This window comes from Euleptes europaea, chromosome 5 (genome assembly GCF_029931775.1).
Source record: "Euleptes europaea isolate rEulEur1 chromosome 5, rEulEur1.hap1, whole genome shotgun sequence".
NCBI lineage: Eukaryota > Metazoa > Chordata > Lepidosauria > Squamata > Sphaerodactylidae > Euleptes > Euleptes europaea.
Genome location: NC_079316.1, coordinates 115078190 through 115220718, shown reverse-complemented (window position 1 = coordinate 115220718; position 142529 = coordinate 115078190). Strand labels below are relative to the sequence as shown.

General features: G+C 47.5%; 2 protein-coding genes across 2 annotated transcripts; one reads left to right on the top strand and one right to left on the bottom strand.

The window, feature by feature from the left end:
• Nucleotides 1-5612: 5612 nt before the first annotated feature.
• PITX3 (paired like homeodomain 3) lies at nucleotides 5613-10113 on the bottom strand. The gene is made up of 3 exons (XM_056849728.1): nucleotides 9980-10113; nucleotides 6925-7130; nucleotides 5613-6168 (listed from the first exon to the last, which is right to left on the bottom strand). Exons 1-3 carry the CDS (start codon nucleotides 10086-10088, stop codon nucleotides 5617-5619), a joined length of 867 nt encoding a protein of 288 aa, XP_056705706.1. The 5' UTR covers nucleotides 10089-10113; the 3' UTR covers nucleotides 5613-5616.
• A 38498-nt stretch (nucleotides 10114-48611) lies between these two features.
• Nucleotides 48612-137905, top strand: GBF1 (golgi brefeldin A resistant guanine nucleotide exchange factor 1). Its single transcript, XM_056850558.1, has 41 exons — nucleotides 48612-48860; nucleotides 49000-49136; nucleotides 51671-51776; nucleotides 57255-57321; nucleotides 86798-86929; nucleotides 87639-87757; nucleotides 88187-88295; nucleotides 88697-88757; nucleotides 92503-92557; nucleotides 97488-97635; nucleotides 98786-99006; nucleotides 99673-99841; nucleotides 100214-100425; nucleotides 101518-101616; nucleotides 102233-102427; nucleotides 102939-103119; nucleotides 103501-103638; nucleotides 104730-104818; nucleotides 106526-106728; nucleotides 107964-108087; nucleotides 108384-108509; nucleotides 109105-109187; nucleotides 109397-109633; nucleotides 110076-110169; nucleotides 112814-112990; nucleotides 115044-115108; nucleotides 115228-115351; nucleotides 118386-118457; nucleotides 120380-120474; nucleotides 122092-122245; nucleotides 123224-123446; nucleotides 126214-126368; nucleotides 126639-126885; nucleotides 128151-128332; nucleotides 129768-129918; nucleotides 130959-131089; nucleotides 133547-133648; nucleotides 134367-134480; nucleotides 134743-134920; nucleotides 135488-135625; nucleotides 137634-137905. Exons 1-41 carry the CDS (start codon nucleotides 48612-48614, stop codon nucleotides 137903-137905), a joined length of 5934 nt encoding a protein of 1977 aa, XP_056706536.1.
• The last annotated feature ends 4624 nt before the right edge of the window (nucleotides 137906-142529 follow it).

Sequence of the window (142529 nt, the reverse complement as noted above, 5' to 3'; positions counted from 1 at the left end):
TCAATTAAATATATTGTTTTTTACTTAAAACACAAACAAGTTTACAACAATAACATTTTTACAGTATTTTCTTTTATTTGTCTTATTGTTATTGTTTTAAATATGTTTGTATTTAAAGTAAAAATTAAAGTAAAAAATAATATCATTGATTGGCTTTGCCTGTTCCTTCTATACAGTTAGTATCTCCAGTACTGGCCTTAAATTTTAAACTGGGGGAGGGGGCTCCCTTGGCTGGTGGGCCCATAGCTGACTCGCCAGCCCAGATCTGGACAGGGTGGTGGTGTCCAGAAAGGCAGGGAGAAAGAGAGAGGGAGAAAGAGAGACAGAAGTAATGAAACAGATATGAGAGAAAGGGAGAGGGAAAGGGGTAAAGAATGGAAGAAAGAAAAAGAGAAAGAGAAAGAAAGAGAATAAAAGGGAGGGAGAAAAAGACAAAGAGGGACGGGGAGGGTAGGTGGCTGGGCTTGCGGGGCATTGTGTCCCTGCTGCACCCAGAAAGGGACAGGGGTTACTGGGTGGGTGAGGGAGGCACAAGTGCCCTCACTGCATCCAGGAAGGAAATGTGGGGATTGCTGGCTGGGAGCGCGAGGCCACTCGAGCCTCTGTGCTCAGAAAGGTGTGGGGGGGATATGTGTGTGTGTGTGCACGAGGCCCAAGGGGCCTCACTGCACTCTGAAAGGTACAAGGGGGGGAGATGGGTGGGTGGGTGCAGGAAGCCCAAGGGGCCTCGCTTCACCAGGAAAGCTACAAGGGGAAATGGGAAAGCCACAAGGGGAGATGGGTGAGTCGGTGCACAAGGCCTGATGTGCCTCGCTGTGCCGGGAAAGCTATGGGGGGGGGATGGGAAAGCTCAAGGGGAGATGGATGAGTCGGCGCACCAGGCCCGAGGGGCCTCGCTATGCCTGGAAATGACAGGGTGAGGTTGGTGGCTGAGCGAGGGAGGCTGGAGCAGCCCTGCTCGGAACGGGGGAGGGTCGCTGGCTTACAGAGCAGGGCCACTGCGGCCCCAGGAAATGCATAAAGGGAGGGGGGAGGGGGCTGGCTGCCTTGGCTCGCTGGCCAGAGAGAAGCCCTCTGGGGGCCGGATCAGGCCCGCGGCCCACATGTTTGACACCCCTGGTCTATATTGACTGTGATAGACCAATTATCTGACTCAGTATAAGGCTGCTTCATGTGTTCATGTGACTATTCTGGATGGGATCACACATCTTTAAAAAATCAGGTTCACAGCGTGGGGTGCCCAGTACTCTTTGATCTGGCTTTATTGCTTGGTATCCAGATGACAGCTGTGACCAGAAGCTCCTTTTCCCAGTTTTATTTGGTGCACTAGTGGAGACCTTTCCTTGACACTGTTTTTATATCCTGCTATCTTACATGGTTTGATAACCTCTAGAACAGACCGCTGTCATCATGCATGCTATATGGGGCTGCCTTTGAAGGCATAAGTAGTGCAAGATGCAGCAGGTAGGTTAAGGTCTAGAACGCACCAGAAAAACCCAACTTCACTGGTCCTAGAACAGTGTAGAAAAAGAAGAGTTGGTTTTTATATGCTGACTTTCTCTACCACTTAAGGGGGAATCAAACTGGCTTACAATCACCTTCCCTTCTCCTACCCACAACAGACACCCTGTGAGGTAGGTGAGGCTGAGAGAGTGTGACTAGCCCAGCTGGCTTCATGTATAGGAGTGGGGAAACAAGTCCAGTTCACCAGATTAGCCTCTGCCACTCATGTGGTCCTCCACATGGGTGAATCAAACCTGGTTCTCCAGATCAGAGCCCACCACTCCAAACCACCGCTCTTAACCACCACACTGGCTCTCTCGCAGGTTGCCAGTTAATATCAGGGCACAATCAGAATGCCCATACTATCCTGAAAGCGTATAACAGGCTAGTTAATTAAAGGAAGTTTCACTCGCTACCCCCACCCCACTAGCCATTAGGAACATCATCAGAGGTGGTGCTCTCGACAGCGCCACCAATCACTTGATTCAAGCAGAGGGCCTTCCCTGCAGAAGCACCATTCCTCGGAAATGCCAAGGGACACACACACACACGTGGGCCTTTCTCTCCCACCTCTTCTTCTTCAGGGACTGGGAGGAATGGGGGCAGGGCCTTACCTCTTGGGCGAGACAGTATGGATTGTGTTTCTCGGTTTCTACACCACTCTGGAGGGCTTTTATTTTAAAAACTGAAGGTTATAAAATTGTTTTTTTTAAATCTGGGACCAGGAGGGAGTCATTAGCTAGCCTTCTTCACCTAACAAGTTGATGAACTGTGTCTAAATAGGCATAGCTGTGCAAAACACTTCTTATTAGCTTGAAAGTTCAAAATATTACTTGGAAAATGGTTCCTGCACTGAGCTTTGTGCTGCTTCTGCAAGGACAGTGACGGCCCAATGAGTCCCATCCCCCACAGGTCCACAGGGGGGAGCCCTTGAAATAAAGTTGCAGGTAAACGGCATAATGGTTAAGAGTGGTGGCCTCTAATCTGGAGAACAGGGTTCGGTTCCCCACTCCTCCACATGCAGCCTGCTGGGTGACCTTGGGCTAGTCACAGCTCTCTCCAAACACTCTCAGCCCCACCTACCTCACAAAGTTCCTGTTGTGGGGAGGGGGAAGGGAAGGTGATTGTAAGCCACTTCAAGACTCCTTCTGGTCGAAAAAAATCGGGGTATAAAAGCCAACTCTTCTTCTCCCCACCCCCATTAAATTAAAGTTAATAATCTTCTGCACATTATAACGGAACTGATTTAGGCCAGAGGAGTTGGTTGTAGGAGTGGCCATACTGCCCAGGAGCGTGGCCCCGCATCCCAGGGAGGCAGAGGATGGCATGGATGGTTTGGTCAAGGCCTCTTAGTAGCTCTCCATTTTTTTCTCTTTGCATCCTGAACTCAGTTCATCTCCCTCTCTCTGGGGGCTAAAATACAAGATACAACGTGTGCTGGGTCACGGCTGCACAACCTGACTTGCAGTCAGAGACATACATCAGGGGAACAACCCTTGAACAGTGTTGGTTGGCTTGGGGATCTGAGGGAGGGAGAAGGAGCTTCTGGTTTCTCCCCCATCCTGTTTTTGTCAGCAGAAACAGCAGGGGCTAGGGGGAGGCTTTTTGCCCTTCTCCTCTGATTCCGCGTGTCCTAGGAAGGACACACACAGCCAGCGAAAAGGGGCAAAAAGCCCCCCACCATTTCTGCTGGTGAAACCAGGGTGAGAGGGAAACTAGAAGCCCTTTCTCTCCCCCCCCCCACTCCCTCGCAGCACAGAGCAAACAAGCAGGGTTGTGAGTTGTGCGTATAGTGTACTTGGTGTATTGTGTACTTGTGTACATCTCACACACAAGATGCCTCTGCTGCAGATTTAGGAGTAGTGTGAGTATGGACCAAATGCGTAGCTTCACTCAGCTCTTCCTTTAAATTCTGACCATTTCCACGCACGTCATTTTCCCCAGGTTTGATGCTGTTGGGAAGTGGGGTTTTCTTTCTTGCTTCCCCATAACATCATGGTCCACTTGTGTACCTCCTGGTGTCAGCAGTCGGACCCCTCCTCTCACTAAGGGGTGCCACGAAGGCTCAGGGGCCAAAGACTGGCATAACGAACAGGACACTGCTCCGCACAAAATGGTTGCCTTTCAGAGAGTTTTGGGATCCATCTTGGGTATCTAACGTGGGCAGGAAGGTGACTTGCACCTGTACGTTTCCCCTGGCCTGAAGGTGGGCCTGGCTGGCCAATGGGACTAGCTAATCTCCATTGTATCACCCTAAGGTGATTTAATCAGTGCTCCGACAAGACCATTATTCACCCTGTCTGCACCCATCCCAGCAATCAATCAGTATTCAAGAGAATAGCCCGGGCGTTCTCTTTGGTCCTGATGACTCATCAAGCTTCTCCTGTCTTTTTGTTGGAACCCTGGAAAAGCAATCAATTCTTTGGCTTTCCTGCCAGCTTACCTTGTATCACCTCAGGACCAGTTTTGGGGTATAAATACTGGTCCTTTGGCTACTCGTTGTGTGTGTGTGTGTTCTGGATCCATACACCCCCACCCCCCACTTGCATGCGGCCTGTTTTCTTTGCTCCAGGAAACTCTGGCCGTTTCCCTCTTCGGCGCAGCTTTCCCTGGATGTCCCTTCAAGAGTAATAACTATCACCCATCCCTGAAACCCTATCCAAGTTCCTCCCTTTTTATTACCTTTTGTATGCCTTGTGTGTATATGTTCATTGGCTGAAATATATTTCTTGATTTACTAATTTTATTCTTTAATAAAATCAATTTTAATTGTACAACTGCTCATTTGAGTTTTCACCCTGGACAATACTGGTATACATAGGCTGTCAATCCCAGTTAACCCCCTTCTTGCTCTCTAATTCCACCAATTTAAGTGAAGACTGCCTACTTAAGGTTAACACTGGCACTTCCCCAGATTTTCTCTTAGCTTTCCCACACCTGCTTTGCTGCGAAGTTTTCGGAAAGACAACAGCAAAGCCTGGACAATTGCCACTTGGGTGGGAAGTTTGGGTTCTCCCCCAGACTCAGGGTACACAGCAGCCATTCCTTCCTGCCATGGTCCTCACCATGGTCATTCCCCCACTACCACCTGGGGGGGGTTACTTTTTTTAAAAAAATTGGCAAAAATTATTATAATGTTATAATATTCCACCTTCTCTGAATTCCCAGATTTCATTTAGAAAAAAATTATAATAATATAACTCCTTATATTACAGATATGCCTTTCCCTTTATATCTTCCAACAAAATGGGCTAGAGACTTGTTCAAAAACGAAATTGAGAAATCACAGAATCTGATACACAGATTTTTAGAATGTTATAACAACAGTCAATTGTTGATTTTAAAAAAGCTTGAAAAAGCTCCAGTGGTGCAGGGAATGACTGCTGACCTGGGGCAGGAAAACGTGCTACATGCTGAGTGTTATTTTAAATGTCCTCATGTTCACCGGCTCGGGTGGAAAAGCAGCATAGAAATGTTTAAAATTAATAAATATGTGGTGGTTCCATTGACAGCAGCAGCAACAGGGACACCATACCAAGCCCATCCATGTTCAGAAAACATCCTCATCTCCTTTACCCCTGATTCTGTACACCATCCAGCTTTCCGTGAGAGCACACCCTCCCTTTGCGAATCCCCCACAACCACATGCCAAAATCTGTAACAAAAGGCAAAACACTGTGCCCACAGGCACTGCACAAGGAAGTGTAAACATCTGACAAATGTGCACAGCTCCCAATGCGTGAACCTCTTGCTTCCAGTGCACAGTTCTTAGTTCTCCTCCAAGAGGCTGAGGATGGCAAAGGAGCACCACAGGGACACGGCAGAGGCAGCTGATGCGGTCTTTTCACTGCACCTGTCTGTATGGGCTAGAAGGTTGGGGTTGAGGGGGGGCTGAACTGGGAACGAGCTCAGAGCCTGGGGGGGGGATTCCTCTTTCCCAAATGAAATTTAAACGAACAGCTGCATTTACTTGACCAAGAGTCAAGAGTTTATAACATGATAATAATTAAGCGCATCTTGAGGGAAGTTGGCATGCCTGTCTGGGTGTGGTAATTGGTCTGCAGGCCAAGTTCCGGGTGAGCAGAGGGAGTGGGGTAGGGGGGGTCTGGTCCTTCATACTGGCCTATCCACAGCAGCGTATTGGCAAGGGCTCAGGTTGGAGGCAGCTGTCTGCACCGCTGGGTAGGTGAAGCTGGCATGCTGTTTCGCCTTCAGCCTTAGGCTAGCCAAGCTGGAGTTACACGTGTCCCTGTACATGTAGGGGCCCGCCGTGGAGGCAGCGTAAGGGCAGGTGCTAGTGGAAACGGTGGAGCTTAGGCCAGGACTCCCGAGGTTGTTCAGGCTGGAGCCAGGCACGCCAGTCACTGTTGAGGGCACCATGGAGGAGGGCATGGGCATGGACCCAATGGAGCTGGGCGTGGAGAACATGGGCTGCGAGGAGAGAGGGCTGACATTCATCGAGTTGAAGAAAGGGAAGCTCTTGGCTGACAGGGTGCTGGTAGCCAGGCCTTTAGAAGCCCAGTTGTTGTAGGAGTAGCCGCTATACATCTCATCGTAAGGCTGCATCAGCCCATTAAACTGGGCTCCAAAACTGTTCTTGCAAAGCTCTGCCTGCTGATTCCTTTCTCGCTTCCTCCATTTGGCTCGGCGATTCTTAAACCAAACCTGAAAGAGAAAGGAAAAGGGAAATAATTCCTGTGAACTTTGTTGGAGAGCAGGAGAGGGGACCGCACTTACTTCAGGTCTTGCTAAAGACCTTTCTCGGCCTGAGACTGGAAGCTCTCCAAGCAGAGTCTAACTCAGCATTAGGCAGTTACAGGTGTGCTTAGGGGCTGTGGCTCAGTGGTAAGAGTGTCTGCTTGGCATGCAGAAGGTCCCAGGTCCCACTGGCAGGGGCAGTGCTAGTGATTCATGGGCCCTGGACAAGAGTCCACCCCACCCTCTGTTGGGGCCTAGCATGGGGCCTTGCCCTCTGGAAGGTGGGCAGAAGCTACTGCTGCTGTCGAAAGCCAGATGCCCAAGCACTGGGCAGGGCAGGTGCAAGCAGAGGCAGCAGCCTGCTCTTCTTCTTTTCCCTCTCCTTTGAGGGGGAGGAGGCCCATGGGTGGTTGGGGCCCTCCCAGGTGTGGGGCCCAGGGCAGCTGCCTCTGTGGCCCTCTGGCAGAGACTCCTGGCAGGCAGAGGTGGCAGTGCTGACCTAGAGGGACGAGTGCTCTGACATGGCATAAAACAGCTACATATAAACATATATACATAAACATATATACAATATAGTGTATACACACACATACAACAGGTCTACCATGGCAGGCCTACCACAAAACCCCAAGACTATTGCTGTCTGATTGGTCTGTTTGGTGGCGTGTCCTCCCACACTCTCCCTCAAGCTCTGTACATATTCAGGGAAAATGTTCCCCATACCCGGACTCTGGCTTCAGTCAAGTTGGTCCAGATTGCTATCTCCTCTCGGGTGCTCATGTCAGGGTAACGGTTCCTCTGGAAAGTGGCTTCAAGTTCCTGGAGCTGCTGGCTAGTGAAGTGAGTTCTCTGCCGGCGCTGCTTCTTTTTCAGGGAGCCATCCTCAGGGTTGGAGTCGTCCGTCTGGTTCTGCTGGGACTTCTCCGTGTCTGCAAATAGCAAAGGCGGAGGAGTCCATTGTGTATCTTTAGACTGGAACAACCTTCCCAGAGGCCCGTGCGTACACTTGTGTGGAACTGTCCCTCATTCTCCTACGCAAGCATCCCAAATGATGTGAGAAAACAGACACCCCACCCCAACACATAATGCCGTAATCATGGAGTGAGGGGCTTGTGTGCAGGCTGTTCGGCATGCAGATGGGGCCCACCTCCTTCATGACACAGCAAATGTGCCACCACCCCTCCAACTGAAAGAAAATAAAGCTCTCTAGTAGTGTGGAGAAAACCGCAGAATTTTTGTCATGTGCCACCGAACAAAAATGGCTCACCACAGGGAGGTACTTTGGGGGAGCACAGAAGCACTGGGTGGAATTCCCCTTAAAATCTGCTTTCTTAATTTTTTAGACCGTTCATGGGAGTAAACACCATTTACCTCATGGCGGGTGATTTAGGGTTTGAATACACTTGCATACGATTAGGTTGCATGTGTGCATTCTCTTTCCATGGCTGGGCTATTATAATGAACGGTTTTTTAAATTGTTAATATTGATAGAAAATATATATATGGGAACAGTGTGAATGTACATGCTCTTTTTTTCAACAGACCCTCCTAATTCCAGGGGAAGCCACTTTTGAATGTGTTCTGATACCTGCAACTTAGGTTGCACCACACATCATTGGATATTGGGCAACTGCGTTTTCCTGTGTGGACAAGACACTTCGGTTGCAAACATAGACTGTAGTAATATGGAAATGCAGCCTTAAACATTTTTGATGAAGACAGTCCCACAGATTTCAATGAAGGATTGCTGTCCACAGCAATCTTTAAGAAACAGATTATTATGAAAGTACCTCTGAGCTTATACCAAGTGCCTTTTCCCTGACCGCTGAGCAACAGACATCTCAGGCCTGCCCTGAGCCCAGTGCTTTGATAAATTATGCCCGCCCTCCCCTTTGACAGCCACCTGGATATACACCCCCAAAACAAATACTAATCCGGTGCGTGCTTACTTAGTAATATCCCGTGTTGTTCACTGGGGTTACTGCCCAAGTAAGTGAGTGCAGGATCGCAGCCTGAAAGCTGATAGCGTATGATGGAACTCCTCAATCACTGCCAAACCTTATGCTGGAGCAGAATCCACATCAGTGAAACAGAACAGAACACACAAATTACGTTTTCAAAGGGGGGCTGGAGTGCACTGAACTTCAGGCCACTGATTTTGAGCCTATCAGTTACAGATAAACTAAGTCCTCAGGGCCAGATGAATTGCTCTCAAGGGTACTGAAAGCACTCGAGGATGAAATTTCTGAACCTCTGTCCATTATTTTTGAGAATTCTAGAAGAACAGGTGAGCTGCCAGAAGACTGGAGGCGGGCAAATGTTGTCCCCATCTTCAAGAAGGGGAAAAAGGAGGATCCAGGTAACTGCTGACCTGCCAGCTTGACCTCTACACCTGGAAAAGTTTTACAACACATCATCAAATGGTCAGTCCTTGAGCATTTAGAAAGGATGGCTGTGATTACTGTAAAGAGCCAGCACGGGTTCCTCAAGAACAAGTAATGTCAGACTAACCTCATCTCCTTTTTGAGAAAGTTACTATCTTGCTGGATCAGGGGAATGCTGTGGACATAGTTTATCTTGATTTCAGTAAGACTTTTGATAATATTCCACATAATATTCTTGTTGACAAAATGTGGTTTGGATCCTATTACTATTAGATGGATCTCTACTTGGTTGACAGATCTCACCCAAAGAGTGCTTGTTAATGGTTCTTCATCCTCTTGGAGAGGAGTGACAGTGGAGTGCCTCAGGGATCTGTCCTGGGCCCTGTGTTGTTCAACATCTTTATAAATGATTTGGATGAAGGACTAGAGGGGATTCTTATTAAATTTGCAGAGGATACTAAATTGGGAGGGGTACAAAGCATAGTCAGGATACATGGCGATCTTGACAGGCTGGAAAACTGGGCTAAAACTAATAAAATGAATTTCAACTGAGATAAATGTAAAGTTCTGCATTTAGGTAGGAAAAATCAAATGCATAATTATAGGCTAGGGGAGACTTATCTTGGCAGTAGTATGTGTGAAAAGTATCTAGGGGGCTTAGTAGACACTGAACATGAGAGTAGTGTGATGCGGTAGCTAAAAAGGCCTGGCCCCAGTTCTCCCTCAAGGGCCACGATAGGCCTGGAAAGGGCTCTGTTCCCTCCCCCTTGCTTTTACTGACAGAACCAAGCCTTGGAATGCTGTGGTTGCCTAGCAACAGCCATTGAGGGAATCCTTTGTTTTAAGCTACAGGCACTCCTTTTATCATTTTCGGGGTTTTTAAATCTCCCCCCAATTTTTTTTTTTAGATTTCACATTTTTCCGCAAACCTAGCACCCTTTGCCAGGTTTGTAGAAAGATCTGTCTTGCCTGTTCACAGCTCCAGTCACTGGATTTAAGTATCCAAAGATTTGGCTGACTTCGCTATTAGAATATATGATATGATATGATATTAATTATACTATACTATACTATACTATACTATACTATACTATACTATACTATACTATAACACAGCATATAACAGAAGCATATTATTTATGAAATAGATTCATATAGAGGCGTACAGATTTTAAGAATCTAAGCACACATTCAGACAGAATTCAAGATCTCTAAATGCCTTTAAATAGGAAGAGCCCATCACCAAAACCTATGGATACAACCCTAGTGCTGCCCCTCTTGCTTTCTCCACCAGATACGAGGTGCTAATAACCTGCCAGAAATGTGAATGGAGCATGTCCATTTTCACCTGGGAGAAGAGGGGAGCCAGAGGACGACAGAGAGCAGGGTCTTACCACTGTGTTCTTGCCCTTTGCAGCTTTGCTCATGCTGAGGCGTCCCGGCTTCGGAGAGGGAGAGAGCAGGGCTGTGGGCTTCAGAGTCAGTCAGCAAGTTGAACTCCATCGGTCCAGGACGGGTGTTGGGGAAGAAGCGCTGCAGGAAAATATGCAGGTGAAAAGTGAGTGGTGGATTTGTGGAGAGGTGTTTGGAGCTCTCCCACTCAGTACGGCTCATCTCTAAGTAAATAAGTACTTAGGTTGTACACCAATATCCAACCCTATGCACATTTACTCAGAAGTAAATCCCACTATATTCAATAATTCTCAAACCAACAGTTGGATAATAGTGTCTGCCAAGATACCCTAAAACAGTGAGGTAAGTTTTGAGTCATTTCGGTTGGTCCTGATGACTTCTGCTTTTGGATTTTTTCCCTATGGACCATGATGGGTGCCTGCAGTCTGTGTTCTGTGATGTTTACTCAGGCAAAGATGCACAAAGTAGAATCCTAGCACATTTTAAAGGTTTTTTTAAACAAAATCCTCATACATGTAGACGAGTTCAAAAATGTTTGACCTGAAAACCTTAGGACAAAGCACCACAGTGCCCGCCAGGTATTTTCAAAACATGTGGGTGGGGCCAGGTGGGGCTTTTGTCTGGCAGGGCTTTTGACTGGCCAATGGAGAGATGATTTGCTCTGCAGATTTTTTTAAGTTGCTTTGGCAGTAGCAGCAACCACAGCATAAAGATTTTATCTCTTCCCCCCCCCCCGCTTACCTTTCCCCTCACTAGGGTTGCCACCGGTGGGAGGTTTTTTGGGATGGAGCCTGAGGAGGGCAGGGTTGGGGGAGGGGCTTCAGTGCCAAATAGAGTCCAATTGCCAAAGCGGCCATTTTCTCCAGGGGAACTGATCTCTATCAGCTGGAGGTCAGTTGCAATAGCAGATCTCTAGCTAGTACCTGGAGGTTGGCAACCCTACCCCCCCCCCACACCCTGCTGAGTCATAGGGGGGAATTGCATCATTCTGCTTACACTATTTAAAGGTTTGGATCATCAGACAGGACCGTCGACTTGGCTGATACTGTTATGCATACTTTGAATTTAAGGTTCAGCCTGGTCCAGGTATGTAGATTAAAAGGGATTTCTATTATTAGGCTTTGTTTTGTTAATATACATTTGCTTTTGTTATTTCAGTAGTTCTATTTGGTATTTATTTACAGAAATATTTAGACTGCATTCCTCGGATGTGTACTTTTACAGTTCAAAACATATTTTAATAACGATCTGATATAATAGACACAGGGTCCATTTGTTACGTAAGTAGCCTTAAAAGCCTTCTTTTTGAAGAATAAACTTTGGTATAGTCAAACTGTTTTTAACATTGTTATTCTTGGTTGTCGTCCCCCATCCCAGACATCTTTAAATACATACCTGGGCTGTTACAAAATCGTTTTATCTTTTGATTTATGTGTATGTGTGCACAATATGTTTAACTAGACCACTGATGAAGGCCTGGGGCTCCCCAAAATGAATTTTAGCAATGTGGTTTTAGGTTATCAACCTTGTATTTGTTGACATATGGGATTGTTTTTAATATCTGCACGAGTACTTTCTAATAAATATATTCCATAGTTTTATTGAGTTCTTTTCCACCCAACCTTTGGGTACCCAACTTTATTTTGAGTTTGGGTATCCTCACCCCCACCCCAGTTTTGTCCAGCCTGGGCCTTTCCGTGCAGTACTTCACCCCCAAAGGGACTTTAGGTCCATCTGTGCCTCCTGCTATTGCTGGGGCTTTTGCACCACTGCTGGAATTATGCAGAAGCCCATGGGCGCATTCAGTCCTTGGATTAAGACTTGATGAAGATGTGTGCCACTTTGCTGCCTCAGGATTTATGAAGCGCCCTTCTTGAGGAAGCAGCAGATGGAATCTCTTTCAAATGTTTGTAGATGATAATTTCCTCTCTTTGACAGCTCTTTGCATATGACTGCATCTGCCAAACACAATCTCCTCTCTTCCAGGGCTTGACCTGGCACTGCCCAGATTTAAAGCCTGCTAAAGATGGCAGCCCAGCAACTTACAGCAGGGGGACACAACGCCCCCCCTCTGCTCATTTCAGCAAAAGGGCAATTTTCTGCACATTCTACCCCACTAAAAAGCATGTTGCACTACCCTACCATACAGGGAATGGGTCAACTGAATCATTTTGCTGTTCCTCCTATACAAGATGCCCCTCAGCCTCAAGACACAAAACATAAAAGATGGTACATTCTGGTCCTATCCATGTTCATTCAGAAATAAGTCCCCCTGATATAAGTGGAACCGACTTGCAAGTGTGCACATTACAGAGAAGGCCTTTAACTTCTATTCTTAAATGGAAAAGCTATGTAAGTTAATTTATTTTTTAAATGGCAGCCAGATTCTGCAACAAAAACTGACTTTTTTGGGCTACCAATATGTAAAATGGACCAAACCCCCCTTTTATGCAACTGTCTTTTTTGATAGCAAGAATGCATTGAGATGTGTGGCAGTTGCTTCAAACTTTATTCACAACCACCACCACCCCCAAAAAACCCACACTACTGTGTAGGAAAATATATCAATATGACACAGAGAACACTGCACACAATGTTACATTACTCAAGTCCACAATACTAGAGGCTCAGGAAAGATGGTATTAAGTCCAAGAGGTCACCATCATGGCTAACAGGTAAGGTGAAGGAAGCTATTAGAGAAAAAAGGGCTTCCTTCAGAAACTGGAAGGGTTGCCCAAATGAGACAAACAAAAGCAAACAAACTTGCACAAAGGAAATGCAAGCAGACAATTAGAGATACCAAAAAAAATATTTTGAGGGACTTATTGCTAAACACATCAAGACCAACAATAAGAAATTCTTTAAGTATATTAGGAGTAAGAAACCACCTAGGGAAGTGGTTGGACCATTGGATGACAATGGGAGTAAAATAACAATAAGGGAGGATAAAGCAATTGCTGAGAAACTAAATGAATTCTTCTCATCCATCTTCACTGTTGAACATATAGGGCCGATACCTTCTCCTGAGCAGAGGTTTGGGGAGGGGAGAATGAGGAATTGGGGCAAATAGTAGTAACATGGCAGGAAGTCCTAGAATAGAGATGGAAGGGACCACCAGGGTCATCTAGTCCAACCCCCTGCACAATGAAGATAATTCACAACTACCTTCCCCCCACACCCCCAGTGACCCCCTACTCCACGTCCAGAAGATGACCAAGATGCCCTCCCTCTCATCTAGACAAACTGTCTAGAACATCTAGACAAACTGCAAACTAACAAGTCACAGGGCCCAGACGGCATTCATCCTAGAGTTCTTCAAGAACTCAAATGGGAAATCGCTGAACTTCTAATAATGATATGTAACATGTGCCTTAGATCAGCCTCTGTGCCAAAGGATTGGAGAATGGCCAATGTAACACCCATTTATACAAAAAGGTTCCAGGGGGGATCCAGGAAATTACAGGCCGGGTAGCTTAACGTCTGTTCCAGGTAAATTGATGGAAAGCATTATTAAAGATAGAATTGTCAAGTGAATAAAAGGGCAAGCCCTGCTGAGCAAAATCCCAACATGGCTTCTGTAAAGGGAGATCCTGTCTCACTAACCTTTTAGAGTTTTTTTGAAAGTGTCAATAAGCACATGGACAGGAATGAGCCTGTGGACATTGTGTATTTAGATTTCCAAAAGGCTTTTGACAAAGTCCTCCAACAAAGACTCCTAAGCACACTTCATAGTCATGGAATAGGGGGAGAAGTCCTCTTATGGATTGAGAGCTGGCTCAAAAATAGGAAGCAGAGAGTAGGAATCAATGGTCAGTTCTCACAATGGAGAGATGTGAACAGTAGGGATCTGTGTTGGGACCGGAGCTTTTCAACCTGTTCACCAGTGACCTGGAGTTGGGGGTGAACAGTGTGGTGGCCAAGTTGGCAGATGACCAAATTATTTAGGGTGGTTAAAACAAAATATCTTCAAACAGGAAGTATGGGCATTAAAATGGCAAATGAGATTCAATGTGAACAAGTGTAAAGTGATGCATATTGGTTTCCAATTCACATTATCAAATGCTTTTTCCGCATCCAGGAATATCATAGCTACCGGAGTTGGAACATATTCTGCATATTCCAGAAGATCTATTACCACTCTAACATTTTGGCTAATCAATCTACCTGGTAAAAACCCAGCTCGATCCTCATGTATAGTCTGATTTAAAACTCTTTTTAATCTGGATGCTAAAATCTCAGCAAAAAGTTTATAATCATTATTCAATAATGAAATAGGTCTATAATTTTTAACATCTAATAAATCCGAATTTAGTTTTGGAATTAATACTATGTTTGCTTATTTCCAGGTTTGGGGAATAGATCCACTCTGCAAGCAAGCATTCATTACTCTTAATCAAGGTGGAGATAATTGCTCTTGAAATGTTTTATAATAAAATGCTGTAAATCCATCTGCCCCTGGAGATTTATTTAATGTACTCTTACCTATAGCATCTTTTAATTCTTCCATAGTTATTTTAGATTCTAATAGTTCCCTATTTTCTTGTGATATTTTTTCCCAATCAAATTGATTCAGATAAACATCCATTTCCTTTTCTGATGCTAAATTTTTTCTATACAAATTTGTATAATATTCTACAAATGTTTCCATAATTTTTTGTTTATCTATTATTACTTTACCATCTTTCTTGATTTTCAAAATTGGTAATTTTTTCTCTTTACATTTGAGTTGCCATGCTAACATTTTACCCAGTTTATTCGCATGCTCAAAGAATCTTTGTCTGTTAAATATTATTTTCCTTTCAATTTCTGTAGTTAATAAACATTCATATTGATGTTGTAATTTTTTCAAATTATTTAACTGTTCCTGCTTTGATTTATCATATAAATTTCTAGGCTGTCTTTCTCCTTGTCTAATGTTTTCTAATATGTTTTTCTTTTTTGCTTCCTTCTCTTTAAACCATCTTGTGTTTTGTTGTATTAAGAGTCCTCTAATTACTGCTTTACTGGCATCCCATATTACCTCTTCCTTTACCCCCTTATCTACATTGTCTATAAAATAATTTTGTATATCTATCTTTCATTTATCTACTATTTTTTAATTTTTTAATAAAACAAATATTTATTACCCAGGGCTTGTTCCTTCTATCACCTATCCTAACCCTTACTGAGACAGCATTATGATCTGACAACACCCTTGGTAGAATCTCCGCATCTTCTGAAATATTTATGAAACCTTTAGAAAGCCATAGCATATCTATTCTTGAATAGGTAAGATGTCTAGATGAAAAAAAAAGTATATCCCTTTTTATTACCATGTAACAATCTCCAAACATCAAACATTTCCATTGATCTATAAGGTTATTGAAAATACCAGGTAGTTGACCCTCGCAGTTTCCCTTTTTTTTCTTTGCAGATCTATCCATCTTAGGTTCTATTACCCCATTAAAATCTCCCATCCAAATCATTTTTTCTGTTGCATATTCCGCTAAAATTGTTGTCAGATTATTAAAAAATATTTTTTGATTTGTATTGGGGGCATAAATTGCTACCAGCAATATCTTTTGAAAACCAAGATTCTTCCCTCTTTATCTTTAAATATAATCTTAGGTTTGAGTACCGAAGGGACATACATCGCAATTCCATTAATTTTTTAAATTTCATTACAAGACGTGAAAAGTTTGCCTAATTTTGGTTGTTCCAACCTGAATACATCCTTTGATAAAATGTGAGTTTCCTGTAAGCAAAAAATGTTGGCTTTAGTTTTCTGTAAATGAAAAAATACCTTCCTCCTCTTATTGGGAGAATTCAAACCATTAATATTCCATGACAATACCTGTAACATATTAAAGTTCAATTAATCCCATTTTTAAATTTTAATTTATTCCCAAAATTATTGTTTACCATTTTCCCCCATAGCTCCCTTCCCACCCCCCTTTTCTCATTAAGTTCTTTTTATATCCATTCAGCCAGCATTATCTTCTGACGGAGTCCTCCTCTGTTATGTCTGTTGGATTGCCCCCCCCCCCCCGCTTGCTTCTAATGCCTTGTCTTCTTCAGAAATGGTTGGAGATGGTTGTTTTGGTGGTTTAGGAAGATCCTTCTCATATCTTCTCAAAAATTGGTCAGACTTTGTCATGTCTATGATCTTGAATCTTTTAGCTTTGAACAGGAAAGAGATGCCTTGTGGATATTCCCATCTGAATTGGATCCCATTGAACTTCAATCTTTCTACAATCTCTGAAAAATCTTTCCTTTTTCTGAGTAATCTTCCAGGAATCTCCTTCATCATTCTCATAGGGATGCCCTCAATTGTAAGAGGTGTTTTGTAGTGCTTGTTCAAAATAAGATCACGGTGACTTCTGGAAAACAGTTGAACCAAACAGTCTCTTGGCACATTGTTTTTGGCTGCAAAAGCAGAGTTAATCCTGTAGGCTGTTATGATCATTCCTTCAACAACATCTTCTTCTTCTTGTAGAAATTCCGCCAAAAGTTCCTTTAGAAATTTTTTTAAATCTTTTCCTTCAGATTTTTCTTTCAAACCACGTATGTGAATAGAGTTTTCCTTTATTTTAAGTTCAAGCATTGCTATATGGTCTTCCCTTTGCTCTTCCCTTTCTTGGGCTGCTTCAGTCGACATTTCCAGGGTGTCAATCCTCTTTTTGGTATCTTTATTCTCCTGTGTATACTTTTGAAGTTTGGTCTCCATCTTATCTTGACGCAGAGTCAGAGATGAAATTGAATCTTGCAAGACAGCAATAGCATTTGTATTTTGAGAGATGGCAACAGTGTTTTGGCTCAGCTCTTGTTTCATTTCTGTAACCTCCTGAAAAGTTTTTGTCAACAGTTCATGTAAAGAGTTCAGAGTAACCTCAGGTTTTGATTTAGAAGCCATCTTCCCAACAACAGAAGTGCCTGTTAAAAAAGGTGAAGTAACTGGTGTTATGTTGGAGACTGAGCCTCTGCGTTGTTTAAAAGTTTGCTGCACCTGCAATTGTTTAGCGTCTTTAAGAAATTCTTTGGAATGTTTCTCTTTTTTTTTTCTTGTCTCCCATTGATCTTAGAAGGCAAGTCTGGCTGAAATTTGTAATCCACAGAGAAAGGGGTGGAGGTGGTGTTTACTGTTTAAAACATCAGTTTGGGATTCTTATTGAAAAATGAAAGTCATACAGTTTATAGTTCAGACCTTAGAGAGAATTTCTATCACATTATCTTCCTTGTCTTATTGTTTCATGCCAGTTCTTGCCTTAGATTTTATGTACGTTTCAGTGGCTGGCAAAGCAGATTTTTATGCTGCGCCACAGCTGGCAAAAAGCCCAGTTTCACTTTACAAGCAGTTAGTAGAGTTATAGTCTGCCTGTTTAAAATGGCGCCCGCTTCTCGGCTGCACCCGTCAGAGCAATCGCCGCCACTTCCGCTGTAGCAATCACTACAATGACGGGCAGCCCGCCGGCACCCGATCCAGCATCCCCTCTTGAGCCAAGGGGTGCCGCTTGCCAGATGGTAGGGGGTCGTTTTCCCAGCCCCAGGCAGCTTCAAGCCGGCATGTGACACGGCGCGCGTTCTGCGGTGCTCCCCCATATCTCAAGGAACTGATGAAATATTCCAATGCAATGTTATATTGAGCAAAGAAAGATGACTTTATTATGTGATTAATCTACAACTGAATTTTGATTGGATATGGGGCTGAAGAAAAGACTGTGAAACAGCCGTCCCCCATCTTATTCTTTTGGATTATACCAGTCTTTGGATTTTCAACTAGAACTGATTTTTCAACTACCCAGAAGAACACAAGTTATATACTTTGCATAGAGTCTGCAACATACATGCTTTGTATATATGTATATATTTGTAGGATGGTACATTGCGTATATGGTTGTTGTTATGCACCTTGTATTTTGTCATCTATGTTATAGTCACTAATAAGTTTTTCTATATTTTGTACCTATTTTCCTGTGCTGATTTCCAAACCTCCAGGTAGTAGCAGATCTCCTGCTATTACAACTCATCTCCAGCCGATAGAGATCAGTTCCCCTGGAGAAAATTGCCTCTTTGGCAATTGGACTCTATGGCATCTCTCCTAGTAGCCGTGTACCTTTCTTTCTGGAATAGCCACATTAACTGTGTGCATTTTTGACATTCATCCTACAAACAAACAAGATGTAAGACTCTTTTCCCTCTAGAATAATGTGTATGCTTTGCCCAACTCTCCCTGTACTTCTTCCACTTCCCTTCCCGGGGCGGTTTTATTTTTAGGAGAGATAAACACTCTGAGGTTTCTTTAATGGAAGTTTTGTAGAGACAATCTGTTTTTCCTCATTTTTAGCCCCTCAAGTCAAGTGGGGAAGGGGGAGAAAAAGAATAATGGATGACTCTCTTTCTGTTCTCATATATCAAAGAAGTACAAACATGGTACCTGCCTACCCCCCCCCCCCAATATTTGTGCCAAGAAAACTCAAATTCCATGCTGAAGTAAAATTCTGTAAATCAGCCAAAGGGGAAGCTCAATTTACACACTTCATTGAGGTTATAAAAAACTGTCTTGCTGGATCACCCCCAGGCCCATCTAACCGGGCATGCTCTTCCTCCAGGCTGAACCAGAGGAGATACTGGGATAGGGTTGCCAACCTGCAGGTGGTGGCTGGAGATCTCCTGCTATTACAACTGATGTCCAGGTGATAGAGATCAGTTCCCCTGGAGAAAATGGCTGCTTTGGCCATTGAACTCTATGGCATTGAAGTCCCTCCCCTTTCCAAACCCCGCCCTCCTTGGGCTCCACCCCCAAAATCTCCAGGTAATTCCCAACCTGGAGCTGGCAAAACCCTATATTGTGAGTTTATGGTTTGGCGCTCCTAACACATTTATAACATTTCAGTTCTCAGGCATGGGAGTTAGTTGGATTGGGACTGCAGAATTCAAGGGGTGTGTGTGTGTGTGTGTGTGAGTGAGTGAGTGAAGCCTTCCCCTGTGCACCATTTTCTCAAGATGGAAGTGCCTGAATAGTCACCCTTTGCCCCTCAGGAGCAGTGGAACATGTGCTGATGGGTTACTCATAATCTTCTTCAATGGGGCAAACCGCAGGACCCCTGGGGCATATTCATCTCAGGAAACTGACACTGGGGGGGGGGGGGGTTAAGCCCTATCATTATTTTTTTTAAGCGTAAGTCCATTCCACAGAGCAAGAGCCCCTGTTCAATGCCAGGAGGGCCGCCCAGCATGGGGGAACAGCCAACCGATGGCTGCCTGGAGACTGTAATTGGCCTTAAAAAAGACCACACACTGACTGATATGAACAACACATTACCTGAGGTGAGGCAAGCGCTGTGGCAGCCCTGGAGGCAAAGAGGCCACTCAGAATAGTTCCTCCGAGTCTTACCAGCCACATTTTTACCCAGTCCTTCCTCTAAGGAGCTGAGCATGGCATACATGGTTCTTCCTCCCCCAATTTCAGCCTCACAGCCTTGCAAGGTTGATTAGACTAAAAGACAGCAACTGTCCAAAGTACAACCAGTGTTTGAGTGGGGACGCGAACCCACATCTCCCCAGTCCTAGTCCAAACAGCCAAGTGGCAAACGGCCTATTCCATCCAAGCCTCATGATGATAATAGAAAATTCCTTGACTAACCAATGTGATGAGTTTGCAAAGCACTTTGCACATGGAAAACCCAGAATCCATTCCTAGTTGATCTCTATGGCTTCAGAAGTATCAGGAGAGGAGGTGTTGAATCAACACACGTATGAATGAACACGTGCATGAATGAACACACGCATGCCCAACACTGAATCAGACCATCAGTCCATCAAGGTCAAGTATTGTCTAAGGCTGGCAGCGGATCTCCAAGGTCTCAAGTAAAGGTCTTTCACATCATCTCCTACTTGATCTTTTTAACTGGAGATATCTGAGATCTTCTTCTGCGTGCTTGAGTGGATGCCTCCACCTCCCCATGAAATGCTGCTGCTTGTTTACAGTTTACAGTTGTTGTCCCCCCCCCCCTTCTTCCTTTCTTGTTATCCGAGTTTTGGGTTTCTCTCCTCTTAGTCCCCCCAATCAACTAATGTTCCCTACTGTGTTTTTGAATCTTTTTTTCTTATCCATGCTTTTGTACTAGTCTTTCTTGATTTTTCTCTTTATTTCGATTATTGGTATTTTTATTTACCTACTAATTTTCTTGCTAAGCCTCTCTAAAGACAGACTTGCTACTTTCCCACCTCCACTTGCTGTCGGTATGTGGTACTTCTTTCTTCCTTTATTAGAAATTTTCTAACATCTGGGGAGGACAACTGTTGTCCAGAAGAGTTTATGTTGGAATGAATTCGGCTGGTAAGTTTCTAAGGTGCCACCGGACTTGTGATTTATTCTGCTGCTATAAATTTAGTTGTCATTTCCAGCTATTCCATTATTTTAAAAATATTCATCCATTGTTCCTGCTGGCTACAAGTATTCCTTCAGTATTTCTAAGCTGGATGACCGTCATTATTTCTGAGCCCTCCTTTTTCTTATCCAAGGCCTCTTGCTCATTCTGTTTCTCTCACATCGGTTCAGTTTGACAACTGCTGCTCCTTTTCAGCTTCCTTTATGCTTTTTGCCACACCCAACCCACCTTCATCATGAATGTTACCCACTTCTGATCTGTGCCAGCTTTATTTTCACTTGGGGGTGGGGGCACTGTCTTGCCCCTTCCCTGAGGCTTGAAAGCAGTGTGTGTGTTTGGGTATCACCTCAGTACTGTTCCACATGTATATGCAGCCACTGGGGAAGGCAGTTCATCATTTTGGAGTGTGCTGTCATGAATATACTAACCCTTGTCCATCTGTGATGTGTGTTGAGAGCAGGGGCTGCAAATTCAGAATAGTTTTGATTTCAAATGCTGGCCCAGAAACACACACAAACAGAAAAGTGACTTAAGTTCAGGCAAAGTTCACGCATTCCTTGTATATAAGAATTGGGGGGGGGGCGTGCGGCATAAAACATTGGTGCGATTTTCCTGCACTTGTGATCTTAATGGAACTAAAACAGGAACCAAGGAAGCCCATTAATCATGGCAAGATAAACAGCCAGGGCAAGCCCATTACTCAGAACCAGCCCAGGGCCTGTCAGTAGCGGCAAGTGGTGAGCTCCCCCCCACATCACCTGGCCCCCTGCTTCTCTGCCTCTGATCCCACTGGCTTCCGATCTGCCTCCGACTCAGTTCAAGGTGCCAAATGTTTAAAGCCCTCAACAGGCACGGGCAGAAGAGTGCCCTTTGGCACATTTCCCTCCGTCTCCAAATCAGTGGGCCTGACTAGCAAAGAGGGCAGCAAGAACTTTTCTATAAGAAAGGGTTCGTGTTCAGTGGAATGGACTCTCACTAGTTATTCATGTAGGACTTTTCAAGAATTAAAAAACCTAATTGCCTGTTAGACTTCAGTACCTCGTTGCATTTCAGTAATAGTAAACTTCACTCCAGACATTGCAGAGAGTTTAAAGTTTTATTAAGAAAGCAAACGGGTTCAGTAGGTCTATACAAACTTAAAGTCAGAATACAGATGGAGAAAATACAGGCTATCTTTATAGGGGACACACACTAGAATTGATTACACGTAATCTTTGAAATGCAAAACATCAGGGTTCTTTCAAGCTAATGGAGGTGCCAGGTCTCTGGCAGAATTGACACCTTGAGAACAGATAGCTGAATTACAATAGGAAGGCATGCTTTGAAGTGGAAGTAGTAGTGCTTCCGGCCTTTGCACCTTCCTCCCAAACTGAAGAGAGTTTCCCACAAGACTGAGAAGGGGGGAGAACACGGAGCTTGCTTATCCAGGGCCCGACTGGGTGCCCTCGCTGACACTCTGCCTTCCCAAAGACCCCTCCCCGGGTTTTCTCGGTTCGGCGGGGTAGTGCCGATGGAATTCCGCTACCAGGGTGGGGGCCTGTACGTGCACAGAGGCACTCATCGTGGCTGGAGTTCAGGTGTTTCCAATGCACGCGATACTCCAGTTGGCCCCTCCATACCCGAGAATCTAACACCTTGGAGATCTCAAAGTGCTGTTCCCCTTGCACCATAATTGGGGTCGCAGCTGCAGGTTCAGGGTGCCATTCAGGTGCCGGTATAAAGGGTTTTAACAGACTCACATGGAATACCGGGTGCACCCCCTGTAAGGTTTTCGGCAGTTCCAACTCCACTGTAACCTCATTTATGACCTGGGAGATTGGGAACAGGCCTACAAATTTTTGACTCAGTTTCTTGCACGGACGTAAAGACCTGAGATTCTTGGCGGAGAGGTAAACCTTCTCTCCAACCTTTAATTCCCATTGGGGCGCCCTGTGTTTGTCTGCCTGCGCCTTGTATCTCTCCTTTGCCTGCTCCAAATTTTTTATAAGCCAGGGCCAAGTGTTCCTCACTGTGTTGGCCCACACTGACACCTCGGGGGGGTCGCCGCCCAGCGGGAGGGGTACGGCCCCCAAGGGCCTGAATTCCATTCCGTAGACTGCTTTGAAAGGGCTTATACCAGTAGCAGAGTGTACCGAGTTATTATAGGCATATTCCGCCAAAGGCAGCAGGTAGACCCAATTGTCCTGGTAGTAATGCACAAAACAGCGCACATAACATTCGACTACAGAGTTAACCCTTTCGGTCTGCCCATTTGTCTGCGGGTGATATGCCGAAGACAAGCCCTGTTGTACCCCAAGTCCTAAAAATGCTTTCCAAAACTTTGACACGAAAACGGACCCCCTGTCACTCACGACCTTCGCACGGAACGAGATGAACTTGTTTCGAGAAGAGATCCGTGATCACCCACAGAACCGTCTTCCCCTGGCTAGATGGGAGGTCGGTTATGAAATCCATCTCGATTACCCGCCAGGGTGCTTCTGGGGTCTCTAGGGGCTTTAACAATCCAGAAGACTTCCCCATTAAGCGCTTGCTCATTGCACACACGGGACAAGATTTAATGAACACATCGATGTCCTGGTGCATTCCCGGCCACCAGAACTGCCTTCTTGCTAGGTGAAGAAGAACTGCCTTCTTGCTAGGTGAACCCGAAATGCCCCCCCCTGTTTTGCAACTGTGGCTCCATTCCAACACCTCCACCGCAGCTCCAGGGGGACGTAGTGTTTATCCTTGTGGATACCATTCCCGTCCATTACCTGGGATGGGAGAGACTTATCTCCCTGCTCCTGCTGAAGAGCCTCCCCCCACCTTCGTTTGATGTCCTCTGGGAGGTCCTCCGGGATTGGCAAGGCTATTTTGGCAAAGTCCTGGATAAAACCTCTATAAAAATTTGCGAAGCCCAAGAACTGCTGAACCTGCTTGCGAGTTCTGGGGGGTTTCCACTCCCAGACCGCCTGAACCTTCTCGGGGTCCATAATCAAACCGTGGGGGGATACAACATATCCAAGAAAGGACAACTGGCTCTGGTTGAACGCACATTTAGACAGCTTGGCATACAAATGGTTGTCCCTTAAATGACGCAAAACCTCCCGCACCAACTCCCGGCGTTCCTCGGGGTCATTGGAGTGCATCAGAATATCGTCCAGATAAACGATCACCCCTTTAAACAGTAGATCATGTAGGACAGTGGTTCTCAACCTGCGGGTCGGGACCCCCAAGGGGGTAGCGAAGTGTTTTCTGGGGGGTCGCCGCCACTGTCCTGGAACAGCCCCCATCCCAGGCTGTCCAGGACTAACCCAGACGGCCTGTAACCCTGATCCGTCCACGAGGGCAGGGAAGATCCCAAGCAGAGAGGTGAGGAACTGGCCGACCGACAGCTGGGCTGCAGATATGCGGCGGCGTGCCACCGCACACCAGCTGTAGCCCCGCTGCCCAGCTGAGAGGCGGGCAGGCCAGCCCTGGGCGCGGTCGCACCTGCGCTGGGCGAATGATGCGGCAGGATGTGTGGGAGGCCAAGGAAGCTCCCCTGGCTCGGCCAGTTCAGGTCTCGGAGGAGAAGAGGGCGGTCCCCCTTCAAGCCGCTACAGCCACGTTGTTTTTACTTTTAGCAGCGCTCAGGTGGGGCGGGAGCTTCAGCCTGGAATCCAAGTGTGCATGTCTGTAGTGTGGCTTCGCTTTTCTGTCCTGAGTCATCAGTTCCGCTCTGCCCTGAGTCATCAGTTCCGCTCTGGCAAGGCCAAGGGGGAGAGAGTCGAGGTGCATGCGCAGTTCAGGATTTCCGCCTCGAGCGCACACGTTCGGTGAGGAGCAGAAGGAGCGGTGGCTGGCGGAGGGGAGAAAAAGGCACGAAAAGTCAGAGCGGGATAAGCGGCCCTCGGCTCTTTCCTGGCCCTTCGCTCTCATGAGGTGATTAAACGGAACTCCGCTTTGAGGGATAACTGCAGTTCTGTGCACAAGCAGTGTCCCAGTCACAAGAGAGGGGGTTTCCTCGCGAGAGCCCCGGCCTGCTTGGAAGAGTTTTTGGGGAGAGAGGGGAGGACAAGGAACACAGTGCATGCTCAGAGGCACTCTTTCCTCCGTGCCAGGAAAGGTTGCTGCGCCACACAGTCACAGCCGCTGCGCAACAGGTGGTAGTACCGTTTGCTTGTTTGTTTTAAACTTTAAAATTTAAAGTAATTATATATATGGATACCCTGGACTGCCAAAAAAAAATGTGTTTTCTTTATCCTATTAAAAATGTCATTTATGCAAATTTATGCAAATGTGACGAGGGTCGCAGGTTACTTGGCAATTGTAAAAGGGGGTCGCGACTCGAAAAAGGTTGAGAACCACTGATGTAGGATCTCATTAATTAGTTGCATGAAGCATGACGGTGCCCCAGATAGATCGAACGGCATGACCATAAATTCAAATAACCCATAACAACAAGAAAAGGCTGTCTTTGCTTCATCCCCCTCCTTAATCCGGACCCGGTAGTAAGCTTCCGCCAGGTCAAGTTTCGAGAACACACAGCCCTCCTGGAGAGCACTCAGGAGGTCCGGGATTAAGGGAATGGGATAGGAGTTAGTCTCAGTAATTGCGTTAAGCCCCCTATAGTCTACACACAGTCTGAGATCAGAAGTCCCCTTTTTCTTCACAAAGAAGAAGGGAGAAGAGAAAACGGCTTTGGACGGCCGTATGAACCCCCGGGCCAAGTTCTTGTCAAGGAATTCTCTCAGCACCGCTTTCTCTTGGGGGATCATGGGATAAACTCGGGCTTTGGATGGCTTGATGTCCTTAAGCAGTTCTATAGCACAGTCCGTCGTGTGGTGAGGAAGTAACAAGTCACAGTCCATCCCCTCAAACACGTCCGCAAAGTCACTATACTCCGGGGGCAGTGTGTGCACCTCAATCGTAGCGGCATCCCCCCCTTCGCCTCCAGGCATGTAATCCTGGCCATGTCTCTTGCATTGGGGAGCCCCAAACACAACCTGCTTCTGTTCCCGGTCGATGCTCGGGTTGTGTCCCGCCAGCCAGTTGCTACCGAGAACCACCGGGTAGGAGATCTTAGGCACTACCGTGAAGTGGATTTGTTCCCAGTGGTCTCCCACCCCCAACACCACCTTGCGAGAGCGCAAGTGGACCGGGCCTCCCCACAGATCACTCCCATCCATTTGATGGAAATGCAAGGGCTGGTCCAGTTCTCAAGTCCCGACCTTCAAGAGTTCCACTACAGCCTAATCAATAAAGGTACGGGAACACCCGGAGTCCAGGATAGCAACGACAGCCACAGGTTCCCCTCCATGGGGGTTCCGCAACACAACAGGCAGCAGCAGCGTTTCCCCCTGGTCACTCACCCTACTTGGAGCCAGTTTGGTTTCTTCCAAGGGTGCCCTCCGTGCCGGCTCTCTCACAGAAGGCCGTCCTCGTTTTTTGCCGGCGAGGAATCTCTGGAGCGATCCTGAGGGGTAAGGCTGCTCGGATCATATGCTGGTTCCGCTTGCAGAGCCGCCGTCCCACGCCGGCTGGCAGTCCCCTCTGCTCTTCTCCGATCCAGGGTCCCAGTTGGGGTGGTTTCCCACTCCCGGGGCACTCGGTTGCCTAACAACTCCGCCGATGAGCTGGTGCATTTCGCCATGAAATGGCCCATCCTCCCGCACTGGAGACATGCTCCTTCTTTGAAACGGCGCACCTTTTCCAGGCTGAAGCCCCCTTGGTTCCTTCCGTCTCGCCGCGGTTCCACTGTATTGCCCCCTTTGGCGGGTGCTGCGGGGGGTACCTTTGACGGGCGATCCTTGGAAAACTGGAGGGTTAGCTTGCGATTTTCCACCAAGGCCGCTAGTTTAATCCAGTCCTCTACCAACTTTGGGTCTCCCAGGGTTAAACAGCCGTCCAGCACTTCCCAACGCAGTCCTTCGCGGAAGTGCTGGACCTTGGTGGCCTCACTCCATTCCCTTATATTGCAGGATAGGGATTGAAAATCCTGGGTGTACTCACTTACAGAGCGAGCCCCCTGCTTCAAACGACGCATGGCAAACTTTGCCTTCTCCCCCTTATGAGGGTCCTCGAAACGGCGTCGCAAAGCAGACATAAAGTCATTCAGGGACTTCAAGACCCTGGGCATAGTCTCTGCCACCGTCACTGCCCATTCCACCACCTCCTTTTCTAGCAGGCTGATCATGTACCGGACCCTGGCTTCCTCTGAGGGAAAGGTCTCTCCTTGATCCTTCATGAAACCGGACACTTGGAGCAGGAAATTGGGTAGCTGAATGATGGATCCGTCGAAGGATATCTTCAGCTCCCTGGCAGTAGGGCGCCTGGGTAGGGGCGCCTCTCTATAGACGGGTGATTCCGCGGCAGGTAGGGAGCTGGCTCGTGGTTGCTGTGAGGGCTGTCCGAGCTCTCTCACTACCCCCAAAACTGCAGACAAATTCCTCTGCAGAACGTTCAGCTGTGCCTGCAGGTCCCGGTTCTGTAGGGTTAACTGCTGATTCTGGTCACATAGCAGGGTAGTCTCCTCCGTGGCGATGACGGCTGGGGTGGTTGGAGAGTGGGTGATCGAGGGTCCCTCCAACCATTCTCTAGGTATGTCCTCTCAGTCCCGCTCTCCCCCTTCACCGTACCAGGCAGTTAGCGGTCCCAGGTAGAAACTGCCACAAGGGTCCGAGGCCGCCCGCTTGTTGGCCCCGACCCTCCATCGTTGCTCCGCTAGCGTGGGCAAGGAGGTTCACCTTGGCATCCTAGGGTAGTTGAGAAGCCCGGGCATACGCTGCTCCGGGGTCGCTTCCTCCCAACCAAAATCAATAAGAAGGGTTGCCTCTTGTTCTTCGCTCTGGCGGAGGCCTTCCCCCGTAAGGAGCGAGTGTGTGGATCGCGCAGACATACTAACACTAACTATTTACTAAACACAAAAATAAAAAAGAAGGCTAAGAAATTCAGGGATTCTGACCTACTGTCTGACTTTAGTACCTCATTGCATTTCAGTAATAGTAAACTTCATTCCAGACGTTGCAGAGAGTTTAAAATTTTATTAAGAAAGCAAATGGGTTCAGTAGGTCTGAACTTAAGGTCAGAATACAAACTTAAGGTCAGAATACAGATGGGGAAAATACAGGCTATCTTTATAGGGGACACACACTAGAACTGATTACACGTAATCTTTGAAATGCAAAACATCAGGGGTCTTTCAAGCTACTAGAGGTGCCAGGTCTCTGGCAGAATTGACACCTTGAGAACAGATAGTTGAATTACAATAGAAAAATGTGTGCTTTGAAGTGGAAGTATTAGTGCTTCCGGCCTTTGCACCTTCCTCCCAAACTGAAGAGAGTTTCCCACGAGACCGGGAGTGGGGGGAAGAACACGGAGCTTGCTTATCCAGGGCCCGACTGGGTGCCCTCGCTGACATTGCCAAGGACACAAAACATAATATCTTTACACCAAGATTTCTGACACCTTGCTATTGAAGATAGACTGAGTGAACACAAAGCTATGGTCAGGAAGGACAGATTTCCCTGCTTACTTACCTGATTAAACTTAATGCCATCACAGTTCATCCTCTACTATAAGTACAGGTACACCGAACAGAGTTAAAAGAATATACAGCTCAGAGTCCCCCACACCCAGGGTAGAAAGATAACGGCATTTGTTATAAATATTCCCTTGGCCATTTAGCTTGTACAATCCCAGTGAAATCTGAGCCTTGCCTGTGGTGGCTGGTTCAAAGGGCCCACCTTTTTTAAATAAATGGTTACAACTTCTACAAGGGCAGCAAGGTTAGTTTGTCACATTAAAACGACAAAGGATCTTTTGCCATCTTCAAAATTAACAGATGATTTGTGGCTTAATGTGTTGTAGACTACAAGCCCCCCCCCCCCCCGCCGCTGCCCCATCCATTTTATCAGAAGTGTGCTGAACTCGGTTGGCTTATATATGAGAGAGAGAGAGAGAGAAATGTAAACGGTGGGATAAAAAAAAAATAGGAAATGCAACAGGTACAGTCTGTGCTAAAGATAAGCACAGTGATCATTTGTAATGTGGGTATTAAGCAACAGGCAGTGGTTTTTGTTTCAGTACCAGGATATTTGTGAGGACCTGCAGAGATGCTGATTGACATGTTTGCCAGGATGGCATTCTCTGGGGGGGCCAGCACTGGCAGCTTACAAATCGAGCGGCAAGAGCCAGCCCCCCCCCGAGCAACCTAAGCACAGGAATTGGCTATGAAAAGAGGTCAGATACCAACTCTACTCCTATATCCACCGAAGCAAGAGACCGGGATCCGGGATGCAGTCCCAACAGCCCTGCCACCAGCAGCTCCTTCACTTACTTGCCCTCCAGCACAATATATCTATGCCTGCACATGGCTAATAAAAGGCCCTCTTAATTGATCAGGAATATAAAACTGCATCATCATTAAAGAGGATATGGGGAGTTCAAAAAGAAATTTGAGAGGAGTGGAAGGAAATTTTTAAAAGACCCCCATTCAAATCGATATTCATGAAAATTCAGGAACATGGTATAAAAGTATTGCAGAAATGGTACTTTACCCCACAAAAATAACATCTTATAAATAAAGGAGTAGATAGGCATTGTTGGAGAGGATGTGGGGAAATTGGTACATTTATCCACATGTGGTGGGACTGTCCAGTTATACAAAAATGTTGGAAAGAAATTTTTAAGGAAATTGAGGCGATTACCAAAGGAAAAATAGAACCCTCAGTGCAGATAGTTCTCCTGAATCTATTCTTGTACGAAAATACAGAAAACACACAGAAAACATTAGTAAGTTTTTTTTATTATAGCAGCGAGGTTGGTAATCACAGCGAATTGGAAAATGGCAGAAAATATTACTTTGGACAGGTGGCGACAGAAAATAAAAATGTTCATGATTTTGGAATACCAGAGTAATTCAAGGATATAAAGTGGGGAATAATTTAATAATGTGTGGGGTAATTTGTTACTTTATTTCGGTAAAACCTCTGGCAGTAATATAAGTAATTTAATTAGGTAAACCAATATTTTATGTCTTAATGAGCAGAGAATTAGTGAAATGTATTGATGGTCTTTTTCTTTGGTCTATGAAATTTTTGTAATCGTGGTTTTTTTTGGTCAATGTAATCTATGTATTGGTGGTTTTTTTTCATTCTTAATTTCTGACGTTCCTGGGTTTTTTTGCACTTTCTAACAATAAAACTCTTTTTTTTTTAAAGGCCCTCTTCTGTCCCCACAGGACAAACAGCTCAGCCTTCGGACAAAAGAAGAAAGGGGCTGCGAATCAGATACAAAAAATGACAACGTTCAAAAACTAAGGAAATAAATTTTACTCTCCCAAGACATACCACTGCCTACCTCAAAGTCACCATTATTCAAGAAAAGAAACTCAAAGGAAGACTCCAACATGAAACTGCTGAATTAAAGTGTAACAAAAGCCCCGATTCTACTTGTGCGGTTGGCACAATGGATTGTTATAGACATGTTAAATTATTTTAACACGACTAGACACAATGTAGCCCTGTCCACAAGTTAATGTGAATGCATGTACAATCTGTGTATAGTGGATCTCTATGTACATGTTGTGTACAGGGTACACTTGACTGTTCTTTATGCGTATGTCGAGTAATTCTCATGTTACAGGTGAACACACATACTGGGGATTCAAACCCTGAATTTATCCAAGTACTGGTCTCTGGTTTCATTTGTAAAGTGAATGCATGTTGGCTTTCTTATAAACACATGCGCGCACGTACAGGTAGGAGTTTAAAGACCATGTAAAGAACAGATTTGCATTACTTAGTTCAAATGAATGTAAACGAGAAGAACTATGGGTAGAAACTAGAGATATTATCAAGGAAGAGTGTGCCAAGACTATTCCTGTAGCCAAAGGAAATGAAAAGCCTCGATGGATGACTGAGGAAATTCTTAAAATTACTAAGGATAGATGAGAAGTAAAAGTAAAAGGTGACAGAAACAGAATCAAAAGTCTAAGTGCAGCATTCCAGCAACTTGCACGTAGAGACAAAGAGAACTATTATAATAACCAATGTAAAGAAATAGAACAACAAAAAAGGAAGACAAGGGATCTGTTCCAATAGATCCAAGAAATCAAAGGGAAATTTAAAGCACGGTTAGGCATGCTGAACGATCAACATGGAAACACATTAACTGAACAGGACGAAATAAAGAAAAGGTGGGAACAATACACTGAAGAGCTATACAGAAGAGATGAAAGGATGACAGATTCCTTCCAAGAAGAATCTTTTGAAGAAGAACCTACAGTATTAGAAAGTGAAGTGAAAGCTGCACTGAGAGCAATTGGGAGAAACAAAGCACCAGGAGCAGATGGGATATCAATAGAGCTATTCCAAGCCACAGAAACAGAGTCCATTAAAATCTTGACAAGAATATGCCAATGAATATGGAAAACAAAACAATGGCCCACAGACTGGAAACGACCAGTTTACATCCCAATTCCCAAGAAAGGAGATGTCAAAGATTGCAGCAACTATAGAACCATCCCATTAATTCCTCATGTAAGTAAAGTGATGCTCAAAATCCTACAACAAAGACTGTTACCATATATGGAACAAGAAATGCCTGATGTTCAAGCTGGATTCAGAAGAGGAAGAGGCACTAGAGATCATATTGCAAACTTAGTGGAGCATAAGAGAGAATTTCAGAAGAAAATCAGTTTGTGTGTCATAGATTACACCAAAGCTTTTGACTGTGGATCATGAAAAGCTGTGGCTGGTTTTAAAGGAAATGGGTGTGCCACAACATCTGATCGTTTTGATGCGCAACCTGTATTCTGGACAAGAGGCCATGGTTAGGACAGAATATGGAGAAACAGAATGGTTTCCAATTGTCAAAGGTGTCAGACAAGGATGTATTTTATCTCCCTACCTCTTCAATCTGTATGCAGAACATATCATTAGGAAAGCTGGATTAGATTTAGAGGAAGGTGGAGTGAAAATTGGGGGGGGGAGGAACATTAACAATTTGAGATATGCTGATGATACTACATTACTGGCAGAAAATAGCAAAGACTTGAAACGACTACTGCTGAAAGTTAAAAGAGAAAGTGCCAAAGCAGGACTGCAGCTGAACATCAGGAAGACAAAAGTAATGACTACAGGAGAATTACACAACTTTAAGGTTCACAAAGAAAAAATTGAAATTGTTGAAGACTTTCTATTCCTTGGTTCCATCATCAACCCAAAGGGAGACTGCAGCCAAGAAATCAGAAAAAGACTGAGACTGGGAAGGGCAGCCATGAAGGAGCTAGAAAATATTCTAAAGTGTAAGGATGTGTCACTGGCAACCAAGATCAGGTTAACGCATGCCATGGTGTTCCCTATTACTATGAATGGGTGTGAGAGCTGGACAATGAAGAAAGCTGATAGGAAGAAAGTAGATTCCTTTGAAATGTGGTGTTGGAGGAGAGTGTTACGGATACCCTGGACCGCCAAAAAAACAAATCAGTGGGTTTTAGATCAAATCAAGCCTGAACTGACCCTAGAAGCTGAAATGACTAAACTGAGGCTGTCGTACTTTGGAAATATTATGAGAAGACAAGAGTCACTGGAAAAGACAATCATGCTGGGAAAAGAGGCAGACCCAACAAGAGATGGATTGACTCTATAAAGGAAGCCACGGCCCTCAATTTGCAAGATCTGAGCAAGGCTGTTAAGGATAGGACACTTTGGAGGACATTGATTCATAGGGTCACCATGAGTCAGAAACGACTTGACGGCACTTAACACACTTAACATAACTATTCAATACCTTATTCAGAATTTCATGTAAGGCCCTCCAACCATTAAAGAAAATTCTTTAATGAGCTATGCTCTTAAAATTCTGTTAAATACATTATAACACTATTCAAAATCATCTTAATGTCATCTTTCTTTTTCCTTGCCTGAATTAATCTAATCTTATTTGTTAAAAATATTGTCGAAGGCTTTCACGGTCAGAGTTTATCGGTTCTTGTAGGTTATCCGGGCTGTGTGACCGTGGTCTTGGTATTTTCTTTCCTGACGTTTCGCCAGCAGCTGTGGCAGGCATCTTCAGAGGAGTAACACTGAAGGACAGTGTCTCTGTGTCAAGTGTGTAGGAAGAGTAATATATAGTCAGAAAGGGGTTGGGTTTGAGCTGGATCATTGTCCTGCAAAAAGTATCAAAGGTAATGTGCTAATCATTGTCCTGTATCAATATAATGTGCTGATGAGGGTGTGGTATGTTAATATGGAACCATTGTATCCTGAAGTGATCTGTTAATGGGTGAAATCCAAAACTAATCCGCATGGCTATTGTAGATTGTAGTCTTTGTTAGTCTGGAGGTTTTCAGGATAGGAAGCCAAGCCTTATTCATTCTTAAACTCTCTTCTTATTTGTTAAACTTTCAAGTGCCACTATATTCCTTAATTTATCACACCACCTATCTAAAGGAAATCCTTTTGACAGTTTAAAACATAATAAGAACACAAGAAAGGCCCTGCTGGATCAGACCAAGGCCCATCAAGTCTAGCAGTCTGTTCACACAGTGGCCAACCAGGTGCCTCTAGGAAGCCCACAAACAAGACGACTGCAGCAGCATTTATCCTGCCTGTGTTCCACAGCACCCAAAATAATAGGCATGCTCCTCTGATACTAGAGAGAATAGGTATGCAGCATGACTAGTATCCATTCTAACTAACAGCCATGAATACCACTCTCCTCCACGAATATGTCCACTCCCCTCTTAAAGCCCTCCAAGCTGGCAGCCATCACCACATCCTGGGGCAGGGAGTTCCACAATTTAACTATGCGTTGTGTGAAAAAATACTTCCTTTTATCTGTTTTGAATCTCTCACCCTCCAGCTTTAGCAGATGAACCCGTGTTCTAGTATTATGGGAGAGGGAGAAAAACGTCTCCCTGTCCACTCTCTCCAAACCATGCATAATTTTATAGACCTCTTTCATGTCTCCCCTCAGCCGCCTTCTTTCCAAGCTAAACAGCCCTAAGCGTTTAGGGCTTTTTCCCCCCAACATTGGGCAATAAACATTCTAGCTGCAACTAATAAAAACTTAATAAGTGGTTTTTTTTGTTTACAATGGGTGTTTTATTGATAAATACATTGAGTAGGGCTAGTTCAATAGTAGGATTTATTGATTCCTGAGTTATTTTATCAATCTCTGTAAATATTGCTCTCCAAAAGTTTGCTATAACTGGACATGATCACATGTCTCCGATTCACCACAGCCTCTCCAGAAATCTTTATTATCTGCGGGCTCATTCCTGAGATTCAGGGTCAATGGGGCTTAGGAAGCGGCGTGACCCCACCACCAGCGTGAGAGGCACTTAGGCTGGTGGCAGGGGCCAGTTCCATTGGTGCCTGAGCACCGCGAAGCTGCACGCCGCTCTCCCAGCGGCGCAGACTCTCCAGGGTGGACATCCCAAAATACACATGCTGCGCCGGCATGGGGGCGGGCGTTCCTGGGGGCAGAGCTGACGTCAGCTTCCACAGCCCCTCCAGGCTGGGAAGGCCCCCTCCATGAACAGCGTTGCTGCACCAGGTTTTTCCTGGCGCAGCCTCGCAGTTCGCAATGGGGAAAAGTGCCCCATTTTTTAAATTAAAAGAGGCGTTTTGAAGACTTTTGTAGGCTGAGGAACCTCTTTGGAGGTGCCGCGGTGGTGCCTCGGAATGGGCTCTTAACTAGAGTACAATACCACCTTTGAAACATCTTTAATGCATGCTCTTGTAAACCTCTTGAGACTGATTTGGAAGGGAAGTGCTGGTATATTTGTTTCCAAATCCTTATTAAATGTAGTATTTAGTTTTATTTTCCGAGTCTTTTAAATACTCTGCACTGGAGTTTGACCCAACTTTAATACTATCCTATATATTTTAGTGATTAATTTCCCTTCTTCCTTCTCTATATTCCAAATAAAATCTTCAAATTCAGTTAATGGTCTATTTAATTGATCTTTAATTTCCTTCTTTTGTAGAAAGCTTCAGTGTTGATGTTTCAGCAGCCATTTATTCGCTTCACGAATCCTTCCTTCAGTCCACAGTTGACTACTATTATTTAAAAAGCACAGTATTTGCATCCATTTATGTTATTTGATTAAAACAGGAATCTCTACACTTAAAAGCATACTGCAGAAGCAAATATTGTATGGTGTCCAATGGGAGTCAGTGGAGAGATCCCTGGACATAATACCCCTTTTCCATTTCCTTCATACCAGCGTAGGGCCATAATGGGTTGTAAGTGGATTCAAGTTCAATTTTTTACTCATGACACTATCATGTAATGACTGAAACACCCCCCTTTGAAATTACATTTTTCTGTCTCTAGCCAACCTATTTCCTTGAAGAGGGATAAACAAGCAATCAGGTGTCTTAAATGATATGCATCATAATAGAGAGAATTGGGATACCCCATCCTCCTTCTCAAATAGTGATGCCTTAAGAGGTTAGCCATTCTTTTTAGAATAAAAATAAATTGGTCTAATTTTAATTGCCAGTTTTTCAGAATTGTTTCTGAAAAATGAAGAGCTAACACATAAAGCAGAAAGGATAATTTTGGAAGCATTAGATAATGGTTAGTTTCTATGTATATGATAGCATATACAACATATTCCGAAAGGTATATTTATTGTTTACATGTGAGTGATTATGGAAATAATTAATGCACTATAATGTGTTTGACAATAAATTACTGAAGAGTTCTATGTTTTCAATGTTATAAAGTTTAACTTCTAAGTTGCATAAATATGCAGAATGGGACTATTGTATATGCTAAATTTTATGTTCTTAATTCAGTAAAATAAGCTTTGATAAAAAGTATTAAGTAATATCTATAGCTATATATTCCATGTTTAAAATGAAGGGGAGGTGTTTTACTCAGGGCTTCAAAATTAACAGAGAAAGCACTTCCTCCCGTGTAAACCCTGAAGGATTGATTAAGCAGTCCGGAGGAGAAGTAATTAGAAGTGTCCAAAAGAAGGGGGCCAAGGCAGCTGAGAAAGCGACTGCACTGAAAGCCATGGAAGGAGAAGGTGGACTGCATGAAATGCTAAAGTCAGCTGATAGTCAGACTAACAGCCCATTCCTGAAACAACGGCGCAGGGGAATGGCGGGGAAGAGGCGGAGAGGCTGTTTCACCTACGCCGTTGGAAAAAAAAAAGCCTTTCATGGCTTCCCCCCCTTCAAGCGGGGCTTTTTGGCATATAGGGAACAGCAAGGCTGCACCTGCTAAAAAGCAGGCGCAGCACCGCCGTTCCCGGCGCCGGTGCACCAGGCCGAACCTCCTCCCGGCCCGCTCCCGGCCCGCCCCTCTGTGCCGGTGCAGCCACTGTATGCCATGGCCTGCACCATGGAGAAGCCACCCTCCCCACCAGCGTAAGTGCGTGTAATCACGAGATTACATGCACTTATGCTGGTGGTGGGGTCAGACTGCCTCCTAAGAGGTTTTTTGGGGGGCCCTTTCAGGAATGGTCTGTAAGGGTATCATTATTCCTTAGCAAGGACCTGTTCTTGGTGAGGGCAGTCTCAAGCAAGAGCACGGGAAGGCATGGGGGAGTCAGTCGAAAGGCAAATCCCAGGAGCGAAAGAGAAGGGGGATGGAATAATGAACGGAGTGAGATTTGGAGGAAGGGTATGGATGCAGGCCATAAAACAAGAACCAAGAAGCAAAAGGCTAAGAAAAAGGAAGGGACGTGGGTAGACTGAAAGGAAGGAATGAGCAATTACAGAGATGGCTGTCATCAGGTACAGCTTTTCAAAAGCATGGGTTAGTCTAACATGGCCACAACTGGATCCTAATGGTGTTGAGCTTGTGGTGTTATTTTGTGCGTGTAGCAGTGTGTGAGAACAAGGTCTTGGAGAATGGGTAAACTGTAAACTAAAAATGAGCAGCCAGTGTGATGCAGTGGCAAAAAGGGCTAACACAGTCTTGGGGTATATCAGCAGAGGCATAACATTCAAATCACAAGTTGTCATACCGCATTGGTCAGGCTGTACCTGCAATACTGTGTGCAGTTCTGGAGGCCTCACTTCCAAAAAGATGTGGACAGAATGGAGCGGGTGCAGAGGAGAGTAGCGAGGATGATTGGGGCCTGGAAACCGAGCCCTACGAGGAAAGGCTGAGGGAGTTGGGCATGTTTAGTCTGGAGAAGAAGAGGTTGAGGGGGGATATGATTGCTCTCCTTAAGTATTTGAAGAGCTATCCCTTAGAAAAGGGCAGGGAGCCATTCCTGTTGGCAGCAGAGGATAGGACTCGCAAGAATGGGTATAAATTACAGGCAGAAAGGTACCAGCTGGACAGTAGGAACTTTTTTTTTTTTTTTTTACAGTGAGAGTTGTTCAACAGTGGAGTTGGCTGCCTAAGGAGGTGGTGAGCTCTCCCTCTCTGGCAGTCTTCAAGGAGTGGCTGGACAAACACTTGTCAGGGATGCTCTAGGCCAGTGATGGCGAACCTTTTAGAGACCGAGTGCCCAAACTGCAATCCAAAACCCACTTATTTATTGCCAAGTGCCAATACGGCAATTTAACCTGAATACTGAGGCTTTAGTTTAGAAAAAACAACTCATACATACTTTGTGTTAAAAGAAAAACACAATAACAGAGCTTTCAATGATACAAACAACTTTTTATTGAAAGGTAAAAGTTTGCATTTGGCATGCATCTCTCCAGGACTCGTCCTCTGCTCAGCCACCGGACATTATTGTACCTGTGCCTGAACCTCCTCAAGAAGCGCTTGAAACTGTCGACAATTCAGAGCACGAGCCATGATGTAATTCACCATTTTTGTGACATCTTTGAGGACATCGTCACATTTTTTGAACAATTAATGTGATTTTTGCTGTTGTGTGCATGCTGATAATTTGTCTACCCTTGGCTCATACTTTGTAAGTTTGAGAGCAACACATGCAGCACTCAGGTCATCTGCTAGCCTGTTTCTGGTGTCAGATTTGATACAATTCAAAACTGAAAACAGCTGCTCACAAGCATAAGGTGATCCAAACAAAGTAAGGAAAGCGATCCCAAGTGCTTTCATTGACTTAAAATTATTTGGCAGAGAATTCCACACTCTAAGGATTTCATTTTCAGAACTAACTGTACTGTCCTTTGGCATCCCTTCTATTTTCTCAAGTGTTTCACGCAGGTCATAGAATTTATTTTTCCAGATAGAGCTTTCTTGAAATTCTATTAGCTCCATTTCCAGATTTTCTAAATCTAACCAGTGTAGGCAGGAAAGATCAAGTTCTTCAAATTTGGCTTACCTGGAGAAGTAAAAACACAGGGTTGTCTCCATCTTACGGAACTGTAAAAATCTGTTACTAAAATCCACCTTTGCAGCTGCTACAGTGCTAGAAAATTCCTTGTAGATTTCCTGATGGCTTGTAGGATTGTCTGCAAATGTTGTAGAATTTTCTAAATGCTTTTTTAGACGGGCGGGGCCCCAGACAAACTGAAGATGTGCAGGGCCCCCGCAGCTCAGCTGAGAGGGGGGGCGTGGCAAGGTGCTCGGCCACAGCCTCCCGGTCCAAACTGAAGACGGGCGGGGCCCCGACAAACAGCTGAGCTGCAGCCAGCTCAGCTGAGAGAGAGGGAGGGCGCCAGCGCACACTTGGGGAGAAGGAGCACTGCCCTCAGCGCCCTCACCACGGCAACACGGCACAGCCCTAGGCAGACGCGACGGGTCCGCGCATGCCCACAGAGAAGGCTCGGCGTGCGGCCTCCGGCACGCCTGCCATAGGTTCGCCAACACGGCTCTAGGCTGATCTTGCATTGAGCAGGCGGGTTGGACTAGATGGCCTCTATGGCCCCTTCCAACTCTATGATTCTATGAGCTGGTTCTGTTTTGAACCCAGCATTTCCATCTGGTTTGCTTTTGCAGGATGGAGTTGTGACACCCAACTGGTTTTCATTACTACTTAAACAGGGAAATCCTAAACCGGTGGACTTGCTTGAAAAAAAAAAATATATTTTTTTATATTTACCAATATAAATTTACCAATACCAATATATTTACCAATACCAATATTTTTAAATTAAAAGAAACTGCAAGGGGCAGCTGATTTTAGAAGAGAAGAAAAAGAGTTGGTTTTTATATGCTGACTTTCTCTACCACTTAAGGGAGAATCAAACCGACTTACAAGCACCTTCCCTTCCCCACAACAGACACCCTGTGAGGTAAGTAGGGCTGAGAGAGCTGTGACTAGCCCAAGGTCACCCAGCTGGCTTCATATGGAGGAATGGGGAAGCCAACCCGGTTCTCCAGATTAGCCTCCACTGCTCATGTGGAGGAATCAAACCCCATTCTCCAGATCAGAGTCCACCGTTCCAAACCACCGCTCTTCACCACCACACCACGCTGGCCTTATCTCGTTAAGTGAGGCAATGGGTTGTACAAGAGGCTGCTGAACCAATTCTCTTCAAAATCCCCCCCCACACACACACACTGTTTTTCCGCCTGTGAGATTCCTCTACTCAAGCTGACAGCTGCTTTTCACACAAAAATAAATGCTGGGAGAGGGGGTTACATGCCACATAGTGACACTTTTGACTACTGTGAGACTTCCCTTAACCCCTTGGCCTGACTTCACTGTGGCCTTACCTGGGGCCAAGAGGAACGGGGGTGGGGGGGGCACACACGCTTGCAGCTGTGCCTGGCTGGCCTGGAGACCACAGTGGACTGTTGAATGCAACTGGAACTCAGGGCCCCGCAACCTTGCAAGCACCCCAGGGCTTTCATGAGCATAATCAAAACAAAACAGACTATTAAGCCAAGTTTTGCTGTTTGGGTGATTTTCATTCTGTCTTAAGTTTTCTTTGCGGTAAATGTTTTGTTCTCTTTTACCCTGAACTGCAAAATGCTCAGCTTCAAGAGGAAATGCTCAGCTTCAAGAGGGCAGTTTATTAATGGGGAGGGAGTACATTAAACAGCATTAGGCAGGCATCTCCCCCACAACCTGGGCTTACAGTAGACACCCTGAATAGCCAAGCATGAGGGACTGAGAACGGAGTGGGTAGGAATAGCGCAGCAATGCTGTCAAGGGCTGGAAGGGACGGCTGTGGGCTTCCGGGGAGGATTTGGACAACCACGACCCACTAGCGGAGCCTTCTAGTCCTTCACTAACTACCTCCTTCACGGATGCAGCCGTCAAAGCGGCAGAGGGGTCCCGGTGATTCTGGCAAGGGCTGGATCAGGCCCGGCGGGCCCCCAATGCTCCTTGGAGCAGTGGAGTCTAATCTGGAGAACGGGGTTCGATTCCCCCACTCCTCCACATGAGCTGCGGAGGCTAATCTGGCGAATTGGATCTGTTTCCCCACTCCTCCACACGAAGCCAGCCGGGTGACCTTGGGCAAGTCATGTTCTCTCAGCCTCACCGACCTCACAGGGTGTCTGTTGTGAGGAGGAGAAGGGATTGGAAGCCGGTTTGATTCTCCCTTAAGTGGCAGAGAAAGTCGGTGTATAAAAACCAACTTTTCTTCTTCTTCTTCTCTTTCTAGTCCAGAGGGTTCACAGCAGCCCTAGAACATCAGCAGAGGAAAGCCAGACTGCAACCCAACCCCCCCCCCCCAGGCCTGGGACCCCTTTAAAGCCTTCTGATTTTCCGTTCTAGCATAACAAGGCTCTGGACCGAAGGCGGCTCCCCCCCCCCCCCCAGTCACAGCAGACTGATGGCGACGCCAGCAAGGGGCTTTCGAGGCAAGAGACGTTCCGAGGTGTGGTTGGCCATCACCCGCCTCCACCTCAGGCCCCTGGGATTCCCTGGGGGGGGGGGTGTCCCATGCAAACCCTTGCCAGGGTCGAGCCTGCTGAACTTCTGAGGCGACCAGCCTAGCCTGGTCAGGGGGCCAAGGCAGCGAGCCCCCGCCGGCGGCGGCGGCGGCGGCGGCGGGGGGGGAAGTCGGCCCCGAAAACCGCAGGCAAGGAACAGAAGCCCTTCCGTCCCCGGGAGAGAAGGGCAGGGCCCGGGGGCCTCCCTGCCCGCCTCGCCAGCCCGGCGCGGGCAAGCAGCTCCTTCGGGCCCTGCCTGCGAGACGCGCGCACCGCCTCCGAGCCCAAGCTGCGGCGGCGGGCCCGCGCCGCCGGCCAACCCGCCGACCCGCGCCGCCAGCCGTCCCGGGGCCACCGGCCAGGCGCCCTCGGCCGAGCCTGGGCTGGCTGCACGGGAAGCCGACTGGCCGTCGGGCCGCCCGCCCGCCCGCGTTGCTGCCCCGCCGCACGCCTCGCCGCCGCCGCTCGCTCGCTCGGGCGCGGGGGAGCAAAGGAGCGCCGACCGCGCGGGACGCCCCGGCGGGGCTGCGCCAGAGGCCCGGGGCAGCGGGCTCCCCCCCCCGGCCCGGCCGCCCGCTTCGCCCGGAGCAGCTTTGCCGAGCCCCGCCGCTCGCGTCGTTGGTCCCCCCCCACCCCCCGGGACTCCGGCCGGGGCCAGGCGGGCAGAAGGGCGGCGGCGGCGGCGGCCGAAGCAGGCGCCCCGACGTCGCCCCCACTGCCCGGGGAAAGATCCGCGCCCAGCGGCCCAGCGCCCGCCAAGCAGCGCCGCCGCCGCCGCCGCCTGGGCTCCCCGGACCCCCGCCCGCCCCCCCGGACCCCCCGCGCCGGCAGCCAGACCCGCCCAGGCCTCCCGCGCCCGCTGAACCTCGACGGCCGAGGAGGCCAGGCGGCTCTGGGCGGCCGGGGCGCCGCTTCCGCTGCCCGCAACACGCCCGACCCACACGCCGCCACCCTCCCCCCCGCGGCCCCCCTTCGGAGCCCCTCGTGGCCCCCGGGGGGCCCCGTTTCCTCGGCCCACAGGCGCCTTCCCGCCCCAGCAAGAGGCGCGGGCGAAACGGGGCGCCTCGCCTTGCCCGCCCCCGGCCATGGGAGCCGCGTCCGAAGGGGCCGCCAGGCTTGGCCCCCAAGCGGCCGCCCCGCGCCGCCCCGCGCCCTTCTCCGCCGGCGCCCTCCAAGGCCCGCGGCGCCCAAAAGCGGCTCGTCGATCCGCCCCCGGGCGCGCGGGGGGGGGAAGGGGGGGAAGGGAGGGCGGCTGCCGCGGGCTCGGGCTGCCCCCCCCGGCCCGCCGCCCACCTGCGCCCCAGCCGTCGGGCTCCCGCGCGCCGCCGCCTTCGTCGGCTCCCATCGCCAGCACGGCGGAACCACAAGGGCCGTCGGGTCGCCCCCCCCCGCCCCGCGGCTGCCCAGGCCCCTCGCTCCCCCCCGCCGCCCCGCCGCGCCGCCCCGACGGCCAGCCGCAGACTCCCGGCGTCGCGAGTCGTGCCGCGTCCGCGCCACTCACCGCCTCGTGCTGGGTGGGCAGGCGCCGCGCTCGGCTCCCAGGGCGCTGAACCTCGACGGCCCAGGAGGCCAGGCGGCTTCCCCTGCCCGCCCCCCGCTCCCACGACAGAGGGCCCACCCGACGCCGCCGCCGCCGCGGGCCGAGAGCCGCCGCCGCCGCCGCGAGCTCGCCCGCCCGCCCGCCCGCCTGCCGGCCTCCAGGTGCGCGCCGGCGGAGCTGTGGCGCGTGGGCGGGCGGCGGCGCGGAGTGGGGGCCCGGCGGGCGGCCCATTGCCTTTATGGATGAGGCCCGCGGCGCGGCGCGCCCCGCCAGCTGCCCGCCACCAACGCGCGCCTCCAGCCCGCCCCGTCGCCGCCGCCCCGCCCCGCCCCGCCCCGCCCCTGCAAGGAGGGACCGGCGGGGGTCTTGGGCGGCCGGGCGGCCGGCGCAGGCCAGGCGAGGAAGCGGCAGGGAGGCCGGGGCCGGGCTGGGCGCCGCAGCCGGCCGGCGCGCAGCGTCCGTCGAGGCGAGCCGCCAGCGGCCCGAGGCGGCCACGCTCGCCCTCCTGGGGCCCCGGCGCGCCGCCTCTTGGGCTCTTCGGCGGAGTGGGAAGGCGGCACACGGGCCACCGCAGCAGGGGGGAGAAGGCGGCGGGAGACCCCTCTGGGGGGTGGCCTCCCCCCCTCCCCTCCCCTCCCCTCCCCCCCCCAAGGGAAACGTTCCTGCAGACAGGACACCGGCAGAGCCAGCTAAGAAGGGAAAGCTTGGCCCTGCCGTCCATCCGAGGATGGCCCCCTCCTCCGCACAGGGGAGCCATGTCTACCCCACGCTCTCCGGGGCCGGGGGCCTCCTCCTGCCGGTGTGAACTGAGTTGCTCTCAGGTAGGGTTGCCAACCTCCAGATGGGTCCTGAGGTTTCCCAGAATTGCAACTGTTCTCCAGATGACAGAGATCAGTTCCCTGGAGAAAATGGTAGCTTTGGAGGGGGGGGGGAACTCTACGGCATTGTACCCCACTGAGCTCCCTGCCCTCCTCAAGCTCTATCCCCAAAATCTCCAGGAATTTCCCAAGCCCACGTCTCATTTATATTCCCAGCCGCCCTGCCGGGACGGCCACATAAGGAGCCTGCATAGAGGACTGAAGTTTGCACACTGTCAAAGCCCGCCCCCCCCTTTCAGGAATTATACCACTTTGCTCTTGGAAGACCCATAGGGCACCTCATGTTCTAGAAGTCTTACTATTGTTTATTTCTGTTGTGACCCCACTTTCTCACTCTTGGGAACCCAAAGAAGCTTACATCATTCTCCTCTCCACCATTTTATCCCCACAACAACCCAGTGAGGTAGTTTAGGCTTAGAGTGTGTGACTGGCTCATGCTGGACTTTGGACACACAAGTATGTTCAGTAATTTAGATAACAGTGAGCATGTAAAATGAATGAGTTGGCCACAAACGCTGTTCTCTGGGGCATAATCACCAAGGTTGTGGAAAAAAAATAAAAAATTTTTTTGGGTCTACTGGGCCTGATTTTTTTCGGTAACCTGGAATAAACCGAATACCCAAACAGTCAAAGGGGTATCTCAGCTTTATTTCAGCCTTTACCAAAGAAATTTGGCTCCATTATAGTGCATAGGGAATTTTTTCCCAAAGCTCCTGTGGGGGCATTTTTGGAGGTAGAGTTCCCAAAAATGTCCCCACCCCCGGATAATTTTTAAAAGACTTTTCACAGTCCGTAATGGCTGCTTCCTTGCCAAAGAGTCATGGGAAAACTCAGTTCCCCGTGAATACATGCAATGGGCCTGCAAACCCGAAAGTTTGGTAAAGTTTGGGACAGGGGGGGTCTAATTTTATGGGGTCCAGAAGGGGTCACTCCCCCTCCTCCATAGAGAAGTATGGTAAAGTTTACAATGCTTCTCTATAGAGGAGGGGGTGACCCCTTCAGGACCCCATAAAATTGGACCCCCTGACCCAATCTTCACCACACTATGGGGTTCATGCAAGGAGAGTCCCTTGAAGCTACCCTGAAAATTTGGGAACTCTGCCTCCAAAAATCCCTTCTCCGGAGCTCATAAAACATCCCATAGGGAAAAGCCTATTCGGCTGATTTGGTGATTGGCTATTGGTCTTCGGCTTTATACCCAGGTTTTGGTATTCAGTAAAACTGAAACCCGAATATTGCTGAAACAGCTAATTTCAGGTTTATTTTCTATTTGGGTTTATCAATATGCACAACCCTAAATCACACATGATCTGAAATGCCTGCTGCAGTGACAGACGCCCACCTCTAACCAGCGGCCTCTGCTTTATTTTTTCACAATATGATAATCAGAGCAGGAATTATATCCTCATGGGACACAAAATAAGATTCCTAGTAATAATGAACAGCTACTAAAATTATGAGGCATCCTTGCCATGTTGAAACTAACAAACTGCGCTTGTACAGAGAAGGGGAGGCAGAAAGCCAGCCCTTCCTGGGTGAAACGGTTTGGCACATGGGCAGGACTTCCTTAGCGTGTAAGGGTTTCCTCCATGGAAATTCTTCTGGCCCCTTTGCTTCTGGGCTGAGGGTGGGGAGGAACCCTGTTGTGGACAGGCGTTTAGAGTAAATGTTGTTTGTTTCCACGTTTTTGCGAGTGTTTTACAGCCAGGAGAGTGCTTTGGTGTGCTTTTCTCTACTGCCCCCTGTTCCGTGGGCTTTAGTGTTGTTTTCATCCATGGTTTTATTTGCTGTGTTTATGTTACTCTGCTACCTTGACTCTTCTGTGTTTGGTCTTCATTTGTTTGACTTATTATGTTAATTTTTGTAAAGCACCTTGAATGCCACATTGGTGTTAGAAAAGTGGAATATTTGTTCCTATATGAATATTGTCCACTAGTTTCCCATCATATCATACTGAGGAATAATACAATCCCTTGAGTGCCCCCTATGTATTAAACAGGCACCCTGAACCTTTAAGTGGCACAATGGAGCTGCATAAGCCTTTTAAAGAACAAAAACTGGTACAACAGATGGGGGGGGGGGTTCCAGCCCTTTATAACCATTCATAACAGCAATTTCCCACCCCCGGTCATGCTAGTTTTGGCAGGCCTGAACTGAAGATACCTTGTAGGTTCTGCTTTTCTGTTGGCGAATGCATCATGAGGAAATGATACACTCTTCCTTTGGGGTCCTCATTTTTTCAGGTACTTGGATCAGATCCTGTGAAGAATTATGAATGAAGGAACTCTCTTGGCCCTGGTCATCCATGCCTGAACCTGCATGTCTTCTGGCGTAGAGGAATGGTCTTGATTGGCAGCACAACTTTGCTGCATGGACAGGGAGGTGCAAGGAGGAACAGCTTGGCTATTCTCCTCTCCTCCATTTGTTTGGTATTTGAATACAAGTGAGCCAGTGTGGTGTGGTGGTTAAGGTGTTGAACTAGGATCTGGGAGACCCAGATTCAGATCCCCACTCGTGCCATGGAAGCTTGCTGGGTGACCTTGGGCCAGTCACACTCTCAGCCCTGACCAGTATTTGGATGAGAGACCTCCAAGGAATACCAGAGTCGTGACGCAGAGAGAGGCAGTGGCAAACCACCTCCAAATATTCTTGCCTTGAAAACCCTATGGGGTCCCCATAGGTCAGCTGTGATTTGACAGCAAATAAAGTAGTTTGAATTCAGGGACTGTATGCATGGGGTGAGTTGTGCCAGGTGGCAACCCCACTCATCTCAGGTGGTAATCAGGTGGGAGGGAGGGAGGGATGCAGGGGAAAGTGTTGGTAGTGGCCAGTATGGATGAGACCTAAGTCCGGAGTGTCAGCCAACCACCAAAGAATACACTTTCGGACATAAGGGGTGCAATGGTCAGTATTTTTTAGGCTGCCCTTGTGCAGAGCAACAACTATATCACCTGCTTGGGAGGCGAAGTCCTTCATCTGAGCGACAGCTTCTCCCACAGCAGCTTGTCCACTTTCCATGGCGAGCCCCTCCCCATCCCCCACTCCTATCCCAACATTCTCTTCCTTGAAAAAGAAGGTTTGTCTGATGGTTTTGCAAAAGAAAAGAAGTCTTTTAAAATGAACACTGGAAAAATGTGATGTGTAGATCGACTATGTATTTTATCTCCCTATCTCTTCAATCTATATGCAGAACATATAATTAGGAAAGCTGGATTAGTTTTAGATGAAGGTGGAGTGAAAATTGGAAGAATATTAATAATTTGAGATATGCTGATGACACGACATTATTGGCAGAAAATAGTGAAGATTTGAAACGACTACTGCTGAAAGTTAAAAGAGAAAGTGCCAAAGCAAGACTACAGCTGAACATCAAGAAAACAAAAGTAATGACTACAGGAGAATTACACAACTTTTAAGGTTGACAATGAGGAAATTGAAATTGTTCAAGACTTTCTATTCCTTGGCTCTACCATCAACCAAAAGGGAGAGTGCAGCCAAGAAATCGGAAGGAGATTGAGACTGGGAAGGGCAGCCATGAAGGAGCTAGAAAATATTTTGAAGTGTAAGGATGTGTCACTGGCCACCAAGACTAGAGATTAATTCATGCCATCGTGTTCCCTATTACTATGTATGGGTGTTAAAGCTGGACAGTGAAGAAAGCTGACAGGAAGAAAACAGATTCCTTTGAAATGTGGTGTTGGAGGAGAGTGTGACGGATTCTGTGGACTGCCAAATCAAGCCTGAACTGACCCTAGAAGCAAAAATGACTAAACTGAGGCTGTCGTATTTTGGTCACGCCATGAGACGACAAGAGTCACTGGAAAAGACAGTCATGCTAGGAAAAGTTGAGGGCAGCAGGAAAAGAGGGAGACCCAACAAGAGGTGGATTGACTCAATAAAGGAAGCAACAGCCTTCAATTTGCAAGATCTGAGCAAGGCTGTCAAAGATAGGACATTTTGTTTTTTTGTTTTGCTTTTTAAATAATTTTTTATTTGTATTTTTAATAAGGGGATACAGAAAGGAAAGGTAGGGGGAAGACAATCCGTCTGCGTTGACAAAAGCGTAAACATAAATCTAAGCAAAAAGAGCATAAAATTGTTTCAAGCTAATAGATGCAAAAAAATTTTTTTAAAAAAATATCCGCCAAGTTTAACTAAACATTTACTGCTTAAGCTATCTTCAACAATATACACAATGTATTATACTATTGAATTAATGGATTAAGTAATAATTGATTCTTTTCTAGTACTATATTGCATATATCTACAAATTTGTTGATATGTAATCGTATAATAACTGCCATTTTTCGTTGAATTGTTCTACTGTTTCGTTAGTGGAAAGGTTCATCATAAAGGTCATTTTGGCCATATTAGCATAATCAAGCATTTTATCCTTCCACTCTCTTATATCGGGTATAGATGCTTGTTTCCAGATGCTTGCCAATACAATTCTGGCAGCTGTTGTGGCATATTTAAAGATGTCTTAGCATCTTGGGGGCAAGTCAGAAGGTATTATACTCAATAGAAAGTATTTGGGATCTAATTTTAGTTTCGTTTTGGTTATATTCTGTATTTCGTGATGAGAAAAAAAAGATAGGACATTTTGGAGGACTTTCATTCATAAGGTCGCCATGAGTTGGAAGCAACTTGACAGCACTTAACACAGAGATTGACTCTGAGGTTATTCTGCCAAGAAAGAGCTACAGATAGTTTCTAATTATTATCCTACTTATTCAATACACCTTCCCTTGAAATGCAGCAGTGTTGAGAGACAGGATTCCTTCTAGAATTTCTGCAAGATGATTGCATGTCGACTTAAGCAGTCTTTCTCAAGTTCATGGTGCTTTCCTATGTTTCAGAATTGTTGCATAAGAAACAGCACTTAGACTTCTCTTTCAACGTCAGGTTTAAACTTAAAATACAAAAAGGCTATCTTAAAACTCAACCCAATCCTCCAACCCAGATGCAGCAGCCAATGGCAGCCTGCAATGAATAATAGGTAACGTTGCCAACTCAGGGATGGGAAATTCCTGGAGATTTGGGTCGTAACTGGAGAAGGTGGAGTTTGGGGAGGGGCCCTGGCAGGGATTGCGAGGCCAGAGTCCGCCCTCCAAAGCTGCCGTTTTCTCCAGGGGAACCTGATCTGTGCAGCCTGGAGATCAGTTGTAATTCGGGGGTGGGGTGGGGGGAGAACTCCAGGCCCCACCTGAAGGTTGGCAACTCTCCTGCCCAGGCAACCCAGATGCTAAGTTGTGTGGGCCAGGGAGGAAACTGGACAGAGCCGTGAAGACGGGCTCCTGCGTCACCCGGGCGGTTCTTATTTCTCTCTGATGCTAGCTTTATTGGGCTTAGGATGGTTTTTTGTGGTACTTATTTTGGTAGTATTTTAACCACCATCTTCTTGTAAATTGTAAAGGACATAAATAGTGTGAAAAAGACACGATCAACATAAAGACACTTATTATTATTAATTATTATTCTTGATAAAATTCATTTATATCCTACCTTTCTGCCCTTACAAGGGCGGCTAACGATTTAAAATGTACAAAATAAAATCACATTTAAACACCATTAAAACCGACTCCTCCCGAAACAAGTGTCATTAAACCAATTAAATCAGGTAGGAAGACCCAAAAACAGCAGTTGAAAACCTTTGTCACAGAAACAGCCCGTGGTGAGGAGGGGGGTGGTCTTATCCTCCACGTTTTGCCATTTAGGAAGATTTTAAGCCGGAGATCTCAAAAGGAAAAGGGGGGTGTGTGTGTCGGGGGGGGGGCGCTTTGCGCTTCTCGGTTATCGCTGAAGCGAAGGGCGGGCGGCGGAGAGAGAGAGAGAGAGAGAGACCCCGCGGGGGGGCGTTTGGGGGGGCGGGGTGCTTCAGGGTTCCTGGCAGAGACCCCCCCCCCCCGGCGGCCGCTCGTGCGGCGTCTGGGCGCACAATTCTTTAAAAGCCGCCTCGAAACAGCGACCGGCGGCCGCGCCGGAAGTGCCGCCTCTCCCCCCCCCCGCTCCGGCGCGCGCCTGCGACGCCCCCCCCCCTCCAAGCGCGCGGCCGCCCCGGCGTTGACCGGCCGCGTCCCCCACAATGCCCCGGGAGCCCCGTCGTGCCGCTCAACCACGCTTGACTGGCCCTTGCTCCGCGGCCCTCCGGCCCGCCCTCCAGAGGCGCTTTCCCATTGGCAAGCGGCGCTGCCAAGCGAGGGGCCTCTCGCGGCCATTGGCCCTTTGGCCGGCCGCCCCTTTCGGAGTCCCGCCTCAGTGCCCGCCCGCGAGGCCCTCCAGAGGCCGATCCGATTGGTGGGATGAGCGGCTGTGGCTGCGGAGCGAGCTGCCGGTTGGTGGCTGGCGCCGTCCCCGCCCCCTTGGCCAGCGCGGTAGGGTGCGCCCGTGTCTCCACGTCAGTCAGTCGGTGAGACCAGCGGAGCCGGTTCTGGCGGCCGCCGCCGCGGGCCTCCCCTCCCCTCCCCCCCCAGGGCTTCGGCGGCGCCTCCGCCGCTCGGTCGGTCGGTGGGTCGGGCCGCCCCCGCCATGCCCAGAGGAGGCTCCCCGGCGCTGCCCGGAGGCGCCGCCACGGCCGACGCGAGCGCCGGGTGGATGGAGGGGTGAGTGAGTGAGTGAGTGAGCGGGCGGAGCTGGCCGCCCCGCAGGCCGCCTCGGCCGCCGGGCCGCGGGTGGGGGGGGGGTGGGGGGAGAGACAGATCCTTCCTAGGCCCCGCCGCTCATCGCCCCCCCCCCCGCACCCCTGCGCGGCTGGGCGGAGGGAGGCGGGCCGGGCCGGCTCTGCTCCTGGCGCTCCGCGGGGTGGGTGTGAGGCGGCACGTCCCGACGCGCTCAGACAGACGCGTGTCCTAGGCGCCCAACGGGGAAGGGGGGAGGAAGGAGACCCCCCCCACCCCACCCCCCCAGTGTCCAGAGAGCGCCGCCGAGGGCGGTGGGGGGCGGCGGCGGCGGTTTCTAACCGCTGAGGAACCCCCGGGGCGGGGGGCGGGGGGCGGGGGGCCCCTCTCTTGGGCGCCACGGCGGATCCCGAGCGGGCTAGGGAGGGAGGGACTCCGGGGGCGCCCCTTGGGGGGTTTCGCGGGGCAGTGCCGGGAGGACGCCCGGTTTTGGGGGGTGGGTCGGGGGTTGGGGTCGGCCGGCTCTCTGCTGGATCTTCTTCAGTGTAAAGAGAGTCTGAGTGTAAAATACTGCCTTACAGTTTTACGTCCACTTTACACTGAACCAGACCCCCCCCCCGGCCCACCACGGTCAGTGTTGTCTACTCAGACCGGCAGCGGCTCCCCAGGGTCTCAGGCAAAAAAGGGGTCTTTCCCATCACCTGCAGCCTGGTCCTTTTTAACTGGAGAGCGAACCTGGGACCTGCAGCCTGCCGAAAGCAGAGGCCCTTCCACGGAGCTGCAGCCCCTCCCGAACAATTAGTGTTATCAGAGGAGCCTGAAGTAGATCTGCAAAGGTTACCTGCCAAGAATCATTAACTCATGTCAACTCACCACCAACTTATGGCGACTTCACCCAAGGGGCTCTCAAGACACTTGAGAAGCGGAGGTGGTTTGCCATTGCCTGCCTCTGCGGAGGCTTCCTTGGTGGTCTCCCTTCCCAGTTCTGACCCTGCTTAGCTTCCGAGATCGGCCATGCCGCCTTCCTTCCCCTGTAGATTTCATATGGCTATGAATGTTGTCAAAAGATATGGGGAAGGTGAATCCCTAAAGTGTTATCTGAGAGATATTGAGGAAATGGATTTACTCTCAGTCTGAGAGACCCCGACCTCATGCTTTCAGCCTTTGAAACGTTCGGTCTGGTAATAGGTGGCTGTATGGTAAGATGCCAACTTTGTCATTTGTCCAAGGACTGGGCACAACTTGTCCTCGTTACTTCTTGGTGGAAAATCACCACCAAGTGTTTGCCCAAACCTGATTTCTTAGAGGTTGAGTTTGTAATGTTTTCAAGTGCCTCTGCCTTTTACAATTAGGCAGGTGGCAACCTGGGAGAGGGCCTTCGTGGTGATGGCACCAAAGCTCTGAGACTCCTTTGGCAGATTCATCTGTCCCCCTCTATTGCCATCTTCCATCAGTGGGTGTTTAGTTTGGCATCGCCTCCATGATTCCTCCTTCTTAATCAATGATTTAATTGCTGTTTTTATATTTTCTATGTATTTTAACTCTGTTTTGTAACTATTTTAATGATGTGTGTTGGGGGTTGATTTAAATGGGTGTAAGCTCTAGCCCTGTGGCAAACCCATAAACAGATTTCAGCAGACGGCAAATCCACGAAAGCAGTTTTATTGGTTAGAATCGACAGGTTTCAGAAGCCATATTCAAAAGGACACTAGTAAGGGTCAAAGGCAAGGCACATAGCATATATGGGAGAGCAAAAGGAGATAACCGGTTACCCCACCAACCCCCCCCCCTCCAACAGGCAGGAAGGAGCACTCAACGATTCCTACAGTATGGGAATCTATGAAGACTAAACACGGGGCTTAGACTGGCCTTGGACAGAATAGCACAACAGCACCTGGAAGCAGCACAACAACACTACCACATACCATACTCATGGCCTGCTCCTGACAATGGGTTTAAAGTGTGATTTTTATCATGTGTGTTTTAAATTGTTAGTTGCCCTGGAGGCCCTTGTTAGGGCATAAAGGTGGGGTACAAATTCTGTAAATAAATCAATAACATAAATATCCATGTTGCCATTAGCTTAATTGATTTCAGGAGACGAGACTGGCAAGGTTTCATTAGTTGAAGAAGACAGTTGGTTCTTCTTTAGGTAGGTGGGGTTGGGGTCTCATTGTGAGCAGACAGGAGACTTTAAAAAAAAGTTGGCTAGTAAATTTTTTACTGAATTATTCTCAAGGCTGAACTAATGAAATGTCCACTAAAGGCAGGACTATGTATGTCTGTAAAAACTGTGAGCTAATGCCTGTCCCAGCTTTCCTTCTGAGCTATCTGTTCATCTGAAAGGAAAACTTGGCTTTCTGCCTGTGTGCTGTCAAGAAAAAGAAGGGACTCGCTTAAATTTGCATACAAGTTCCAGTTGTGTACAGTAATAAAAAATGTTTATATTCATTTTTCCCCCTTCTGGTTGAGAATAATTGAAATGCAGTGTGTTTGTAAGGATACTAATTCAGCTTCTCAATTTTAGGCCTGGCAGGATTGTGGATAAAAATATCTACATTATACAAGGTGAAATCAATACAGTAGTGGGAGCCATAAAGCGCAGTGCGAGATGGAGCACTCACACACACTTGGTAAGTTATTGGGAAGTTGGGGATCTTAAAAATCCATTGTGTACGATGCCTTTTTCCTCACAAAATCAAGCACACTTGTAGGAACTGAAAATTTCCATGGCCACAGTACACCTTTTAAGAGGAGATGCTGCATCTTCCTGTGTGCCGCTGTGAGTCTTCAGCTGTCCTGATTGGCGTCTGGCTAACAAAATGGTTTGAAGGATGACAGCTGTTGTGTAGGAGACTGCAGCTAAATATTGTGTTCAGTCTTATCCTGAATATCTCCCGATCAGATCATGAATATTGTGGAATGAAAATCGTCGTGGTGCTGTGTTTGCAGTGTCTCAGCCATGAAGGCTAGTTGGGCTAGTTGTTCTCTCTCAAGCATAACTTCACAGAGCTGTTGTGAGAATAAAATGGGGGTGAAATAAGGGATTAAATTACAGATGGAGTCTTGGTCCACTTTAGCTCCTTTTTTAGGCGGCTTTGGGGATGATCCCCCTCCCTCCCCAGTTCAAGGACCCCACGTTGGGCCTGGATTTATTCACTATGTCTTCTGAATCTCTTCACTGTGTCTCTGTGGCTGTATGTCAGGCTAAGGTCTCCAGCTGGTCTCCAGCTTTGCATTGCTTTGTTTATTCTTCCCAGATCCTTCCGTGTTCTGAGCCTAGGTAGGATCTAAGGAGGAGTCAACTCGTAAACTGGCTGAGTGAACTTTCTGGAAAGTGGGAAGTGTCCAACTGCCAAAAAATAATTCCCTTTTATCTAGGGCAATATCAGAGTCCAAAAGAACTCTGTGGGGAGCAGTACACATTCTTGAACTACAGGGAAATAAGCAGGAGAGGGGTGGAGGATTTCAATTTAAATGGCCCTCAGGAACCATATGCATGAGGACCTGATTCCTAACAGTGGTGACATCAGCCCGTACGTGGTTCTGTGCCCTGATCCCACCTTCATACCTACGTCAACTCCCTTTTCCACAGAGAACAGGAAATCCATCTTCCTTCGTTCTGCCCCCAGCCAAAGCATGACAAGGAAAAGGAGTGGCACACGAGTTCGACTTCAGATGTGCCCCTCTGCATATGTGCATCAGACGCAACAAACTTATTAGGAGGACTGACGCTCTGCTTGTTCCTCTGACCGCCCCAAACAAGGGAAAGAGAATGTCAAGAGCTGCTCTCAGCTATAAAGTCCAGCAACATTGCTGTACCGCCTGGCATCGCCGCTCATTCTGTGCAGAGTGCAGCCATTTACCTCGTCTTCGATTGTCAAGCAATAAGCCATTGTGGGTCACCTGCCATCCTGACTCCTCAACCTTATATTTCAGTTGACAGATCTGTCGGTTAATATCTAAGCCGCCTTCCGAGGTTCTGAGGGTGCTGCTAGGGGCTGCCCCAGATGGCTTTCTCTGACTCCTGAGAACTGTTGCACGAGAAGAAACAGAGCCACCTTTGCAGGCATCCCCAGAAATTGGGAAGGGGCACCTGCTGGGGCCCTTGTTTTGTTCTCATAATGGCCCCCTTTTTGGGGACCTGGGAAAGGTATGATAAAAACACTTATGTAAATTAGATGAAATTCTTCATGAATAATTTCTACAGCACCCTGTAGCCACAGATCTCAGGGTTGGTATGTGATGATCAATAGATGTGAAATTGAGGATAAGTGCCTAAGATTGGAATGGGTATTTGTCTTTATTTTTGTACTGTAGTGAGCAAAGGATTAAAAATGAAAGCTAGGAAGTAAAATTTAGGGCACTGTAGGCTGGTGCGTTGTGTGCATGCGTGGGTATTCCACTGATGTTGGATTCAGGGGGGCCATGCTGATTTCCAAAGCAAAAACTTTGTGAAAAAATAGTTGTATTTCTCAAATTAAATCTTAACATTTATTTAGCTAAATATTTATTTAACAACTTATACCTTGTTTTGTTTCCAATATTGGAATGTAAAACAGTTTAAAACATAAATATTCTAGTAAAATTTTTTGAAAGGTACTGTCTGGTTTCTACATGTATGGAAAATATTTATGTAACTATCTTTAAAGACACATAACGGAGCTCATAATGAATATTTGCATTTTTATACAACCATTGCAAGCAATCTCTTTATAAAATCCATAACACAGAATTGATATTTTCTTTCACAAGTACTGCCAGTGTATGCCATTGTAAGTGTGGCATGCCAGCCTTGCAGGTACCCTGCTAAGAGGCAGCTACTTTTGTATTGTTCTGCCCCTCCTTTCTCCTGCTGCTGGGGTGGCCTGGAGCCTGGGACTTTGGCACTGCCCTCCTTCCCCTGGGCTTAAAAGCCTGTGACGATGGGAAGATCTCAGCCTCGTATGCGCTCAGTGCCCAGCGTGTGAGGCTACTGCCAGCAGAGGAATGGCAGCAGTCTTGAGGCCAGGTGTGGAAGGAGCCAGCAGCATCATGCACACTGCTTGAGTAGCACTGAAATGATGTGTGCAGAACCCAGCGGTACGGGGGGAGTTTAACACTTAAGACATTGTTATCTGTCCCCTGTAAGTGCAGATACAAGTTCTGCATTAATATTTATGCCAAACAATCAGAACAACTGGTTGCAAAATCTGCACAGATACTGGTCATCCTCTTTGAGCGTGAAGACTTCTCTCTAGCAAAGTTATCGCTGTCAGAAGTAAATCACTAGGTGTATGAATACTAATAAAGACCTTCATAAAGCAGATGGGTTGCCAGTGGAGAATAAGTGTGCTGGGGAAGACCAGAGTGGAGGAAGCCCAGCTGCTTTGCCCTTTGAGGCTTGGGTAACAGCTTTGGGTAACAGGTGGAAAGAGGTGGGGAATGCTTAGTTTTCTGTTTATTGACATTCGTACCTTGGCTGTCCTTCGTAGAACTCAGGGTAAAGATGTGAAGGCCCAGTAAAAAAACTGGGGAAATTCAGGGGGGGGACACTGTTTCCCCCCCTAGTTTTTTTTACAGAGCGCCCCCCCCCCCCATTTTTCTGATGGAAAAATTGGAAAGTTGGGGAAGAACTGAAAAAAACTCATTTTTCTCTATTTTTTTAAAAAATGCCTTTTCTTGCCTCTGCACCGGGAAGCCTCTAAGGAGGCGGTGCGGCTGTGGTGCTCCCGGCCGCTGCAGAACTGCCCTCCCCTTCTTGATTGGGCTGTAAGTATTGCATATAGTTCAATTATCGCTAGAATTTCCATTTTTTTTCTGGGGGGGAAACAGGACATCCCCCCCCAACCCATGGCTTCAAAATTTCCAGAAATTTTACATCTCTAATTCAGAGTAGTTTATGGACAACCTCATTATTTTCTTACAGCAACCATGTGAAATTTATTAGTCTGTTGACTGACCTGGTGCATTATATTTTCTAACTGGAGGTAGAAGGGATAGAATCTGGGTCTTTCTGCACTTGGGTAGCAGTATGTACGAACAAGATCTTGGGGTACAGGTGGACTGTAAGCTAAATATGAGCAGCCAGTGTGATGCAGCAGCAAAAAAGGCTAATGCAGTCTTGGGGTGTATCAACAGAGGTGTAAGTTTCAAATCGCAAGATGTCATGGTTCCACTGTACACCGCATTGGTCGGCACATTTGGAGTACTGTGTGCAGTTCTGGAGGCCTCAATTCAAAAAGGATGTGGACAGAATGGAGTGGGTGCAGAGGAGAGCAACAAAGATGATCAGGGGCCTGGAGACCAAACTCTATGAGGAAAGGCTGAGGGAGTTGGGGATGTTCAGTCTGGAGAAGAGCAGGTTGAGGAGGGACAGGATTGCTGTCCTTATATTTGAAGGGCTGTCACTTAGAGGAGGGCAGGGTGCTGTTCCTGTTGGCAGCAGAGGGTAGGACTCACAATAATGGGTATAAATTACAGGAAATGTACTGGCTGGACATTAAGGATTTTTTTTTTATTACAGTGAAAGTAGTCAAGCAGTGGAACTGGCTGCCTAGAGAGGTGGTGAGCTCTCCATCTATGGCAGTCTTCAAGCAGCAGCTAGACAAACACTTGTCAGGGATGCTGTAGGCCAGGGGTCGGCAAACTCATTAGTCAAAAGAGCCAAATATCAACAGTACAACGATTGAGATTTCTTTTGAGAGCCAAATTTTTTAAACTTAAACTATATACCTGTTTATTAACTTAATAAACTTTAATTAAAGTTTTAAGTCTTAATTAAACTATAGGTACACTGAATAAAACTTGATATCATACTTAATAGTGATCTTATTTATTGATAAAAATTAAATTGTAAGTCCCTGCCATTTCCCCCTCCCCGTCCGGAGTCCTCGTCTGGAGGCCTGGTCTACCGCCATAAAAGCCTATTGGTAGACCTGGCCTCCGGCTGAGTCCCATTGGGAGGCCAGGTCTACCCATTGGCTTTCTTGGCAGTAGACCTGGCCTCCGGAGGCCCATAGAAGCCAATGGGTAGACCTGGCCTCTGAAGGGGGACTTTCCCCTCCTCGGAGTCCAAACAGCCCAACAGCTGATAGGCGGGGGGGGGGGCAGGAACCGCCGAGCCGCTCGCCCAGCAATCGCGCGGCTAGAGGGGAGGGGAGGCTTTAGCCTCCCAACCATTGAGGGCAAGGAAATGGGGGACCTAGCCATTCTCCATGGCGGGGGGGGGGGGAGAGACAGTGCGCCCGCTCGCCTGCCCTTGCTCGCTCGCTCGCTCTCTCAGGCGCGCTGGCTCCACAGCCCGGCTGCCGGCGCGAGCAGGCGCGAGAGCAGGGGCTCTGAACCAAGTTCAGAGAGCCGCACTCAACGGGCCAAAGAGCCGCATGCGGCTCGGGAGCCGCAGTTTGCAGACCCCTGCTCTAGGCTGATCCTGCATTGAGAAGGGGGTTGGACTAGATGGCCTGTGTGGCCCCTTCCAACTCTTTGATTCTATGAAGGACGTATTCTCCCTCTGACCTCTGGAGTTGGGGGGCAATGAAATGCAAGTAAGTATGTTGGGAGATGGGTGGTTACCCATTCATTTCTTTTTTTTAATTTGCAAGACTAGTATGCTGAAATGGAAAAAAAATTATTGATTAAAATCCACCTTTTCTCCTGCAAGTTTGTAATGGCATGCATGTTCTCCCCATTTTGACCTCACAGCAACTCTGGGGTAGTTCTTGCTGAGAGAAGGTGACCAGCCTCAGGTGCCCCAGGAAGCGACAGTTGGAAATGAGCAGTGGATCTGCGGCTTTGAAAGTAGTTCCGAGGGTCACTGCTGATCCAGTTATAACTCAATGCGGGCTTTCCTTAGGCACTGATAAGCATAAAGCATACTTTGAACTTCAGAATGCACTTAAAGTATTTCAGTGGTTAGGTGGATTTTAAATAATGCTGGAGCAGTATTAGAAAAATTATTTTCCCCCCCTTTAATCATTTTATATCTGCAAGTTTTAATTTTAGGTAATCCTGGGTAACCTCTCTGTCCTAAATGCCTCGCAGAGGCGCTAATTGTGAAAGAAGATGAAATTGTGTCCTCCTTTGGCCTGAGGATACAACTTGACTCAGCAATGACCTTTTCTTGTGTTTAGGATGAAGAACGGGATCCCCTGTTGAACAGCTTCAGTATCCTGAAGGAGGTTCTCAATAATATAACTGGTAAGCTTTAATATCCATACTGTGTCTAGTGGAGTTGGGCTCATTCAGCACACTGGCTCTTGGTTACCATAGGGCTTTTGATAAACCTGTAAGATGTATTAGTAGCAGCATGACATTGCATTCTTCATAACACTCTTGCCTGAATATATCTTGTATGATGTTGCTTTGATAAGTGGATCCTCCAATAACTGGCTGCTAATTAGACAAATCAAATCAAATACTTTTATTGCATTGACTCAAAGTCATAGCAAACAATGAACTCAGAATCATAATATCACAACACAAATAGAAACAAACACAAGCAGTTGCATTACTAGCTATAGTATAAAATTCACAACCATAATAACAAATTAATTTCATAATATCTTCTACAATAATGAACTACACTATAAAATTACTCATCATAATGAACTATTCATTAGTAGGATTTACATCAAGAGGTCTTAACTTTATCTTAGTCTTAGCAACCGTGGCAATAATCAAGGAATTGAAGATTCCTGGATGTGTTGTGTATCCATGGTATCCCTCCACTTGCCGTAGCTTCGTTCAGCAGTATCTTCATTTGATAGCATACTGTCATTTCTGATTCCTTGAGTGATATGTATGTGCTTCTGTATAGCTGGCATTTTCTCTGCCTTCCCCTTCCATGTATTATACTTGAGAACTCCGCCTCATCTGTGTCCATTCACTTAAGTTTCGTCTCATATGGCTAAATACACAGTGTCTTTCATGATGATTGCAAAGGGGTGGTTGTGTTATCCTTTTATAGCAAAGTAAAGCAAAAGTCCAGTGACACCTTAAAGTCCTCAATGTTTATTTCAGTATAAGTTTTTGTGAGTCAGAGCTGTGACGAGTCTTTAAGGGGCCAGTGGAATTTTCTTTCATCCACTTAAGTACCTCCCACCTCCCCCAGCTCGTGTTTTCTTTGAAGAGACAAATCGATACAAGAGTCAATCCCAGAACATTGCAGAACACTCATAGACTGGCTGCAGGACAGAGAACTGAAGAGGTAATCAGATGAAACCCCCCCCCCCCAAAAAGGGGTCGCCATAAGTCAGCTGCGGCTTGACGGCACACTGGTATAAATGTGAAAAAGGGCAGAGTAGGTCAAAGCTAGGAGTAATTAATCCAGGCCACATACAGTGTCTGTGTTGGATTTGTCGGCATAATCTACCTTGCAGATTAGGAACTAAATTTTATTCATTTATTTGTTTTTTTGTGAATTTAAGTAATAAACCATCTTTTCCCAGCAAGGAACTACTAAACAGTAGTCCAAGCCCATTCATTGAATTCATAGTACAACTTCAAAGAGGGCAGGTTCCACAAAACAAAACAAAACGACCCCCCCACACCAATTCTGGCACTCTCTACTGGATTAGACAGGTTCACATTCCTTTATCTTCTGATCTCCGAACCCACATAGTGAGCAAAAATAAAGCCATGCATCCCATCATAAACCAGCGCTGCACATCTACTAAGTCTCCTCCTGGTTTACGTTTACTGAACCCCTGAGAAATCCATTTGCAGATGGGAACTGAAATTGAAAGGTGGTTAGAACCCAGTTTATGTCCATTACACCTTGGAAATCCACACATACATACTGTAATCCCCTCTCTCACAAAATTCCTTCCTCACCCCCAGGATCTCACACTGATGTACCCAAGCACAAAGATCGCAGCCCACCTCTCCCTCATGCTTTTGTTGATTTTTTAAAAAATAAAGTAATTTAGGAAAATGAAAACAAACGTGATGTGCAAAAATCAGAGAGAGTGGAGCCACACAGTAAGGAGAACTGTCCTTACTGCCCCTTTTCTTTGAAGAAAGAAAAACCCTTGTTAAGCCACACCCAGGTCCCAAGATAATAGTTCTGTAAATGCATATATACTTACTGCGTGGAAATGGAATAGAATGGTCCTTGATTCTGTTCTTTCACTGGATAGAGACAAATGAGTAGACATTGTTGTGCGAAACTCTTCTTTTTTCAGTCTCTTTACCGCTAGAAATTCTGACATGTTAAGTAGATTAAGACCTGATGTTATTTCTAGGGATGTAAATTTTGTTTAATGAATCAACTATTTCAAGTATCAAAAATTTGTCACTTACATGTGAGCTCGTTAATGCACCAACACTCTGTCTGATGCCCATAATATTCTTACATAATATCAGCTCTGCCGCTGGTGTTTTTGTTAAGAAAAATTAACAAGTTAATGTTCTCTGTTGTTTTATGTGCAGATATTTAGTGCTGAATCCAGCATTGAAAAACACATTGCACAGGAACAGCCAATCCTTTAAAAAAATAATTTAATAAACATTTAATATTTTGCGTCATTAGTAGCTTAGAGGCCTGGGGTACCGTGCATTAATCCAAAATGTTTTGAAATACAAGATATGATTATGATCCTACCCTGTGTGTCACAGTCACTGAGTTGGATGTGCATCTCTGTTGACAGTCTACTGAAAAGGTTATCTAGGGTGAAATCTGAAAAGAGAAACTCAGTTTCAAGCTTCTTCAGGGATAAAGTAGATTGGATGTCCTTTTGATTGATACTTGACTGGCGTTTATTCTTTGTTGGCACTCTTTTTTCTGTCACCTGTTGTGATGCAACAATAACAGAGGTGACGATGTACTTCAGCACACGCAAAATGAGTGAGATGCAAAATGGGTGTTGTCAGGTGTATGTGCCAACTGCATGGTCTTTGATGGATGATAAAATTCTGTCTTTGGCACCTCCTCAGTTAAAAGCCTAGGTGACAACTTTTATTCGCTTTGCAAGAAAATACACTGTATCTTGGAAACGTTTAGAAAAACTATAGTTGTCTAGTTCAGGAATGTTCCTTTGTTCTGTTGTGATGGTTTTAAATTATCTGCTTGTAGAATTAGTGGTTCATTTTTCCACTACAGATATATCTCATGAAAAGACTGTTGGCCTTAATGTCCTCCCTCTGTGGGTAATACTTTCACTCAGCACTGGCTTGAATACCTTCCTTAAGTGGTCTTGGAAACATGGGGGGCGGGGATACAACTGACCCTGGCTGACTACTTGTGAGTCCTGCTTGGAGACCTCTGCTTTCAAGAGGCAACATTGGGGCAGAGTTTGCCTGGATTTGGCCTCAGTGTTTCTTCATTAAGTTATGGAAGCAATGACTTTCATATTCAAATTTATTCAAGCAGTAATCTTTGACATTTGAGTTAGCTTTTAGAACAGTTTTGCATTTATAGTAATATATATTCTGTATTTTCTCAGTCCCTACAGAATTTGTTTTAATCTGTTCTGGATGCAAATTTCTGGCTGCCTTGTCTCATTTCTCCTCATGTTCCTCTTTTCCTCTCCCCTCTGTAGACTATGTTTGATCAGGTGTGGCAGGAATATCCTTTCTCAAGCTGCGCCCTTTATATTAGTCAATATTACTCTCCCCCCTCCCCATTCTCTTCCATCTCTTCTGAGCTTTACCAGTTGATTTATAATTTTGGAATTCTCATTGGAGTCTGTAATACAGTTTGTTCATTATTTAACCAAAATCTGTTTAATGAGCAGAGAGGGGCAATGTAAATGTTAGGCATGTTGCAGTAGAGTACCTTTGTCCTCCTTGGAGTCTGTGGTTATTTAACTATTTAGGAATGATGTATGGATGCCCTGATTTGGGAGGGAAAGATATCTGCCACAGGGCCAGTCTGAGCATAGGGACATATGCCACAGGAATACCCCACCTTAGTTATGGATTCTTTACCTGGTGGCTTCAGAAAAACCTTTGTGTCTTCCCATATGTATAAAGAAAGAGTTGTAAATGGGGGTGAGAGGGAGAACCGTTGCAGGTATTGTTGGTTTACTCTAGACCATTTCAGCATGACTGACAGTTTTGCTGCCTTCCAGTTTTGGTGTTGGATGATGTAATGTTGCTAACCCAACCTCCAAATATGTTCACAAAAGTTATTAGCCTGCAAAAAAATTTCAGTAGCCAGCCTACCAATGTGTATGTGAATTTAAAAGCAAACTAAAATCCCTTTATAACTCAATAGTTTAGAAATCATGGGTTAAAAGCCTTTCAGGTTTGAGATTTAAAATTACCCCCCCCCCCAAGAAGAAAACCTTCATTGGGAATAAAAAAAGTCCAAAAAACTTTGGTTTAATTTCAGAGGAGCATACACGAACACACAAAGAAATTCATTGCTGTGGTTCCATAGGAGCCTTTAGTTACTCATTCCCTTTTGTAGATTCTGACAGAGAATCTACAAAAAAGGGCTTACAAAACATTCAAATAATGCATCAGAGAAGGTGCCGGATCAGGGAGAATTCCATAAATGTGGTCAGCCACAGAAACGTCCCTCTGCCTTATTTCAGAAGGTGGAACCGTCTGAAAAAGGGCTCCTAAAACGATCGCCCCTAAAACGATGTGGGGGGCTTTGGGTATGCATACCCATCTTTGCTCCCCTCCTTCCTTTAATGTGAGCCTGGATTTACCTGAGCTGACACTGGAACTTGTTATTGCTAGCAGGGTCAGCCTGAGAATTTGAGAAGCCATAGATCGGGGGTGGGGAACCTTTTTTCCTCCAAGGGCCATTTGGATATTTATAACATCATTCGCGGGGCCATACAAAATTATCAACTTAAAAATTAGCCGACCAAGCCCCAAGCAGGCAGCTGCCCCAGATGACCCTTCCCCCCGCATGCAGGCAAGCAGGCAGGCATCCAGCCACTTGCACACTCGCCCGCCTAGTGGCACAGGATGGTCTGTTGCACCAGCCAGGCGTAGCCGTCCAGCCACACGCCGGAGTTGCTCCTCCTCTGCATGGTCGGGGCTGGATTCTACAACTGGCTCCTGCTACCTCCACCTGCAGGGGTGAAATGAGGACTCACTGGCTAAGAACTCGCCCCCCCCCCCGCGTATTTTGGCCCTGCCCCCTTTAACCCCTCCATTGTTGCCACTTCCGCCCCCAGCCCTCTTGTAGTACAGAGGGAATACATTTCTCCATGGCCTGGGTGGGAAAAGGTTAACACAGTTTCTGGGGCAGTCCTAGCAGCTCCATAGCTAACGACCCTTCTGCAAGGGGGGGAAGAAGGTTCCTTTTCTCGGCAGAACAAACTCACATCTGCCTTGAATAGAGGCTATTCCTGTCTGCGGGAGGGGGCGGATCGCCAGCCTTAGATCCTTCTGAGCTAGAGATCTGCCAGGACCCACAAAGGGCCAGACCAAATGATTTCGCGGGCCTTAAACGGCCCCCGGGCCTGACGTTCCCCACCCCTGCCATAGATAGTCTACGGGCATTAAAGGGTGTTCACTCTCATAAGTAATCATAAGCAGTCTGGCTCAGCCCTCAGCCTCCGTAGCAAAATAGTTTCCTGGCTGTTTTATAAGACAGCTTCTGTGGTAGATGTGAACAAGTAATCAGAGATCATTTCACACCTTTTCCTATAACAGCCTCAGTGTAAGGAAAAGGTAAATAGAAGTCCATAGAGTGCCTTCTAAAACGCAGGCCCCAGACTCTGAGGGCTAAACTGAGTGTGTTGCTCAGTAGTGTGTGGTTTCTCTCTCTTTTTTGTTACATAAAATACAGCCATTGAAGAAGAACTCTGCATTGGAATAGAATCATAGAGTTGGAAGGGACCTCCAGGATCATCTAGTCCAACCCCCTACACAATGTAGGAAATTCCCAACAACCTCCCCCCACACCCCCAGTGACCCATACTGGGTAGGGGGCGAGAGGGCTTCTTAAAACTCCCCTTCCAATGTCCTCTTCCCCACCCCACACTACTTTTTATCAGGTAACAGTAAATTAACTAGTAAATTAACAGTCGCCTCAAAAAGGATGCAAAAAGCAGAAATCCTGGTAAAACAAAAGAGGCTCTGGGTGTGTGGAAATAGTAGCTTGAAGAGAGTTCAGTCAGCATTGAACGGAGCATGTCCAATTAATCTGATTGTAGAGGAGGATCGGCTATGAATCGGGGACTCTGGTTCAGAACCTGGTCACTTGGATGTGACTTCTGATCACTATTGGTGATTAGGTGACTTGTTACAAGGCTGTGCTAACCATGATATAAATTGAGATAGATAGATAGATAGATAGATAGATAGATAGATAGATAGATAGATCCTTGATTTCAATCAATTTCAATCTTCAGATACAGCCTGAAGAAGAAGCGTATCTGAAAAAGTGAGTTATGGCTCACGAAATCTCATGCCCTGCCAGAAATTGTGTTAGTCTTTAAGGTGCAGTTAGACTCTTGCTCTTTTCTACAGCTACTGACAGACTAACATGGCTACCCATTGTGATCTATTTCCTTAGGATTGCAGTGTAAGTCAAAGATTGATATCTAGTTTCCATTTTTAATGTATTTTCTGAACAACTATGTGTACTACTTGATTGCTATAAGTTAAAACTTCTAGGTTTGCTATTAGATAGAGCTTTATGAAATCTAGGAGCATAATTCAAAACCTTCTGGTCGTGCATACTTCTGGTTTCTAAGCTGTATCTGTTTAGGGATAAAGGGTGAGTAGGATTCTGAAATCCCTGGATTTGGTTGTTGCTCTGTGAACATCAGCAGTGTTGTGGTGCAAGGGGAGAGGCTGTGGCTCAGTGGTAGAGCATCTGCTTGGCATGCAGAAGTTCCCAGGTTCAATCCCTGGCATCTCCAGTTAAAGGGACTAGGCAGGTGGAAGATGTGAAACAGCCCTGCCTGAGACCCTGGAGAGCCGCTGCTGGTCTGATTAGGCAATACTGACTTTGATGGACCCAGGTTCAGTATAACGCAGCTTCATGTGTTCATGTGATGATTTGCCTGAAAGGACAGGGCTGCAGCCCTAGGCACATGTCCTTGGGTGTAAGCCCTACTGAACTGAGAGACTTCCGTTAGTATCAAGGAGTAAGTTCCCAGAACTCTGAAGAATCATGTGCTGGTAGTTAGTGGGCTGAACAGTGTCTTCGCGTGAGACAGAAATTAAATTTATATGCTGTTTGGTTAACATTCTACCAGTGACTGAACAGTTACAATTGTTCTGAGCTGTATGGTTAACACAGAGCGTTCCAGGTAGGGGACAAGACTGGCAAAACTTCCTTGTGAGGAAGCTTGCTGCTCCCTCTGTTGCCGACTGCCTGCCTGCCTCTCTTGGCGCAATGGGTGAGTAGTAGCAGTTCAGCAGGGACTACAAGTTAGAGGCAGCAGTCCTGTTTTCCTTGGATCGCTGATTGATTCAAAGGATTGGGGCAGCACTCAGAATCCATTCACCCCATCTAGGAAAATGTCCTGGGCCCGGCCCACGTATGTGAAGGTGAAAGACTGTCTCTCATGACACAGACCCCTGTGGTAAGCGCACTCTTCACAACAGGGTCTGCTAGCAGTCCTCTTACTCTTGAGAGTATCCAATATGTCCCTAAGGACTGTCTCCAGAGGACTGGAGAGTGGCCAGTGTAATACCCATTTATAAAAAGAGTTCCTGGGGGACCCAGGAAAGTACAGCCCAGTTAGCTTAACGTCTGTTCCAGGTAAATTGATGGAAAGCATTATTAACGATAGAGTTGTCAACCATATAGAAGGGCAAGCCCCGCTGAGCAAAATCCCAACATGGTTTCTGTAAAGGGAGGTTCTGTCTCACTAACCTATTAGAGTTTTTGAAAGTGTCAGTAAGCATGTGGACAGCAGTGAACCTGTGGACATTGTGTATTTGGTTTTCCAAAAGGCTTTTGACAAAGTCCTCCACCAAAGACTGCTAAGCAAACTTCATAGTCATGGGGTAAGGGGGAAAGTCCTCTTGTGGATTGAGAGCTGGCTGAAAAATAGAAAGCAGAGAGTAGGAATAAATGGTCAGTTCTCACAATGATGTGAGAATAAAATATATGCAAAAGTGATGCTCCTTCTGAAGACAGGAATACCTGTAGCTCTTTCTTCAAGCACAAGCAACTAATAATTCAGTAGCCTTTGCATTCATTTCTGACAATTATTCAGCCTTTGGGCAGGAAAAATTCAACACAAGATAATGCTAACACTGACTCTGAGTCATCATGGCAATTAGTGAAACTCAATTAGGTTCAAATGCATCAGCTGTTCGTTTGTAAAACAAGCAGGTGGCCTCTGGCATGAGCTTTATTTACTTTATTTCTATCCCACTTTTCACCCCAGTGGGGACCCAAATCAGCTTACCTGATTCCCCTCTCCTCCATTTTAACCTCAGAACAGCCCTGTGAGATAGGTTAGGCTGAGTGTGTGTGACTGGCCCAAGCAAACTGTACACCAAGCAAACTTCAATGATTAAAACCTGAATTTTCCCAAATACTGGTTCAGAACTTCAGCCACTCTACCACACTGGATCTCACACGGAGCTGAATGTGCTCACTGCATTGCTGAGCATGTGTGCCTGAGCGTTTCTTTTATTTTTAAGAGGCCAGACAATGGAGATGTGACACAACAGGGAGTGGGTTGGTATGTGCTCTTTCGGGGTGGGGGGGACTCTAGGATGGCCAGCAAGTAGTTATTTTCAAGCCTGAGAGTCCATGTCCAGCTTATTTAGTGGAGTTCCTTTTATAGCAGTGAAAACCTGTTAGTATGATTTCTTATCTGATGCTGTTAATTAATAGCTGCCTTTGATACTGGGATATGTGGGGTAGCTCCTTATTGGTGTGAAAATATTGATTCTTGACAGAAACATGATTTGGTTTGCATTGTTCTCTATTTTTTTAATCCAGTTTCCCCCCTTTCTATTTTTTAAAAAGTCCTTGGAAGAGTAACTTGCCTCTCTACCCAGGACAGAAAGCGACACCACAGCAAATCCAGCTTTACAACATAATAATTATGTTGATATGCAGTGACTCTGATCAATGTATACATTTCCTGAACTTTCACAAACCACTGCTGGATTGTAGGAGAAGTCTCTGACTTCCAGTGCTTAGAAAGTATCAACCTTGCAGCTGTGATTAAATTTAAAGTACATCAGTTTGTTACCTTCTGAAAGTGGTGGGCCCTCTGGGAAGGACCCCCACACGTAAAGAGAGTCTGCATGGGGAGACTTGCAGAATGAAGAAGTCCTGTACAGGTGTGATATATCCTCATTCTGAGGAGGACATCTTGAGATCTGGGTGATTCCCACTGGCTGCTCAGGGAGGCAGGGCTAATCTTTCCACTTCCTGTCTCCCAGGCAGTAACCTCCTGCTCAGCTGACTTCCTGCCTTGCCCAGGGAGAGCAGCAGAGAAGTAGCTGTCTGTAGCAGCTACCAATAGAAAACATCCTTTTCAAAACGAACATCCTTCTAACTTTACAAACCTTTGCCTCCTTTTCATTGCAACTGCCTCTTCTTCTCTCTCCTGGCCCACTCTTCTTCTCTCCCACTTCTCATGCCAAAGATGGTTGCTTGGGAGGAGCCCAGCAGAGATGGATGCCCTGGTCTGCTGCCCTCCCCACCGTGGAGAGCCAGCGAGGCTTCCAGCAGCCTAAAACGGGAGAGGCGGAGGGAGAGAGCAAGGGAGAGCTTTTGGCACCAAAATGAAAGAGATCAAACGCATCGGAGGAAAAAGGTGTGAAAAGGTCCCCAGGAGAAAGTTCGGCCCATATGGCTACCAGTTCATCCCACAGTGGCTACCATAGTATGCAGCCCAGTTCTTTGGACAAGAGAGATTTTTCCTCAAAAAGCATTTTATTTTTTTAAAATCCGATTTAAATTTTTTAAAAATGATCTTAATTTTTTTAAAACCATTGATTTTTATCCACCCTGCCTTCTGCTCTTTCTCACTCTGGACTTTGTTTAAGAAAAATAGGGTTGCTTCCATTTTGACTGCATCCCTCGAAACTTCAAAATAGCAGTCATGCAGCAGGTGGGCATATGTTGTTGGCTATTATACCAAACAAGCGTGAATATGGGACTTGGATATTTGCCAGCATGTCTTACTGGAAACGGATAGACGTGAGTGTGAAACATATTCCTTGCTTGGTCTTTATAAACAAGTAATGTGAGATTTTCCTGATATTTATTGACCTCCTAAAATACTGGGAGTGATGGTAATGTACCGGCAGGACTGAAAATGCTGATTTTCGCATCCTCGTTGCACATGTTTGGGGGTATTTGCTTTAAAATGTGGCTGTTTGGAACCTCCCTGCTCAAATGAAGGGATCTTTCAAGCAATTTCCTTGACAATAGGAAAAGTTTTTTGGTGTTGATATATTTAAATCTGAAGGATAAAGAGGTGTATTGTTCTATCCAGAACACATGTTAGATGGGATGTAATATTGCTGCCAGCTTTCTTTGTCTGAGCAGGGCTAGTTCTTGAGTGGAGAATGTGGTGGTCAGAAGACATGGCTTCCTCCCTATTAGTCCTGGGGAATTTTTGAGAGTTAGACGGACAAGCACACCTGGCTGTTCTTGGCAGAGTTCCACCCTGCATTTGGTCTTTAATACCAGGCTCTTGTTTTTACTTTAGAGATGGGTCCCCACAAGAAACCCCATGTTCATAACTCTCCACTGAACTTCTCATCCATGCTTTCCCAGAGAAATACGCTATAAAAAGAAACTGACGTGTATGATGGGTGGTAAACTAGGGGCTTGTTTTGTTTTTCAGTGTGCAAGATTAGACATATTTACCGTTATTCAGCCTTTTAAGTTGCTTCTGATCTGATGACTTTCCATTTTGAACAGCTGTAAGCCTTGGTGCATTTTTCCCCCTTCCAAACTGTCCTTTCTGTTATGTTTGGATTTTCTTCTACCTTAGCTTTTATCCAAGCAGTACACAGCTAAGGGGCGCCTGATCATGAGTATGTATGGAAACCATAGCTTCCGATTTCCTCCAGTTAGGGGTTAAAAGAAATTTGGGAAGAGGGTGGCAACCAGGTTCTACACCCAGTAGCCCATGTGGGCTTCGTACCATCCTTTGTCATCTTTTACCGGTTAACATCCACTTCCTACCTCAAGTTTTCCATCACCACTGATATTGATGCAGAAGAAATTTTAGCACCATCTTGATTTAATTGCTCAGTTTTAGATTGTTAAATAGAGTGTATTTTAGATTTAGTTTATTACATTATGCACCAACTAATGTAATATTACGATGTCTACTGTTGGATGTGAGCCGCCCTGAGCCCCTGCCTCAGTAGGAGATAGGCGGGATATAAATCTCGCCTCCATCTTCAAATCAGTAAGGAGGAACATCTTATTTTTATCTTTGATTTTTAATCATTGTCTTATCATAAATTATCTGTACCTTTTAAAGAAACTTCATCTGTTATTTTTTATTTATGTTATTTATAGTCTGCTTTTCTCACTAAGACTCAAGGCAGATTACATAATGCGAGTCAACAGAACAAGGAGACATCTGATAAATGTAATACTAAGATTGCAGAAATGTGAAACAAGGCATAAGTATTAAACATAACATGTTAATGCAAGAAATGGCAGTGAGAGCTTAATACATATTAGCAACAGATAATACGTAGTATTATCCACAGTACAATTCACTGTACTGAAATATCGTGATGAAGAATTCTGTTAAAATGCAACACTATTCCTTTATAAAAATGCCCTCTTGGACACTTCTGTTTTATGTAGTTTGCAGAAAGCCCGACCCTCCTTAGGCAAGCCTTTCCATCGGTTGGGGGCCACTGCAGAAACTGGTTGGGCAGTTGCCGATCTTGGCCATTTGCACGGTTGCCTCTGTAGAAGGCCCCGTTCAGATGAGGGACATTGTTGTTGTGGCAGGGGCTTGAGAGGAGAGGCTAAGACAACCCACGGCCATTAACCCACTTTGTATGTGATGGCCCCCGGTGGCTGCGCGTGAGGGAAGCGAGGAAGGGTTTTCTAGAAATACACAAAAGTTCTTGCTTTAAAAAAAACCCTTTGTTGTTAGATTACCTTCTTCTCAAATAGCCTGTGACAGAGTAACTTCCTTGGTTTTTCCTACTATATGCTGAAATATGAAAATAGGCAGATATATTAAAGACTGTCTCAGGTTAAGTGTTGGCTGCAAGTTTAAATTGGAATGTTAAGATTTTTGTTTGGTGAAACGTCCAGATGTATTTTATGTATGTTATATTTTGAAACTTGCGTCAGAGGTCAGATGGACATTTGCCACTGTCTGGTTATTCGATGGCCGATCTGACTGCCTTTCTCCCTCGGTCAGAACTGTACATCAGACTTGTCGGACTTCCACAAGGGCTCGCTGAAAACTACCGCCACACTCCAGCTGCTCCTCCTTCCCTCTTCTGTCTCCCTTCCCCCATCCATGTGCAAAAAAGCCCCCCAGGTCTTCCCAGCCCGGCTTGCTCCTCCGATTGCCTCATCTATCCATATTTTCCTCCCGGGACTTGGCAGCAAACACTTCCTTGACTTTGTATGTTGGGCTGTAGTGATGACAGGAAGTGATGGGCGCAAATTGTGCATGGAGTGTGGGAGGCCCTGCGGACAGGGCTCTGAGGGTGAGGACAAAAGAAGGACCCTGGGCTGAGCATGTGCTCAGAGGCCCCCAGCTCCTTAGTTTCAAGTGTATGAGTGACATGAAAATGGAGGGGAGAGGGTTGCCACGCCAAGTGGTGGTCATGCTTCATTTCAGAAGGAAGAGGTGCTGGGTCTTAATTGTATGGGACATACGTGTGAGTAGGAGACAGGCTGTAATTGCCGGTTAATTCCCTGGAAGTTTTAAAGCAGAGGCTAGATGTCCCATCTGTCAGCAGTGCTGATTCTATGACCTTAGGCAGATCATGAGAGGTGGGGCATCTTGGCCATCTTCGGGGCATGGAGTAGGGGTCATTGGGGTGTGTGTGTGGGGGGGAGGTAGTTGTGAATTCCCTGCATTGTGCAGGGGGTTGGACTAGATGACCCTGGTGGTCCCTTCTAATTCCATGATTCTAATATTTGGGGCTGGGGGGAGCACACTCTGCATATACTGAGGCACGCTGTTCCTTAACTTTACAAGTGTGAACCAGGATGTGGGAGGGGGGAGAGACAGGCTGCAGTTTCCCACTAACCTGGCGAAGGGCATTCTGCTGCTCAACCTGTTTCTCGCACCCGTCTTTGTCTTAGTTTGTCCTCCTTCATTCTGTGTTTTGTCGCCAGGCTCCTCTTCCAGCCCTACACGGTGTGTGTGTGTGTGTGTGTGTGTGGGGAAACGACACTGTGCTGCCTCCACTGCCTTCTGCTTTCCTGTCCGTACCCTCCATTCTTGTGATTTCTTTGCCCCAGCTCCTCCTCCTTTGGAGCTGCATGGGTTTGGAGGGGTTTTTCATTCCACTCCATTGGACCAGGCTGACAGGTCTTTATTGCAAATCAAAAGTACAGGAACCAAGTTTGTTTCCATTCTGTTAGATCTTCTAGTGGTGGTGGTGTTTTTTTTTGTTAATCCCCCGATCCTAATCATTTGTAGCCAAATAAGATTATTGTGACATGTAGAACTGGTAGTAATCTCCACAGTAGGTAAGTTCCACTGCAGTTGGTGATACTTTTGAGTAAATTTGAGGAGGATCCGTTTGGTTTTCTATCTGAAGTGGCTGGGCTAAGAAAGCATCTTACATAGATTTCAGCCCTCAGTATGCTTAGTTGGCAAGTAGTGTATCTCTGTGCTTTTGTTGTTGTTTCGACGTCAGAATGCCAGTGCAGTTTGTTTTTCCTTAAAAACAACAACTGTGTAAACTCAAAAAATGGATTCTTCTCTGTGTGTTCTGAGGCTGATGTTGGACTTTTATCACTTAGGTTAAATGTTCCTTCCCTGTAAAACATAAGAATTGGTTGTCTTTGACAAAATTTGTGATCTTCTGTTGGCCATTTTTGGGTGTGATGTTAGAATTTATGATCCTTAGTAACTCAAATGTATGTTTACTTTTTTGAGTAGATACCCCACCAGGATACACCTCAGTTCTTCCCCCACCCCACTCCACCCCACCCCGAATCACCATTTTGCACTTGCTGGACCTTGGGGGTTCTAATTTTGAAAGAAGTAGATTAGAGTAGCAGGTCTTTTGGTTTCAGGAGGATTGAGGAAATGGTATTAGCAGGTTTAAGAGTAAGCGTTCTATATATTTCCCCCTTCAGGTCTTGTATCAAATTAAAGCTTTCCAGAACCACACAACTGGTTTTCACATAAATGGGAAAGTGTTGTGGGTATGTTCCTTTTCTTTTAAAGGTGAACAGCGAAGGAAGCCTGAATGAAAAGTACCGTTGTTTCCTGGGAGTTCCAGTCTGTGCCGCGTGACTGACAGGACCAGATGTATTGAGTACAGCTGGAAATATATAACTGACCAAGCTTGGTTGGGTCACTATAACAGAAGTGGGGGGCTGTCAGAGCAAGAGACAAATTGTTATGGGAAAGGAAGCCTTGTCTTCTAGCTGGAAAACAATTTCTTACACTTCTGGGACTTTGAATGCAGGAGGGGTTGGCAAGGGGCTGTTGCATGTGCCACAGTCTGTCTTTTCATCATTGTTTGCACATGTCAGTGAGGCGTGGAGACAATAGGGCCTATATCTGCATAGTGGAAATATTTCCTGAGAAGGATAATTTTGCTCAATTCCTGTATTCCTGGCTCAAGCTATTGAATTCTGGTTTGAATGTCGGAACGATAAATTCAGTCCCATTAGAGAATGCCATGCCAGAAAATTTAAGGTTAAGTCAGAGACCTGACTGCTTTGCCTGGAAAAACAGATAACAGAATCACAATTTTTCATGCTGATGATTATTCCCCATTAATTTCTGCACCTCAATTGTTGCTGAATCTTTCCTTTTGCTGTTTATGGACCCCACTTTGCCATGCTGAAATCCATTTAAAATGTCACTGCCGAATTCTCCTTCCTGGCTTTTACTTTTAAATAGTTTAGGATTCAGAGGTGATTTATTTGCCAGAAATCAGTGTTTGTCTGATGGGTGGAGTTTGAAAGAGCAACCCCTGAGGCACATGAAAAAGTTCTTGAAGCCTCCCTTATGGAATACTGATACAAAGCAATAGAAATGAGGTGCAGATTTTTTTTGTTGCTCCTGGGCCCTAGGGGCGAGGCTCTCTAGGCCCTAGGGGATATTCTGAATCCCTTCCCCAATGGGTGTAGGCTAAGGTAGATGAGAAGATGTCCCATTCAGAGCATACGGTTTAATATGGATTAGTAAAAGCTAAAGTGTTTAGCTTCAGCTGAATCAGTTCCTTGATGCTGCTGAACCCTTTTAATTATAGCTCAAGAAGCTGTCATGAAAGTGAAAATTGTAGGCAGAAAATTAAATGCAACGTTAGTACGAAGCATCGGTGGTACTTGTGCAAGTTTTTTAAAGGGAACCTGCACAAGGAGCTTGCTGCTGCTTTAAAGCATTAAACCCACCTCTTCTCCCTTTCCCTTTCTGTTGTGAAGGTCAGTTGTGGCAGAAAAAGAGTTCGTTAAATCCCTTCATATATATTTTTTATTCATACAGTTATTGGTGTTTAGTGAGTGGAAGTCCTCTCAGTGTCCGGAGGCAGGCAGAGCTCACTGCAAGCTACCTAAAGCGACATGCTCTCCTTCACATTTAACTCACTTCTGAATTTTAATTCTTGGCTGCTCAGCCAAGGGATCCTTTCAGTGATCCCTAAGCAGAAGAAACTCATCCATATCAGATTTCTTAAAATCAGAGTCTAAATTAAAGCAGGATGCAGATCCTGCCTCTGTTCTGCCTCTGCCAAGAGCTTCTTGCCTGTGGAGTAGGGTCTGAACTCTGACGTATGCCTGACATTCTAGGGTAGGCAGCAGGACAGCTATACAATGGCTAGTCAACATTCATTTATTATTTTATTTATTTACAAATTGGGCATCCTGTATTTCCTTCTTTAAAAGGGCCACCAAGGCGGCTACAATCACATTTTAAAACCATTAAAATCAACCCCCTCCAAGCATGCATCATTAAAACAGTTTAAAAACACTATTAAAATACAAAAAACCCATAAAAGCAACTAAAACATTGGTTAGGAAGGAGGAGTCATTGAGGGAATGCCAAAGGAAACAAAGAAGTCTTCACCTCTCCTGGGTTTGCTACCTGCCTAATATCAGAAGGCCGGGGGGCGGGCACCTGAAGCAGGGCCTACGAAGATGAACATGGTGGTCGGGTAGGTTCCCTGGCAGGTTGTCTTGGTTCCCAGGAGTTTCCATTGGGTGTGCTTGGCAAAGTAAATGGGTTCTAGTCTGGAATACATTTGAGAAGGGGGCCAGTATTGTTTTTAGCTTTAGATACAAGATTCATGAGGAACAAACTGAGTGACTCACCCCATTGTCCCCTCTGAGGGCACGATTTCACTTTTTTTGCAGTAGTTTTTTTACAGCGATCTTATAGTCACATGAATACATGAAGCTGCCTCCTACTGAGTCAGACCTTTGGTATTGTCTGCTCAGACTGGCAGCAGCTCTCCAGGGTTTCAGGCAGATATCTTTCGCATCACCTGCTTGCCTAGTCCTTTTAACTGGAGATGCTGGGGATTGAACCTGGGACCTTCTGCATGCCAAGCAGTTGCTCTACCACTGAGCCACAGCCCCTCCCACAGTTATTACAAGTGATTGTGCGGTTCGTTCATTTATGTGGTCCAAAGTAAAGTGCTACATTTGGTAGCGTTGCAGTGGGAACACCAAGACTCCATGAGGAGTAAGAGCCCCCCTTTCTACTACGTTAGGGCAGGTTTTTTTTGGGGGGGGGAATCAGCTGTTTGCTGCTTATCCCAGCAAATGGGTTTAGGTAGGCAGAGGAGAGTTTTGCTCGGGTTTTCTTCTCCCAATCCCCCCTTCCCCCCACAGCATATACATTGGAAAGACAGGAAGATTCGTTAAGTTTGGGGGAGCAAGGAAAGGGGCTAGTCTGGAAAGTTAGGGATTGCCCTCCTGCCCCTGCTTTGAGGCAGTGGTCTTCTGGATTGCCAAGCTCATGGGTTTGTATAGTAAGGAATTTTTTCATAAAACTCACTTTTCTTACTACAGTTACAGAGAAACTGGTTTATGTTGTGGTTGTTTAGAACTCTTGCCAAACTTGGATAAAGTTGGTATAATATGGAGGCGGGTCTGTGTTAGCTCACTGTAGACCAGTGGTCCTCGCTCTATATTTTTAAACATCTAATGTTCCACTGTCCGTTATGAAAATTACTTCTAATGTCTCTCCCCCCCCCCCAGTAATTCTTGAACGTGGGAGCAGAACTTCTCTGAGTTAAAACAGTTTCTTATACCTGTAAGTTTTTTAGTGAAATCCTAGAGTTGTGTGCACCTAAATGTCAGGTGAGTCTTCCATAATTGTATTTCTGCAAGTCAGCAGTGGCTTTACACTTATCATTCATAACATTTTTTGCTCAGAAAATGGTTGTAGCGTATAAATGCTGATTAAACTAACCTTCAGGAACTGTCAGTAATCCAATCATGTGATGTGTTGAATGGAATGTGGAATCGAGTGAGCGGGTTGCTGTGAGGAGCTCCGAGCCTCACCAAGTTAAACAAGCACCCAGCACCAGGCCTCTTTGTGTTTCTTTATTCTGATCAGGTGTCGGAAATGATTAGGATCAACTTTTTTCTCTTTTTCTCTTTCCTTTTGTTTTGCCGGCTGATATCCCACAGTGTACTCGAGGAGAGAGAAAAGGGTTCTAGGCTCAGCAGTTCTGGGATGGTGTGGTGTGCATTCACTTCTGTCTGACTGCAGAATGACAAAACTGCGGCAAAATGCTGATAGAAAACGTTTCTGGTGTGGGTACCATAGTTTCAGTCTGCATTCTTTGAAGCAGCTCAGTTTGTTTTGCAAAAACTGGGAACGTGTTGTTAGAGAACAATCTGAAACTTTGCCCATGAGGAAAGTGCTTGCTCTCTATCCTCAAATGGAGGGCTTCTCGGAATGATGCTCAAGCTGCATTAAACACTACAAGAAGGATCTGTAAAGACTGGCAAGGGAGCAGGCCATTCCTGCCTTCACTTCCTCTTCTCTTGGCCTGCCTTTGCTCAGTCCCTACTGCTTATTTCCCAGCCACCCACCTTCTCATTTCTGCCTTCGTTTCTTCCTCTGCCCTCACGGCATCTCTGTCCCTCCCATCCTTTCTTCCCAAGCAGCCACCCTCCTGGTTTTTTCTCACCCTCCACATACTGTTGCTCAGCTGCCCACCTGGTCTTTTGTCCTCCTGATCAGGTCTCCTCTCCTCCCCTCTCAGGGCGTCTCCTTTTCTCCACCCTCGCTGTTAAACTCATTCCTGGGGGAAAGGCAACAGGAGCTGGGGAGCCTCTGGTTCAGAATGGCCCATCTCAAAGGGAAGGTGGTGTTAACTCTGGGAGGAATATTGGTGGGAGTGGCCCAAAACTTAAGAATGGGTGTAGGACCAAAAGGGAGAGCCACTTGAGGAAACGTAAAGCCCAAGGGAAGCAGGGAGGGGTCCTTGGAGAGGGCAATGAGGTAAGGTTGCTTATGTGCTCATCCTATAGAGGCCTCCCGGCCAAGATAGGGGAGCCGGGAGCACTTGGCTCTAAATGACAATTTCTGGAACACAGTGGGTGGAAGGGGGGAAATCAGTGGGACGCAGCTAGCCCTAGATATAAACTCTATAGACAGAACAGGCAGAGAAGTGTTGGGGATGGTGTTGATCTGTGTACCAAAGGACCAAGAGTGAGACAAGCTAGATAACTTTAGGGGAACAAACTCCCCCCATGGAATCACTTCAGTTGGAGATACTGGGGCCCTAAGAGTTACTTAGATGTGGGGGTATACTTTTGCCACCATCCCCCCCCACCACCTTTCAAAGCCATGTGGCAGATCTCATGGTGCTTGGTGAAATACATGATGAATTCAGCGAGAGATTCCTAAATTTTGGACTTTTGTAATTTTCCAATTAAAATTTAAATGATCAATTCCAATATTTAAACAATATTAGCAAGAGAAGGCAAATATACCCCTTACAGGCACAGGGGGTTTATCCATGTTTCATACCCCATGTTTTATGTTTCATGTTTCATATCCTGTGAAGGATCTGCAGCACAGCAGCCTTGATGACTGTGGATTAAAAGACTACGCTAACATATGTGGGGTGGAAAATTTTCCATGGAAAAATGTAGAAATTGTTCTGCTCTGGGTCGCTGGGTATGAGGCCTGCAGACGGTTCTTCTTGTCCTTAGGGCTGAATGAATATAAAAAGCAGAATTAGACACGCCCTTCGTCAGCTTTCCCATATTGGCTGTAAACAACGGCCAGAAGTCAAGGGTCTTTTGCTGGTGGGGTTATTCTATGTTCCTGTTTATTGGAGGTGACTGTAGCAGCGGAGTCATGGCAAAAAGGCTGTGTTGCCATTGCTAAATATACATCCCTGGCCGTCTGATAAAGGGTTCCAGGAAGCTCAGTGGAAAATTAAAACAAAGCAACATTTATAGCTGATTGAACTTGAAAAGAAGTTTACATGCTGAATGGCAAATATGTGGACATCAGCATTCCAGTGCTCTGATGCAAGCCTGCTGGAGGACACAGGCCTCGTGTGTCCCGGACGGACGGTGGACGCAGCAGCGGCGGCGGCAGCATCCCCTGGGGGGCTTCACCTCATGGGAAGGCAAAACCTGCTCCGTGCACAGAAGGCTGTCTTCTAGACCCAGGCTTATACTTGTACAGCAGATATAATAGACTGTTATATATAGTATATATACGTACAAGCTGTTATATGTAGTATATATACGTACAAGCAACTTTTCATTACCTGCGGGAGTATGAAAGTCTTATGACTTTTTCCTTGAAATTTAAGTTAGACTTTTACATAAGTGCTTACTTACAATGACTTTTGTTTATTTAGTTCATTTGTACCCTGCCTTTCTTCTCAAAGGGGATCCCAAACAGCTTCTGCCATTCTCTTCTCAATTTTGTCTATGCATCAGTCCAGTGAGGTAGGTTCTGCCAAAAGTCTGTGACTGGCCCAAGATCACCCATGGCAGGCCTGGGTCTCTCAGGCCCTAGTCCAAATGAAGATTTTGGACATTAGACCAATGCTAACGTTTTATGGTAACAGGATGTGTGAGCATCTGAGGAATTAAAAGTAACAGGCCCCTGTGTAGCGGACAGTACATTAACTCCTCACACATCAATCTGCTCGTGTGGGTAAAATCCTTGTGTATGAGCTGTTAGGGTTAGGGTTAATGTGGACAGTCATTCAAGTGTGAGGAGAGGATAGAGAGCAAAGCTTGCAGGCAGGGATATATAATAAAATTAAGGTAACGAACCGAAGTTGAAACTATTCAGTAACCTGCAACACCCCCCCCCCCGCATTCTCTTAGTACCTTTCAGACCTTTTAAAGCATTATCAAGGTTACAGTAGCAACAAATGCTTCCTGTTCTGATTTACCTTTCCCACACCTTGACAGAAGGAATCATTGCCTTTTGTGAGCTGAAAATTGATGATACCGGCTATTTTTGCAAAACCAGCCACTAAAGGAGGTCACAGTTTATGAGGCTTTTTTCTCTGTTGGGGAAAAGCAAACCGACCTGTCTGTTGAGCTGCCCTTTCCTGTTCATCTGAATGGCTTCTATGCAGTCCCACATTGGGACTGCGCAGGCCAGCCACGGATAAGAATTGTTAGCTTCTAGCAAATTCCAAAAGAGTGCTCCCCCTCCCCTCGGGGCGTGCAATCTCCCCGCCCCTCGGTCACATGACCCAAGGAGGAGGGAGTACTCTTCCCTCCAGTTCTCTTTCTGCCGCCACGGAGAGAGAACGTGCTTAGCTTCGTTCGTAGCAATGGAGTCTAAGAAAGTTCCACCGTTTAAGAAATGCTCTTGTGGGGCGAAGGTGGCAAAGTCCGATCCTCACAAGGAATGCCTCCTTTGCCTGGGAGAAGGCCACGTTTCCTCTTCCTGTAAGAGCTGTGGCAAACTCACCGCCAAAGCTCTCAGGGAACGTTCTACCCGCCTTATCTCCCACCTTTACAAGGAGTCCCTTTGTCTGCAAGGGGACTCGCCTGACCGTCCATCTGGTAATGTTAAGTCTTCTGAAGGGGCCCTGGTTGGTGAGTCCATTGGGGTTCCCTCCTCGAGGAAGCCATCCTCAGTCGTTCTTCGCCCGGCGAAGTTTATAGCCCCGGGCTCCCAAGATGGCCGCGGCTCGTCAAAGCGTGTTTCCCGCTCCAGGTCCCCCAGACGCCATCCGCCTTCCAGACCGCCAAAGTCTCCATTGGAATCGTCAAAGAGTAGTCGACACTGTTCCCCCTCAAAGTCGCCCATCGTCATCGACGCCGTCGCGGCTCCAACCTCAGGTTGAGACGGCTCCGCGTTCCCTCGATGGGTCTGCGCTACCGATTATTACTGTGGAGGACTCTCCTCCCCATCCCGTGGCAACCCCTTCGGCTCCAGATCCGAGCAGGGCCCAGGAGGTCTCAGCAGAGTTCAAGGATCACCTCCTTCACCTCTACAAGGATGTGCCGCAAGTATCCTTGGACGAAGGAATCGCCTCAGGGCCTCAGCAGCCCCAAGATGGCGCCGTTCAGATGCGCTCCGAAGGGGATACTCGGGAACCGCCGAGTCGTTCTCACGGACGAAGTCGTTCTCCACGTCGGAGTCGTTCTATTCGTCTAAGCTGTTCCAGCCATCGGACCCTTTCTGCCCGTCGGAGCCATTCGGGCCGCCAGAGCCGTTCGGGCTGCCGGAGTCGTCCGAGCCCTAGGAGTCGTTCCAGCCGGTGGAGTCTTGACGCCCGAAGCCACCCGGCCAACAAAACCTCCTCTGCCTGTAGGAGCCTTTCAGGTCTCCGGAGCCATTCTGGTCAGCGGAGTCGTTCGAACCGACGGAGTCGGTCGCACCGAAGTGATCGGCGCGCTCACCAGAGCCGACCGCATCGCCACCGGTACACCACGCCTTTGCTTGATTTGAGGTCGCCAGTTGTTCGTCACGGTCATTACCATTCCCGACCCCGTACTCCTTTGAGAGGTCCCTTATCCAGGTCCCCTGTTTCTTTGGGAGATGACTATAACTCCGACTACGACCCTGATTATGATCCCTCCCTCTCACCTGAATTCAGTGGGGATGATGAAACCCGCACATCTCTTCCTTCACCGGAGGACACTGTTGGGGACTCTAAACCGTTATCCCCTGCTGGAGACGTCCGTCTCTATGCGGAGCAGTTGATCCGCATGGCGAAGGCTCTCAAAATAGAGGTCAAACCAGAGGATTCTGGTCCTATTGACGACGTCATGGATATTCTGCATAATCCCGATGTGGGACCTGCAGTATTTCCAATCCTGAAGAGTCTCCTAGAGATTCTCCATGCTAATTGGGCTAAGCCAGTCCCTTCTTCCACTAAACGCATAGAAAATTTGTACAAAATACGCAACTCAATCATAGTGGAAGCCCTACCCGGGAAGTTCAGGTCTGGGTCGCACACCTCCCCACGAGACCCAGAGGGCCGTAAGTTAGACACGTTGGCCAGGAAAGTTTACTCTTCCACTGCGGTTAGTGTCCGCATCTCAAATTTCATGGCCATGATGGCCAGATACCAATATTCCCTTTGGGATCGCATATCCCCCCAGATTGCCCTCGTCCCTGATGACCAGCGCCCTTCGGTCCTTGCAGTTCAATCAGAGGGGATGTCTCTGGCGAGACAGCAGCTGGCGGCTGCCCGGCACGTGACAGACTCTTCTAGCAAGGCCATAGCTTCTGCAATAGTTATTCGGAGACATGCGTGGTTGCGCCAATCTGCACTTCCTCATGACACCAAGGCTCGTATAGAGGACCTTCCCTTCGAAGGGACGGCTCTATTTAGCGACCAAACAGACACCTTTTTAGATCGCCTTAAGAAAAATAAGACGAATGCTAAATCCCTTAGAATCACTCGTCAACCCTCTGATGCTAAGAGGCGCTACTTTGGTCGCCCAGCTACCCAAACCACTCTCCCTTATAGGTTCCAGGCCCCTCCTCATCAGCCCCCCTTCCGCCCATCCTTTCCTCACCCACAACAGGACAGGAAGTTCCCTAACAAAAACAGGTCTTGTAGGGGCCAGAGGGGATCTCCGGGTTCTTTTCCCAGGGCAAAGCAAGCATGACTAGACGTGTCTGTTAATTTTCGTGACCTGTTGTCACTGTTCTTCTCTGAGTGGTCGTTTATCACTACTGATGTTTGGGTTCTTAAAATAATAAAATATGGTTATTTCATTGAATTTGACACTCTTCCTCCTTTTAGACCTGTTGGACATTCTGTTTCTCACAACTCTGATCTCCTCTCTGTGGAGGTCCACACCCTGCTGTCTAAGGGAGCTATATCTGAGGTGTCACCTTTAGATCTGAATCATGGGTTCTACTCCCACTTTTTCCTAGTGGATAAGAAAGGTGGAGGGAAATGCCCTATCCTGGATCTGCAAGGCCTTAATATCTTTGTCAAGACCAGGAAATTCCGTATGCTTACCCTCTCTGAGGTGCTTCCTTTCCTCGATGCCCACATGTGGTTCGTAGTGCTGGACCTTCGTGACGCCTACTTCCATATAGCAATCCATGAACAATGTTGCCAGTTTTTACGTTTTTGGTGCAATGGCAAGTGCTACCAATATAATGTGTTGCTGTTCGGCCTGTCTAACGCCCCTAGGACCTTCACTAAGTGCCTTGCTGTCGTAGTAGCTCATCTCGCCCTCAAGGGGTGTGTTATATTCCCCTACCTTGATGACTGGCTGGTGGTGGCCCATTCACAATCACACCTGTCCACACAGGTGGACTTGATCCTTTCGACGCTTCATAATTTGGGCCTTTTGGTTAATTTCGAAAAGTCTCAATTGACTCCCGCACGAGCCCAAACATTTATTGGGGCGTATCTGGATGCCCACTGAGCCTGGGCCTTCCTACCGTTGCCGAGGGCCTATGCCATCAGAAAACTGGTGAATAGATTTGTTCACAAAAGGTTCCAGACAGCGCATCAAATACAAAAGTTATTGGGCCTTATGGCCTCCACCACAGCGGTGGTGGAGTTTGCACGTCTTAGAATGCGTCCACTCCAAAATTGGTTTCTTAGAGCCTTCAGGATTAATGTGGACTCCCAGTATAAGCGATTGTCCATCCCCAGATATGTGCTATCTTCTCTGCAGTGGTGGACTCTTGATATTAATGTTCTAACGGGGGTACCCTTTCTCTGACAATCTCCTGACAGATTTTTGTTTACTGATGCTTCCCTGGTGGGTTGGGGCCCCCACTGTGATCACCCTACCGCACAAGGGAGGTGGTCTCTCTCAGAGTCTTGTCTGCATATTAATTTACTCAAGCTGCATGCCACCCGTCTTGCTCTGTCTTCGTTTGCAGGGTACCTGAAGGGACGGCACGTTCAAATCGCCACAGACAGCTCTACCGCCCTGTATTACCTAAACAAACAGGGCGGCACACGGTCCGTTTTGCTCTCCAGGGAGGCCAGCGACATTTGGCAGTGGGCCATCCATCAGGACGCCTCTCTCCTAGCGATCCATATTGCGGGCAAGAGCAATACTTTAGCCGATGCTCTGAGTCGCCTTCCAAACCAGTCGCACGAGATTGCACTGAACAACGAGTTCCTAAACCATATTTTCCAGCAATGGGGCTGTCCTCAAGTAGACCTGTTCGCCACGCAGCACAATGCAGTGTGCCCCACGTTTTACTCGAGGGCGGGGGTCAGTCCAGGCTCAATGGGGGATGCCTTTCAAATGCCCTGGAAGGGAACCCTCTTTTATCTCTTTCCCCCATTCCCTCTACTTCAGAAGGTCATCGCCAAAATGATCCAGGACAACACGGATGCCATACTTGTCACTCCTTTTTGGCCCAGGAGGTCGTGGTTTGCAGTGCTCAGGTCACTTGCACGGGGTCACTACCTCATTCTCCCAAAATACCCTCCCACTCACCTCCCAACTTCCAGCTGGCCACCTGGAGGGTTCTACCTCAGGCCTATGGTCAGATAGGGTAGCCAAAGTACTCCTCCACTCACTTAAAGCCTCCACGCGTCGTTCCTATGACACTAAGTGGAAATGTTTTTCTGATTGGACTGCGGGCAAGGGCATCTCACCTGTTTCTTGCCCTTTGCCTAGTGTTTTTGAATATTTACTGTTCCTTAAAGATGAAGGCTTATCTAATTCATCTATCAAAGTTTATTTGGCCGCAATATCGGCTTTTCACCCAGAGATTGACTCCTTTTCAGTTTTCTCTCACCCTCTTTCCAAAAAGTTTTTAAAGGGCCTAAACGATCTGTATCCACCCGCTGCCCCGCCAGTTCCCCAGTGGAGCCTGTCTCTAGTGCTTACCCGCCTGATGAATCTCCCCTTTGGGCCCTTGGCCACCTGTAATTTGGCCCTGCTTTCGTTTAAAACAGCCTTTTTGGTTGCAATCACCTCAGCAAGGAGGGTGAGTGATTTGTCGGCCCTATCCCATTCCCCTTCATACACTACCTTCCACTCAAATAGAGTAGTTCTCAGAACAAAGATTTCCTTCGTACCCAAAGTAGTCTCTGCCTTCCACCTATCACAGGACATTGTCCTCCCTGTCTTTTTCCCTAATCCATCTTCGGATGCTGATAAGGCCCTACATTCCCTCGATGTCAGGAGGGCACTCCTTTTTTACATTAACCGAACCCAGTCTTTTAGGGGTGTGGATAACCTCTTTGTCTGCTTCAGGGGAAAACATAGAGGACAGTGGGCATCTCCCCAGATCATTTCAAGATGGATTACATCTACTATCAAGTTGGCCTACGACCTTGCCCACCGGGAATGTCCTCCCATGATCAAGGCTCATTCTACCAGGGCGTATGCGGCCTCCATCACCTTCTCCTCAAGAGTTGATATCCGGGACATCTGTAAAACTGCCACCTGGTCCACTCCATCCACGTTCATGAAACACTACGCCGTGGATGTGGATTCAGCAAGAGATGCAGCAGTGGGACATGCAGTGTTGCAGTCCTTATTCCGGTGATTGTCCCACACCCTCCATCCTGGTAAGCAAGCTCGCTATTCTCCCAATGTGGGATTGCATAGAAGCCATTCAGATGAAAAACAGAGTTTCACTTACCTGTAACTTTTGTTCATCTGATGGACCTTCTATGCAGTAACACATTCCCTCCCTCCTTCCCCGCTGTGGGACCGTTCCGCTACTACGAGTGGATGGTTCCGTGGCGGCAGGTTGGAGAACTGGAGGGAAGAGTTCTCCCTCCTCCTTGGGTCATGTGACCGAGGGGTGGGGAGATTGCATGCCCCGAGGAGAGGGGGAGCACTCTTTTGGAATTTGCTAGAAGGTAACAATTCTTATCCGTGGCTGGCCTGCGCCTGCGCAGTCCCAATGTGTTACTGCATAGAAGATCCATCAGATGAACAACAGTTACAGGTAAGTGAAACTCTGTTTTTCTTCAGGATGTCTTTCGGTGGCAAGCGAAGGCAAGGACAGCGAAGGCACGTTGCAGCCCCAGCTGTTCAGACGGCCTGCAGGCCAGTGGTGGGTTGAGCTTGTCTGCTGGGGATTCCATCCCGTGGAGCGAACACTGCAGGCCTCAGGAAGAGGAGGAGAAACACCCTCTTGTTTCTCTTGTTCGGTCTTTCCCGTGCTGCCCTGTATGGCCCTTGCTGCATGGATTTCTCCGCCCCCCCCCCCTTGTCGTCCATAAGTTTGACGTTTACTCTGAAATTCTTCGGTATATAAAATGGGGAAACCATGGTGAATTTTATGTTTCAGTCAGTACTTATTGGACAACATGGCCATTTTAATCTCCAACATATGTGGCTAGAAAAAGACACACAGCTTTTTAGGTTAAACTGTTCAGCTAATAATTATTGCCTCCAAGTCATGGCAAGTTTGAAATTGTCGAGCTTGCTTAATATTGTATCTGCAGCCAGTACCTCCATGCATTGCTGTTAATTTTATGGAACAATAGGCCTTTATAAATGGATTTTTTTTTTGGTGGGAGAAACTTTCTCTGTTCCACATGTGCCTGCCATTTGTACTTCGAGTTATGTCTCTTTCAGCATGAAGATTTTGAAGAGTACAGTGTGGAAGCATCAGTCTTAACTGTACAGTGGAGTTAAAGCTCAGGGGAAATTCCTAGTTTTATTCTAAACAGCAAATGTGTTCAAAGGCAGACGTGATATAGAGTGAAAGCCTTAAGGTTATTTTGACCATGGAAGATATAGAGATGTAAAATTTCTCGAAATGTTGAAGCCACAGGAGAAAAAACTTTTTTCCAAAGTGGACTTTTTTGGGGGGAAAATTGAAATACATGCAGTACTTACTTCCCTGTCAAACCTAACCTTCTTTCACTATCTAATAAAATAAATGCACCATTTATAACTTAGCATATACAGTTGTACTAGTTGATGGGATTTGTTGTACTTAATATTGTATCTGCAGCCAGTACCTCTACAGTGGGTAGAATTACCAGTATGTGACTCAAGAGAGTTTCTTCCAAATGATGTATTTTCATTCACTTCCTTTAACTTTTATTTTTCCTGTATCTAAGTTTGCAAAAAATTAAAGATACACGTACTAAGGTACGCACAGGGTGCAGCAGTTTGCAACTCTTTCTCAAGCACTGGACATACTTGCCATTTTCCTTCCTTCCATAAATACATCATCTAGTACAACTTTATATGCTAAGTTATAAATGATGCATTTATTCTTCTTCAGCAGTAGAAACCTATGTGATGGAATGTCACCTGAGCTCGTTTTTTAAAAGGAAAGCAAAGTATGGCTTCTTCCTCACATGCACTTGTATGGTTGGCCTCTCAGACAGTTTGAAATGTGAGTAGCGCCACTGAAGGGCTTTGCCATTCCTTGGAATGGGTCATTGTTTTACTGACAGAAGTTAACAGGTGAAGCAACTGTGTGTGGGGTTTTTTTTTTTTGAATTTTCTCTATGATTGTCAGTCAGCGGTGGAAGTTTCTGCCATACTGAAAGAGTGTGAAATTAAGTCACAGTTATAGCATGTGTTTAAATGTTTTGGGAAATGCTTCTCAGCCATGGGGTTAACTCTTCTCTCTCCCCGGCTTTCTTTATCTGTTGTGCAAGAGTTTTTACGGTTTTCAATGTAAATGCCACTTTTAATACTTAGATTTTCAGATTGTTTCCAGTATCTGCCTTAATGATTCTTCTACTGGAAGGCTCTATGAAGAGTTCTGTTTCCTGTGTTTCTGTAGGCCCAGGTTTGAGAGGAACTACATGCAGACATGTTTTAATTTGCTCTGTTTCTGTCTCAAATTGAAGTAATAGTTTATACATCTGTCCTATAAGTGTTCTTTTTGCTGCATTATCACCTTTTCAAATATAGTATGCATTGTCTGGATGACTCCACAGCAGGAGTTTCCTAGCTTCTTGTTTTTTAGCCCCTGTATTAATTGCATATATGCCAATAAAAGGTGCTGCTGTTGTTATTGTTGTTGTTGATTGTGGCTGGCCGGCTCCTTTTTTGCCCTGGGAGGGTGCAGCTAGTGTGTGGGCCCAAGTAGGTACACGGCACCTTTGGCTTCCACTTGGACATCCATAAATAAATAGACCCGGGAACGCCCCCTTCTACACTGTGAAAGAGAGTGTACAACTCCCAAAGCAGGTTATATGCCTACTCATGTGTCAGCTGATACCCCAAACCTTTGATTTGTCTGGATTTAACTTCAGTTTATTTGCCCTCATCTAGTTTGAACCCAACTGCCACCGTTGGTCTTGGATAATTGGAAAAGTGGAACTGAGTGTCGTCAGTAGAGTCATCAGACAACCTCACTCAGCGGTTTTACATGGTTGCTAAATAGTGTAGGAGATCTTGCAAGCCAGTGGCCAAAGGATGGAGTCGCAGTCTCCTGCAAGCCCCTTCTGGGATCTGTCCTTCAGGAGGGTCTGAAACCATTACAGAACAGTGGGGCTCCTGTCCTCGTCCAGCAAAGCCAGCTAAAATCAGTGGCTTCTAAAAACATGGCCCTTCTCCCAACTTGAGAGAGGTGTGGGGTGTTTCCAGATGCCACACTGGGCTCTGAAGGCACCAAACAGTCAAGCGTTTTCTGAGGGCCTCAGACCCCAGTGTGGGGTCAGGGATGAGACCCCCCCAAACCCTTCGTGCTCAGGGGATGAAGGAGGGATGGATTCTTTTGCAGGGGGCTTTTGCAGAAGGTGTCCGCAAGGCAGCAGGCCTTTATAGTGGCTGGAGGGGGGCACTGGCTTGCTGGGAGAGATAAAGCCCTGCAAGTGGACGTGGGGGGTGGATGGTTGGAGGGGGGGCACCTGATCCCAGGTGACAAGTGGGTGTAGTCTGGGATTTTCTGCTTAATTTCCTCTTGGAGCCAAATCTTACGGTGCTATAGTTTGGTGGTAGTTTTAACAGTTATTTGACTGACAATTCCAGCCATTTATTTTTAGCATGTTCCCATAAAACTATCAGTTAAAACAATATAATATGAAACAGCTAACACCAAGAAACAATTAAAAATAATAATCATACTGCATCCTGCCAAGTGAATTAGAATCATATACACATATTAGTCACTTATGTGTAAAGGGTCCCCCCTCCCTCCAATTTGGTCTCAAATAAGTAAATCTTACTCTTCCTCCTTTGGCAGTACACGAATATGGATTTCTCACGACACTGTGATTTTGCCTTTTGTCCCAGACCTTTCAACGATTGAGCCCATTGTCTTTCTTCGGCCTTTCCTGGAAGTTATCCGCTCTGAAGATACTACTGGCCCCATCACTGGGTTGGCCCTGACATCCGTGAACAAGTTCCTTTCCTATGCACTAATAGGTATGGCTCTGGAACGGTTGGTTTTAATGTCACCTAAAACTGCTGCTTGCTTCATGAAAGTGTTGCTTGGACCGGTCAATAGTATCTGTGATATTTGGAAGATTATGGACGAACTGTTGGGTAGTCATGAGAGCCAGTGTGGTGTAGTGGTTGAAGTGTTGGACTAGGATCTGGGAGACCCAGGTTGGAATCCCCACTCCTGCCACTGAAGCTCGCTGGGTGACCTTGGACCAATCATACTCTCACAGCTGAACCTACCTCCCAGGGATGTTGTGATGATAAAATGGAGGAGAGGAGAATGGTGTAAGCTGTTTTGGGTCCCCATAGGGGAGAAGGGCGAGGTACAAATGAAGTAAATAAATAAAATACATTCTGTGAACATTGCAGACACCTCTTTTTAGAAGCACAAGTGGTTGAGAAGGCTAATTCTCTCACTCCCTTTACTGACTTTCATCTACTCTCAACATTCTGGACCTCTTGGAATGTAATCAGCACTTCTCAAACTCTTTTTTCATCTTTTGTTCATGGCCAAATAGGAGTTTGTTTTATTGAGGAAGAAACATTTAGAATTCTGTTTCTAATCGTCCTGTGAGTAAGGCCGATGTACAGGAAGGGGGGGAGAGGAAGCGGCACAAATGAGAGGTTCATTTTGCTCTCGACCCGGTTCTTTTTGGTTTGACCTTGCCACAATTTCTCCTGTGTCGTACAGATTCTAGCCATGAGGGCACAGCTGAGGGAATGGAGAACATGGCAGATGCTGTCACGCATGCCCGATTTGTGGGCACAGACCCTGCGAGTGATGAGGTGGTCCTGATGAAGATCTTGCAGGTATGGACTGTTTGCTGTGAGTTCTTGCAGGTGCTCGGTGCATCTTGTTTACTGGAGACTGGACAAAGGGAGAACAGTGCTATTTTGTCTCCACTGAACCTTCAGCAGTCAACTTATTTTTAAACGTGTAGCTTGCGTACCCAGACCAATGTACTTGGTCTCAGATAGAAGCTTTTAATCTGCTGTTGCCAGAATCAGAGCTCTTTCGTTGGTAAAGTTGTAATACCTGAAGGCAGAGTTGTTTAGCCTCCCTTAAGGGGATGAGAGCGATGGGTGGAATGACAGGCAAGGAAGCTCTTATCCCACCTTCCCTCCAGTTGAAACTTGCAAAACACATCTCTGTTATGCGCAAATTCCTTGTCTGATGTGCGAAAGTCACCAAGATACACAGTGTTGCATTTTTTATTTGTTGCTTTGATCTTCTGCCAGGTTCTGCGGACTCTTCTCCTCACTCCCGTCGGAGCTCATCTTACCAACGAGTCTGTGTGTGAAATCATGCAGTCCTGCTTTCGTATATGCTTTGAGATGAGGCTCAGTGGTAGGTTTTCGCACCGACCATTTTCCAGCCATTCCCAGGTCGGCAGGACCTCTTGCCAGTGACTGGGACCACCCTCTGCAGTGTTGCCATGTGCTGGAATGCAAACAAGCCTAAAGTATGCTAAGTTGGCACGGTCAAGTTTCTACAGCTTAATAAAACTCGGGTTCCTGCACCACTTTTGTGTTCAGCCACTCCCGTCCCCCCCCGCCTCCACCCTTCAGCTCAGTAGCGCCACTTACTGCACAATTGCACGTTTTGCTGCACAGCTGAGGCTGGAGCTGGTTTTAATAAATTTCCGGTAATCCTTTGTAAACAACACTTGGAGGAGAGTCTGCTTGGAGAAGCCTCTAGATAATATCACACCGAGTAATGACACCTGTGTTATTTGTTTTTGTCTTCAGAGTTATTGAGAAAATCTGCAGAGCACACTCTGGTCGACATGGTACAGCTGCTGTTCACAAGGTAAACCTCCTTGTGTTTGTCTCGGTTCTGCTTAGATGGCCCTTCAAGTGTAGGAAGATTCCATACGTCCTTTTTGGGGGGGGGAGGGTGTTCAGGAAAGGAATCCAGCCCAAGCGTTATCTGGTTTTACAAAGCTTGGTTTTTCACCCAAACTGGTTTTCTCCATCACTGTGCTTCAGTGTCTCTGTGTTTGTTGGCTTTTTATACCACCAGTATACAACATGGAAGCAAGGACACAGTGCCACGTAAAACCAAGTCATACAGTAACACAATAACATTACACCCAGTACAAATTAATTAATAATAGAGGCATCAGTCATTTGCTATTGAAGACTGAACTAATTAAAACATTTTTTTGCTTGCCTGTGGAAAATAGGCGGAATTGTGGACTGGCTCCCACTGTGAATGCCTCGTTGTGCATCTTTAACATTTTGATGACTTAACTCCAAGAGCTGCCAGTTCCAGCGGATTTCAGGGCCCCAGCAGGACAATATGGGAGGAGGAGGAGTTGGGGAACTTTTAGAAGGAGAATTTGACAGTGATTCTACTTTCCTGAGTGTGGCCTGTTAAGATTGAGAGGGTTTTTTTATACACCAAAGACTTGAAAAACAAATCCTGTCGCTCTCTTTACATGGCTCCTTGAAGCTACTTTTCACTTTGGCCTGGAAGGTCACTGCCATTGTTCGGCATGGAGGTCATTGTTGCTGGAGAGGGCAGACATCCGTGCAGCGCAGGCAGGGCATTCCGCAGAATGACCAACAGAATTTTAGCCATTAGGGAAGGGACAGCAAAATTCTAGAATTAGGAAAAAAAATGGGGTGGAAGAGGAATATTGCACATTACACACACAGGCTTCTGTACCACTTTTCCTTATTGCTTGAAGAAGTTTACAGTAAAACAAGAACATTAAAGTTGACCCCAAACTTGGCATATTAAAAGATTAATACAAACACCATTTGAAACCAAGTCATGAAAAAGCCTATGTCAACAGCAGAGCCGTGTACCCTGCTGCCCCCCTCAAATTCCCAATATTAGCCCGATTATTGTTGTTTTTATTGTTGCTGAGGCTTACTTACGCGTGTCAGACCCTCAACCTGTCTGGCCCAGTGCTGTCTGCTGTGAGTGTCAGCTGCTCTCCAGGGTCTCAGACAGAGGTCTTTCTCAACCTTCGTTGATTAAACTTGCACCGGGCAGGTTGTCATGGCAACTAGACCCAGCTGCATCTTTTTTGGCTTGTCCCTTGCCTCCTGCCAAAGCAAAGATGAGGCTGCTGTAAGGCTGGTCAAGAGTTGCCTGGCTGCCTGCACTCGTGCCTGTGCCCTGCTTGCTTTTGGTTGATTGTTTGGATTCCAACTTATGCATGATTCAAATTTTTGTTTCCCTTGGTTAGGCGCAGTGAGTCAGAGCGCTCACTTTAACCCCTCTCTTGCCTAAAGCACACTCTTTAGAGTATTGAGAGCAGGCGTGGTGTGGACTGAGAGGAAGAAACAGCCCTGTGAAAGGGGCTTTGGCCTGCCCTGACCTCCCCCCCCAAAGGAAGAGGGAGGGAGAGCCGGCCGTCATACTGTTCCAGCCACACATCTGGCGCTGCTCTGCTGGGTGTGCCAGGCTGTGTGCTGCATGTGGCTCACCTGAGGCAGGTGCCTCCGTCCATGTGCTACATGCAGCTTGCTTGGGCAAAGCACCTGTATCCATGTGCCACATCCTTCCATGTGCATCTTCCCTGGGCCAGGTGTTGCCTTCTGTCCCTGGGCTTGACAGGCCCTGGTTGGAGGCAGGGCAGGACACGGGCCCACTGGAACTTTGCCCCATGGATAGAACGGCCAGCCCACCCTGTCAGAGTAGGCCCTGGGGCACCAGGTTGGCATCCCTGCTTTGCCACGGAAGCTTGCTGGGTGACCTTCAGCCTGTTGCAACATCTCAGGCTAACCTACCTCATAGGGTGGGAGGAGTAAAGTGGCGGAGGGGAAGAATGATGCTTTGGGGCCCCTCTCAAGGAGAAAAGCGGGATATAAACAAAAATAAAAATGTGTGGAGTATTTTATCTGAATAGAAGCCTGACAAGTTCAAAAGCTATGAACACTGACTGTAGCTACAGTCTCTGCATTGGCAACTTTTTATTTCACTGATTTCCTGTTCTGTTGCTGTCCAGAGAGTCCTTACCTGTTTAAGTACAGATTAGTGAATTAATTCCAAGGTTGTTTAAGGATGTGGAGTGACTAGGAAACAGAAGGAGTTCAGCCTAGTTTGACCATCTGTAGCTTTTCTCTGTGTTTTCTTCGTCATAGCCCTTTAGAGGCTTTGCTTCTATGCTTTTCTGAGGCGTACAGCCTATTACAAATTTTTGTCATGACATCCCCTAACCCCAGAACAGCTTTTGTCTGTCCGTATGTCCACTATCAATAAGCATGCAGCCCTTTAAAAAGGAAATCAAACACACACCTGTCTGGCCACCGATAATGAGGAGCGTCCATGCCAACTTATCCTGTGCTTAGATGTCGCCAGGCTTTCAGATGGCACAAAATCCTTCAGCATAGTGGAATAAGGAGCTCCAAAAAGATCTCTGTAAACTGGATGACAAGTAAAATGTAATTTTTAGCCAGTGTAAAGGGGTGCACATTGGGGCAAATAATCCTGATCACATTTATAATGGTGGGAACTGAACTGGCTGTGACCTACTGAAAAAAAGATCTTGGTCATTTTTCCCCCCGTCATCAAGTCACAGCTGACTTAGGGTTTTTGAGGCAAGAGGTGGTTGCCTGCCTCCGTGTCACGACCCTGGTATTCCTTGGAGGTCTCCCACCCAAATACTAGCCAGGGTCAGGGCTGAGAGTGTGTGACAGTTTTCCAAGTCACCCACCAAGCTTCCAAGGCATGAGTGGGGATTTGAACCTGGGTTTCTCAAGTCCTACTCCAACACCTTAATTACTACACCACGCTGGCTCCCATGGTGGATGATAATATCAGGTTTGGGTTTTTTGCTGCCGTTGCACCCTGTGTTGATAGCTTTCAGTTCTGAGAATTATTAGTTATCTAGTGTTTGAAAGTAAAATGGAAAATTTTTATAACACCTTTATTTAAATGCATGGCAGCCACATATAAAATTCTTTGTATGCGGTTCTAGTTACCCTGGATTATCTGGACACTGGATCTGATCCAGCAAGACATTGTATATTTTTGTGGAAAGTCTGGATCCTGTATTTTCAGTAACTATTTCTGTGTTGATCAGTCTTTTAAAAATAATGTCCTCTGAGCAATAGTATAAGGTGTGCGAATATTAATGAGCAGGTGCAGCAGCCCTGTGGACATCTAATCTTGCTTTTTTTCACATGTTCCAAAAAGGCACTAAACTCAAAATTATAGATTCATGTAAAGAAAATATTTTCTTCTCTATTGTATTATGCAGTTACAAATGAGAAACTGAAGTTTTAGGTATATTTTAACCATGCTGGGGAGAGCTTCACCCAGCAGTAAAGAACTGTTATTGATCTGTGTCCATAAAGCACTAAGTGGATGATCTGGTCAGACCAATCATTTTTTGGAAAATAACAGTTTCAGTCACATCTTTATATTTTGCTGTCCCTGCACGTGAACGGCCTGGATCAATGCTTTTCTCATGAAAATTTGGATTGGAAAAGGGTAGAGAAAGAACATGCAGAGTTGGGAGTTCCTACTGCCAGACAAGCAGAGGGGCAATTCCCTTTCTCTCTTAACCTGATATTCCTATCTGTTCTTGTTGTTCCAGGTTGTCTCAGTTTAAAGAAGAGCCTAAAAGCTATGTGGGGACTAACATAAAGAAGGTAAAAAAAAAAAGGATACTTATTCTTCTGCTGCTGTCTCCTCTTCTTCCAAATGCTTGTAGCTACTCTACTCTTATGTTTTTTAGCGTTCCTTAAAAAAGAAGACTGGTGAAAGGTGTTTTGTTGCTCCATACCAGGGTCGCCTGTCCTCTCCTGCTGGGGCGTGGGCTAAACCCAGCCAGAGGCAATGTGGGGCCCAGGAGGGGATGCCGGTCCCCTCCTGGGCTGCTGAGGGCTGTGAGTGAGCTGGGCCTCTGCGGTGCAGCCGCCAAAGAGCCAGCCTGGCCAAGTGACTAAAGGAGGGCAAATGCACGCACACGCTCGTCAGTAGTGCAACTCGGCATCTTGTTGTCGGCATCTTGTTGTCATCCAAGAAGAGAAACAGGGCTGCGTCTGTCAGTTGCCTCGTGAATCTGAGAACAGCTGCCAGTTCCTCCACGTGGCCTAGAAGGAAGTACGAAGGTCCTTCTGAGGCGGAGCTCTTGCCTCCTCCCAACGACTGACAGTTTCTCCCAGTTTCTTTTGTTTCACTTTTTACTGTGAAATGCTTCACAGTACGTGTTGCTCTTTCCCCTTCCTAAACAGTTGCAGCAGGAGAACGAGAGAAGATAGGTGATTTGTGTAAACAAAACCGAAACACGATGGGTAGCCGTGTTTGTCTGTAGCAGTAGAAAAGAGCAAGAGTCCAAGCAGCACCTTAAAGGCTGGCAATGTTTCTGGCAGGGTGCTGGGCTTTCGTGAGCCACAGCCCACCTCTTCAGGTAGGCTGTACCTGAAGAGGTGGGCTGTGGCTCACGAAAGCCCAGGCACCCTGCCAGAAACATTGCCGGCCTTTAAGGTGCTGCTTGGACTCTTGCGCTCTCTCTCTCTTTTTTTTACTAAAACTGAAACAAGAAGCGACACTTCACCGGGGACCCTTTTCATTATTTGTGCAGCACCATCAGTGTCAAGTGGTCCTTTTCCAGAGTTTGAGAAGGTCTTAGATTTGTGCTGGCTAGCAGTTGTATCAGTACAAGAGAAGAATAGGCCTTCTGAAAACATCTTCTCCTTTGTGGGTTTGCAGGTTGGTTGGGTGGGCATAACGGGAGGAGATGAGGATGTGTAGTGATCAGACTGTCTGACTAGGATCTGGGAGTTCAAATCCCGCTTCTGCCATGGTGATATTGGGAACTCAAAGATTTCCTCCTTCACTGATGTCCTAGAAGGTGTTCTGTTGTTGCAGGCTCAGCTGGATTTGTACCAGCAGGGTCAGTGTTACTTTGGGAGGTATTTTTTGGCACTTGGTGCTTGCAAATATTTATCCGGTACAGAGGCAGGGTCGAGAGGTTAAAGAGAAAGGTGTGTCACATAGCGGAAGAAAAGCTTGACTGGTTTTCTGTAAGTGGGCGCTGCTTACAGAATGTGGCACGGGAGCTTTTGGCCAGTCAGCTGGTGGCTTTTTGGAGCTCTGAGGGCTTCGGCTTCCAGTCTTGCTGTCCTGTCTGTCCTTGCCATGTTCTTGGTCTCATTCCTTGCATTGTTACGTTAATTCTCTTTGGGTTTGGTTTCCTTTCCTTTTTTCAAACCATACATGTGACTGTCTTTCACAGATGTCTCCATATCTCCTCAACAGACTGGAACTTTGTAGTGGGGAACATTCCAAAGCCCTGAACCAGTTAGAGAGAGTACTCCTCTTTCAGAAACTGAAGGTCTCTCTTTCTCTCCTTCCCTTCTGCATACAATGTTGCGGTGTGTGTGTGTGTGTGTGTGTCGCTGTGTTGTGCAACAAATGCTTTCCTTCCTGTTACTAACGCAGCATGGCTTTGGGGGAGAATGCATGCAGCAAGGTGTGCTTCTGTGTGGAATCGTGTTGGGAGGAGAGCTTTCCAGAGCAAGCAAGAGAGCCAGCTTGCTGTGCGGCCTTGCAAGGATCCAAAATTCAGCTGTCAAAACATTCAAAGAAATTGTCGAGGACATAAGCCAGGGGCGGCAGAGGCTACTAGTGGTCAGTGCTTAGGTTAGCGTCTGTTGGCACTCGTGTGGACTGTGCCCTTTGGGAGCTTTTCTTGTGGGGGTGCATAAAGCACTGAACAGGAGAAGTTGCTGGACAGGAGGGGGATAGGGAGCCATTATTGTTGGGAAGGTTTTCTGGCTGTAGATATGAGCGTGGTGAGCTTCCATGCGCTGCACGATGTTAAAGGGCTTGGGAGTGGCTTCAGCATAGGGGAGGCTCTGTATCCTCAGCGTTTCTGCAGTTGTGTAGTTAGCTAGAACAAGACCCAGGTTTCCAATCTCTGACTGTGCGCCATGGTTGACTGGGAATTCTTTCTCTTATAATAAAGTTGGAATGGCAGTGCACAAGGACTTCCTTCATTTCTCACCTTGGCAGGAAAGTTCCACCAGAAGCCTTGTGTAAACATTTTTTATCTGTATATCATACTTGAAACATGAACACATGAAGACATGAGACTGCCTTTCACTGAATCAGGCCACTGGTCCATCTGAGTCAGCATTGTGTACCCAGGCTGGCGGTGGCTCTCCAAGGTCTCGAGTCAAGGTCTTCTACATCACCTAATCCTTTTAACTGGAGATACTGTTAGGGGCTTAAGCAGGGACTGTCTTCATGTCAAGCAGAGTCTCTACCACTGAGCCACAGCCCCTCCCTAAACAGGGCGCAGAAAGGTGACTAAGAAGGTATAAATAAATAAAAGCACAAATTATGCAGGTTCCTTCGTAGTTCTTATGAGGAAGAATTGCATTTGATAGTTGTCAGGAAGCAATTTTCCTCCAGGCCATATTGCCCAGGGATATACTAGAGGGTTTTTTGGTGTGTGGCCATCTTCTGGGTATGGAGTAGGGGGTCACTGGGGGTGTGCAGTGGGGGTAGTTGTGATTTCCCTGCATTGTGCAGGGGGTTGGAGTGGATGACCCTGGGGGTCCCTTCCACTTCTATGATTCTGTGATTGGAGCTCTTAAGACCTTATGAACGTTATCTATATCTGATGATATTTTAGGTTATTATCCATTGGTGCTGGACCTGTAGTTAAAGGAAGAGAAGAGGAGGGCAGAGAGATGAGATCCAGGTGGTGGTCTCCCTGTATCCCATTACCCCCAGCAATAAATAGTTCTGGTGTTCTGAACCAAGCCTGCGATTGTGCCATGTGAAGGCCGGGAATTAAGCCGTTGTAGGGAGATGATGTATGTTTTGGTGTCGTCTTGGTCAGGGAACTGGCTCATCTTCCTGCTCCGCACTCATGGTTGTGGCTTAGGATGATGTTCCTCAGTGCCCCTTCCTCATCAGAGGTAGATATTCATGTTTCATACAGATCTACAGGTAGATTCGAGTCCAGTCACACCTTAGAAGCCAACAAAAGTTTCAGCGTCTAAGCTTTCAAGCATCAAAGCTCCCTTCAATGGAGATCTTTGAGTCCTTTTATCCTAGTCAGAAGATGGGAGGGGTGATGTAAAGAATTCTTGTTAAGGATTCAGAGCTATAATGCAGTGTTTAGGGGCAGAAAACTAGCATCTTGTAGTTAGATAAGAATCCTGTGTCCCTTCTCCGCTGTGTGTGTGTGGGTCCATTGTGTTCTGAACTTGTGAATGAAGTGAAGTTCAGCAAACTCACGTTGTAATTTCCCTATGAAATTTCTTTGTTTGAGGACTTGCTACTCTTAGGTTAGCAATGGAATCACCTGGAAGATTAAAACGTTCTCTCAATGGTTTCTGAGTGTTGCAGTTTTGAATGTCAGACTTATGTTCATTTATTCTTTTGAGTAGGGACTGTCCTGTTTGTCCAGTGTAGAGAGTGGGAGGGTGTACATGATTTATAATGGAAGATCTTTTAGTCATTTCCCAAAGATACTCCAATACGGGTTTGATGAAAAGAATATTTCTGCTTAGGTTAGATATAAAGCAACATGCTAACTTTGTACTGTTTAAATTTATACACAAGACCTGATTTAAAGCTATGAGAGATTTGGTTTAAACTTTTAAAAATCCCTTTATGTTCCAGTTTGGGGAGTTAGGGATTACTGGGCAGAAGGCCTACCAATTTTTCATAGCAATAACAAGCAGCAATAAAAATTATGTATGATATTGTTGATGGGCAAAATCTGGTAGTTCTCATTGTAGTAATATGGATGGAGGGGCAACTTTGCCTTCAGTTGAACAATTTACTCCCCCTTCCCCCCCGGAGCATCAGTGATACACTGGTAGTCCAACAATGGAAAAAACTGTTTGTGAATATAGGAGGAGTGGCTACAGAAAGCAAAGGGCGGGGTGTGTGTGTGGGGAAGCCCTTTTGTTTGTGCTTGCAATTCGTTCCTGTCATCCGAATGACTGCACCCTGGGAAGAAGATGAAGAGCGGCTTATTGGGCAGGGGGTGATATTTATATCCCCCCTCTCTATGCAGAAGTCACTCCACTACCCTGTGGAAAGGGCTGGGCAAATTATGAGCATGTGGAGCCTGACCGGTAATGTTGTGTGCTAGACTGAACAACTACTTACATGGAGATAATTCACAGTGGGTAGCCGTGCTACTGGACTCTTGCCAGGTGCCACTGGACTCTTGCCCTTTTCTACAACTACTTACATGGGACAGAAGTCAAGGCATGAACTTGACATTAAATTTTCTGTAGATTTTAGTGCATAAATGCATAATAAATAAGCTTAACTCCTCTTCTTAAATCAGAGGTGGTGGTGGTGGTTGTTTTTTAATCTGTGCATATGTATAAAGAGAGAAAGGACAGTGCGGTTCTCTCTTCAAAACATCAGGGTAACAAGTTTTTATCTACTTGCAAATTGAAATTATTTACAAGGTAATGTACAAAGCTTGTGGTTAATATCCTTGGGGGAAGTTGGCATGATCCTGGCCTCACATAATGCTGTTGCCTGTTTGAAGTTGGATGGCTATAGGAGTTGTGTGTGTGTGTGTGTGTTTGGTATTCACAGTTGAAAATGAGAGCAGGAGGGATGAGTGACTCGTCAAAATGGAAGAAGCAGAAGCGATCCCCACGAGCCTCTTGCCACGTAACCAAAGTACCTTCAGGATCAGAGCCGCCCGCTTTCAATGGCACAGGCACACCCAGCAATATAACAGGTGAGGGGAAAGCTGACTCTGGCCATGGGGCATGTTATTTTAATACAGTGAAAAATCTGTAACCACAGGGGTATTGAACCATGGTTGCATTGACAAATACCAGCATGAAATAGCATTTGGCAGTTACAGTGAGAATGGAGTTCGGAGAGAGTTGCCAACTTTAGCTTGAAAAATTCCTGGAGATTTGGGGGTGCTCCCTAGGGAGGGAGCTCAGTAGGGTTTTGGTGCCATTGAGTCTACTCTCCAAATTTGCCATTTCTTCCAGAGGAGATCAGTTGTAATTACAGGAAAGTTTCAGGATTTGTTCCTCTGTTACAGTAGGGTGAAAACTAGTATAATTAAAACGTTTACATTTTATTTAGTTATTTGTTTGTTTTGCCATCAAGTCGCAGCTGACTTATGGCGGCTCCATAGGGTTTTCAAGGTGAGAGATGTTCGGAGGTGGTTTCCTGCCTCCCCGTCACAGCCCTGGGCTTCCTGGGTGGTCTCCCATCCAAATACTAGCCAGGGCCGACCCTGCTTAACTTCTCAGATCTGACAAGATCAGACTAGCCTGGGGCTATCCAGATATTTGAGCAAAAGAATGATTGGAGTAAAAATCACATTGAACTACAGTGTTCACTCTTAGGCTAACATATTTGGGACAAAGCTTGTTCCGGTACTGGGTATTCAGAAGGGTATTCAAAAGTAACTCAAGCTCTTCAGTGGATCAATTTGATTCAAAGGAATGAACCACCTGACCAACTCCCTTCCTTCACCCAGCCATTTATCCCACAAGTTTTCTCTTTCTTTCACAGTGTCCCTGGCCAGCATCTCAGGAAGGGTTTGGGTGTTTCTTCTTCTCCTCCTCCCTTTCTTTTCCTTTTGTGTTGTGCGTAGGCATTATTTTGAACTGGAAACTGCCATGAATGCTGTGGTAGAAAGGTGATACATAAATGTGTCAAGTAAAATAATAATAATAACGTACCTTGAGCAGCCCACCCCCCAGTGAGAAGGTCCGCTGCTGTGTTCCACTGGAGTCCCCAGGGGCAGTCCAACCCAAAATGCCTATGCAAATGGGAAGGGGGCTCTGTGCTGTTCAGTACTGGGTGTGTATTTGTGTGCCTTAATTAATTATGGGGTGTTCCTTATTGCTGTCGTTCCTCATTAGCAGGAGGAGTCAGTTTTGTTGATGTCCCTTCTCCCATCTCATCTGGAAGTTCAGAAAACACGTCGTCTGCAGTCAGCCCATCTACTGACAGCGGCGTGGAGGTTTCCTCCCACATGAACTCGAAAGAAGATCTTACAGACTTGCAGCCGGTCAGCCCTTTGGGAATTAGCGCAACCGTGCCTTTAAGTGAGCCTAGATGCAGAGAGCAGCTAGACCTCCAGGTATGAGGTTCTGTTGTCTCCGTTTGCGTTTCAGAGCTCTGGCCGGCAGGCTAACGTTTGTCTTGTCCTTCTTGGTCTCACTGTAGTCTTATGCAGAACACCCTTTAGAGATTTCTAGAGCTTCGGAGCAGATCTGCCCAGATCTGTTTTGTGTGGACACAGAGTCATTTGTTCTTGCTTTTTCTACCTGTTCCTTCTACTTCTACACTTTCCCTACCTTTTCTACAGCACAGGTGTATTGTTCTACTTTCCTGTGTGGTCAGTGAATAAGGGCTGCAGTAGACCCGTTATGAAAAGGCCTGTGGAGGCTGGTTGCGCTTTGTTTGGCTTTGGTGGATGTTATTTAAGGTGCACCAAGACAATTGGCCATTCATGTCTGCTCACTTTGATCCCAGTTCCATCCTTAGTCAAGCATCCCGCAGCAAAATAAACGGAAGCAGCGCTCTGCCCCAGTCAACAAAGGGAGTGGGAAATTTGATGGCACAGGTCACAGATTATATTCCTCAGTAGCCCTATCCCTAGGCTTTGGATGTAGGGTATCTGGCTGCAGGGTGGACCTTTGGGGTATGTTCTGGCTATGAAGATGTGTTGGGTTTTGAATGGATGGGTTGGTGGTGCTAGCTTATATTTACTTTATTTCCTTCATATTGACTTGTATGCCTAAAGGATGAATACCCCCCAGAAGAAAAGACGCCCTCTGCTTCGGTGGAGTCCATCCCAGAAGTTCTAGAGGAGTGCACATCTACGACTGAGCACTCAGACTCCACTTCTGTCCACGACATGGACTACGTCAATCCCCGGGGAGTGCGCTTTACGCAGTGTTCCCAGAAGGAAGGTGAGGGATCTGGTATACCTCCTACTTTGTACTCTGTCGTTTCTGCAAGGAGTTCGCATTGGGGTAACCCACGTGTACTGTCACAGCAACCCAACAAGGTAAATTGGGTGGAGGCTGACTGGCCCCAGTTCACCCTGTGAGTTTCATGACTAAGTGGGGATTTGAACCTGCATCTCCCCACTCCTAGTCAGACACTCAGACCACAGTGGTTCATATTTTCCTGTCTTTGTCCCTCCCTCTCTGTCTCTTTGCACTGTTTAAAAAGGAGCCGGAGTAGAATTTGCTATTATTGTGGGCCTACTACGTTCTGTTGCTCTCCCCCGTGTTTTTTCTCAGCATGCAAATGTATTTATCCTCTGTATTTTCTTACAGGAACAGCACTAGTCCCTTATGGATTGCCTTGTATCCGAGAACTGCTCCGTTTCCTCATCTCCCTCACTAACCCACATGATCGCCACAACTCAGATGTGATGATCCACATGGGGCTGCAGTTGCTCACGGTTGCCCTGGAGCTGGCTTCCGTGGCCAGGTGCCCGTCCCTCTTGGGCCTCGTCAAGGAGGAGTTATGTCGCTACCTCTTTCAAGTGAGTTTGGGCTGTGTGGGTGCTTGTATCTGTACAAACCTGGCCTTTGCATTAATGCATCTTAGAAGAAGCCTTTGTTATGACCGGGATCCCCAATGTGATGCCTTTCTTGGCCCCACCAAGTATTTTCGGAAAGGAGTGGGGCTCTTGCCCAGCTGGGCTTCTGATTGGCCACTGCAGATGTGATTGGCTATTCAGAGTAAAATAGTGTTGTTTCAGCAGCAGCAAACCATCACCAGCATAGATTGTATGAATCTCACTTAGGGGGCTAAGGATAAATTAAGCATTCTGCATGTTTATCAGCTGCCTGGTTCTCCAGTGGGCACCTTGTCTGAATTGGCAGAGGTGATCTCTGGTGTAGTGTTGGAGACACCCAGATTCATCATTCTTGGGGACTTCAACATTCATGGACTTAATCTTGTGCACGGAAACTTTGAGGGCAGGTTTGATTTCAGGGCCCCCACCTTGCGGAACGGCCTCCCCAAGGAGGTCAGGAAGGCTCCCACGCTCCTGGCTTTCCACAAAGTATGCAAAACTCAGTTACTTGAGAGGGTTTTTCTAAGCAAGCAGTAGGGTAGCACTGTAGAAAATGATTCACAGAGTAACTTGGGCAAATTATTAGGGACTGTATAGTTTGCTGTTAAGTTGAATCCTATTGTGTAATTTTGAATCATTTAATGTGTCATGTTAACCCTTATACTTCGCTTCAGTTCTGTTTTTTAGATTTCTGGTTGGTTCTACAACCCAAATCCTATTTCATTGTTTACTGAATGCCCCATCCTGTTGTGATTCAGTTGACTCACTCTGTGTAATTCGCCTTGAGTCCCAGTGAGAAAGGCAGGTTATAAATTCTGTAAATAAATAAATTACCTTCTTCCCTTCACTTCCTCTGTGTGTTTGGCTCCACCTCCTGTGGCAGCCATTTTGGGGTTGTGACCACCACCCTGCATCAGAATCCCATAGGTACCCACAGGCTCAAAAAGTTGGGGTCCCCTGTGTTATGATTTGGGGTTTGAAGGTGGAATTGTTTTCTGTGGAGGAGGAAGAAAAGTATTTGTGTGCTAACCGTCTTTTGACCTAATTCTTCCCCAGTTGTTGAGTGTGGAGCGGCTCAATTTGTACTCCGCTTCCCTTCGAGTTTGTTTCCTCCTCTTTGAGAGTATGAGAGAACACCTGAAATTCCAGCTAGAGGTGAGTCTGGCTGCCTTGTTCTTGGAAAGTAATAATGTTTCAATGGTGGTTGGGTTCATGGATATGTATTTCTGCCATATTTCTACCAGCTATTGTCCGAGAATGTAGGGATATTCAGGCTCTGTTCTTTGACCTGTTCAAGTGGATTTGTACATATAGTGATGTATCAAGTGTACATATTGGTCATATGCACAAATTTGCTGCTGTGGGTTTCCAGGTAAATCCCAATTTCGTATAAATCAGGTGTCAATTAACAACACTGTTTCTTAAAGCATATTTCAGTGTAAGAAAGGAACACCTGCCTTGCTCTTGTAAGCCTTTTCTGTATGTACAAGAAAGGTGAACAGAAAACACCTTGGAGCATGTCAGGGCTCCCATGTAATGGTAAATGAAGGTTTTTCCCAAATAAAAATGGGACGGAGAAGGGATTGCAGCAAATAAGGAAAAGAAAGAATGGGTGAGACCCTGGCTTATTTTGGATATTGCCAAGGCATTATTTGGCTTTATCTCTAAATCAATGCAATATTGTTCATGAAAGGACCCTGCATTTCCCATGAAATTAATCTCTGCCTTCCTTTTCCATTCTGTATCCTAACTATTCTTTTTTCCCGACCAGATGTACATAAAGAAGCTGATGGAGATAATCACTGTAGAGAACCCCAAGATGCCCTACGAGATGAAGGAGATGGCCCTGGAGGCCATCGTCCAGCTCTGGAGGATCCCTGGCTTCGTCACCGAGCTCTACATCAACTATGACTGTGACTACTACTGCGCTAACCTTTTTGAAGACCTCACCAAGCTGCTCTCCAAGGTCCTGAAAAGGAGCTCCTTTGCTGCTTTCTTCCCTATAGACATTTGAGTACTGTAGAAAATGCTTGCTGGTGTCCTTTGTGAGGAGCAAGTCAAAGTGTAATGGGGGCGCTCATGTCTCCAGATGCTTGGGGGGGACATATTCCTGGGTTGAGGTTCTCCGGGGAGCATGTGAGGTACTATGTGTTTGGAGATGGGTAAATGCAGCAGCTGTGCCCGCTGCCAGAAAATATGAATTCACTTCAAGATGAGTCAGATTTTGCATTCAAGAAGAGCAATGTGTGAGATGAGAGAGGACAAGCCTCGGGGGACGGGTTTGAGGACCAGGATTATGATACAGAGGTTTTAATGGAGCTTTAAGACTGACTAGATTTTTCCTGGGTATTTATTTATTTATTACATTTCTACCCCGCTTTCCCCAACCCGAAGGTCGGGCTCAGAGTGGCTGGGTAGTTTTCTTGCTTGCTCAAATAGAGAGATGAGCATTAAATTACCTTTTCTTGATTTCCCAGAATGCCTTTCCTGTTTCTGGACAACTGTACACGACTCACCTGCTATCCCTTGAAGCGTTGCTGACGGTGATTGACAGCACCGAGGCACAGTGCCAAGCCAAAGTACTGAGCAGCATCTACCAGCAGGAGAAGGAAGCTTTGAAACTGAAAACAGAAATGGCTTCTGGAATCAAAGAAACCAGTAAGAACTCTGTGTTTGATGTCTGCATCTTCTTTGCTTCTGCCTTTTGGGATTCTAGACCAGACGGCTGCCTTCTCTCACCGTGGTTCCATTCTGTGTGTGGGGTGTGGCCTAGCCCAGATGCAGCTGTGCCAGAACCTCTCTAACATGACTGTCTTCTTTGGGTATTTTGTCGGCAAGGCTTAAATCCATCCATTTCCTTTTTAATTTTGTACATAAATTTGAGTGGGCTCTTGCCCACTTAAACAATAATTTCATTTCTCCAGAGGCAAATGGCTACAATTCTCAAAGTGAATACATTTATCTACAGAATAACATGGTGAATTTAGAGTGTGTCCATGTCCTCCGTGGATGACTGTAGTCGGTCTCTTTCTGTTGTAGTTGCTGAGGGGCAACTGACAGAAAACAAACCCCCTGTTTCAGAACCACTGGAAGGACGCCCCGCCACGAACGGCTGCTCAGTGGTCGCCCCCATGGACCATCGAGGCTGTCTGGAGGTGGAGGGGGGAAACGATGCAGGTAAATCTGGGGGAACGTTTGTGTGCCATGGACACCTCTAATGTCTTCCTTCCTCCTCTCCTGCCTGTAGTTGTGCTATGATTAGTGGGTGTGCCGTTACTTTTGATGTCCTTGTTCGCACTGTAGGGAGACTAGGCAGCAAAAGGTTAGCTTTGGCCCAAAAGCAGTCAGAAAAAGCTTGACTCCCCATACAGAGAGGACATCTCTTGAGTTCTCTTGCTGTGCCCTCTGGCTGCTTTATGGCCCTGAGCAGAGAGCTCAAAGAGGTTTTACTTTAAAATGTATTGTTTCCCTTCTCTTTTTGGTCTTTTTTTTCAAGTTATAGTGAAGGGAATGAATCTCTAGGATTGATAGCCCTTTGGTGTTCTACCACCGAAGACGGGTTTGGATGGAGGTGGTTAAAATGTCTCTGGGCCGCTTCATATGTTACAATAGAAGCTAATATACATTAATGAGAGAGTGTGCATACTCTCTTCTGTCCCTTAATGTGTGAAACATTTTTGCACCTCTTTCTCCCTCCCTCAGCTGTGTTTCCTCACATTGTGTTTCCACAGTTTCCTCCCAAAAAAAGATAGTCAGGAAGCTTGTACTTTATACAGAGGAAGGTGTTTTACGGTGCATCCACTTCTCCTGAAATGTGTGAAGCAGTCCTGTGTAGTTTTGTGTGGCTAGATCTCAGTATTGGTTCTTGTAGGTTATCCGGGCTGTGTGACCGTGGTCTTGGTATTTTCTTTCCTGACGTTTCGCCAGCAGCTGTGGCAGGCATCTTCAGAGGAGTAACACTGTCCTTCAGTGTTACTCTTCTGAAGATGCCTGCCACAGCTGCTGGCGAAACGTCAGGAAAGAAAATACCAAGACCACGGTCACACAGCCCGGATAACCTACAAGAACCAATGAACTCTGACCATGAAAGCCTTCGACAAGATCTCAGTATTGTTCCCTTGTGGACTTGTATTCTCCTGCAGGACTGATGCTCACAACGAAAGCGGTGCTGTTGGGTTGGTTTAGAGGGGAGGCGGTAGCCTAGTAGAATAAGCGGTACTAGCTGTTGGGAAGGATTTCCCAGGAAAGAACCCTGCTTTTGTTTTCAGCAGAGAAGACCATGCCAAGGAAGCCGACTCGCTTTTCCTGTCTCCTGCCTCCAACAACTGAATTGATAAAGATTAAGAGTAAAAAGAAGGTATGGATTCTTCTTGTGGTTTCTGAAACACTTACAGTAAGTCAAAGATTCTGCTCTCAGCTTACAGTTGAAAGGTTTGGGTGTGTGAGGAAAGGCAAGAGAAGGTAAAGGAAGAAATCAGATCTGAGTATGCCTGAGGGATGGGTGAGTCTTCAGTGAGCGTTTAAATGCGCTGCACCAGACGGAGGCAGGCAGATGTGGGGAGGTCAGGAGCCTCAGTGATGGGGGATTTGTAAGGTAGAAGAAGACAGCTGGAATGGCCGTCTCCTCGGGCTACAGAGACAGCGGTGCGGCAGCAGAGCGCAAGAAGGGTGCCCGGTGAGAGAAGCAGAGGGGAGTGTCTGCATGGATGGAAACAAAAACATCTGAAAACTGTCCCATAGTTTCACTTGTTAGTTTAAAACACTTTCTGACCACTTTTCTGGATGCTCAGAACAGCTTACAAAAAAGAAATCGTCTAGCCTGTATGAGGTAAGGAAAAATGTGGCATCAGGAAGGGAGTTTTTCTCTTCCACCAGTATCATGCCCATAAATCAGACCTGAATCCCCAAGTCTTCCTTCGGCTTCAACTTTTGCTGCTTTTTGAGTTCCGACATTGTCTTAATTCTGAGGGCAATTAGAGACGACCCCCCCCTCCCAATGCTGGCTACAGGGTGAAAAACAGCATTGGAAGGATGCGTCCGTCTTTATTGAGTGATACCTTGTGACCCCTTCCCAACATCCAGCTCTTTAGTACTATTTCCTTTGTTTTTCAACTCAGGTTAAAAGAAGCAGGGCAGAGGTTTAGATTGAATCTGTCCCTTGGTGTTTCAGCTGCTTGTGATGTACAGTTTCACAGAAGGCTGAGCTAATCTCCTCTGTGCTAGGTGTCCCAATTATACAATACATTAGAAATTTTAATGCAGTCAGACATGCTGTTTGCTGCTGGAAGGCGGGTTTTTCTTGCACAGGGGGTTTAGGTTAGGAATGCTCCTGCCGTCTCTTATAGAGAATTAAAGTTTCGGTGGTTGAAATTTGTGCCTGGAGTCATGTTTGAGAAGTAAACCTTGGCTGGAGAAACAAAGAAGGACGAGCTGCTGTACATGTCTATAGGAGCTGGTGTCACACTCGCCAGGAGTGTTGTTTCCTGCTTGTGATGGGCAGTAGCTGAGAACTGACATTTATTCTGGTGCTTTAGTAAAGTTCACGTTGGTGTTTGTGTTGGATCTCCAGACACACACAACCTTTCGTTAACCCTCTCTTGGGTGGTTGCGTATGACATTATACACTTGTGTTACCTATTCGAGAGCCTTAGAAGCCAAATTCTGGTAAATGTGATGAACAGTTAAAGTACATACGCCATGTGCTTTATCAGGAATTGGCTACAACCCTTTTGCAAAACAAAAGGATGAACATGTTGCAGTTCCTTCTAGTACTCCTGGTGCCAACAGTTACTTAAGAACAGAAGAACTTGCATTGTGTTGGGAAAATGTTGCTCAAATTTATTATATTTCTTTATGACCCATATCTCTAACATCGGCTTAGATCTCTAGTAAACATGCTAGGTGAGGGATATCTAGTTCTGAAAACACTGCTGCTCATCTTTGTGTCATTTTAAGGGCATTGCTTTCATCTTCAGGACTCATTCGGGAGACTTGGAAGAGCAGGGAATAGCTTAGGGCTGCAGGGCCACTCCGGGTAACACTCCCTTGTTCCTGCCCCTTTCAGCTCTTGATAAGCGGTTCAGAACAGTTCAACCAAAAGCCGAAAAAGGGGATTCAGTTTCTGCAGGAGAAGAAACTTCTGGCTTCCCCCATGGATAACAATGAGGTGGCCAGGTGGCTGAGGGAGAATCCTAGGCTGGACAAGAAAATGATTGGGGAATTTGTGAGTGACCGGAAGATTGCAGACTTGCTGGACAGTTTCGTGGGGTGAGTAGCAGTGGTCAGCTCTTACCTTTGATTTGGTCATGAAGAAGAAGCCTGTTTGGAGAGTCTGTGCATAGGAAAGTGAATGAAGGGGCTGTTTGAGGATGCCCCTTTATTCTAGCTTTCCTCCAAGGGATTCTCTCCCCATTTTTCCTAACCGCCGCCCTGCAAGATGGGTTGAGCTGAGAAAGAGAGTGGGGGGCAACCGGGCGTCCACTGAGCTTCAGGGGTCTTCTGAGTTCGCACCTTACGCTCTCACCCACTGCACCCCACTGGCTCCCTTGACTTTTGAAACAGATGCATTTGTGTTCATTTTGGTTGGGGTTTCCAGTATATTATGTGCAGAGAAGTATTTGCTGTCTTCCCTAAGGAGGCCTTGGAGGACGGAGAGGTTTTCTGAGCAATACACTGTGATCTGACTGCAGGCAACATAAAGTTGTAATAAATGATGGGATAATCTATAAATTCTTAAATGTGCCCAATACTCACACAGGCATGCAGATTATTGCTTGGGTCCTTCTCTTGCCCTCCCTTCAGTGTTCTAGGGCTCCCTGCATCAGAGCCTGAGTACTAACCATTTACAGATGCACAACAAAGTAATGTTGTGCTCTTTTCTCAGTCGGTAGAGCATGAGACACAATCTCAGGATCATGGGTTCGAGCCCCACGTTGGGCGCCAATTGTAGCGTGAGAATTATTTGAATTATTTGAACACATGAAGCTGCCTTATGATGAATCAGAGCCTTGGTCCATGAAAGTCAGTATTGTCTACTCAGACCGGCAGCTGCTCTCCAGGGTCTCAGGCAGAGGTCTTTCACATCACCTACTTGCCTAGTCCCTTTAACTGGAGATGCCAGGGATTGAAGCTGGGACCTTCTGCATGCCAAGCAGAGGCTCTACCACTGAGCCACAGCCCCTCTCGCAACACACAGAGAATTTTCAGTGCAGTCTCTGTGTGATGTAAGAGTAATAATTCTCACGCTACAGTCCCATAGGCTGTTTATCTTCAGCTATAGATTGTACACTTAAAAGCAGGAGGCTAATATCCTATCAACTGCTTTTGCCTACTTTTGAAGAAGGCAAAGTATAGAAGTCTGAGCAAACCCAACTCCTGCCCATGAAGTCACTGTCAGGAAATAACGTCTTACCTCTTGAGGCCCTCAAAAGCTTTGGGGCATAAGCCTGGCTGTCAGTCACCATCTTCTAACTGTTGCCTTTGCGCCACTGCCTTAATTTCAGGACTTTCCGCTTCCAAGGCTTACGGCTGGATGAAGCCTTGAGGCTCTACCTAGAAGCCTTCCGGCTGCCGGGAGAAGCTCCTGTCATCCATAGACTTTTGGAAGCCTTTACAGAACATTGGCGAGTAAGTTCTGAAACTCATGAGAATCCCTTTAATTTCTTGTTTGTCCACCATTAAGGTAATGTGAAGCAACTCTTTTTGCTAGGCTGGTCTTTCTTCAGAGGTAGTTGGGCAATAATAAAGGAAGAGGCGGGGAGGGGGGGCTATTCAGTCAGGACTTTCCAGCAGTGGGTGGGCACTTCTGTGTGGGAGATTTCCAAAAGCAAGTAAGAGCAACCAGAGAGCAAATGGCAATAAAGAAAATATTTCACTTTGCGGGATTATAACAGTTCTGACTTGCACTGCTGTTTACTTTTCAGAAATCAAATGGGTCCCCATTTGCTAATAGTGATGCTTGCTTTGCCTTGGCCTATGCAGTTATTATGCTGAACACTGACCAGCACAACCATAATGTTCGGAAACAGAGTGTACCCATGACTCTAGAGGTGAGATTTTTAACAGTAGCTACTTCTCTTCATGTCTAGGCATCTCTGTTGGCTGTGCTGACTAAAGAGGCAATAAACCTCTGAATCCCTGTGCCCTCAGGAGACAATTTCCGGGGAAGGCCTCGGCTTCTGTGCCCTGTTCTTGGCCACTGCGTGAGAGTGGATGCTGGACCACTGGTCTGATCCAGCAGCACCCTTCTTGTGCTCTTCTGCTCTTTAAGCGCCTTAGCGTCCCCCCCCTTCAACTTGACTTGTAATTTCCTAAAACATAACGTTACACCCCCCCAAGTTGTAGTACAGTTTGTTAGTGATAAAACACACCTACACTTGACATTGTGATAATAAAGCCTGGTTTGGGCAAGCCATGCAGAAAGAAACTCAAAGAAATATCACAATTTAGGATTAGGTGTTCTTTTGCCTTTCATTGACGTACCTTGATCAGATTCATGGAGTCACTGACGACATACAATACCGACCCCCCCACCCGCTGGAAACCCTGTTTGTGGAACACCCACTTTGATGCCAGTTAGGTGTCATCTGAAATTCCTGTGGGCCTAGTAGAAGCTTTACAGTGGCTGTTCATTGCTCTTTACAGGAATTCCGGAAAAACCTGAAAGGGGTAAACGGAGGCAAAGACTTTGAGCAAGACATGCTGGAGGACATGTACCATGCCATCAAGTAAGAGTTGGTGTTTGCCCCTGGAAGGAGGACGTTATCAGAAAGACCTTCTAACTGATGAGGCGCTCGCCTTTTTCAGCCTCCTCCCAACTTGGTCTGGGACTCTTGTAGGGCTCCATGTAATTTATTAGGCTATCGTCATGGAATACATAGGGCGTTGATGCAAAGGGTTAAAAAATCCCTAATCTTTCTGCTGTCATCTTTGATAGAAATGAGGAGATAGTGATGCCAGAGGAGCAGACTGGCCTTGTGAAGGAAAACTACGTCTGGAGTGTGTTGCTGCACCGTGGGGCCACTGATGAAGGACTCTTTCTGCACGTGCCGCCTGGCAGCTATGACCACGACCTCTTTGCCATGACGTGGGGGCCAACTGTTGCCGCCCTCTCCTATGTTTTTGATAAAAGCCTAGATGAAACAATAATCCAGAAGGCGCTCGCTGGATTCAGGTAACTTGTTTTCACAGCATTCAGCAGAGCTGCCTTTTTTAATGGGGCTGTTCATTATTTCGGCTGACCGACGCGTCTTTGGCCAAGAGGTGTAGCGCTTGAGCCCAATGACAACACAGTGGGCTGGAAAGTGGGTGTCTGTGCTGCAAGGTTCTTTTTTTCCCCTTGGCCCTGGCAGGTAGGGGTGGCTCTTCTGTCTGCCCGCTTTGGACACTGCCATTCTTAAGCTATGATGAAGCTGTGTCACATCATGGCCTTGTGAAAGTCGACATCAGTGAATGAATGTTGGCACCGGAATGTCTCTGGCGAGGCTCCTCGCTGTTATGTCTGATGCAAACAAAGCTTTATGTAGAGTAAGGTGGAGTAAGGTGACTTGGGGGGTGGGGATTGCAGAAGACTCAGCGAGTGGGTTGTTCTTCCATTGCTGCGGTTTGTCTTTCAGGAAATGTGCCATGATAGCTGCCCATTACGGCCTGAGTGATGTTTTTGACAATCTGATCATTTCCCTCTGCAAATTCACAGCCCTGAACAGTGAGGTGAGTCCGCAAGGGGCTTGGAGTGACCTTGAAGCTGGTTTCAAACTGTAGGCTAACGATAACTGTGGTTGCGGAAAATGCTGAAAAGGGAAGGAGGAACTCGAGGGAAACTCTCCTGATCGGCAGGGGAGGGAGGGAGGCAGGGTGGGGGGGAGTGAATCGCCTGTCGTGCAGGTGGAACCCCTCAAGTCAGGGGTGGATTGTACGGAAAGAAGGTCCTCCTTGCCCAAATGCAGAAGCACCGCAGCCCACCAGCACTGACCGCTCCCTGTTCTTGGGGCAGGGCCAGAGATGGGTGTGGGCTACAACCCCCAGGTGGTTTTTGAATGCCTGTTCAAATGCCCCAGCCCCTTATAAAATGCTGGGGGGTGGGGGGAGGGACACAGACAGTGCAGGCTCTGTGATTGCATTGGGAGCAGTAGCTGCCTGCTTTTACACCCATTTTTTTAAATAGGCTCCCCCCCTATTTTCCATTAAGTAGAGGAGGGAGGAGTGGGTGTGCAAGCCACTCCTCCCAGGGACATGGAATGATTATTCCCCATCCAGTAGGGGTTACTGAGGGGTCATTCTGTAATCGTGTGTGATGATTGGCTGTCACATTCAGAACTCCATCGCACCCCCACATGGAAGTCCGGGCAAGGAATGCCGAAAGTCCTGGCTAAGCAGAAGTCACCTTCTTGGTGGATGCCGGGACCCAAACGCTCACTGTGACCCCCACCGCAAACACGGGGGGCTTCTTTAAGTGCTGCCATCATTTTTGTGACTCCTCCTGACCGCCTTGGCCTGCTTCACAGGCCCCTACCAGCTCTGCCTACCACAAGCCCCTGAGGAATGCATGGGAATGGGTCAGAGACTTGGATGCAGCTTGGATGGGCTGCCTTTTGGACTCCTCTTCAATCAGTCTTTTAGCAGCTGTCCACGTGCTGCACACCAGGAAAGGGGGAGTGGGAGGACAGAAACGCGGCTCAGTTGAAACTGGCAGAGGCTGCCGCTTGCACCTTCCAAGCTGTGCGTCAGCGTCCTTTGCTGGGAAAAGGAGGAAAGCCGGGGAAGAGGAGACAGAACTCGGCGGCATAGGAAGCCTGCAAGACAGCTGCTCCCGGTGGGACCCAGGCAGTCTCCCAAATTTGTCCGGCGTCTCAAAGAATCCCAGAAAACATTTGGGTGTGCAGGAACTGACTGGCAAAAGCATCGAGGGTGTGCTTTGGTGATTGTTCCAGCTTCCTTCCAGCTCCTCCACACATCCCTCACACAAACACAGACACAACTGTGTAATGTAAACGGAAAGTCTGTTAGACAGCAAATGGTGGAAGGGCCTGAGGACTCCAGACACCACTGCCCAGGGACTGCTTGGAGCCGGATTGCTCCTTTGCTGGGGCGGCATGGAGTGAAACCACCCCCAAACCAGCAGCCATTGTAACTGGAAAGCATCAGTATCTGGAGTGTCATCAGTGCACGTGGTCCTTTTCAGAGTGGCATAAACAAAAGGAGGGTGCGTGCTTTGAACAAGAAGAGAATGGAGCTTTGCTGGCCGCAGAAGATGCAAGAAATGGGGCACAGAGGACCGGAGAGAAGACGACTCCGCCAGGAAGTGCATGAGACACCCAGAAAATTAGTCAATTGTTTTGGATTTCTGTTGCCAGAAGTTCTATTGTAAGAACAAACAAAAGGGTTGGTTTTTATGGTCTGGTACAGGGAGAAGTAGACTGCTTGGCAACTGTCTAGAAAGAGCAAAGAAAAGGGAGGAATGAGAGAAAAAGATTTTGTCTCTGGTCAGAGGGGTGAATAGAAACATGGTCAAAATATATGGAATTAATTATGGAGCAGATTAATTGGGAGGGATTTGAGGTTTGGACATGTTGAGAGGGTAACAAGACCGTTTGCTAGAAATAGCAGGTAGTAGGAGATGGCAGAAGTGGAAAGGGGAAAACGTTCTCGGGTAGGGAGGTCCAGTTCCACGAGTTTTGGCTCTAATGAGATTACTCAAGGACAAGAGAGAATATTTGGTGATTCCAGCATCTTTCACAGGGCTGGTGGGAAAAGCCATCAGACATACACCATCCAAGTAAGATGCAAAGATTGTGCCTGACTTGTCCCTTGTGCAGAGAGTTTAATAGCAATGTTTAGTAACAGCGTAGACCTGCCTTGTGCACTTGCTTAAGTACATATGATGCATGCTTTAAACCTTCCTGTACAAAGACTGTAGCAAGTCGAGGAATGTTGATATGGATGAAGGTGCCGCTTCAGATACAGTGGACCCAGATCCACTTCTTGTTTCATATGTGACAACCTGTACCTTAAAAGGAAGCCTGCTGGCTAGCAGGTAATGTTGAAGTGAGATTGGTGTTATATGGGCCAAATTGGCTCCATTTTGCCTAAGCTGGAACTTCCAAATTGGTTTGCAAGGTAGTTTAGATAAAACGTGTTACTGTAGCTAGTCTTTGAAATCAGCAGAGCATGAGCGACTGTGGCCAGGGTTTTGTCTTGCAGGCAAGGGGCACAGATTCCACACCGTTCTCCAGTTTGTTAACAGCTCCAGTCCTTCTCGTCAACAGCTGTTTGTTCCCTAACCGGTTCTTCTTGGCTGACACTGAGCGAGAGGGCAGGCTCCCTGACTTCTGTTCTCCCCTCTTCTCCCCTGCAGTCCATTGAGAACCTGCCCACTGTTTTTGGAAGCAACCCAAAGGCCCACATAGCAGCGAAGACCGTGTTTCACTTGGCCCATCGCCATGGTGACATTCTGCGGGAGGGCTGGAAGAACATCATGGAGGCCATGCTGCAGCTTTTCAGAGCAGAGCTGTTGCCAAAAACCATGGTGGAGGTAAGGAAATGGGTAGCGGGGCGGGTAATGGGGTCATCATGCACACAAACAAATTCTACCTCTGTACCCATTAGATCAATTTATGAAAAGAGTACAGGATGCCAGCCTTGAATACTATAAGTAATCTTTTCATATACTGAACATAAATAACAAAAAATCAAACTTAACAAAAAGTCATGCAAAATCAGCCCATAATGCAATCTTCAGATACATGTATCCCATTCGTAGTCAAATGAGGCTGTTCTCATATCAAATTTTAGCATTTCATGCTGATGAACAGCTGCACAGATGGCAGTCTAGATATCTGCACCGTTTCATGGGCAAATTTCCTCAGTGTCCTCTCCAATGCTTATCCACATAAAACAAAATATTGCACATACATTATTACTTAGTTACAAATATAAACTTAATACAATTACAAAACCATAAAAAGCGGACTACACTTAAGCTTACCTCACCAACGTATTATCTAGACACATCAAATTCCATGCAATTATCCATTATAATCATGTTTCATAATGTTAAGTAGCATTCAAAGTAAGGGCTGTAACTACTTCACTTAAATACTGTCTGTTAGTATTTAAGTGAAGTAGTTAGAGCCCTTACTTTGAATGCTACTTAACATGAAACATGATTATGATGGACCAGCAGTCTAGCTGCAGCTTCTGACCACTCTTCAAGGGTAGCCCAAAGTGGAGCACATTTCAGTAGTCCAGTCTAGGTGTGGCTAAGGCATGGATCACTGTGGCTAGATCTGACTGACCCAGAAACAGATGCAGCCGATGCACCAGCTGAAATGGGGCAAAAGGGGTGGCAGTAAATGTGGCTCTCTTGGTTGTAATTGTGAATGTGGCTGTCCGTGACCTTCGAAGAGAGCATCACTGAAAATAGGAGACACCACCCCCCGAGTTCAATCTCCAGGTCCTCCGGTAAAAATGAATTCCTGTTAGCATTGCTGGGAAAGATGACATCCCTGCCCGAGAGCTGCCACCAGTCAAATAAGGCAATTCTCGGCTGGACAAACCAATGGCCTAGGTTGATGAAGGGCGCCAGTAATGCCCTGTTATCTGATGCTGTGGTGTTGGTGTGCTGAGTAGCTTTGAAGCTCTTCCTTTAAATTTCTCCGTTGCTAATAGTGAATGCTAGAGGTGTAACAAACAGAACATCGATTGCATGTACATGTTAATTAATCAAAGTCACGAGGTTTTTTTTAATGTTTCATATATTTAAATATAGAAACACTCTCAATGGAATAAGTTTGTAAACATGGGGAAAGGAATATGAGATTGTTGAGTTATTTATGAAAGGCATACCAGCTGTGTACAGGCAGATAGCTAAGCGAAACATGGCAGAAAAATGGGCACATGCTGTGAGTACAGGAAGAGTACAGGCTTGGTGTACTAAAATTGTGGAGTAAAGATTATGCAAAACTAAGTGTTTCTCATACTAGAGAGATCTGGAATATTATCATGCTATAGTAGACTTTCTCAATTGAGAAGATTTTTTTAAAGGTTCAGAAAGAGGGAATGCAGGGGAGCAAAATGGCACGTGGCACTGGAAAAATGTCGCTGGTCGTGGTTAAATGAAGACTTACAGCTTGTAAGTGATGTGTGGTGAGAGACGCATTCCTACTAAAAGAATTGCTATGCGGCTCCCTCCTGCTTCCTCCTTGGTCACTCAGCTGACTGTATAATTGCCACCCCCCACCAACAATAACCTCTTGCAATCAGAAAATGAAAAGTTCTGCCAGTACTCTTTGGCTTCATTCAAAGCACATTGAACAAGAGTTGTCATTATTAGAGTTTAAGATCATTAAAGTGCGTAGTGGAAGTTTTTTTCCTCTGAAAAGTGAGTAGGGGGCTCAGTCAATTCAGAGCGTTCCATTCAGAGAATAGAAGCCTTGCTTTCTGAGGGGCTATCTGTTAACCTAAAGCGGGCCATAATAGGTCATGCTGATTAGGAATGATGCAGTTTTCTGTGGGTTGATTCTGGGTAGGAAGCCTGATAAGTGTTAGTTTAGGTTATACCCACAATACATTGGTTTGATTCACAGGTTGAAGATTTTGTGGATCCCAATGGCAAGATCTCTCTGCAGCGTGAGGAGACACCTTCCAACCGGTGGGTAGCCCAGCCAGTGTGGCCAGTGAGCAGGCAAATGTGCTCGAGGACAAGCCTGTTAGTTATGGGAGAGGAGACTGCTTCGTTGTTCAATAACACACTGTGTCCTTCTTTTGTAGTGGTGAGTCCACGGTGTTAAGTTTTGTTAGCTGGCTGACACTCAGTGGCACAGAACAATCTGGCATGAGAGGGCCCTCTACAGAGAACCAGGAGGCCAAGCGAATGGCTTTAGAGTGTATAAAGGTAATGAATGGCCAGTATGGGGCATGTGGGCCCAAGGATGGGGACAGTGGGATCTGTCTGCCTGCCCGCCGGAATGGCACTTGGCAGCAAGGGAGGAAGCTAGGACTGCGCTAGCATCGGTGTCCTGTAAATTCATGTGGGAAATCTGCTTCTTTCCAAGGCAGCATTTATTGTCCTTTGCTCTTCCTCCAAGGATCTCGTAGTTCTATTTTGTTTTCACCACAAATGTGTGAGGAGGTTAAATGAAGAGAGGGCAACTGGCTCAAGGACACACCCAGGGAACTCCCTGGCAGTGTAGGTAAAAAAAAAAAAAAATTGAATCCTACTTCCCAAACTTCAACCACCTAGTTTCTCTCCATGGAGGTGGAGAAAATGTCAGTAGCTGCTGAGCTGAGGAGATGCCCTGGTCACTGTCCGAGCAAGAGAGCTCATGCTTCTTCATGTGTTCAGTTTTGAGCACCGCAATTTAAGAAAGATGTAGACAAGCTGGAACTTGTCCAGAGGAGGGCAACAAGGATGGTGAGGGGTCTGGAGACCAAGTCCTGTGAGGATAGGTTGAAGGAGCTGGGTATGTTTAGCCTGAAGAGGAGAAGACTGATAGGGGATATGAGAACCATCTTCAAGTACTTGAAAGGCTGTCATAGAGAGGATGATGCTGAGTTGTTTTCCATTGCCCCACAAGGTCGGACCAGAACCAACGGGTTGAAATTAAAAGAGTTTCCATCTAGACATTAGGAAGAATTTTCAAACAGTTAGAGCAGTTCCTCAGTGGAACAGGCTTCCTTGGGAGGTGGTAAGCTCTCCTTCCCTGGAGGTTTTTAAGCAGAGGCTAGATGGCCATCTTTCAGCAATGCTGATTCTATGAACTTAGGCAGTTCATGAGAGGGAGGGCATCTTGGCCATCTTCTGGTCACTGGGGGGGTGTGGGAGGTAGTTGTGAATGTCCTCCATTTTGCGGGGAGTTGGACTAGATGACCCTGGTGGTCCCTTCCAACTCTATGATTCTATGATTCTTCCCACCCACAGTGGGCGTGATGCGTCTGCAGTAGTAGCCTTGTTTGTGCCTCAGTGTGCTGTGGGGAAGGGTTAACCCTGGCACCCTCTGAGGCAGGGCAGTCATTCTCTCATTGATGAATCATGTAGCCAGCCTTCACAGCTTTTGGGAACAAGCCACGTGCCCCTTCCCTTCTGTCTGACACAGCCACCCCCACTGCCCCCTCCGGACAGCATCATGGAAAGAGGGGGAAGCTGAGGTGGAGCAACTTGTACTTCCTGACCCCACATTTTGAAAGCTTCCCCTCAGGCTGGGGACTTTCTCTTGGCCTACACATGCAGCAGAATGAGGTGGGGGAGTGGACGATGCCACTCCAGACTAGAGATGGAGGATGCCATTTTTAAAAAGAGCTCCTACAAATGAAAAATTAGTGTGTCAGAAAGGATGGTTTTAGTTCAGCCGTCTCTCTGTTGCGTACTTTCCTACTTGCATCAAAAATGTAATCACCCACCCCCGCAATCTAAAGTGGTGCAGTCCCTGTTATTCTCTCAACCCTTGACCACCTTGTTTGGTTGCTTGTGCGGACGGAGCCTTTGCCATTGGTAAATTATGACAGGGACGCTGCAGGAGATGGCCGTGGCTTCCAAAATGGGGAACTGAGGTAGTCAATCACTGTACTTTTGTGACTAAGTTTTTAGATTTTGTGATTCACTAAAAACCACGTTATCTTATATAACCAGTCACTGTAAGTGATGATACAATTTATTTTGAATTGTAAACTATTCCTTTTTATTGTAAATACTTCAGAAAATAGTAAAATTAAGTTATATGCACAATATATACAAGTTACCAGTAACCAACCCATCAAGGATCATGCCAGGGATCAATGTCCACACAGACAGCACGCAAGCATGTCTGGGGAGAATGTCCCTTACAGACTGTTAGCAACAAGTCTGGGGGATAAAGTCCCAATTTATCTCAATTTTCAAGCCCTTTTTATACAATTTTGGAGGCTCTTGCTCTGGGAACCAATAAGATTGTGTTGTGGGAATATTGTCATTTCCCCAAACTTCAAAAGGACTTCAAGACTTGTGATGCGTGAAATCAGATTAAATGTCTGTTCCCAAGCATCTACCTTTAACCTTGATGTCATAAATTGATGGATGGCATCAGGAGATTTTATATAAACAGCATCTTTCTCAAAACATTGTTAAGGTTCACACATATGTCTGCCCGTTGTCTGGTTATTAAGTCAAAACATCCTCTAACCTTAAAGTTATATATAATTGCATCTTGATTATACTTAAAAGCGAAGAAATCTCTAAAAATTCATCTAGGCAGATGAAAAGGCAGAGAAACTGAAATGCAAAAGGTGTCTAGTCAGTTTTTTCTCTAAACTATTATCTGTCAGTTGGCTCACAGCCTAGACCATCAGCTGGTCTCTGAGTAATGCTTCTCTCTGTTGTTTCACTTCTCATAGACATTCAGTTATTTAGACAAAACATTGAGGACTGAGAATGAATGCATTTAAAGCCGTAAAATGTCAATACTATAATCAATATATTGAAAATCATAACAGGGAGGTCAGGTGCTGGATTTTAGACCGCCCCTCCCCCCGCAAATTCAAAATGAAAGACTGTTTGGGGCCCAGGCTGAATCTCAGCTGATCCAGGTTCTGGACTCTTAAGAGGCCTCCCAGACACGGTAGTTGTAGCACCTCAGCACTGAACTGGGAGGTGATTTTAAGGAAAAGAGTGAAGTTTTGTTGAGCTCTATTTTGGTGCTACACATCTCTAAACTTCTGAGGTTCTTAATTCGGTAGTGGAGGGGAGGAAGTGCTGGGATTCCAGTCATATCTCAAAGTGAATTCCCCAAATGAGGGCTGCATCAAAAGTCTCTGTGGGAAAATACACTCGGGACCTTTTCAGAGATGCTTTCATTTCCTTGTACTTCATATATTCATGGATAGGCCCCTGGCACAAATTAATTAAGCATTGTTTTTCTCCTGAGGCTCATCCGTCTTCATTTTCTCTCGTATAGCAATGTGATCCAGAGAAGTTGATCACTGAAAGCAAGTTTCTGCAACTGGAGTCCCTTCAGGAACTAATGAAGGTGTGTGTGTGTGTGTGTGAGAGAGAGAGAGAGAGAGAGAGAGAGAGGCTGACAAGCACTTTCAACCTTTGTGGGCTGTATGGAAGGATGTGCGCTAAGTGACGTGAAAAAAGATTCCTGTCCTGTGAACACCTGGGAAACACTGCCTGCTGTGTTGGTATGACTCTGTCACAGAAGGTTTTGGCCAGGCACCGCTCTGGAGATGATGGAGAGCCTGCAGAATCTTCTCTTGCCGAAACTCCTGACAATGCATTCTTCATCAGTTTCTCTGATGTAACGGAGGATACAAATACCTATAGAAACCTCAGTAGAACTGCCACTGTTGACTCTCTCAGACTGCCAGAACACCTTGTTACAATCCTCCTTGATAGAGAGCAAATTTATTAGAAGATAAACTGGAAGCTGATTTGGGTATGCTGAGCATAGTATGAAAAACCCAATGTGCAGAATATGCGCCTGGGGGCATTAAAAGTATTTTTTTTAAAACAACAACAACAAGATTTTTATAGAATGGCAAAAAAAAATCAAAATAAATGTAGTTCACTGGCAGAAAACTGGTATGGATTACAGATACAATCCCTTTCCCAAAATGGTGTCAGACACATTTCTTAGCCCAGGCAAAAAAGCAGGAAATTCATCCCAGCCATAGTAAAGTATCTTCTGGAAGCTGAAACTGAGTGAAGAAAAGCTACAGGCAGTAGAACCAACAGTGAAAACAAAACAAGCCCATAAGTATAAGTCAGTAAAAACAACTTGTGTGTTAAGTGCTGTCAAGTCGCTTCTGACTTTTATGGGGGAAACTATGAATTAATAACCTCCAAAGTATCCTAATGTTAACAGCCTTGCAGCAGGCCTTGCAAACTGAGGGTTGTGGGCTTCCTTTACTGTGTATCCGACCTGGGGGTACCATCTTCCAGCACTGTATCTTTTTTTTCTCATTTTGGGTTGTCCCATCATAAAGTTTTCAAGGTATGAGATGATCAGAAGTGGTTTACCATGGCCTTCTTCTGTGCAGTACTAACCAGGGATATCTGAAGCGTCACTGCGCTAGACCCTCCCACTACTGCTGCTGCCCAGTAGCTAGCCTTCAAGGATTCCTCCGCCCCCATCCCCATTGAAACTGCCTGTTCTCTTCTGCTGTGGCTGTTGATCCATGAACAGGGTGGATGCATCTCAGTCTGGTGTCTCAACTGTCACCAGTTCTGCCTTGAGTGACTTCTGGGGGTTTACTCTTTTGACAGAGTTTAAACTCCTGATGGTACTGCTCTCTGCTTTGCTGACACACACAAACCCCCTCACCACGTTAAGGTGTGAGTCCAAGAGGGGGGAACGTGGGCATACAAGCGGTATAATATAAAACAATCTAAAATGTTGATAAATTGTCCTGAGGCTTGGTGCAGATCATGAAACATCTGGAAAAGGCAGGTAACAGGTGAGCCTCAGAGGGAAGAACTTTCCAAGGGTGAGCCGCCGCCACCCTGCCTCGGGTTTTTGGCTGTAGATGAGGCAGAGCTGTCGGGTTGAATGGACCACTCTTAAACCATCCTGCTAGTCTAGGTCTGTTCCATGACAGTAACTGGTTGTGGGTCAAGGGGGTTGTGTGTGTGTGACTTAATCTGTTGCAGAGTCTGACAAATGGCTGCTTCCCCCTCCCCCTCCCCCCCGATTAGGTCTGTAGTGGTCTCCACATTGCTAGTGAAGCAAAACCAATCAAACAGGAATGAATGCCTCTGCTATTTCATGGCAGCCATTTCATTGAAAGGTGTGACCGTGTTGTGTCCACTTAGATGTTCACCTCTTCATGAGCTGCTGCAGGAGGTGTTGAGAGAAGGGAACAGAGAGGGGCCCCCACTGGTGGTGGGGAAATCGCCTTTCCATACCAGCCTCTAAATGTACCCGTGGATATTCTCTGACTGCTGCAGGCTCTGATCTCTGTGACTCCTGATGAGGAAACGTATGACGAGGAAGATGCTGCTTTCTGCCTGGAGATGCTTCTGAGGATTGTTCTGGAGAACAGGTGAGCCTCATAGGTGCCTCCCCTCCAATTGGGACCGTTTTGTCCCCCTCCTGGGATCTCTAAGACTCCTTGTACGTTGTCCAACCCATATTCATTGCGTCTGATCGCTTTCGGCTGAGGGTGAGCAGGAAGTCTTGGAGAAGCATAGACTTCATGCAGACCCTCAGATCTGAATGTATGAAGTGTGCCAAATATGGGATTCAGGGGAGGCAGAGAGCGATGAAGAGTGCCATGGTGAATAGAGGAAGATTTGGGAGCATCAGAATCTCCTTCTGAAAGAGACTAGACAAAGATTTTGAGATTTAGCAGACTGAACTATAGTCCTGTATAGTGTCCTGACCTGAATGGCCCAGGCTAGCCCGATCCCGTCAGACCTTGGAAGCTAAGCAGGGTCAGCCCTTGGATGGGGGACCCCCAAGGGAGCCCAGGGTCTCTACTCACAGGCAGGCAATGGCAAACCACCTCTGATCATCTCTTGCCTTGCAAACCCTACGGGGTTGCCAGAAGTCAGCTATGACATCCACCACCACCGCTGTGTTCACATAGAGATTGCACGCTGTGTTCCCCTGCATTGCACTAGAAGAAAAGAAGAATGTATGAATATTTTAAATAAATTAAATAAACGAAGGAACTGACAACCTCCATCTAGCTGCTGGTTCCTGAGTCCCTGTTTGGGGTCTAAGAGGGGAGATGAGAACATGTGCTCCTGGTAAGAATTGTTTCCAAGGTGCCGTTTGTGGAGTCCTTATGACATCGGTGTAAATGGTTATAGGTGTGTTTCTTTCTGGCACATGGAAGCACACTCCCTTCCTACGTAGTCTTGCCCCACAGTTTGAAAATGCAGGCAGGGGCTTGATCCATTAAAAGCTTGTGGTAAGGAGGATTTGATGAACACTTGGGATCTTGTAGCAAAGTTAGAGATCTAATGAATCCAAGGGGGCTTCATAGAATCACAGTAGGAAGGGACCACCAGGGTCATCTAGTCCAAGCCCTGCACAATGCAGGAAATTCACAACTGCCTCCCCCCCACCCCAGTGACCCCTACTCCACGCCCAGAAGATGGCCACCCCCACCCCCCAAACCCTCCAGGATCCCTGGCCAATTTGGCCTGGAGGAAAATTGCTTCCTGACCCCAAAGTGGCGATCGGCATTACCCTGGGCATGCAAGAAAGGGCCACGAGAGCCAAGCACTGATGCAACCCTTCCTGCCCTCCCTCTCGTGAACTGCCTAAGTTCACAGAATCAGCATTGCTGACCGATGGTCATTTAGCCTCTGCTTAAAAACCTCCAGGGAAGGAGAGCCCACCACCTCCTGAGGAAGCCTGTTCCACCAGGGAACCGCCTTGACTGTCAGGAAGTTCTCCCTAATGTTTAGCTGGAAACTCTCTTCATTTAATTTCAACCAGTTGGTCCTGGTCCGACCTTCTGGGGCTTGGATAGATTAGTTGCTTGAAGATGTAATCCCCATTTAGTGACAGTCTTGAGGGTCTCCCTTCTTGCTGTGAGAGTGAGCGGGAGCATAGGCGTGTGTGCACTTTCCAGCTGGGTCACAGGCCACCTGGATCTGGTTTGTGTATATCTGATCGCAGTGCCCTTCTCCTCTCTCTCTCTCTCTAGGGATCGTGTGGGTTTCGTGTGGCAGGCAGTGCGAGACCACCTCTACCACTTGTGCGTGAATGCTGTGGAGTATTGCTTCCTGGTGGAGAGAGCGGTGGTGGGGCTTCTGCGTCTGGCCATTCGATTGCTCCGCAGGGAAGAGATCAGCGCCCAGGTAAAGGCAGCTGTCTTGACGTGCCTCTTGTTGGAGAGGGCTGCTGCCGTGGGGCATCTGGCCCCTGGGCCTTGCTGGGTCGCTTCACCTGGCACATCCTGTGGACCCCGGAAACGCAGGGGAGACAAAGGCCAGGGAGAAACCCAAGTGTCAGTGAGATGCTGTCAGAGTTTTCTTGAATGCTCTAAGGCAGTAAAGCTCGGTAGAGATGGTCGGGCAGGATCCTTTTCCACTGCAGTTAGTGAGCTTGCCTGACTCAGAGCCCTAAAGCCGAATTGGTTGAAAACAGCAAGGATCTCACGTCTGAACCTAAGAAAGGCCCTGCTGGATCAGACCAAGGAGGCCCATCAAGTCCAGCAGTCTGTTCACACAGTGGCCAACCAGGTGGCTCTACGAAGCCCACAAGCAAGACGACTGCAGCAGCATTTATCCTGCCTGCCTTCCACAGCACCTCATATAACAGGCATGCTCCTCTGATCCTGGAGAGAATAGGCATGCATCATGACTAGTATCCATTTTGACTAGTAGCCATGGATAGCCTTCTCCTTCATGAACATGTCCACTCCCCTCATAATGCCTTCTAGGTTGGCAGCCATCACCACATCCTGGAGCAGGGAGTTCCACAATTTAACTGTGGCTCTCTTGCGGTTTGGAGTCATAGACAGGAGGCGGACTGTTCACAGGCAATGGTGCGTGGCCTTTAAGCTGCCTGTTTCTTGCTGCATCAGAGGCAACCAAAGCCTTTTCTTGCAGCTGTGCCAAGAATTATTCTCCCTCTGCAGCCTTCATAGCCATGATTGGAAGGTTAAAGCAAGATGTCGCTGTAAGCACAGGGGAAGACGACTTGGCTAGTTTAATCACAGGGCAAGGAACAGAAAAGGCTGTCCTGCTGCCCTGAGGTGGGACTCTTCTCTTAAGGCGAGGCCGACGTGGGGGCCCCCTAGAACTCCGCCCTTTTTTCCCCCCCCCTCTGAGCAGGTGCTGCTGTCCTTGCGCATCCTGCTGATGATGAAGCCCAGCCTGCTGAACAGGGTCAGCCACCAGGTGGCATACGGCCTCCACGAGCTCCTCAAGACCAACGCGGCCAACATCCACTCCGGGGACGACTGGTACACCCTCTTCACCCTCCTGGAGTGCATCGGCTCAGGGGTGAAGCCACCCCCGGCTCTGCAGGCGACGGCGAGAGTGGAGAACGACACCGGTGAGGCTGGTTGTCGATAGCGGCTTCTGCTAGTAGGAAACCTGATGCCATCCCTTTCTTGGTTTACCAAATGCCTGCAGAGTTGACAGCAACTTTTTTGGCCAGCCGAAAAGGCCTCACCTGCTCTTGGATGACCGCCCGCCGTGGCGTTGTCCCTTCCCTTTCTTCTTGCCCCTGGTGCCAGACACAATAGCAGTTCTGTTGTGCTGTGTTATCTGTGGAGGAGAGCCGCTTTGTGCCCTTCAACTTGGGTTCACGCCCCCCCTTTAAATGCAGCAAGATGTCACACCTGTTTTAATATACTGGTGAGGAATTGGCACACTTCAGGGGAAGGAGCTGCCAAAGGCAATGTTTTCAAGGCCCTGTAGACATAGGTCGGATAACTACAGAATGGCAAGCTCTTCCTCTCTCTCTCTCCCCCCACCTTAATTTTGGTGCTTTCGCACACACATGCTTTCACACACACATGCAAAATAATGCTGTATTTTAGTGACCAGAAAAACCAAGAATCAGAATTGGGCTTGCTCTAGAATCATACAATCATAGAGTTGGAAGGGGCTGTTAGCCAAATTGCTCAGTTATGAATATTTATATGGGGAATTAGCAAATCAATAACTGGCTAAAGGCGTAACTTCAGGATCTAACCTGTGTCTACGGGTCCGTTCTGAGATTCAAATAATAAGGCGGAAACGATGGTTTTCTTTTAGAGAGTTTACTTAAAATGTGTACAAGCAATCCAATAACACATACACAATCATACAGTCAGAGTCTAGGAAAATAAAGATGGTAGAGCAGAGACTTCCGCCAATGTGGCAGTTTCCCTTTGAAGAGGGGCAATACTACACCTGGTCCAGGAGAAGGGACGTCCGGGGTTCCATCCGGTTAAAATGAGAGAGAAGCGGTTGCAGGGGATTCCCAGGACTCGGCCAGTGAGACGGGAGGAATGCGTGGTCGGGCTGCACAAAACCCACACCAACATAGTGACAGCAAGTATGCGAGGGGAGGAGGAAGGTAAGGTATGGCTGAGAGCGACCCCAGTTATACTCTTTCTGGGGCGGGGGATGATGGAATTACCCCCTTGTGGTTCCCATGAAGAACAAAGGTGGCTAAAGGCCTTAATGGCCGGCTGCTAAGGTGGGACAGGGGGGCAATTGAGACAGGCTAACCTAAACCTATTGACTTGCGGAATTCCGGGAGAGTCTGGAGATGATCGCTGATGGGATTATCGGGCTGGATACAAAGACGTGAACAGCTGCGTCTGGGCGAGGCACTTTCGCAATGCCGGGGGAGCAATCTGCTGGAGCTGATATCTCGGTTCCATCTAATGAGCCATTAATCATGCATATGGAGGGGTGGGGTGCAGGCTACGTGTCTGGTTGTTCCTTGCGAAATGGCTTCTGCTGGAAGCTAGAATGGGGTCGCAGGAAAATGGATTCCCTCTGGTTCATTGGAGGGGCCTGCCTGCCCGTGGTTCCTCTGTTGCTTGTTTCGCGGGACGGTGCGGCAGCCCTTTCCATAGCGTTTGGGGCTTGGTGCATGTCTGGAATGGTGGCGATACATGTCTTTTTGGGGTTGCCATGTAGCCAGTCCGGGAGATGGCAAGCATTCGGTAACAGGGCCATACAGGACATCTAGTCCAACCCACTGCTCAGTGCAGGATCAGCCTAGAGCATCCTTGACAAGTGTTTGTCCAGTTTCTGCTTGAAGACTGCCAGAGAGGGGTAGCTCACCACCTCCCTAGGTAGCCCATTCCACTGCTGAACTACTCTTACTGTAAAAATGTTTTTCCTAATATCCAGATGGTACCTTTTCGCCTGTAATTTAAACCCCTGATTGCAAGTCCTGTCCTCTGCTGCCAACAGGAACAGCTCCCTGCCCTCCTCTAACTAACAGCCCTTCAAATACTTACAGAGAGCAACCCTGTCCCCCCTCAGTCTCCTCCAGACTGAACATTCCCAACTCCCTCAGCCTTTCCTCGTAGGGCTTGGTCTCCAGGCCCCTCACCATCCTCGCTGCTCTCCTCTGTACCCGCTCAGTTCTGTCCACATCCTTTTTGAAGTGGGGCCTCCAGAACTGCACACAGTACTCCAGGCATGGTTTGACCAATGCTGTGTACAACAGAACTATGACATCTTGCCATTTGGATGTTATGCCCCTGTTGATACACCCCAAGACTGCATTAGCCTTTTTGGTTGCCGCATTACACTGGCTGTTCTTATTGAATTGCCCAGAAATGTATCTGCTCTTTCTGATTTTGGTGAGCCTAGTCCCAGTACGCTGCTCGTTCAGTGTCTCCTCATATTGATTGTTTTGACCAATTATGCTTATTAGATGCCTTTTTTGTGTGGACTGTTATTGATTTACACTGTGTGATTCACTTTGAGTCTCTTTTAAGAAAGGCAGACTATAAATTCAGTAAATAAATAAATACTAGGAAAGCAGCAATGTAGGATTTTTTTAAAAGGATGTAGATATTTTAAAGGATATTTAACAATTTTCTGTCCAGTGCTGTACTGTTTGAGTCAGCCTACGGTAACTTACCAAACTTGAGCTAAGTTTCTTCCTATTACAAAACCTCAGCCTACACGCAGTAAGAGGAGAGAGTTGCCGAGACCGTTCTGTTCCAGTGTGGGCAGTCTTGGCTGCTCTTGCACAAGATGGAAAGTGGAGTGTGAGACCTCACCCTGCGTCATTAAGAGTTGCCATCACCTCAGCCATTTGCTTGCATGTGCGTTCTCGTGTGTTTATCTCACTCTGTTTGTTGAAGGGGCTCAGTCGGACAGTGAGATCTACCACCCTAATGAATCCAGCCCAGATCGTGGCTACACTTCTGACTCGGAGGTGTACACAGATCACAGCAAGCAAAGCAAAATGCATCGTTCTGTGACTGACGTCGACGTCGTGAACAGTGGCTGGCTGGTGGTAAGTGATTCTGAGGGCCTTGTGGTTGTGCATGGGGGCGGCAGGAACTGCTCTTCCGCCACTGGTTTGCTGCAGACTGGACTCAGCGACGTGGCCCCAAGCCAGCGGTCAGCCTAGCAGGGGTTGACTGGGGCAGTGCACAAAGAGGGGTCTTGAGGCAGAGGGAGCCCAGAGCACATAGGCTGGGAACTGAAAGTAGTTGTTGGGGAGGTGGTGCTTTTCATGGCCGTGGCACGCTCGGTCAAACCCCGAGCACTTTCTGTTCCGCAGGTTGGAAGGGATGACCTGGACAGTCCAAAAGCCATCATAGGACCCTCCAAGCCGTGCAGCTCACCGCTGGTGAATCAGTACAGTCTGACCGTGGGGCTGGATCTGGGCCCACATAATACCAAGTCTCTGATGAAGTGCGTGGAGTCTTTGTCTTTCATTGTGCGAGATGCAGCCCATGTCACACCTGAGAACTTCGAACTTTGTGTCAAAACCATCCGTATCTTCGTGGAGGCCAGTCTAAATGGAGGTGAGGCTCCAGGTGCATGATTTTGCCACTATCTGTGACCTGAGTAGCATGCGAAAGGGTCCTGGGCAACCATCGCTAAGACAGACACATTGCTTTGTGTGTGCTTTGGGCCTCTTTCTTCAGCAGTTACGGAAGGAAGCTCATCTGCACAAAGGAGCTCCCTGTTTCTCGCTTGGGCATCCTCCTGGGCACGGAAGGAACCCTGGTTCATTCGTTTTCAAAACTACCTGCGCTGTTGGCCGCAGCTAGTTTTGTGAAGGACAGAGCTGTGGCTTGGGCACATGTTGTAAATGGATCTGTCAGCCCGTGACCTGTGTTATGTATCATGTATATTTTTAATGTTAGCTTCCTTGGTGGTCCTGATGAGAGGGCAGAAAGGTGGGGTATAACTTTTGTAAATTAATTAATATGTTGGGCCCATGGCAGACGTTGTAAGGGAATCTCTTGGGCCCATGACGCGTGTTTAATGTTTTATTTAATTGTATTACATATTAATATATCTAATAGTCAACAAACTTAAATCTGCAGATTGGGGCCATGGAGGTAGAAAGGAATTTTTTCCTGTAAATGTGGAGGGGGGGGGGCTTGCCAGAATTGCAGAAAAACCAGAAAACTTAAAAGGGAGGGAGGTTGACTCCTCCCAGGCGCTTCCCTGTGGTGTTGCAGGTGGATGTGGGAAGGGAGGGAGGATTAGGAGCCATGAATGTTCCCTGTGCAACAGCAGGGAAGGAGGCAGGTGGGGGAAGGAGGCAGGCGTGTCCCCCAAATGGAGAGGAAAATGGGGGCCAATAAAATTGAATCCTCTGACCCAACCTTTACCAAACTTGGGGGTTCTTCTAAGTAGAGTCACCAGCAGCTAAGGTGCACATTTGATACCTCTACCTTAAAAAAACAGCCCCCCTCCCAGAGGCCCGCAAAGATTCCCCATAGACTACAATGAGCCTATATCAGACTGGAGAATCATGCAGAGGAAAGATTTCCTGCTGTAGGAAGCCTGTGGGGAATCTTTGCGTGGCTCTGGGAGGGAGGCTGTTTTTTTTAAGTTTGTACTGAGTTCCAGTCCTTGGAGTCACAGCAAAATCAGGCGCAGGGGTGGTTTCTTTTTGTTGTCTGATTCTTGTGCTGCTTCCAGCCTGGCCCTCGGACTGAAAGGCAGACTTCCCCCTTACCTTTCTGCATTTCCTTTCAGTTCTTGGGGATGCAGCAGCTTCCCAAGGTCAATTTATGGTGCCTTTTTGACATTTATGGGGGTATTCTGTGTTCAGGGTGCAAGTCCCAGGAGAAGAGGGGGAAGAGCCATAAGTATGACCCCCGAACAGCCCGTTTCAAGAAGAAAGCCAAGGAGAGGCACTTGAGGGGCTCCGGCCAGCACCAGCCCCGCTCTCCCAGTGATGAGGAGGAAGAGGACGAGAGCGTTCCTGCCAGTTACCACACTGTGTCTTTACAGGTTAGTCAGGACGTAAGTATAGCCTGGATTTCTTCCTCTCCTTTCCCTGCTGTCTGTTGTCCTTGAGAAACATCACTTCCAGTCCCATCTACAGGCCGGGCTTCCTTCTCATTCTGTCCTGGCGCAGCTGCACTCAGCTCTCACCAGAGAAAGAAGAGTGCTGAGCAGGAAGATTTTTGGCCGAGAACAGGCACCTGTCTGCAGACAGCTAGCTCCGCTGCCACCATTGACACTGGGCAGAAGGCTGGGAAAGCAGCAGGGGAGATTGTTCTGAGTCGTGTCAGATAAGTAGCGGAGACATACCTGGCCTCCTCCAATGTGTCAGCTAAGGATGCACCCTTCGGAAAGAGGCCTTGCTAGTATGTGCCTAGGGTGGTACTGTGATTCTGTCCTTGAAGGAGAGCTGGATGCAGGAGGTGGGATTTTCCCCAGCAAGTTGACAAGGAATGTGTAGGATTGGAGGTTTTTTATGTCCTGAGGTGCGAAAAATTCTGGGACTCTGAGATTTGAGGCGGAGTGGGCAGAAGAAAACGTCTGGGCCCACGGGCCAGCTTGTGGTGCGCCACCCGGTGCCTCTGCTGATTTGGGGATTTGCACGCAGACAATTCTGGGCTAAGCATAACCTGGTTTGGTCCTGCAAGGTCATTCCTAGATACTCAGAATCACCTGACATGGACGAGTGTTCAAAAGGCTTTGTATTCTTGCTTTGCAAATCTAGAGCAGCTCGGTGGGCTGAAGGGATCCTAAGAGACCCCAGCCTCAAGTCAGCTCCCCCCTCCCAGGTGCTTTAGAAGGTTGGGGGCTGAGGAACTGAGGTTTACTTATTCCATCTGTGCTGGAACCCTTCCCCCAAGGAGCTTGGAGTGACATTCCTGGTTTTCCTGGGCCTACTTTATCTTCACCAGAACCCTACGAAGGACGTTGGGCTGAGAGAAAATGTCTGGCCCAGAGTCTTTGGCTCGCTCAACACTGCCTGGCACTGTGATAAAAGGGGGTAGATCCTTGGGAGGAGTCTAGTGTGAGACAATCCCCTCTTTGTAGGGAATGGAAATCTTTCTCTTATTTGTAACGTACATATTTTTGCCCCGTTTGGGGGCGTTTTGTTGTGCGTCTGTATTTTGGTAATGAACAATTCACCATCCAAAAAGTCTGGTAAAGTGGTCTTCCTTTTAAGACATGACTTTCTTAATCAAGACAAGAACCGTGCAGGGACCTTGGAGTGGGGTTCTGAATTGGGTAAGCTTGTTCCTTCGATCTCAGAAGGTTGCCTGGGTTTTTTTTGGTCTTCTAAGAATTGCTTTTTGGACACATCCAGGCTGTCTGCTCATCTCCCTTCCTCTCTTTCTTAGATCTTAGCGTTGTTTGATTAGTTTGTGAGTTAACGGGCCCCCCCTCTGTAGGTCACTCATTGTCTGCCTGAACTGTCTAACTGCAGCTGCTGGACCTGATGCACACCTTGCACACGCGAGCGGCCAACATCTACAACTCCTGGGCGGAGGAGCAGCACCACCTGGAGGCCGCAGGGAGGAAGATTGAAGCCGACTCCCAGACTCTGTGGGCCAATTGCTGGTGCCCGCTCCTGCAAGGTACAGCTGGCGCCAGCCTCGCCTGCCAGGGCACGGCAGCCACATGCGCCAGAGCCAGATGTGTGAGGCGGCCGAAGTAGTCCTTCAGAGAAGAGGGGGGTCACAGGGAGGTTGTAGCTGGGTGTCGTGGGAATGGCAAGGCGAGGAGCCAGAGGTGCTCTGGTGGGGCTCACAACACCCTTGGCGGGGGAGCCTTTGCCTCGGCAGGGTCTTGGATGCGCACGGAGCTGTCAGCCACACCCGGGCACTTCCGAAGAGAGTTTCCAGTCCGTTCCAGCTTAAACCTGTGGCCGGCAGGGGGTTATGAAGAGCCGTGCTCTGCCCATTCTCTTTGACACCGTGGCGGTCTTTTTTCTTGGTTATGTTGAAGGAATCCCCACACACACACACACACACACATAGCTTTTCCCACTGACTAACAAGAGTCCTGGAACTCATGACTCACCAAAGTGATTCCCGTGGTGGTTTTACACATGGGAACCATGTGGTGGCAATCACTCTGGTGCACATTTCCCAGGATTTCCAGCCTCCAGGATTTTGGCTGCCCGTGGGAGTTGCCCCCTGTGATTGGTGGGGTTGGGGGAAGTCAGGGCTCAGCAGTGCCCCAGTAGAAGTCCTGGTTCGGTGTTTCAAGCTAGATGTTGTGTTAGTACATTGTTATCCCACCCTTCCCCGAGCTGCTTGGAGCAGTGTACATCATTGCACCTTCCTCCATTTCATCCTCAGAACAACCCTGCGAGGTAGGTTCAACTGAAAGAAAGGGATTGGCCCAACGTCATTCAGTGGCATCCATGTGGCCATGTGGGGACGGGACCCGGGTTTCCTAGAGCCTAGCTTGATAGATGCTGGATGTGTGCTGATGGTTGCTCTGCTGAGGGATTTCCCTATTTGTAACAAGCACCCAGCAGGCCTGGACCTCTGTGGGTGGGTGAGTGTACTGCGCTTCCATGGGTGGAAGCTGCGCCTGGCAGCCAGGATTGGGCACGTCCAGACAGAGACTGGAAGTTCTTCCTCTCATTCTGAACTGCTGCTGTTCGCAGGTATCGCCTGCTTGTGCTGCGATGCGCGGCGGCAGGTGAGGATGCAGGCCCTGACCTACCTGCAGCGGGCTCTCCTGGTGCATGACCTGCAGGCCCTGGATGCCTTGGAGTGGGAGTCCTGCTTCAATAAGGTACCTCACGTGCCTGCCTTGGCAGGGGGAGATCGGGGGGGGGGGTCTGCATCGCTGGAAGGTATCGAGACTCATCCAGGCTTCAGTGTGTTGTCTGAGCACATTTAGAGCAGGTCACTGGCTCTTCATGCAGATGTGGGCTTATGCTCAGAGAAATCAATTTCAAGAGCAGCCTCTCTGTTGCCCCAAGTCAGGTAGAGGAAGCCACACACCCCCCACTGGATCTGGAGGGCCTTTAAGTGGAGATCCAGCGAGCTCCTTGAGATGTGAGTGCTCTGAGATGTGCTCATTGATATCCGTTCCCATTTTCTGAACCACTGCCTGATAGCAAATGACTTTTGGGAATCTCAAGAGGTCTGCCCAGAAGAGCACGAGGGACCCCGAGCAACGGATCCCTGGAATTCTTGCCACAGAGCTGCAAGTGGGCAGCGAGTCATTTGCTGAAGAACGTGGTGTTTGTGTAGTCCCAATACAGCTAGGGTGGGGGAGAAGGGACTGGTGGCAGCTGGGAAGAGGGGTGCTTCCTGCTCCTCCACCAGCCCCCCCCCACAAGGCAATGCTTCCTCAGCCAGCCATGGCCTTTTGATCTGCTTAAGAGGAGGTTTCTTGCTCGCCACCAGTCCTTCAGGTTTTGCCCCTTTTCCTAATCTCTTCTCATCATAAGCCAGGCAACCTGTGCTGATCAGGAGAACTGCAAAATGAAGTCTCTCCCTCAGTTGAGGGAATCCCCAGGAATGCAGAAAAAGGTGACCTCGCCTAAATATTACGGTGCGAGCTGAAACCTGCCAGAGTCAAGGTAGGCCCCAGGCGAGCCAGCCGCTTCCATTCAGCCCATAGCCTGATGGGGCCAGGAACTGCCCTGTAGGACTGAGGTTAGGGGTCGATGAGGAGCACATTCCTTCCCTATCCTCCAGCCCTGGGCTATAGGGCAGTTTCTCTATGTGGCTGAGTGTTTGAACTTTGGGTCCCCAGACTGAGAAACAGCAACCTGCATCTTATGGCCCTGATGCTGAGAGATGCAGCCATATGAGGAAAGGTAAAAGTAGTCTCCTGTGTAAGCACCAGGTCATTACTGACCCATGGGATGACGTCACATCACGGTGTTTACTGGGCAGACTCTGTTTACGGGGTGGTTTGCCATTGCCTTCCCCAGTTGTCTACACTTTACCCCCAGCAAGCCGGGTACTCATTTTACTGACCTCAGAAGGATGGAAGGCTGGGTCAACCTTGAGCCGGCTACCTGAACCTGACTTCTGTCGGGATCAAACTCAGGTTGTGAGCAGAGCTTTTGACTACAGTGCTTCAGCTTCCCACTCTGCACCACATTGGTGCTCTTCCATACAAGGACACCTCCCTTATAGGCCTGAGGTTGGGAGAGAGGCCAGAAGCAAGTCAGCAAGTTTGTTGTGGGGCCTCACACTTCTTGTTGTAAAGTAGGAGGCCCCTGTTGCTGTAGCAGCAAAATGAGACAACCCACGAAGAGGAGAGGATGGAAGTTTGGGGCTGCACAAGAGCAGAGTGCAGGTGGAAGCCCTTGAGCGGAAGGTGGAAGCAATCACTCAGCCGTCATGGGGGGGGGGGTGCGCGCGCATCTAGCTACATGCCTGGGGGTGCTTGGGCTGTGCATCTTCCTTTGCTCATCGCCCCGTGCCTCTGGCTCTCGCAGTCACAGCCGGCACACGGCCCTTGCCGGAAGTCGTGGCGCTGGTTCTTGCTGCGTGGGTGGCCTCAGCCTGGTTGGGGTCTCGCCCCTCGTGGCAGAGACAGAGCGGTGACTGGTTGGGCTTCTGAGAGGGCAGCGGGCGTGTGGGGGGGGGAGGAGGAGGAGGCCCCCAAGGCCACTCCCGTCCACTGAACAGCAGGAGCGGATTAAGGAGAGGGGAACAAAAGGGGGAAATACCCCCCTCCCAAAAAAGAACGGTTCCTAGTGGGCACATTTTTTTCTTTACATTACCTGTTTGCCTGTTGGTTCCTGTTGTCCCAAAAGGGCAGACCAGAACAAGTGGGTTGAAACTAAGTCAAAAGAGTTTTTGGCTAAATATTAGGAAGAACTTCCTGACAGTGGAACTTTCCTCAGTGGCACAGGCTTCCTCGGGAGGAGGGGGTGGGCTCTCCTTCTTTGGAGGCTTGTAAGCAGAGGCTAGATGGCCATCTCAGCACTGCTATGTGAACGAGAGGGAGGGCAGGAAGGCTTGTGTCAGTGTTTGGCTCTCATGACCCTTTCTTGCATGCCCAGGGGTCAGGAAGCCCATTGCCACTTTGGGGTCAGGAAGAAATTTTCCTCCAGGCCAGATTGGCCAGGGATCCTGGAGGGTGGTTCCCCCCCCCATCTTCTGGGCATGGAGTAGGGGTCTCGGGGAGAGTGGGGAGGTAGTTGTGAATTTCCTGCATTGTGCAGGAGTTGGACTAGATGACCCCTGAGATCCCTTCCAGCTCTGTGTTTCATGCATCAAACAGGTGCTGTTTCCTCTGCTGACTAAACTCCTGGAAAACATCAGCCCAGCAGATGTTGGCGGGATGGAGGAGACCAGAATGAGAGCGTCGACTCTGCTTTCCAAGGTGCCAGAAGGCTGCTGGCTTCCTTTCTCTGAGCGTGTCGCATACTGAGCTACTGCTGAGAGGGCTACTTTCCCAAGGAGGGGAGGTGGAGGCTGGGCTGCGGGTCGTGTGAAGCAACCAGTGAGCACACAGTGGCCTTCAATCCGCCCTCCCACCCACCCTGGGAGATGGGCGCCCCACACCTTGGACATGCACCCAAGTTAGAAGTGGTCCCGTCCCCCATCCCCCCCCCCCGCCGGTGAGAAAAATAAACTTGCCGTCAGTCCCCTTTTGCTTTGCGTCAGTTCTGTTATGAACCAGGGGCTTCCTTGGAGGAGTCCTTGGACTTTTCAGCTGTCTTATGCCTTTATGTTGGGGCAGCAACAAGTGTTCAGCACACACCCCCGTCCCAAAGGTGCACCTTCTCATGGGAAACCAGAGAGAGAGAGAGAGAGAGAGAGAAGCGCATTAAGATCGTGGATGTCTTTCCCGTTTTGCCTTGTCATTTAACATTATTGGTCACAGAATTTGGCATTGGTGAGGGAAATGGTTTTTTTAAAATACACAAGGGGCCTTGGAGAACTTTCTGGCCATCTGAAGGGGGGTGGGGGCTTTAAGTGAGGCGCTGCAGGGCTTGCGAGTGTCTCAGAAGGAGCTGCCAGGAGTGGGAGTTCTGGAAGAAGCACCCGCCCCCCCTGGCCCCTCTTCACCTCTGGCTTTGGCTTCTCCTCTGTTCCAGGTCTTCCTGCAGCACCTGTCTCCGCTGCTCTCCCTCCCCACCTTTGCTGCTTTGTGGCTGACCATCCTGGATTTCATGGACAAGTACATGCACTCCGGCTCCAGCGACCTGCTGGTATGTGGTTTGCTGCTCCTTCCGATTTCCACTAGCTCCCCTTGCCTGATGTAGCTCTAAAAGGCACACAGGCAGTCGGACCTCTTTTACTTCCACATGTTTCTCCCCAATGGCTTTGAGGTTTCATGCGCGCCTGGCATTCGGTCAAGAAGCTGCCCTGCTCCAAGGTTCACTGACCCTGTTATGACCTCCAAAGTGAACCAGACAGCCGGCTGCGGAAGCAAGATCTGGCTCTGAATCTCCAACATGTCTTGTTTTGCAGCCAGAGGCTATTCCTGAGTCGCTGAAGAACATGCTGCTGGTGATGGACACCGCCGGAATATTCCACAGCGCTGACTCCCGGACCGGCTACTCAGATCTCTGGGAGATCACCTGGGAGCGCATAGACTGCTTTCTGCCAAAGCTGCGAGATGAGCTCTTCAAACAGACAGTCATCCAAGGTACATGGGCGGGCAGGCAGGCAGGCAGCTCCTGTGTGCTGGAGAGCCAGCAAACAGCCTTTGCCTTCCGAGAGAGGGGTCCCGCAGCGGGCAGCCTTCCTCCAAGGCTGTTGGCAGCTGCTGCACTAGGAACTTGGACTCCCCATAGGCAGGAGCCCGTTCGCGGTGGCTTGAGCTGGAATGTCAGGTGCTTCGGAGCAACGGTTCCGGTCTGCTTGCTGGGCAAGAGCACCATGGCAGGTCCTGAGGCGATCCAGAGGCCACTGTGGCAAGTTCCCTTTGCTGCATGAAAGCAAACTGGGGCCCCCGCAGACTTGTGATCCTGGACACTTTCCTAAGTTAGGCCCCTCTGAAGGGTCTGATGGAAGCGCTTTGCTGATTCCAGCATTGGAGTAGACCCCAGAAGTCTTGTGTGTGGAGAGAGCCCTTGTTCCACACTGTTCTCAGAACTGCACACCTGACATGCTGGTGATGGTGCCAGATCTTGAAAATTCAAGCTGGGTTAGAGGAGCTGCCTCCCCCCCCCTCTAGAAAATATAAGGTTTTCTGCTTGTTGCTTTTATTTAGACCCCGTTTCAACTTTACCATCAGAGATGCATCCTCCACAACCAGCCGTGTCTGTCCTGCCACATTCTTCTGGGGGGGACACAAGGCCAGCCCCCCACCCGGCACCTCCTGAGAAGACTCTTGAGCGGACAGCCAGTGGTAAGCCCTTCACCTCCTGCAGGGATAGGGGTTTGTGTGTGCGTGTGCGCGCACAAGTAAATTACCTGGCCAGCAACATTCACGGTGCTGCATTGCAGGCGGACGGCTCTGCCCCCCAGGGGGACTTTTGGTGGTCTGCAGTTCGCAGTGTAGGTTGCCCGCAACTGGAGGGGGATGAACGGGAGAGGCAAGGGTAATGTGAGTGAGTGAGGAGCAGAGTGAGCCGCGCACGAGTGAGTTCTCTTTCCAGGGGGTTGGTTGTGTCAGGGGCTTCACCGGAAAGGCAGGTTTTGAGAAGGGGTGTGTGTGGGGCGGGGGAGGGGGCCACAATGGAATGGTCCTGGGAGGGAGCTTCGGGTATAAAAGTGAGCCAGGAAGGAACGGCTAGAGCTGTTCCAAAGAACAAGGGAAATCAACAGGGAAGAAGCCACGTGGTCTTGAGTTTAGAGAGCAAAAGAGGGGAATTGGAGGCATGGGGGGGCAGATCCCACCGGATGCTTCTGCAGGCTCCTCCCCTCCCACCGCCTGGGAGGGAGGCTGTTGTGGGAGAGCCCCCTCAGCCAGGAGAAGCATTTGGGCAAGGAAGTTGCGCTGCACTGATGGAAATCTCATCTGATCGGCTCGGACCAGGGGTCCAGCCTCTTGTCTCACACAGCAGCCAACCGGCTACCCCAGAAGGTCAACAAGCCGGGCATAAGAGACCAAGGCCTGTCTCTGATGCTGCCTCCTGGCACTGAGCCCCAGAGGCAGAATGTGGAGGTTCCTTTCAGCCACCGTGGCTAGTAGCCATTGATGGATCTCTCCTTCATGGGTCTGCCTAATCCCCCTTTTAACTTCATGGGTGGCCCTGAGTGCCGGCATTGTGGGAGAGGGAGAAAAAGCTTCCTGTGTCCACTTTCTCCACCCAATGTGTAATTTTGTAAACCTCTGTCATGTTGCCCCTTAGCCATCTGTTTGCAAAACTAAAAAGTCCCCGAGTCCTCAGCCTTTTCACGTAGGAATGCTGCACCAGCCCCTTAATCATCTTGGCTGCCTCTTCTGTACTTTTTCAAACTCTGCTGTATCCTTTTTAAGGCACGGTGACCTTAGGACATCACGATCAGAGAGAATGTAAGGACTTGAGAAAGAATGATGTATTTGAAACTTTAGAGAAGAGAAGGCAAAGAAGGTATTCGTTATCAAGAGAGAGGTTCGCGGGGTTAGGGTTTTCATTAGCCAGTCTGAGGGACAGCAGACTGAAAGCAGGAAACAGAATACCGAGGGCAGGAGAAAAAAAATTCAAGATGGTACAGCAGGTGTGTGGGATTGCTGGCAGGAAGCCGGGACAGGTTCAAGACAGCAAATAGAGCAAAAGGTGGAAAGTTCAGAAAAGGAAATTAGGGGATGAGGCAGAAGAATCCGCAAGAGGGGTGAGGAGAAAGGGGTGGGGACATGAAACAGGCAGGGGAGGCACCCAGGTGGCCCATGGAGATTTGGGCAGAGGCCGATGCAGAGAAAAGGCAGAAGGAAAGTGACATTAGGAAAAACTGAAATGAATCTGGGTTAGAAATGTAGATTGTTTAGTTCAACAGAACAAGGGGGGAGAACATCTACAGTGAAGATAATCTTGAAGAGAACAGACTTTGGGCACAAACATCTTTCAGAGGCGCAAGTTGAAAAAGCTGGATAGAAGAGATTAGTTAAAGGTTGTGGAGGAGCAAGGAACTCTGAAAGAAAACTTGGTGTGAAGTCAAGAAGAAAAATCAGAAGAGGGAAACAGCTCCTTGGAAATAGAATGAAAAGGAGAGCCTTTGGATCCAGAGAGAGACTGGGAGGAGTAGATGGAACGGGGAGGGGAGAGAGTTCCTTTGGGTGACGGCCAGAGAGAGTTACAGGAGGGCTCTCTAAACACCCTAAGCAAGAGCAGGCTGGATGAAAATTGGGGTGGGTGGGTGTCCTACTACTCGGCTGTGGGGGCCTCTCCCCAAGAGAGCAGCAGCATCAGAACTTCCTCCTCTTTCTTCTGCAGATCCTGAGAATGCCTCTGCCCCTGGCAGCAGCCCCCCCTCCGGACCTCCGATCCTGTCTCCAGTGAAAGTGAGTGTGGCGAAAGAGACCCCTACAGCCATGGCCCAGCAGCCGCTGATCCTGCAGCCTCTGGCTTCCCCCTTGCAGGTGGGGGTGCCACCCATGGCCCTGCCCATCATCCTGAACCCCGCCCTCATAGAGGCCACCTCTCCTGTGCCACTCCTGGCCTCCCAGCGGCCCACTGACCCCACGGCCACTTCTGAAGTCAACTGACGGGGAGAAGAGGGCAGCTGGCAGCCGGGCTGGCGGCGTCACAGGATCCAGGCAGAAGCCGTGTTTGCTGCTGTGGGGCAGGCCCCAGCCGGAGGGCGGCAGGCTTTTTTGCCAAGGGGACCGTCCTCTCTGGTGGAGCCCAAGCCAAAACTCGCATCCCGGAGTGACTTCCATCTCTGTGTGGTCCGGGGCCCGTTCCCCTCCTCTTGAGACCTGGAGAGCAGCAGCCAGGCCTTCAGCGCAGACCCCTGCAGCTTGTGGCTCCCGGCAGAGGAGAGCGAAGGAACCAGTTTCCCCCAAGAGATTGAGCAGCGGGGCTTCCGTAGGCACCCTGCCCCTCTGCTGCCTGGCCTGGCCTGGCCTCTGCCTTGACTCTTGCCCAGAAGGGTGCTGGTTTTTGAGGCCACTCTTCGCCTCTTGCTGCCCCCCCCCCCCCCCGGGCTCGAGACAGGCCAGTTTTGTCAGTGACCTGCCAGAGATGCTCTCTGCAATGCCAAGCAAGCCACACCACCTTGACCAACACATCCTGCCCTGGAACCTCTCCTCCTCCTCCTCCTAGCAGGATGCTGTAGGGTTTGCTCCAGGCTTCCTGACCCTGTGCTCACAGCCCCCCCCCCCGGGGTGGGAGGGGCTGCTGGAGGCAGGCAGGAGGCGGGGCCCCCCACGGGACATTCTGGGACTCCTTCTGGAATCAGCTGCCAGAGTCCTGGCCAGCAGCCTGTGGCACTTTGGGGGCGGGTGCCCCCTGCCCTCCTGCCCCACTGGCCTCTCAGCATGAAACCCAAGAGCGCAAACGTGTCTCATCTTGTGCTTCCTGCCTCTTATGCGTTAAGACGACAGTTCTCCACATTTACTGCAGAATCCCCTCGGGAACAAAAACCGGTGTTTACTGTGTGGAACAACAGGTGACTGTGTGCGTGAGCGTGTGTATATATATATATAATCTATATATATATATATATATAGATAGATAGATTTAAAAAAGGGGTCAGTGGACTTTTTACAGTGGAATAAAACATGACCTGTAAGTGAAGCGCTTGGGCCTCCAGTCATTCCTGTTGAGTTGTGTTTTGATTTTGGGTCCTGTGGGGGACAACAGAGAATGGTGCTGTCACTGCTGACCTGTTTGCCACGTACAGAGAAATGAGCCCACGACTTCCAAGGCTGGTGGCTGGAGGGGGCGTCTGAACCCTGTGGGATCGAAGGAAGGAAGGGGCTCTTCAGTCTTCCCCATCAGAAGCAGCCACGACGACTCCCCTTTAGGCGATTGTAAAGAGGAACCATCTGAGACGCTGCTGGGGGAAAGGCTGGAAGTGGCTCCTTCTCCTTGGTGATGCCGGGGGCTGAGAGTGTCGGCTGGTGTCGTGTCCCTGTTGAGGCTGCGGCTGTTAACACTGAGCAGGGGCTGCTGGGCTTCCACATGGCAGGTTTCCCCGGTAGGTTTTTGTAATCAGACTTTTAATGGCTTTATATCAAAGAAACTGTTATACTAAAAAGTGCATCAGGTTCTCTGAGTTTTCTTCTTTTTTTCCAGGGATGTCTCTGGTCCCTTTCCTGGCAGAGAGATGTCCCCCGCCCCCGCCCCAATATCTCTGCCAGGAAAGGAGCTACAGCAGGGGCGTCAGACGTAATTCTTACGAGGGCCGGATATGACATAAATGTCACTTGGTCGAGCTGGGTCATGCCTCACCAGCCCAAATTGAGAGTGGGGGTGGGGCTGGCTGCCTCCGCTGGCTCACGGGCCAGATAAAACCTCTCAAGGGGCCGGATCCAGCCCTCAGGCCTTATGTTTGACACCCCTGAGCTAGAGCCTACCTTTTAAAAAAAATGCTGGGAATTCAGAGAACCTGATGCATATTTTGGTATAAAGGCAGGCTGGTATGTTATTAAATCACCAACTAAAAAAAAGAAAATCCCTTTGCCATAGGAAGAGGAAACAGCCACCATGAGAGAAATGGCTGCTGTGTGGAAGACAAGGAAAATCTGAACTTTTCCACCCAGGCCTTTTATGCCTGGGCTGTTTCTGCTGGACATGCTGCTCTCTTGAGGCACGGTATCTGGAGTCGAATTCTCAAATCACTTTGCACGGGGGCTTTCCCCCCTGAAGAAATTCCTGGAGCAGGTGGGATTACTCAAAGTAAATTTCTGCATGTGCCAATGAAAATGTGGAGCATCTGATCTAAGTGAGGAGTGGTCACCAATGTCATTGTTACGTGGCTTACCAGCCCCCCCTTTTTTAAATCACGCATGCATCCTAGAAATAAATTTACCTCCCACTATATCGCAAGCAGTGGGAAAATACTGCTTTGTAATTGGCTGTGGGGTTTTTTTAAGGAAAGACATCACCAGCTCCATGGTGGGGTTCTTTCATTTTAATTGAGCCGATGATGAAGGGGAGCTCAGACCCCCCCCCCCCAAAAAAAGAACCCATTTGTTTCTGACTATCTCAGTGCAGGGGACAGAAGGACACTGGTATGGTCTTTTTTGACCATTTCATTGTTTTATCACTATTGTTGCACTCACACAAAAAAAGTTGGGTGGGGGGAGTGGCAGTAGAGGACAAGTTAAATGGAGACTGGAGAAATAAACAGCCACTGGCCGCCTCCCCCTCCCGCCCCCCGTCTTCTCCCGTGACAAAGTCAAATAGAGGAGTGCTTGAGAGCGTTTCCCAGTCTCCGAAAGAAAGCTCACCTGGCTGGGAGCAGCAGGAAGAGCGCCAGGCGGAGACAACATGAACGTCTTTGCCCCACAAGGAAAGGAAAGGGATGGAAGAGAGGGAGCAAGGACAGGAGTGGGGGGCTCCACAAGGGCGGCCAGAAGCCCAGCTGGTGCAGAAGTGGTTTGTGATTATTCCAGTAGTCAATTCCAGGAGCCCCGTGGCGCAGAGTGTTAAGCTGCAGTACTGCAATCAAAAGCTCTGCTCACGACCTGAGTTCGATCCCGATGGAAGTCGGTTTCAGGTAGCTGGCTCAAGGTTGACTCAGCCTTTCATCCTTCCGAGGTCAGTCAAATGAGTACCCAGCTTGCTGGGGGTAAAGGAAAGATGACTGGGGAAGGCACTGGCAAACCACCCCGCAAACAAAGTCTGCCTTGGAAACGTCAGGATGTGACGTCACCCCATAGGTCAGGAATGACCCAGTGCTTGCACAGGGGACCTTTACCTTTAGTCCTGCACTCGCAAAAAAAAAGGTGGGGGGGGGCTGTTTGAAGGAGATGTTAAATGGGAGACTGGAGAAATAAGCAGCCTCTTGGGATGTTTGATTACTCCAGCGTTCTCTTACCAAAAAAAATAAAAATAATGATGGCTTCAAAGGGAGGGGTTGGATGAGGGAGAAAGATGTGTGGGAGGGAGAAGTGAGAATGGGTGTGGGGAGAAAACCCTAAATTGACAAGTTTGCACAGGAGCAGCTTCCAATTTGGGATCGAGGCAGACATTAAACTCCCTGTAAAACAGCATCCACAAAACATGGGGAAAACGCGAGGGGAGATTGAGGCAACTTCTGAAGGTCAGAAAATACATGCATAATGAAAACAAAGCCCAAAGTGGTCAAGTAGTCGGGTTTGACGGTGATGGAAGCAACATGTGCATAAAAGCCCCCCCTCCTGGGGGGGGCAGCCACTCAGGCACAGCTGGGATCTTTGCCAAAACTTTACAGCACAACGGCTATGAGAAAGAACACAGAAAGGCTGGGGGGGGGGGACAGGAAGGCAGGAGGGAAAGCCACTTCCCAGCAGCATCAAGCCCAGGACAAAACACCCCTGCAGAAACACTGTAGGTGATGCAGGTGTGAAAAAACATGTGGGGGAAGAGCTGGTTTTGTTTGACTGTTATCTCACCACAGATGCTATTTTTCTGCCCCTGAACACTTCTCTGCTCTAATCTAATTGATCACAATGTACCTTGTACCTGTGCATCCTGACTCCTTTCTCTGTGACGCACCTCCCACCCTCGGACTGAGATATAAGGACTGGGAGATCTCCATTCCCACTCATATCTGACAAGGGGAGCGCTAACTCTCTGAGGTTTATACCCAGGAAATCTTGTTGGGTCTCTAAGGTGGTGCTGGCCTCCGCTCAAAGTGCCTGTGTTGAACCTTTTAAACTTTCGAGGGCTCGGGAAGCTCGCTTGACCAACTCTCCCAAATCTTTCTTGCAACATTTATTGATTTGTTGGAGTTATACCCCACCCTCATTCCCAGCAAGCCAGGCTCAGGGCAGGTCACAACATAATTGTAAAACATCATAAAACACCAATTAAAACATACATTAAAACAGACTTTGAAATTCCATACCTTGTATTATAACAAACAAGATGGTATATGATTCTCAGTTGCAGCCACTGGACAGACCTAATTGGCAGAGGACCCCAAATCATGTCGGGGCGAGGATGGGGAGGCCAGCCAAAGGATAAGGAAAAACCTCGCGGCTGCCCTCAGTTGTAGGCTGGCGGAACAGCTCCGTTTTTCAGGCCCAGCAGAACTCATTGAAGGTCCCACGGGGCCCTGATGTTACTCGGGAGCCTGTTCCACCAGGCCAGGGCCGAGAAAGGTCTGGCCCTTGTCGGTCCCAGGCCGTATAAGGCTTTCCAGGTCCAAACCAGCCCCTTGACCCTGCTCCGATGCTG

Excerpts from the sequence above, each read along its gene's own strand:
- GBF1 (XM_056850558.1), top strand. The coding sequence starts at position 48,612 with ATGCCCCGGGAGCCCCGTCGTGCCGCTCAACCACGCTTGACTGGCCCT. Across the intron at positions 51,777-57,254 it reads GGAGCACTCACACACACTTG|GATGAAGAACGGGATCCCCT; the intron begins GTAAGTTATTGG and ends TCTTGTGTTTAG. Across the intron at positions 112,991-115,043 it reads TGCCAAAAACCATGGTGGAG|GTTGAAGATTTTGTGGATCC; the intron begins GTAAGGAAATGG and ends TTTGATTCACAG.
- PITX3 (XM_056849728.1), bottom strand. The coding sequence starts at position 10,088 with ATGGAGTTCAACTTGCTGACTGACTCTGAAGCCCACAGCCCTGCTCTC. Across the intron at positions 7,131-9,979 it reads CAAAGGGCAAGAACACAGTG|ACACGGAGAAGTCCCAGCAG; the intron begins GTAAGACCCTGC and ends TGCTATTTGCAG. Across the intron at positions 6,169-6,924 it reads TGACTGAAGCCAGAGTCCGG|GTTTGGTTTAAGAATCGCCG; the intron begins GTATGGGGAACA and ends TTTCTCTTTCAG.